Source organism: Pseudoliparis swirei, chromosome 23, assembly GCF_029220125.1.
Source record: "Pseudoliparis swirei isolate HS2019 ecotype Mariana Trench chromosome 23, NWPU_hadal_v1, whole genome shotgun sequence".
NCBI lineage: Eukaryota > Metazoa > Chordata > Actinopteri > Perciformes > Liparidae > Pseudoliparis > Pseudoliparis swirei.
In genome coordinates this window covers 21,143,602-21,287,780 of record NC_079410.1, presented here as the reverse complement: position 1 = coordinate 21,287,780, position 144,179 = coordinate 21,143,602, and the positions used below count along the sequence as shown (strand labels likewise).

General features: G+C 43.1%; 2 protein-coding genes, 6 non-coding genes and 1 pseudogene across 9 annotated transcripts in view; 1 reads left to right on the top strand and 8 right to left on the bottom strand.

Moving 5' to 3' along the window:
- LOC130189392 (U2 spliceosomal RNA) overlaps window positions 1-55 on the bottom strand; it is a 158-nt pseudogene extending 103 nt beyond the window's left edge.
- Window positions 56-182: 127 nt separating this feature from the next.
- Window positions 183-255, top strand: trnak-cuu (transfer RNA lysine (anticodon CUU)). Its single transcript has one exon. It is a non-coding gene; the product is annotated as a tRNA-Lys (tRNA).
- A 337-nt stretch (window positions 256-592) lies between these two features.
- Window positions 593-708, bottom strand: LOC130189397 (U5 spliceosomal RNA). Its single transcript, XR_008830778.1, has one exon. It is a non-coding gene; the product is annotated as a U5 spliceosomal RNA (small nuclear RNA).
- A 265-nt stretch (window positions 709-973) lies between these two features.
- On the bottom strand, window positions 974-1,158 carry LOC130189393 (U2 spliceosomal RNA). The gene has a single exon (XR_008830774.1). It is a non-coding gene; the product is annotated as a U2 spliceosomal RNA (small nuclear RNA).
- A 2,387-nt stretch (window positions 1,159-3,545) lies between these two features.
- LOC130189419 (U1 spliceosomal RNA) lies at window positions 3,546-3,709 on the bottom strand. The gene has a single exon (XR_008830798.1). It is a non-coding gene; the product is annotated as a U1 spliceosomal RNA (small nuclear RNA).
- A 404-nt stretch (window positions 3,710-4,113) lies between these two features.
- On the bottom strand, window positions 4,114-4,229 carry LOC130189396 (U5 spliceosomal RNA). Its single transcript, XR_008830777.1, has one exon. It is a non-coding gene; the product is annotated as a U5 spliceosomal RNA (small nuclear RNA).
- Window positions 4,230-4,508: 279 nt separating this feature from the next.
- On the bottom strand, window positions 4,509-4,699 carry LOC130189391 (U2 spliceosomal RNA). Its single transcript, XR_008830773.1, has one exon. It is a non-coding gene; the product is annotated as a U2 spliceosomal RNA (small nuclear RNA).
- A 24,272-nt stretch (window positions 4,700-28,971) lies between these two features.
- Window positions 28,972-98,636, bottom strand: LOC130189244 (potassium voltage-gated channel subfamily C member 1-like). Its single transcript, XM_056408006.1, has 5 exons — window positions 98,097-98,636; window positions 55,497-55,628; window positions 53,592-54,453; window positions 47,577-47,786; window positions 28,972-29,123 (listed from the first exon to the last, which is right to left on the bottom strand). Exons 1-5 carry the CDS (start codon window positions 98,634-98,636, stop codon window positions 28,972-28,974), a joined length of 1,896 nt encoding a protein of 631 aa, XP_056263981.1.
- A 28,684-nt stretch (window positions 98,637-127,320) lies between these two features.
- tspan4b (tetraspanin 4b) overlaps window positions 127,321-144,179 on the bottom strand; it is an 18,692-nt gene continuing 1,833 nt past the window's right edge. Inside the window, exons 2-8 of one of the 2 annotated variants that reach the window (XM_056407221.1) lie at window positions 139,009-139,078; window positions 137,532-137,723; window positions 136,618-136,692; window positions 133,390-133,485; window positions 131,313-131,426; window positions 128,755-128,838; window positions 127,321-128,552 (exon numbers count right to left, since the gene is read on the bottom strand). In XM_056407221.1, the coding sequence (XP_056263196.1) occupies window positions 128,484-128,552; window positions 128,755-128,838; window positions 131,313-131,426; window positions 133,390-133,485; window positions 136,618-136,692; window positions 137,532-137,723; window positions 139,009-139,077 (699 nt within the window). In that variant the 5' untranslated portion in view covers window position 139,078 and the 3' untranslated portion in view covers window positions 127,321-128,483. The remainder of the gene's footprint in view (window positions 128,553-128,754; window positions 128,839-131,312; window positions 131,427-133,389; window positions 133,486-136,617; window positions 136,693-137,531; window positions 137,724-139,008; window positions 139,079-144,179) is intronic. The other variant, XM_056407222.1, reaches the window with a different exon arrangement.

Genomic DNA, 144,179 nt, shown 5'->3' with positions numbered 1-144,179 from the left:
AAACTGATATGAACAGATACTACACTTGATCTTAGCCAAAAGGCCGAGAAGCAATGACCCCCAACGGTTTGCTTCCAGAGACAACCTCCTGGGACGGTTCTCACTTGACCAATGTTCAAGTTGGCCTCAAAGAGCATTACCCAACCTGCGGCTTGAAATCACGACAGTTTTTAGAAGTGTGTGCCTGGCTAGCTCAGTCGGTAGAGCATGAGACTCTTAATCTCAGGGTCGTGGGTTCGAGCCCCACGTTGGGCTAAATTACTTTTGGCAAGGTAGTAACTTGAGATGAATGTGCTTAGCGTCAGACCAATGTTCAAGTTGGCCTCAAACTCACAATATTCAATAGCTATTTCAATAACAATATTTCAACTATTTCAACCTGCGGCTTGAAATCACGACAGTTTTTAGAAGTGTGTGCCTGGCTAGCTCAGTCGGTAGAGCATGAGACTCTTAATCTCAGGGTCGTGGGTTCGAGCTCCACGTTGGGCTAAATTACCTTTGGCAAGGTAGTAATTTGAGATGAAGCAGGCATAGCAGTGGCTCAGCACACTAACCCAAGCACTGTTTTTTGTTCTTTTCACAAATGCACAAGACTCAGCCTAACGGCAGAGCCTGACAAAAATAAGTTCAACTCATTGGTGTTCCTCTCCACGGAAGTCTTTAGTAAAAGGCGAAAGACTTGCGCGTTATGAAGAGAAACCAAAGTAAGTACCGCCCTCCTGCCAAGAGCAGAAGGTAACCTAGTTGTCCCACTCCGATATCTCATGGTGAGCCTCGGATGACGTGCCGTGTTCCAGATCCCAAGCCACACCCACTAACATGTTTAAAGAAGGTATTCCCACAGCCACACCCATTTTCATATGATGAAGAGGACATTCCAACATGGAGGGCGATATCGTCCAATTTGTTTTCCTTACATTAGAGGGGGAATCAGTAAGAAGTATACATGGATTTTGTTTTAAACAATGTTTTTGAAGGGTGCACCGTTCCCAGCAATACTGCAATACTGGGTCAATGCGTGGAGTGAATGAAGCAAGCTCCTTTTTCATCTCCCAATGCTAAAAATCTGCTTAATAAGTTATCCTCATATAGAGGATATATCAGATATTAAACTGATAAGAACAGATTTTATTTTTTATTTTTATTATGAAAATTCTTTACACAAATCAAAATTTATACACATTTACAACTTTCCATTTTCACGAATACCCCACACCATGCATTTAAAAATACATACAATTACAAGTATCTGCACACCCACAGAAAACCCTGTACGAATGATGTTCTTAACGCCCTAAAGAAACAGCACAACACTATTGTCCCGCACCTTAAGGACTCCCCCATCTCCACCCTAACCCTCCTTTCCATCTTCCCAGGGCAGCATGCTTCCCCCACTTCCTGATGTCCCTTTCCACCCTTGCAAAAACAAATTGCAGCATGACGCGAGTTCACAAAATCATAGACAACCCTTCTTTTCACTGAGTCCCTCATTCCTCTTGCATTTAAAGACAGCACTTTTACTGAACCCATAATACAGAAAAAAAAGAGTTCTAAATCAAAATCCAGGACTCTTAAGAGCAAAATGCGTCCCTATCCATCTCTTCAGCCCAGGAAAATGGCACTGTGTTGGGGGAATTAGATGGTCTTCTGGGCCCATCATATGCATCTTCTCCCAAAGGGGATTCCAGCATGAGCAGGCCCGCAGGGAGGTCAAACTCTAGTCCCAATCCTGCAGTTAGCATGGCAACTGCGTCCCCCATAAATTGTCCTAAACGCTCCCCAACCTTTTCACCTGGGCCACCACCTTCTGCTTCGTCAGCAGCTCTCCTTGCCGCCCTGCCCCGTCTTCAGTCCCACCCTCAAACCCTCCCTTTTTGCCCTGCCCATCCTTGCTTTCCTTCTTGGATTTTTTGCTACATGCCCCCTCCTCATTCTTTCCGTTCTCCGTTGGGTTGCCGTCTCCGAAAACCTGCGAGACCTTCCGTGCCCCTGGCTTTGATGAGGAGGAAAATACTACAGGTGTGGGCAAGGGAAACCCCTCCCCCACGCCGTCGGTAGGTACTTGTGCCCCCACATCTGCTTCGATCTCTACACGAAGCACTGTACCAACTCCTCTCTCTGAAATTATCGCACCTGCTCCCCTTTGTGCTGGGCTCTCCTGGGAATGCCCTGCTTTTTCCACCACTTCTCCATGAAGGACACCAGTAGGTTTGGCAACCTCTGCAAATGTTCTCTTCCGACCAGGACAGCTCCGGAACAGGTGGTCGGACTCACCGCATCCATGGCAAGTTTTTTGCACCGTGCAGTCCTTGGCTGAGTGTCCAGTCTGCCCACAGAAACGGCAGCGATCTCCAGCGCAGCCTGCATCGTTATGGCCGGACTGCATGCATTTCCTGCAGAAAGCTGGTTGGCGCGGGTAGAAGAGGTATCCACGATCTCCCCCAAGGCTAAAAACAGCAGGGGGGTGTGCTAGGCCATCTGGTCCATTCGGGTCTTCATGCAGCAGCACCTGAAACTGACGCCGCCCGATCCAGAATCCAAGGGTCCTTAATGTGCCGAGCTGTTGTCACCACATCGCCATACTGGCCCAAAAAAGTGAACAGGGCTTCATCAGCAACAAAAGGGTTGTACATATGTACTGACACGAGTCTGAAATTCGGTCTGTCGAGATTTACAACCGTGTAGCAGGATAACGGGCTCACCCCAGCTTCTCTTCTGCAGTCTTCAGCCACTCTTCTGTAGGTGCAATCGTCAAACAGGGTTACATCGAAACTTTTCTCCTGCTGGTTCCACTGGATGCAGCAAACCTCCTCGATCTTCAAGCGCAGTTGTCCGATGATGACTTCTTTCCCAAAGAACACTCTTGACAGAACTTTCTCCTCTCCTGTCTTTGCCCGGAACCGTAGCGTGTACCTCAGCCCAAACTTTGGAATCTGCTGCTCGTACGCGGCCATTGCCCTGTCACCGTTGGAACTCACTATATAGTAGTTCTCTGCTTCCACCACTTGATCTTAGCCAAAAGGCCGAGAAGCGATGACCCCCAATGGTTTGCTTCCAGAGACAACCTCCTGGGACGGTTCTCACTTGTCATGGTGCAGTTGTATGAGGCATTGGATGCTGTGGATGCTTAGCCAAATGGAAAAGCTGTCCTAAACTAACTTCAACTCATTGGTGTTCCTCTCCAAACACAGCCCTGCGAACAATCGAAAGCCTGAAATATGAGCACGCTGATAACGGAAGAATCTTCTGAACACATTTACTCCACAACCAAGGGCAAATAACAGTGAGGAGAATCAGATTCAGACCATCCAAAAGACCACACCCTTCTGATGGCCATTGGGATCACGAGCTTTTGGCATTACTCAGATCAACGCTTCACAGCGTACAACACACACTGCTGTTGCAAAGCATCACTTTCACTTGTCTGGACAAACTGCATGAGAAAGCCGAGGCCACAATCTCACACAGTCATCGAACAGAAATGGGCAGCTTGTCGGTGTCCATCTCCACATGGGAATCGCTTGGTATTCATTCAACATGACAATCAGGGGAGAGCGCGAACGCAGTCCCCCACTACCAGAAATTATGCAGTCGAGATTCCCACATTTGGGGAATTCGCAGGGGTCAGCACAACCGGAGTGCAATGGCTGAGCCTCGCTCTGGGTGAACCACCTTCTTGATCATGGTATCTCCCCTGCCAGGTAAGTATGAGTTGGACGAGACAGAGACAGGGGGGCCATTCTTAGACACAGCACTCCAGTTCATGGTCCACAGATGGTTCAGTGTCTTTGACGTCAACCTTGGCAAGAAGTTTCTCCTGCTGAGAAAGCAAACACAGCCTTGCAACCATTTGAAAGCACGAAATCCAAGGATCCTAATAATGGAGGAATCTTCATGACACATTTCTTCCATAAACAAAGGGAAATATCAGTGAGGGGAATCAGATTCCACTCATCCAAAAGATCACAGTCCAAAAGACAAAGGCGTGACACAGTTTGATTTCAGAGGCCGACCATAGGACTCATCTCACTTGCAGTTCTTTCAATCAAGCATAGCAGTGGCTCTGCGCACTAACCCAAGCACTGTTTTTCATTCTTTTCACAAATGCACAAGGCTCGGCCTAACGGCAGAGCCTGACAAAAATAAGTTCAACTCATTGGTGTTCCTCTCCACGGAAGTCTTTAGTAAAAGGCGAAAGACTTGTGCGTTATGAAGAGAAACCAAAGTAAGTACCGCCCTCCTGCCAAGAGCAGAAGGTAACCTAGTTGTCCCACTCCGATATCTCATGGTGAGCCTCGGATGACGTGCCGTGTTCCAGATCCCAAGCCACACCCACTAACATGTTTAAAGAAGGTATTCCCACAGCCACACCCATTTTCATATGATGAAGAGGACATTCCAACATGTTACAGAGGGCGATATCATCCAATTTGACGATTTGTTTTCCTTTCATTAGAGGGGGAATCAGTAAGAAGTACCCAGGGATTTTTGTTTTTAACAATGTTTTTGAAGGGTGCACCGTACCCAGCAATACTGCAATACCGGCTCAATGCGTGGAGTGAATGAAGCAAGCTCCTTTTTCATCGCCCAATGCTAAAAATCTGCTTAATAAATTATCCTCATATAGAGGATATATCAGATATTAAACTGATAAGAACTGATACTACACTTGATTTTAGCCAAAAGGCCGAGAAGCGATGACCCCCAACAGTTTGCTTCCAGAGACAACCTCCTGGGACGTTTCTCACTTGTCATGGTGCAGTTGTATGAGGTATTGGATGCTGTGGACGCTCAGCCAAATGGAAAAGCTGTCCTAAACTAACTTCAACTCATTGGTGTTCCTCTCCAAACACAGCCCTGCGAACAATCGAAAGCCTGAAATCCATCTAGTCCATCGCCTTAACCACTCGGCCACAACAACTTTCTACATGTAGAAAACCAACTTTCAGAATGAATCAGAGCTGGATTAGAGGTTGAGCGAGACATTGACTAAATGCAAAATTCTAGAAAGCAGTTTGTAAGCTAAATCTCAACTGTGTTCATAACATTATTATATATAATATATGTTATTGTGTTCATAACATATTATAATATCTAATATAGTTATTGTGTTCATAACATTATAATATCTAATATATGTTATTGTGTTCATAACATTATAATATATAATATATGTTATTGTGTTCATAACATTATAATATATAATATTTTTCATTGTGTTCATAACATTATTATATATAATATATGTTATTGTGTTCATAACATTATAATATCTAATATATGTTATTGTCTTCATAACATTATAATATATAATATATGTTATTGTGTTCATAACATCATTATATATAATTAGGGCTGTGAAACGATTAACATTTTTAATCAGGTTAATCACAGGTTTCTGTGGATTAATCATGATTAATCACACATATACATTTATACACAGGGGTGCACATAACTTGCTCACCAGTGCGCGCGCCAGCATCGGAGCTCTGCCGCGCGCGAGCCGAGAAGAGTTGTTGACGGGGGGGTGCAAGTGACTTTTTTTCGTCCCGATGTGCGCGCACACACCCAGCATCCGAGCTCTGCGGCGCGCGATAGGGAGATCGGAGTCGTATTAACGCGACACGTAGAGACAGAATGACATGCTGCTGGTTAGAGACGACCAACAACAGACGGATTGGAAGCTCATTCTGCGCATGCGTTAAATGCGTAAAAAAACCAACTAATTAATCCTGTAATTTAATTAACTGAGTTAACACGTTATTTTTCACAGCACTATATATAATATATGTTATTGTGTTCATAACATTATAATATCTAATATATGTTATTGTGTTCATAACATTATAATATCTAATATATGTTATTGTGTTCATAACATTATTATATATCATATATGTTATTGTGTTCATAACATTATTATATATCAGATGTGTTATTGTGTTCATAACATTATAATATATAATATATGTTATTGTGTTCTTAACATTATAGTATATAATATATGTTATTGTGTTCTTAACATTATAGTATATAATATATGTTTTTGTGTTCATAACATTATAATATATCATATATGTTATTGTGTTCATAACATTATTATATATCATATATGTTATTGTGTTCATAACATTATAATATATAATATATGTTATTGTGTTCTTAACATTATCGTATATAATATATGTTATTGTGTTCATAACATTATAATATATCATATATGTTATTGTGTTCATAACATTATTATATATCATATATGTTATTGTGTTCATAACATTATAATATATCATATATGTTATTGTGTTCTTAACATTATCGTATATAATATATGTTATTGTGTTCATAACATTATAATATATAATATATGTTATTGTGTTCATAACATTATAATATATAATATATGTTTTTGTGTTCATAACATTATTGTCCGTCTTGTTCTGATTCAACAGCGGCGGGACAGCGATGACACGCGGAGCAACTCAAGAGCTGATTGGCCCGAGTTACGAGATGACCGCCTCAAAGTTGAAATATTTCAACTCGGGGCGAAAATTGTGCCGCTGAAAACGCGCCGCTGTAAACGCGTCGCCCAGATCAGGATCGGCGCGACCATGTACCTTGGACAAAGAAGGATACGACGTATCAGAGCATCCTTTTCCTTCGTCTTCCATCTGTGATGTTCCCCTTCCGTTCTCCGGCCTCGTCTTCTTGTCTCTGTTCCCAACACGTTCTGAGTCGCTCCAGTTGTTGCAGGCTCAAGTTGCCTTTCTCAGGAAAACACATTTATACCCGTTCTTCCCATTGGGTCACAGTCTGCCTGTCCTTCACCCTCATGGGAGATAAGGACATAAGTTTGGGGCAGCAGGCTCTTGACAGGCCAGGTCCGGCCTGTTTGACTTTACCCATTGTTTTGTGTTCCCTCAGCCTCTTATTTCCATTTGTGAATCTAAAATCCGGTGTATTAAAATACACAAGACCGAACCTATAAAACTCCAAACATACCAGGGCACATTCAATCCAATTCAGTTTATTTTATATAGACCAATATCACAAATCACGAATTTGCCAAAGAGGGCTTTACAACCTGTACAGCGAACGACATCCCCTTGACCTCACATCGGATCAGGAACAACTCCCTCAAAAAATAGAAAAAAACCTTTTAGGGGGATAAAGTGAAGAAACCTTCAGGAGAGCAACAGAGGAGGATCCCTCTCCAGGTTAATTTAGGCACCACAAGCCTCTACGGGCAATATGGCACCACAAGATATGGTACTACAAGCTCTAGTGGAGCAATAGTGTATTATTTTACTCTAGTGCTCTAGTGGGACCTACAACATGAATCAACATCTAGTGTACGATTAACTTATGGCACCATAAGCTCCCAGTGGGGGTACCACAAGCCTCCCAGGAGGGCCATATGGTACCATATAAGCCTCTAGTGGGCACCACAGCACCATGCTCCTGCAAGTAATATCATATGGCAGGGAAGCCTAAGAATATCAGTGGGACCTCTAGTGGGCAATAGGGTCTAGTGGGGTAATATATAACACTCTCTGGGTGGGGTATGGTGGCACACAACTCTCGGTGGAACTGGTATCACAAGCCTCTAGTGACAATATATGGTACCACAAGCCTCTAGTGGGGTAATATGAGTTATACAAAATAAACTGAATTGAATTGAATAATGTCCCAAATATAATTTGTGTGAAGAAAATTGTCCACGGTGGTTTAGAGCTATCTGCAACGGCCAAGAAAATGTAATCGGTGCATTCAATAGTAATAGCAACGTGTTGCCACAAGAGGGCAGTCACGGTGCATATCGACAAACACAAGAGTGATGCGCTGTGTGTCCACTTGAGGGGAGTGTCGGACAGACATGATGGTCTTAACTTAACAGGTAGCCTAAACATTTTTGGCGCCCAGCAATCCTTGATGTTATGCATTTTATTTCTCTCATTAATAGTAACAACAAAAAAGTGTTCAAAAAGTAAGTTGATTTGCAACAATGAGCGACATGCATAGCTTACGTTAGCTAGTCATGGCATCGTATTTACAAAGGACGAGGCACGAAGGAAATGTAAATACCCGAGAGACAAATACAAAACACTCTGTCATACTCATTGAATGTTTATGTAACTCTCTAATGATTCCTTCTGGTCACATGACATCTATTCCTCTGTCCATCCTGGAGAGGGATCCTCCTCTGTTGCTCTCCTGAAGGGTTCTTCCTTTTTTCCCTGTGAAAGGTGTTTCTTCTATTTCTTGGCAGTTTCTCCTGATCCGATGTGAGGTCAAAGGTCAGGGATGTCTATGTGTACAGCACTCTGAGGCAAATTTGTAATTTGTGATAATGGGCTACCCAAAATAAACTGAATTAATATTAAAGAAAGGAAATCGGACATGGAGATAAAGATTTGAATTAAAAGGAAATATGAAAAACTCATGGACACTCTTGGTTTTCTGGAATATTTCGTGAAAGGAGAGGCTGACTTTATCAAACATGCCCCAGGACCCAAATCAGGAGGTAACTAGATCCTAAAAATGAAACTATCCACATCTAATTTCAGTCCATCCCACAAGGTTGTATACAATTCTAGATTTAATCACACATATTTACATTTTAATTTTGTGAGTTTTACCATTAAGTTAAATGTGAAACTAAGCTGTGATGCATTTTGCCACTTTGCCTGTTTACAGTAATGGAAAACTGACGTAGACTCTATATTTATTTGATATTTAAGTTGATTTGTATGTAACAGGTGACAGACACAACCAAATGTGTATGATAACACAAAACACTTTTTGGGTATTATAATAATTATCATTATCGTATTTTTATAGTTTAAAAAAAACAAGTTCTCCTGTCTTAACAGACTTATTACAAAACACTTTCCAGTTGTTGTTGTTTGCAAAGACCTTCATAGTTATAATTGCAGTCTTCGCCTGATTTAAATATTACATTTCATATTCAATATATATATTGTTATTGTTTTAAGAGAACTGTTTAAAGTTAATGAACAAATCTTCTGAAATGAGTCAATGAGGCAAGTTTTATTGAAATAAAATGCATTAGAATGTTTTTGTAAAGTCAATAATCAAACACAGGGAAATTGGGATTTCCAGGATTAATCATTTAAATTGGGTTGTTTTTGTTTTCATACTGGATGTTTCTGGATGATAACGTGTTATACGGATGGATTAAAAAAATATATAATTTCCCTTTTCATTAAAAATAAATGTACTTTAAAAGCATGTATGTTCCGACTTACATTATAGGAAGAGATCATCGTTTTACCATTACCATTTCAAATAGCCAAGACATGGCAATGGCCTAGCGCACAGGTGTCAAACACAAGGCCCGTGGGCCAAATCCGGCCCGCCGCATCATTTCATGTGGCCCCTGACAACTTGAAAGACATGTGATCACCTTTTCTTAAAGAAATGTAAGAAAAATATCCTGTGCTTTTATTTTGAAGGTTTCAAATTAAATGCATTCATGTTATAATATTAGAGAAACATTTTTATGTACAATATTTGTACACCCCAATAAACAATAATGACATGCAAAGAGAGGTATTTAACAATATGTTGGGGAGTAGTTTATACGTTTATATGTTTCAGTCACACCCCTTGGAGGGCGGCCATGATGCTGATGTGGCCCACGGTGAAAATGAGTTTGACACCCCTGGCCTAGCAGGTTAGCAAAGCACAGCAGCGCGTGTGCTGCTAGTTCCGTTAGCCATTAACAATAAATGTAAGCGTGCGTGGCTTCTCTACCCATAAACCCCGGCATCCACTGAGGAAGCGATATTGAGCATATATACACAGCATGTAACATTATTAAGGTTTGATCACCATGTACTTGCAGTCCAGAGCTCCGACACGGGGACTTCCTCTTTGGCTCGCAATCACACACAATGTCCTTTCCAGCTTTCCCCTGCTGGGTTGTGGCCTGTATTCTCCTTCCAGTTTGTCCCGCATGGCTTGTGTGAAACACACACACACACATCTTTGGTTGCAAGATGCCTGTCGCTATCATGCATATATGCTTCAGAGGAATTCAACACGGACGGGTTTGGCGTGCAAGAGTCGTTATTAGTTTCCGCCGGGAGGATCGTGCGGTCTGATAGAAAACTCTTAAGACCTGAGTTTGAAATAATTGTGCGTTTCACGGCACTTTATATCCCCTTAGATGTGGGCATCAGAGGTTGTTAGATCAATATCTTACACTGCTTTGTGAGGTGTGCTCGGCTAACGGAGCTAACACAGCTAACGGAACTATAGCAGCACACACTCTGCTGACAGCCTGGTGCGTTGCATTGAATTTTAGCGGCAAAAATCTCAATTTAGTTCGCCGTGTGTATCTAAACTGGGGTTAGCCAATTGTGGGTTCTGGCCAACAAAACACACCTCAGTGTATTCATTTTAAATTAAGCTTAAACCCACCAATTTTTTCTGCAAAGTAAAAAGTTATCAAATAAATGTGGTGCATTCTAAAGTACAATACCCCCCTCTGAAATGTAGTGTGGAAGTATAAAGTAGCTTTAAGTGTAGTAAAAATACTAACAATGGACTGATTAAAGCTGTAAAGAAGCAAGTGTCAAAAAAAGGCAGAGGACACAAATAGAATGTTTTGGCATTAGCTTTTAATGTTTTTATTAAGTTTTCTATGTTTTCTCTTTAAACTCAATTTGTTTGCTTTTTCCCCAGTAGTTTTGTTATTTGTTATTATTTTTATTATTCATCTGGTTTGTATTTATCCTATCAGTAAAGGAGAAGAGTTGCTCAGGTAAATCAGCATTCAGTCAAACCTTCATACATTTTAACAACATAACTGTTTTTATAAGTCTCTTTTTCACAAATGCTGTTCAATTGTTACAGTTTCACCTTTTTTGTTCTTTACATGTTTCAAAAATAGAAAAGGTAAATAATAAACTTTCCATTGAAATATATTTTATACAGTTCTTTATTCTTTTCATTTCATTTTTCTCTCTCCAGTGTGGTGACAATAAAATAATATCCAGCATCAGTATTTATAGCATAAACCACATTTATTACTGGAGGGAAGCCTCTTATCTCTGACATCCCTCTTCTTTTCTCTGCCTCTTTCCAGTCGACACACACCAAATATTGATTGCTGTTGACCATCACCCAATCAATTGATCAACAGACTGATCAATCCATTGGCCAAGAGTGAAATGGAGCCCATCTGTCTATCGAAGGACAGCCCCAACAGCTGCGTACAGCGTGATTTGTTTTCCTGTTTATAAAAAAAACGTAAAATGGCAAAGAAAAATGAGCAAAATGACGAGACAGGAACTAAAATAATGTAAAATGATTGGAGATAACGGATTTGTTTGACCTTAACGGACAACCGGAGAGAGGCATGTTGGCCATGACCTCGGCTTGATGCAGTGAAAAGTTGTAAACAATTAAAATGAAGAGAAAGATGACCCGAAAATATGCATAGAATACAGTGGCGGCTGGCCAATAGAGGGCCACGGGGCCTGACCCCAGTCATTTTGGCTCAGAAGAGACGGGGCTAAGAAGCAGTTTAGCTTATTACTGATTAGAGATATAAATGAGTGATATACAATTCAGCCAATCTGCGTCTTCTTTTCCGAGAAGACTCGACCCGGTAAAATCAACCGGGACGCAATGAGGAGCTGGAGGCACACTTTAACCCTACACGGTTCATAGGGGCATCTTAATATATAAACATGTTCTATTATATTTATATATATATATATATTTATATCTAATATATGTGATTTATATTATACAATATTTATATTTTATTATTATATATTTATATTTTATACATTAGATTAGTATACATTAGATGGTATTTATATATCATAATATACTGAATATTATTAGAATATATATACATATGTATATATATGTATATATATATACAAATATATATATATATTAATATACTGAATTGTATGAATAAGATATCCTTATCATGTCAGTGTTTGTATGTTAAGTAATTAACTACAAAGTAGTAATGCGTGTTTGATTGCCGATTGAATCATACTGGGATGTTTTGCTTAAATCGATTGGTTGGCCCTACCCACAAAAAAAATTCTACCAGCCACCACTGATAGTATATGTTCTGAAACGGTGAAGAAGTGATAAAAAAAAAGAAAAGCCTAGACGCCGGTGCTGTGAGTCCTCTGGAAAACCATGATTGGACTCATGAAACTGAGCCTGTTTGCCTCCAGAAAGTGATCATCACTGAGATGTCCTGTGAGCAGCGTCTATACGAAGAGCGCCTGCATGAGAAGAAGAATAAAAAAGTGAAAAGAGTGTGTGTCACAGCAGCTTCTATTCTGAAAGAGAAAAGAAGAGGGAAAACACTTCCCCCCCCCCCCCCCCCGACGGAGGAGAGGCTTCCCTTCACATGGCCGTCCGTGGTTAGGTTCATTACGTCATCGTTTTAAAGTTTCCCACGCATGCATTTAAAATTCAACTCCAACAAAACCCCCAAAAATATATAGGATATAAAAATACAAGAACAAGGGATGCAAAAAGAAGCTTCTTCCTCAAAATAACTGAAGGAAGAGGAGGATGGGAGGAGGAAGAGGAGGGAAAGACAGAGAGAGAGGGAGAGAGAGAGAGGGAGAGAGGGAGGTGAGGAGCATGGGATGGAGAGAAGGAGAGGATGCTGCAAGAAATGCAGACTGGAGTTTCAGAGGCCAACTTCAAATGGAAACGGAGCCTCGAAGTTAATTCTTCAACTTGGAAAGAGCGAGTATGACATCATCGTCTTCACGTGTTCGGCCCGACATGTCTGAGTTTAGGTTAGCTAAGCACTCATACGGCGTAGTCGAGCAGATATGGGGGCGAAACCAGCTAGCCGAAGACAATTTTAGCATAAGTCGGATAGGTTTGCAGAAACTATTTCTGCTTTGTTTTTATATCCGCCGTCCACCAATCACATCGCTGCAGGCTGATGGAAACAGTCGGAAGTTGGGCCTCTAAAACTCCAATCGGCATTGAATGAAGGGCGGGGTGTGGGGGTGGGGGGGTGGGGTGGGGTGACAGTGAGCAGAGACACTCCTAAGCATCTTGTCCTGATATGTTTGGTCGTCGTTTGGGTTTCAAGTAAAGTTGCACGAAAGGTCAGCTCAGATGTCAGTCTTCTCACAGGGGTGTGGCTTAGCTCAGTTTGCACAGCATGCTTCCTTTCTTGCACACAAGTAATTCATAGAGACAAAGATACACATTCTCGGACACACTCGTACGCACACGGAACCGAAACCTTTCAAAGAAAAAGGAACAAAAAAAGACCCTATACCATTATTGCTCTGTCCCCACTGCACTGCAGTGGAATAATCAAGGTTTCTATTTGACTGTCTAGAACTGTGCAGGCATCACTCCTTCATCATCTTCTTCTTCTTCTTCTTCTTCTTCTACAGCCGTTCAGGTCTCTTTTATGAATAATTTAGGTTGGTTTCTCAGGCAACATGCCTTGAGAAGTGTATGGAAGGAAGAGGGGTGGATCCAATGTTCCCATATCCCATGAACCAGTGATCATCTCCAATAAGACATGAGAGACATCGACTACCTTTGCTCTGTGTGTTCTCAAAACGTGCAACAAAGGTAATATCTGGGTGGGGGTCAGAGGATTTGTGGATTTCTTAACATTTCAATGTCAATTTTTATTTGTAGACACACTGCGTGGCAAAAAACCCAGAGAGAATTCTGGTTGGACGTAAGGTCTTAGCCAATCAGCTTAGTCGTAATTATGACTACTGTTAATCGAGCATACGTTGCACACTACCGAGTGGCAAAACACTATTATGTTGCGTTATAGTAATGGTATGAGTCTTAATCGAACTCTTACGTGACTCCCAACTTTATGGACCATCAATACATGTATGTAGTATCCATCACTTTCACAGCATGGAAGTAGCGACACAAAATATTCTGGGCAATTTTTTAAAATGTTGTAATAACTCTGTTGGCTCAATTCCATACTGTTTTATTGCTGGACAACTTTTACATCTACAGCAAGGGGTGGCGGCCATGATGGAAGTGACCTTGTGACCTGCTTAAAAGTCTTCTTCCTCGGTCATCGATAATGGCCGCGTTAAACTAAACCCCATCTGAAACACATAAACAGTTGTTGTCCTTCAGCCCGATGCCACCAAGCCGAAGCTATCTTTACGTCGACTGCATGCTTGAGTATTAAAGCTTTTCCCATTGTCATAATCTTCCACGATCATAATTCATCATAATTGCATGTTTTACAAAACAGGTGAAAATATATGACATGTAAACGAATGCTGAAAGCAATATAAAGTCAAAACAATGGAGGACACTGAAGGAAGTTGCGTTGACCTTGGTATAGCTACAGTACTGTACATGGTAGGCTATTGTTATATTTTTTTTACATTTCTAAAGCTGTACTTTAAACCTTTAAGAAGACATGTGATATGCAATATCTGGACCGATGCCCGTCACATACAGTGCCACATAAAAGAGAGAAGAACACCCTGGAAGCAATGAGACCTCGTGCGGTGTGGAAGGACAGTTGGACACAGTCTATAGACCAAAATACAGAAAGATTTAACTTCCACGTTTCCAAAGTAGCGTTGTCAGATCCCGACACTGAAAGGATCACAATGTTCATTCGAAACTATTATTTGAAACTTTCCTGAAAGTACATAAGTACAAGCGTCATAGTATCTCAACATTCCACCTCTCAGATTTCTGATACAGTGTATACCTGAGATAGGCCCTGTTTTCTATTCGAGTTTTGGCCCCATGTAATTTGTCAAGACTTTTAGACCCTAGAATGATACAGAGAATCGTGGGTATGTTTCTCAAAACTCACAATTATCCTTCTCGGCTCTGGAGTGTGACGACATACAGTAATCTTTAACAAAGTATGGATACTAAACAGTACATAATGCATAAAGTAGTGCAAACCCAACGTGTAACCAGACGGGGGATTTACTTGCCAATTCCTAGAGTTATGTAGCTTCTGTTGTCCCCTGCGATGTGACGACGGTTGAACAGACATAGAAACATATCGTGTGTGTCCACAGATCCCAAGGGTGGACTTATTTTAGCTCGATAGCCCTTATTGAAAACCGTGAAGTACAGCTGATGAACTTCTCTGGCTGGTGGGGTTCGGCAAAAGCAGCGACAACAGCAGATATGTCCGCTTGTCCGTTTTCTGATATTCAATAGCATCGAAGATTAAATAGTGGAACGAGCCCTACGTGTTATAGACCTACTGTGTGTCGGCCACGAAAGGAAGATCTTCACACGTGGATGGATTACGAGACAACGGGCCCGGGCACAAGCGTGGTAAAAAGCCCAGAGAAGAGTGTCTTTTCGATTGCTTTGTGGTAGTTTTTGAGGCTTCTTGTCATTATTTTGCATCTCTCTGTTTTAATTTGTTGTCTCGTTGTAGTTGTTTAGTGTCTCTTTTGATATTTTGTGTCCGTTTGTAGTAATTTGATTGACTTTTCAAGAAGTAATGGTTTCAGTCAAATCAAACAAAGGTTCATGCCCTTTACCCTTGAGACTCTCGGCCTGTGCCCGCAAGGCCTGTTCAGTAGTCCATCCATACTTACAAAGATTCCCCCCAAAAAAGTGTGGTATCATAAATGGTATCATAAACCAAAGAATACCTATCAATATAGAGCAAATGGCATGACTAAAACAGCATGTAAAAAAATAACCATTAATTCTCACGAGTTCAAAATTAAAGACGAGAAGACAAACTAATCACAATTTTCGAGCACAATTGAATGTTTTTCCAGTTCAGCGCCCTTCCCTTCCACTCAAAATGCTTCTGCCACCTTTTAAAGGCATTTACATTTGTGTCTGTTTATCACTTTTTTTTTTAACTGTCCAGAGATTTTAAGAAAATACTTCCCCCCCCCCCCCGACAGCTTAGCAGAGCATTCTCCTGATGACATGGGTACTTGGCCAAACCCATTTCAACACATATAGCCAAGATGGCTGCCTCTCAGCAATGGGGAACCACCATGAACAGGAGTAGTGTTCACACATTAACGTGCTAAACATCTGCACGTCTTATTTTGGTGTTATTGCAGTCTTTCTCACTAACCGATGACTTAAGTTTTTCAAATCGTGTCTCGATCAACATTAATAAATACACAGGAAAGCCTGCAGCTTCAACCTGGGTTTCAGTTGAGCTCACCAATGAAGTCGGTATTATCGGCTAGGAAGATTTACAGTAAATAGTATTACAATTTGAACAAATTGGAATTGAAATGGGAGCTTTACTTGAGCAATATTGGGGCTACATCCCGTTACTCAGGGGTTAATAAATCCTCACTCCCCTTCAATACACCATTTATGTTTAAGTTTAAGGGCAATTTCCTATGTATTTGACTTGAAATTAGTTTAGAGTCTCTGATTTTAAGGCTGATTCTGACATGTGTGGGCTTAATTTGATTGTTTTTAGACTGTAATTTCGAAAAAAGCTTCTTCCACTTTCTTAAATGTCCCTTCTTGCGTTGGACTCTTTGGTTTTGTCTGATTACATAACATGTGGATATAGTTGAGCTGGGGGGGGGTTTGGACTTTGGCTCTCCTCACAGTCTGAGGCGGCCCTCTGTTTGTTCAATGGTAGCTACAGAATATTTTGATAATTTACAACATACAATATCATTCCTGTCCCAGCCATAGATGATAAGGCAGCCATCTTGTACCTTTTCAGACATGCATGGATCCTTGTCACACACTTGAACTTTTCCTTGACCCGAGACTTCTGATGATGAAAGATACCCAAAAGAATGGGCCAAGACATTTAAAATATAAATGCCGCTGATCAATGACATCTCTGAGTGGACGGCACAGTCCAGTACGAGCTCAGTTTGATAGTCCTGGGTTCACATTGTGAGACGGACACACACACAGCTGCCATTGGAGAGAGTTTCCGAAAAGAGTTCTGGTAAAAGGCTACAAGAGGAAGAAGAAAGAGATTGAAGAGGAGGAGGAAGAAGAAGAAGCGGAGTAGCAGTCGGGTGAGAAGTTGAAGTAGTAGACTAACTTGTTGTAGCAGAATAAATACTTGCAGTAGTTGGGAGGAGTCTTCTTGGATTTTAGAGGGGTTAGGGTGTGGTAGGGCTCCTAAGATTTTCTTGTGAAGAAAATGAAATGGATCGATGTTGCAACCCTTTTTTTTCTTAATCATTTGTGTTTTATCATAAAAAGAAAAATTGAGAAAATCCTTCTTTCATTTTTTTTCTTCTTCTTTTTCTTCTTTTTTTTTGTTTTGTTAACATAATTCTACATTTTTTTTAATTTGTTGCATATAACATCATTTTTCTTAAATTTTCACATTTAAATTCTCAATTTCTAGCCCTGTTATTCATGGGGGAGATCAGAATGGCTTGCAGAAGTCATGCAGAATATTCATGCTGGTAAACAATGTCATAAAAATGCATTTCTAATTTGCAATCTTTACCATTTTTTTCTCTTTTTTTTCCCTATAATAGTTTCTCAAAGATGTTCTCCCGCTCCTGCTGAATACCTGCTTTCTTTAAAAAGCCTCAATCTTCTCGCCCCACATCCTAAGAGGTATAGAGTGTATGGTCTGCAGACATCTGCTCCCCCCCCCCTCTTTTCCTTAGAGAGGGAGGGGGCTCCTCCTCATCCGTCATGCCTTGTGAGGAAGCAGTTCGCTGCATGAGATGCTGTTTTGCAAATATTAGCAGCCAGTTTGGGGGGCGAGGGATTAAAAAGTGGGAGATGTCGACTTTGCATTGACATTGCTGCACGAAAAAAGAAGGAAAAAAAGATGGCTTCTCTCACGGACATCATCTATTCGCTCTACCCCCAAGCCCCCCCCCCCACCCCCCCTCTTTTTGTATCCATCCATTGTGTACTTGGCTGTCTTTCTTCTGGTTTTAATTGGTTTCGTTCATGCCATGCAGTTTCGCTAAAGAGGAGGAGCAGCAGCGATGCTGGGGATGCAGGGAGTCAGGGGGAGTTGAAGGGGGGGGGGGGGTTCAAGATACCGTAAATACTCGAGAGGGAAAGAGAGAGTGAGAAAGAGGATCAGTCACTTTTTTTTTCCCGCATTTCGGGCGGCAGATATCACGTCCGGTTGTCTCGTCCGGGGGCTTGTCCATCCGGCATGTGTCTTTGGGTTCATTCCATCGCCGAGTGGACGAGATCTCAGCGTTCAAACCGATCCGTTGAACATCGAGACCCCGAGATGTCAAACGTCTCCGTGACGATTCCGACGATATCGAAATACAGGATCATGTCAAATGTACGCGTGATGTGGCTGATGCTTTCTGATATGTATGAGTAGATTTCAGCCCCGCTTGTCAAGAGGTCCTGCATCTCAGCGCCGACGCCGGATCGGACTCCGCCGACGAGCTGTTAGACATCACGATGGACCGACCCCGTAACCTTGCATAGTGCTTCGAGTGCCAAAATAATGAGGCATCCAAACTGGGAATCAACAGCTGCAGATGAAGCTTCTTGAAAATAAAAAGAGTAAAGCAACAACACGAGTCGAATAGAGGGCCATCCTCGTCGCATGGTCTCTAAATCCGTGTCTCGACGTAGCGGAGCATCCATGCTGTGATTTGCTCTTAAAATCAGTTCAGAAGAGTGTTTCTTTTTTTTTTGCTACCACCTTTAAAAATAGCTTATATGCGATGGAGACCCTCTTCCAATTCGTTGGCATCGCCGGGCGAGGTTGCATATGAATGTGTCGACACAAACGATGAACATGTTCAGGTCAGAGTGCGTCAGTGATGATGTCTTCTTTCTTTCTCTTTCTCTCTGATCTCCCTCCCCAGTTTCTACAGTGAATCCCGTCAGGGGGGGATGGAGGAGCGGCACTCTCCACGTTTTTTTTAATGGTTTTTCCCTCTTCTTTGTAGAGAAAAGGGAGGGGGGTGTTAGAAACTCAGCACTGAAAGGGAAGAAAGAAAAGAGAATTCATTGAGCATTTGCAGTACATAAGTCATGACTCCTGACCCTCAGACACCAGACCGTGGGATAACGTTAGCTGAAAGCCGGTTTAATAATTAAACATGTTTTTTTTTGGTGCGAGTGTACAGCTCGCAAAAATCTCATCAAAACCATATGGTTCATTACAAAACGCCATGTTGCAGATGAGAAAAGGTTTAGATATTTTAGATACAGATTTCAGATTTTAAGCGAAGGCTTACTTCGTAACATCCAGGTCTGGTGCAGCTCAAGGTCAAAGTCCATTTCACACAGTGTTGGAAACATCCTGGTGGGTAAAGTATTGCTGTCTCTGATTGTGTACTCATTCATAATGGCATCTGCTGAGCTCATTGCACCATAGCATAAGTCTAATGCGCTTTATACATCACTATATTTTGGGTTATCCTCATTTACTAGTTCTAACCTAGATATAAGTTGTTGCTAAACATTTACACTCATTTCCTGTTGGGTGTTTTTGTTGTGTAGCTACAGGATCTGGTAGCTTTGCTAACGTTTTTGCTGAGCTAAGCTAACATTTTTGCTGAGATAAGCTAATGATTTTGCTGAGATAAGCTCACGTTTTTGCTGAGATAAGCTAACGATTTTGCTGAGCTAAGCTAACGTTTTTGCTGACCTTAGCTAATATATGAGTGGGGAGTTAAAAACTACTGGTCGTCATACGTTGATAATGATTTTTTAAAATAATAACTCAAACTGTGGCAATTTTGTTACCGAGGTACAAAACGCTACGGCAATAACGTTTGACTAAATGAGCTGACGCCGTCGGTGAAGTTATTGTAGCGAGATATTTCTCACTCGCTCTAAACTGGCCAAATTCTCTGAAAACACATTATTCAATTATAAAGAAATAAAATACCTACATTTATAAAATATCTGTTTTTACGGCGCTAACATTGTTAATATAGTTATCCTAGCTTATAAGAGTTTCTAAGATAACTTCCTGTTTTTATTGCAAATATTTCCAAGATCACTAACGTTTTTACTTGATAATAAAATAGTTTTACTTCGATAGTGCAACAGTTTGAAAACTAGTTATTTACGAATTTAGGAAAGACCTTTAAACTTAGTGATGGATTTCTGAACAGTTGGTGCGATTTAACATCGATCTACAAGTGTTGGTCAAGAGATTAAAGTACACAAAATGAGCAAAACTGACAATTATATTTACCCACCATCCAATATTTCTTAAAAAATGACTTGCTATCTTTCTGAGGTCCCGTGTGGAACCACATTAGATATCAGCCTGTTTCCCAAAAGCATCAATAAGAGGAAAGATCACGTGTTTGTTGGTGTATATCTTACATTTTGGGTTTTTACGCAGTCGGATCTTTTTCTGGAGCTTTCAACCACATGTCAGGATCACGCCAGTAATTCATAATCTGTTAGTTTGAGTTATATTACATGATAATCTTAATGTAGTCCATTCGTCACATATTTCAGTTGGTAGAAGTTTTATTTGAATAATAAGAAAATATCAGAGAAAAGTCTATGATGTATCTCTCATCACATTTAATCAGCTCACAACCTTTAAATATGCCTGATCCCAACCGGGACCAGCTACAACTAACATTGATGCATTACTAATAACGAACTGCTAATGTTAAATAATGTATTTATTAATATGCTAATCGAGTGCTTCTCTTATCTCTGACAGCTGACGATGACGGACGACGACATCCGCAGGCAAAGACGGTGAGATGTGGTCAAAAGCTACAGGGGAAAGCTGATAAATGGACCTGGAGTTGAGATTTTTCTTTTGCTATTATTTTCTACGTATGATTCATGACATGTGAGCCACTTGATACAGAGCATAGTGCCGTAAGTGAAATCACTGTTTGTGATCAATGTTCCGTGGCAAACCATCGTCTCTAACACAAACACGTTTAATATCCAGAGATGCTGTTGGGAAAGAGGTTCTTTCAACGTCAATGAGATGGACAGCGTTAGCCATCGTAGAAACCCATCGCTCTTTAATTCTGCTTTTCCACAACAGAATCCTCGAAGGTCGTAGCGAGAATCTAGACACTGAAAGACTTCTACGATGGCCGGTCGTGTGTTCCCAACCCCGAACTCTTACATCTCCAGTATTGCTCGGTATGAAAAAAAAACTCGTAACACCGGCAGCCGTGATACTGCACACCAAGGCGAGGGAAATGATAAGGGCCAAACACACATCACCTAAGCAAAGAAAAGACACCACTGCAAGGCTCGCCCGGCCCGGCCCGCATGCAGAAGAACACCAAGAACACGGAGCCTGAACGTTACACGAACTAACACTCTTTTGCTATCTCTAACACACACACACACACGCACACAATCGGCAGAAGTCCTCGGGGGGCTGCTCAGTCCTCTGATATAACTAATCTTTGGACACTATTTAAGAAGCCTGATGAGTCCGAAGGACATCGAGGTCACAGACTCGGCTAAAATAAAAAAAGAAAGAAGAGATTTCAAAGTTCAAACCAGAGGACTGCCGCCAACCAGCACTCAAAGGCATGAAATCCAGACCAAGAGCTGAGAGGGGAACGTCTCAGTTGGTGTGTACAGAACCGTTTACATGTACAGAACCAGACCTAGGCCAAATAACGTTTTTATTTGTATATCGTTTCATCCCACTGTGACTGCCTCGGGTCAGCTCATTTCTAATTCATTGGAGTTTGTGTTTTACCCCGGATGAAAAATTATTCTCTGCACCTGTGTGGGATAAAACAAGCTGGTGTTTTTTTTGCGAAAGCTGTTTGACCCAGGTGTGGTACAAAGAAAAGAAAAGAAAGAAAGAAAAAATAAAAGTGAAGGAAACAACAATACGGAACACATAGAAACACGAAAATGTCACACCGACACTGAGTCACGCACGGGTGAGGAAACACGACAACGGAGAGCAAACAACGGTGAGGTACACATTCTTACATTGAGAAGCGATTTTTTGCTTCTTTTCTTTCTTTCTTCCTCCTCCTCCTCATCACCATACTTTTATGTCTTCCCCAAACTTCCTCCTCCTCCTCCTCCTCCTCCTCCCTCTGACACTGCTCGGCTGACAATCCACTCAGAACACATCGTTTCACAGCACTTTTTTTCTTTCTCCCGAGATACATGGAGTCTTTTTTTTCTTCTTCCATTCATCTAAAATGTCCATTCCTGTCTTCTTCCTCGTTGAAATCCAGTGTCTCTCGAATTTTTTACATTTGTATTTAGTATTATTTGACGCGAAGGTGGTTCAATTTGAGTTTTTTTGCTCTGAGAGTCTTCGGGATGGTGGCGTGTTGGGGGGGGTGAAAGTCTCTCCGAAAAAATGGGACACGGTTATCGGGGAAAGGGGCGAGAGACGGGGCAGAAAGCTCTCGAGGAGAAGACAGGAAGCACAGTTGGACAAAGAAAGCAAAATAGCATTTTTGTTTTTCTCTAGGGAGGGTGGGGGGGGGGGGGCAAGAACCACAAAATTTAGCACAAGGAATTCACAGAGAGAGAAGAAAACTCTTTTTAGTTTCTCATCTCTCCCTTCGCGTCACACATACAGTACATGTTAAAAGAACCGTGGGCGCACAGGAACATGCATGGGAGATTGAGAAAGAGATACCTGAGTTGTGAATGGATGGGGGAGGGTGGGGGGACATCGGCAACAAGGGGCAGAAGCTTCAGAAATGTTAAGACGTTTTTTATGTTTTTTTATTTTATTTTGAAGGGTGCCTCTGCAGTGTGATTTCTCAATTTACAGCTTCTTCAAAGATCGTTTTGGGGCGAAAATAAATAAATAGAAAATGAACCAGCTAATTTGTTTGGTAAAGCAGAACATTGATCCTGGGCTTGAATTAAAAACATATTGTTTTCCTTTTCTAGAATATCGAACAAGTTTCTGGCTCTTGTGATAAAAAAAAGTATGTCAAAAAACGACCTTGGTTGGGTGACCTTGGTTACAGCACTTTAAGGCTGGGTAGAGATCGGTTGGTGATGTCTGTGACCCCCCCCCCCCCCCAATCCGAGTACCAAACAATGGTAATTGTTAAATGTGAACATAATTTTGTTAATATAAACTAAAATGGTACGTCAAGGAAAAAGGTTGTCCATGACCTCGCTTCTTCGACTGCTTTGGTCAAATCAATCTGCCTGGATTACATAACACAACGTCATGTTACTATTCAATTAGGTCGTCTAGCTTTTTTTGCATTTGATACTGGATAGGCCAGAATATTAAACAAGACGTCTCAAAAAAATGGAAGTTTGGGGATTAGACATTCATAACATCAATTGTATTTAAATTTTAATGGAGGGTATTGAGCGCTGCAGGGTATGAGTTCTAACACCTGGAAACGAGTTGGCACTGAACTCTTTAGCATGAGTTAGCATTAAACGTTTTCTAGTAGATTCCTGAAATGAGGTCTGTGGGTTAGTTAAAGGAATTCTATCGTTTTGTTCTACGTCAATTATTTTCTGCAATAATCTGAAACCCGATGGAGAAATCACACGACAATGCTGATTGTAGACGAGCTGCGTGGTGTGTGGTATTATATTCTGCTTTAATGGAAGTATTTCAGGTTTGCAGTAGAAAAGGCTGATTATTATCTTCTCTTTGGACTCTCAGCTATATGACAAGTCTGAAAAATAAGCCAGAAAGGGTCATGCGTCTGATAATCAAGGGCATATTGTATTAAATCTGTATTCAATCCACTTAAATTACACTTAAATAGAGAAGCCCCCCCTTCACTCAAGGGGGGGTCTCGCAGCCCTGACCCTCATCCTTGGCGGGGTGCTTGCGTTGAGTCATGCTCACATTGCAGAGGTATCCTTCCTTTGAACCCCACTGCACTTTAAAATGCATGAGTAAGGAAACGAAACGTGACGTGGGCAGGATGACGAAGAGGAAGAGGGAGCGTTAAGAATGAGGGAGAGGGGAGGGGATGTGAGGAGGTATCTTGGGGGGGGGGGGTGTCTCTCTCCTCTCTCTTGCGGAAGAGGAGTCGAGACAATGATGGAAGAAGTTGGATATTCTTTTCTTTTTTTTCTCACGTCTTAGCGTTAGTTCACAGTAACTGCTTCTTTTTGCATATTTCTGATGAGCCCGGGGCTTCCAGAACAGTTCTCTGACAAGAGAAGCAAACACAAACAACAAATAAAAAAAGAAGGAAAACAAAAAGAAAGTATCATAAGCTACGATTGTTAATATGTTTCTCTTATCATAAGTCTCTCAAGTTTTTCGATAAGAAAGCAGCTATACAAGACCTACTAGAAATGTAACCCCGCCCCGTCCTGCAAAAATAAACTTTCCCACCCCCACCCATTACAGTACCTAACTTGGTCTCTTCTGACCAATAGCGTGGTAGCATTTCGGCATGCATAATGTCAGCCCGTCCGCCCTCTTCTTGCATTCAAAGAGGTGAACATTTTTTTGTCCTGCATGCTTTTGTTAGTGCATATGTATATGCGTCTTAACACACACCCATACACACTCTTAGTAGTCTAAACGATATATACACATTCATTAAGCTGGAGACTAACACCCTATCAAACCTCCTCGCATTATTAATCATATTAGTATCCTTATTGCTTGCAATGGAAACCCCATGCAGATTCATATACAACGCTAACTTTACATATGTACAATCGCCGTGACAAAAGCGACCAATCGGCAAGCGGCCTTTGGGGAAGTGGACGTTGAGGAAGGAGAGGAGGATGAGGAGGGAATGAAATGTTCAGAAACAATAGACGGGTTCAGTGTTTACGACTATGTGTGTGTGTGTGTTTAACAGGACTTGGGCTTAAAAGGATTCTCCAACTAGCAACAACTGTAAAGCCTGGCTTTAGTGTACGGATAAACAGGAAGCAGAAGAAAAAGACCTGTATGACCCCAAATCAGGGTCACACGACGTGAAAGTGATAGCTCCACATTTTTGGGGAAAAAAGAGAGAGAGAAAACAAACGTATTCACGTCCTTTAAGAGTGAGATGCGCTAACGAGGCAATTACGTTAGCTAAGCATTACAACTGGAAGAGGGGGCCACGTCGATAGCTCCTTTAAGCGACTGTCATTTATTCTGGGCATAAAAAATAGTAAATTGTAAAAAAAAAAATACAAATTGGGGATATGTATGCTATTACTGAGCAGCAAAAAATATATATTTTTTCGAAATTATATAATGTGCATTTTTATCCACTTTATCCACAGATATTCCTCCTGCTGCTTCAAGCGTTGAGTCTAAACTAGGACAATTGCTTCGTGGCTACAGCTCATTACATAACATGCTTCCCCCAAAATGTTGAACTAATTCTTCAAGTAATATGCTCTTCTCATTTGGACCTCTCATTACTCCCGTGAGCTTGAATGCAACGCTAGACTCCCTGTTTGCTATGAAAAAGGGGTATATGATGGTCTTTGGGAATTATGGGAATATATATAAATAAATAATGGGGAATTGATTGCAAATCAAAGGGCATGATTTCCATCCAACTGACAGCTATCTGTTACCTTCTGGGCGGGGGGGGAGCGTGAGATGAGCACAAGGGATTTAAACACATAACCAACAGACACAATTATTGTCTAAAACAATGAACAAGTCTGACATTGTTTTTTTTTTTTTAAAGAATTGAAATATTTCTGCAACATCAGAAAATGAAACAGTTTAAAACAAAAAAAGGAAACAACACTGATATTTTGAAGAAGGAAAAAAACAACTGTAGATTATTAGAAACAAATGTACACTAGCTGACAGAACGATGACATCATCATGTGCTCACACAAAGTGTGGTAATAAATAAATAAAAATGTCTTGCAGGAGGAAAAAGTATGTTTCCAAGTTGTGCATCTTAGTAGAGAGGTAGATGCAGGTCCGGGGACAAACACACACACACACACATGAGTGAACAGAAACACGAAGGTCCAACCCGCCGCAGTCTCGTTATATCTACATTGCATATGTATGCTGTCTCTTGTGGTCGCGTCCTCTCGCCTCTTCCCTTGTGGCGATGGTTGTCCGCTCTCCCTCTACCACGGGCTGTCGCTCCAGTAGCCGTTCGCGGTGCCTCCTACTGAGCAGCCGTAGCCGGAAAAAAAAAAAACATAGAAGAGGTGGACGGACAGAAGAGGATGGGGGAGGGGGGGGGGATGGGGGAGGGGGTTTCAGGAGGGGCAAAAAACAGGGAAAGAGAAGCCAAAAACTAAAAATATTGCCACTGGCTGCTGAGTCACACTGGAGTCAAGTAGTAACGCTGTTGATGGTGTTGGTGGTGATGGTGATGGTGCTGCTGGTGGTGGGATGGACTCAGACTTGAGGGAAACCACGCTTCTCACATTTAGACTAAGCTGCAATGTCCCAAAACCTTTTTTCCCCGATGAAGATAAAGCCCCCCGCCATCTTTAAACAATTCTCGGGAAATACGCTCTTTTGGCTTTTCCTTCCGATAATGTTGGGAAAGATGAAAGTCAATCCCTTGTCGGTGCTGGATTAAAGACACGGTTAGCCTAGCCTAGCATACAGACTGGAAGCAGGGAGCTAGCCTGGCTCAGATTTTTTTTTTTATACACCAACAAACTAAAAGATTGAATAAAATGTGTCTTCAATGCCTGGCTAGATGGTAACCCCCGATTTGCTCTTGAGAGATGGTTGAGGTTAGGCTTTGACCTTTAATGGTTGAGGTTAGGCTTTGACCTTTAATGGTTGAGGTTAAGCTTTGACCTTTAGTGGTTAAGGTTAAGCTTTCACCTTTAGTGGTTAAGGTTAAGCTTTGACCTTTAATGGTTGAGGTTAAGCTTTAACCTTTAATGGTTGAGGTTAAGCTTTAACCTTTAATGGTTGAGGTTAGGCTTTGACCTCCAGTGGTTGAGGTTTGTCATTGACCTTTAATGGTTCAGGTTAAGCTTTAACCTTTAATGGTTGAGGTTAGGCTTTGACCTTTAATGGTCAAGGTTAAGCTTTGACCTTTAATGGTTGAGGTTAGGCTTCAACCTTTAATGGTTGAGGTTAGGCTTTGACCTCCAGTGGTTGAGGTTTGTCATTGACATTTAATGGTTCAGGTTAAGCTTTAACCTTTAATGGTTGAGGTTTAGCTTTTAAATGATTGAAGCCATGCATTGGTAGAGGTTTAGGTTAGGATTTGTCGTCAGGTAGTTTTCGCATGTTTTTTTTCAAATCTACACAACCTCCTAGTTGTTTGGCCGTGCTTGTTGAAAAGGGGTATGTTTGGCTTTACCTGCAGTCCACTGAAAACGTGGAACATGTGATTGGCTTAAAGACATCCAATCAAATAAGATGTAACGGTAAAGATACGATGGTAGCAAACCTGGCAACCTCAACGTGACAACAAGTCACAGGAAGTGCTCAGGCATGTTCTTCTTCTTGTAGCATGTTGACACCACCTAAAACCACAAATTGGCCTTTGTCTTTGTTCATTATTCCGCTCAACTTATTTATTTTGGACAGATCCTGACTAGGTGTTTCCATCGGCTACCAGTCTTTATGCTAAGCTAGGCTAACGGCATCGCGACTCCAGCTCAGTACTTTACTGGTATCAATCTTCTCATCTCACTCTTTGATAGAGACCAAATCCTCCATCGTGTTACTGTTCCTTTAATCTCAGCTAAGTAATGAGAAGGAACGAGCAGAAGGAATCAGAAGGACTCGTCCCGGACTCGCATAGGAAGGAGTGATGTTGTGGTGAAGATCGGACCCTACTGCTTTGTTAGCTTCAAAGTCAAAGTTCACGTATGTTCGCAGAGAGGTTTTTTTCTTCTATTTTCCTACAGCTGTTTTTTAGTCTATTTATTTTACAAAATAAATTTCTAGTTTTAGCAACACTCTCATAATCTCCTTTAAAACCATTCCCCAACCTTTTGGGGGTAGTAAATTTTCACTTGCTAGATAAAGAGGCTGCTTCTAAATCTATACATTGACGTTTCTCTACTTTTAGGCCAATAAATGTAACGCGTATCCAGTAATTCAAGATGAATACGCAAAGATTTTAAAAAACAGATACAATATCATAGCACATTTTAATCTAATTTACTCTATATTTTTTTATTAACTCTCAATTGCTATGTTTACCCCAGGTTGGGAACCACTATCCTATGACCTGCGACCAACCCTGACAGAGATACCTGTCCACGGTAGGCTATTTAAAAATAAATGTTTCCATCAAGTCGTCCCGCAGTCCTCTAAATGTTGTGTTCAGGGTCTAAGCAGAGTCTGAGGCTTAGAGGAGGGAGCAAGAAAAAAAGAAGAGGAGGGAAGGCTGCAGCATTCTTTAGTTAGTTATGGAGGTGATGGATCATTTTAATAGGCCTTCTCCCTGTACTAAACGGATACACGGAGAACAAACTAACTACGTGTGCGAATATTTCTCACAAGGTGTGGAGACGCTACAGTTTGGGGTATTTTCACTTTTTTTATATATGGATTTGACTTTTAAGTCTACAAAAAGATTTTTGTTTTTACTACTTTAAGGTGTACCATATGTTCTCATTCTGGTGATTCTGATGAGTAAAAACATGCATGCTGCAGCAATATGTTAGTGTCGTGTGTGTGTGTTTGTGTGGGCATTCTGAGGATTAATGCTCTAAAAAGTCCTTATTCATAGCTACTCTTTTAGTGTTAGTCTTAAAGCATTGAAGTGCTAGTGCAGTGTCGAGATACAGGCAAGAAGTAGCACAGAGAAACTAACTCAACTATCGTATCGGTCTAAATTAAGCTAGACTGTATCCCTTAGTAAGGACGGTGTGTTGGTGTATTTTGAAATACACTTGCTGAAGCGTCTATCGGCGAGGTTTAGATCTTTCTGGTGCCTAGAAGAGAAGTGCTAGTTCATTGTTGGTTCTATCAAGAGGTAAATGTGAGTAATGGTGATGGAAGAGAAGCTAGGGTGAATTTAAAACGTTGACGAGACACTCCTTCCATGTTGATGCATGTTCCCCAGAAGAAGAAAAAAGAAATAAAGAAAACATGCGATATTGTATTGTTGATGTTGTTCCGTTTTTTTTCTTTTTTGTGTCTCTCTGTTGGCTTTGCTACAAGATGGAGGGGATGGGGGAGCGGCATCGCCTGAGGCCAGCCGGCTCGAAGGGCTCGAAGGGGGAGTTGGTGATGGGGGCGAGGCGCAGCGGGGCGCCCGTCATCCCGGAGATATTATTGAGGCTGCGGGACTTCTCATAACCCGGGGCTACAGGTGAGGACGAGAAGGCCGAGGTGAGAGGGCAAAGGTCAGAGTGGAGGTATGAGGAGTCATGCGGAGTAGCGAATAACAGTCATCATGAATGTTTTCATGATATGGTCAAAATTGTAATGTGCATGGTGATGTGTTTATGACAGAAAGTAATGTGAGGATATGTTCATTGGTGTTATGACATCATAAATTGCAAATAGAAAACACATTTGTTACAGTTACAAGCATTTGTAAAGGAAACAAAGTCGGGAGGGGAAAAGAAAAAAAAGTAGAGATAAATAAACCAGACAAAAAAAACAGCCCAAACCAAGTAAAATAGTTTTGACCAAAAGAGGAAGTTAGAAATAGACAGATAGATAGACGAATGGACGGAGGGACAAACAGATGGACAGACAGGACAGAGACAGGACAAAACAGGAATATTGGTTACGAAAAAATCAGCTATCAGTTGCCACAACATCCCTCAGACACCAAGATGTGAAGCTCTGCGGGACCGACACAAACCTCGAGAGGGAGGGTGGATGCACGAGTCCAGTGGATGGACACAAACCCCTTCTATCTGAATACATCCCATCATATTTTCACACTTGTACATCCACTGGACTAGCAGCTCTGGGATTCCCAAAAGCACATGGCACACTTTGTTCAGGAATAATGAAACACAGCCAGACCTTTCTTTTTGGGAAACTCAGAGCAACTCGGGTGGGTAAATCATCTGGAGCTGACCACAGTTAGGAGTACACGCAATCCGAGTTAACGCTCCAATCTCTTGGCTTCACCTGGGGACATTTTGATCTCAGAGTCCAGGTGTTTTAGCCAGTCTACCGGCAAGAACAACAGGCTGCTGCTAACGGGGAAACGGTCACTTTAGACAGAAAGACAGACAGACAGACTGACCGAAGGACAGATAACCCTTCTCCCAACTCAGGGTCAGGTATGTGTTTCTCTTCATTTTCATGCTAGCAGCAATGTGAGGCTGTATTTTGGCCACAGCGGTGCTTTGAGCTAAATGCTAACATCGGCATGCTTTAGCAGGCAAATATACCATGTCCGCCATCTTTGTTGAGTGCATTAGCATGCTAACGGTGTGCGAGGCTGATGGGCTTTTTGGCGGTCAGGTTGACGTAGCGGGAAGCTGCAAGAGTTCGGTGACGTTTCGACATGCTGGCTGGATCTTCCTCCTTTAGAATGTGGTGAAACTTTAAGCAATGTATACCTTTCCTAGTTCTGATCATAAATGTGTTCCTTAGCTTTTGAAGAACCGCTAAGTACACGTTCAAATGTGAATACAGGCTGATAGATACTAGATGTTTTTTATGATGTAGATAATTGAAATTTAAAATCCCGTCGATGTATATTTTGTTCTTTTTTTTAAACATTATTTAATATCAATAATAAATGTTACGGTTTCCATTAAAAGAGCATTCGAGCAATTTAGTATAGAACTTTGTTTAAGTTGAGACTCATACGAGAATAATTAAGCAAAAGTGATAGTTAAACAGAAGCAGTAGAGACCAAAGGATCCTGACTTGAAGTCCCTAGTATGGTTTGCACTGCGGAAACACTGCATCTCCTAGAATGCACGCTTTAATGCCCTCTTCGTTCAAACTCCAACGCCAATGACAATCTATTAAATTCAACTCTCTTTTAAAATACTATGTACATTATATTCTGGAATCTTAATTCCTTTTTCAGTTTTTACCAATTAGTTGCTGCATTAAAAAGGTTCACAACTTGATATTTTACAAAATTGCTGGTGTACGATTTATTATTTCAATAATAAATAAAAATTCAGGTCATTTGTTACATTTGATTTATCTTATATGTTTTAAACTCTGAAACAGCAACATATATATTTCAGAAAGTAAAAAGGACTTTCCTCATCTTGAACGATTCACTATCCAGCCAATATGGCAGGCATGTTATAAAAATTTGAGAAATACCAATAAAAAAATACAGAGTATTGGCTCCTTCAGAAGAGTAGAAAAAGTAATGCATTTCTTTAGAAGAATCTTACTTACTGTTTAAACATTGACATGGTCATTTAGAGCAGCCCACTGAGTGGTGTCTGGCTACTTATTTATATATACATGGCTTATGTGAATTGTTGAGCCCATGTATGTATAAATAAGTAGCTTCAGTAAGTAAGCTTCAGTAAAAGCTAAAAAAAGATGTGGTCACTACAGCCGACATCACCCCCGTTCCGCATCAACATTCTGCAGGCATGAGAATCCCTCACCTTTCGGCGAAATTCGCCGTTTTGAAACCAAAATAGGTGACTTACGTGAATCGTGTAGATCCGAAGAGTTTTTGTTTTGGGGTGGGGGGGGTCAATTGGCCTGCCGGCGTTTATGAGATTGGAGTGGGACGCGGAGAAAGTGTGAAGTGTTGCTCTTCGCAATAAAACATCTTTGATGGGACGTGTCGCGTCTCGGCCAATCAGCGTCAAGATGTCTTCAGCGTTTGGTGGTTTAGGTTAGCTTGAATGTTAGACGCTACTTCTGCTGCTGTCGCGCTGCACGGTGGAGCGATGCTAACAAATTTAGCATATTTTTAGTCTCAATACTTCATTAAAAGAGCGATCAGAGCGCACGCGCTGCTCCGTGTCAAGCTGTTTGCACGCGCAGCGCAGCGCTCACAGCGAGGTAAGTGGCGGAATTTTCGGCTTTAAAAATAAAAATAAAAAAAGATGCCAGAAGTGAAATGTTTAACTTCAGTCTGTAAAGTTCTGTAACTCTACAGCTGCTCTTCCTGATGAACTCTGTATCCTCTGGTCAGAGACTAACGGCCTCATAGTGTATAATCATTGATCAATGCTATGATGGCTCCATGTAGTTTCATTAATATCTTGCTGTATTAATACTAATATTACTGCTATTTGTTAAGTGTTGAAAAGTTGGTAAAAGTGAACCATACAGATATTTTATTTATTACTATTATAGATAAATATACCAGTATCGTATTTATGGTATACTGTTTTTATGGTATTGTATCATGATATTTATGGCAGGTATGGTATAGAAGATCGTGACAACCAGGTAGAGGCAGAACAGACTCGAGGACCAGACTCATGGCTCAGCAGAGCACAAGACTTGAAGACTTGTTCACGCCAACAACAAAAAAAGGAAGTTGGTTGATGAATGACCATATTATATACAATATTACTATTATTATAGGGCCCGATCACTGACTTGGTGTCAGAATGGAGGTACTATAGATTATCAAACAACGTCCAGCATTGATGTTCGTGGAAGTCACCCCCCCGCGCCTATCCTTCTCACCTTTTTCACCCCTGACCCGTTTTCATGCCTGATTCTGATAAAAAATAAAGTTGACTCGTTGCCAGCCTACATCATATAATCTTCACTGGAATCACACAAGAGGTTACCACGTTTTCTTTTTTTTTACTATATGAAAATATTCTATCCCCAAAACACTCACTGCTAGCAACAAAGCAGCTGAAAGCTGCTTCGGCGTCTATTCCATTTCCCAGATATACATTTCCAAGCGTACACCATGTTATGATCTATTGAGGCTATTGATGGACCGTCTATTATTGAATATTGCCACAAATTGCATCTTTATCAATTTAGCCATTCAGGCAAACATCTAACATTTCGTGTGGTGATGTTAGAGCCGGCTTGTTGTTATTTCTGGCTCTAGCACCCACCGGCAAAAGCTAATGTTGTCCTCGGACAAGTCATGAATACATAATACTAAAGGGCGTCCATACCTTGCACCCCATCACAATGGCCGCAACAACAAACAACTAAGAAACGATGCCTACACAACCCACCAACAAGCCATAGAGCAGACATTTTAATGAACTAAAGTTGGATGTTGTATAAAGAGGAAGTAAGGCCCTCATCTGAGACCAGAATGGAAGGACAAACGCAGCCGTTCTGGAATAGGATTGGTTTAGTTTGCTCTGCTGTTTTTCTTTTTGTTGATGATGTAGTTACCCCAAAATCTATCTGTTAGGTATCAAATGGCACCTCCTGTAGGCCTGAAAGATTGTATGAAGGTGTCGGTTCATGGAGAACAGTGTATGTGGTTAGCTTGATTGTCAGTTAAAATGTATTTAAGGTACAAGGGTAATTTGTGCGATAACTCGAAATCGCCGTTTATTCAACGCTTCGATTGAGGGGCCTCATTCGACTGTTGAATTGTCACAGTGGTGAGGAAATTTGGTTATAAAACAAAGGATCTTCCCATTTGGACAAGATGGAGTTGTAAATTCAAATCTCTGCACTTGCACCCACAAAGTGTTTGCCGCTGAACTTAGAAACTCGACTTACAGAATAACTCGCCACCTTTAATACCTAGCTTCGGAGAAATTAAACTGCTGGGTTGAGTTAGAATGGGAGATGGGGGCTTGATTAACGCCTAGAAATCCCCCAGAAAATGTTCATCAAACAATCAAATGCCCTTCAAAATTGAAGGGCATTCGTTCAGATCAATTTTAGGATGCAAAATGGCAGTTCAAATCCTCTATGAGCAGTTTGGCAATATGCACGATCCGGTTTACTGTTGCAGTGTCCAGTCATGGTCTCGGGATATACATTACCACGGTACAGCCCTGCTGGTTCTAGAATATCCTTCTGAAACGATTGGCCAAAAGCTTTAGTCTTCATATACACCGTGTGTCTGTGCATGTTCACCGTGTAATGGCACACACTCGACTCCGTTTAAATAGCCCTGTTTGCGACGTCAAGTCCTGTAACCGCAGGAATAAATCAGCAGCACTGCGGCTCTTTACTGATTGGGGACACGTGCGCAAACACCGGCGGAGCAGCAGCAGCAGCACTGTCCGATTATCAATAACCTACAGTTTCCAACACGGCCGCAGCAATTCCGAACAGACCTGTAATCCCTGTGTCAGACTGCTATCGTCAGCAATCTTGGGAATATGACTCGGATTATAGATCGGCCTGATCGACATTTAATGGAGAAAACGAAGGCAAAACGCGCCGCTGATCGACATTTTACACATCTCAGTGCAAGGTTCTGACACAGGGGCTGCTTCCACTGTGGCTCTCACTGTATACGAGGTGGAGTTGAACAGTGCTTAGCATCTATAATAAGTGTCTGACTGCGGTTTGCTCTGCAGCAGATGCAGCACGAGGAAGCCTCAGCTGCGAGGCCTTTGAAGAGCCGCTTCTTGTGTTGTCGTCTGGTGCATCGATTAATTAGCCTTCTTATTGTTTTTTTAAGTCATTTACCGCACTATAGGAATACCAGTGTTAGCGGTAGTATTTGTTCCGTTAGCTCCCAACCCTAGGGGGAATGGGTCCTAAATATGAATTTCAGTATGTGGACTATAACATCTCGTTTTGAAGATTAAGGAAGCAGAAATATCCTCACTGGTTGAATTAAAGGGTTTAGGAGTTACATTGACCACGCTGTTGGTCAAGCTGCAAGAAGTTGCATCTTTCACCAGAGCACCCCCCCCCCCCTCCTCCATTTTGTAACTCAGGCTATCTTTTAATCCAAGAGGATGTTGCACGACTGTTTTCTGTGTGGTCCTTTCAGACCTGATGACTGGATTAAATACAAGGCAATTAAATATGAGAGCCAGTGGGAAATGGAGTTATTTGACACTGCTAGATGTTTCACTCATCTTCTAAATTCTAACTCCTACAGCGATTGCATTTTAAAGCTTGAATAAATCAACCAATGAGATTTTTTCTGACCAGTTTTGTATCTTACAAAGTCCAACTTTGATTCCTGAAGCGAGAAGCTAAGCGAGCGCTCAACGGGATGGCGGTGCAGCTGTAAGATGTGCTGCGATTGGCTGGCTCGTTGTACGTACCTCCACTCAAGTCAGACTTTAGTAACACAACGCAGGGGCAGAGACTGGGGAGGATGGCCTGAGGATGGGATGGATACACCAGAGTTAGAATGGGATGGGGAGACATAAGGGCGAGGTGGGGGGGGAGACAGACAAGGGATGATGGGGGGAAAAAAGAGGAAGAGGAGTGAGAGAGAAGGTCGAAGCACAGGGGAGAGTAAATGGGATGAGCACATTTTTTAGACTCTGAGGGTCCAAGGACAGAGGGTGTGATTTGTTGTATTGGGCTTTGTAATTAAATGCAATAAAAAAGAGAAATTGCTTTATTTACTTATTTAATTACTAGTTAGCTATGAAGCAAAATGTCTACTCACTGTTTGGTTTATTGTATTACAACGGTGCAATATAGGGTGTATCAAATGTTCAATAACAAGTAATTTCCCAAAACAGTTGACCACACTAGTGTCTAGCAAACATTACATAGGCAGGAGGAAATAGTTGGAACTAACAATCCACATTTTGTGGAGTAGTGTGTGTTTGGGGCCGGACAGTGTATGTGGGACTTAGTGAGAAGAAGAAGCCGCACTGTTTGCATAGTAATGAAGGGGCATGTCACCAAGTCTGGCTCATTGACATGTTTTTATTAACCCTTATTCTATATCAAGCCTATATGTGCAGCTATGTTCAGCTTATAGGCTGTCGGGGGACGTTTTAGGAAACACTGAGCTCCTATCTCCTCTTCTCTCTCTCCTTATTTACATCTCTCCATCACACATTACTAACTCTGCTTCCTCCCCGGAGTCTTTGTGACTTCACATCTCTCAGGGTCCATTGGACCTTGCTGCCTGATGCCTCCTGCCTGGTGAGCCAGCCTCCTGATGTGGCCCTGCTGATGGAGCCAGGAGGGCCTCAGTCCAAAGCATCCAAATCATGGTATTGTGCAGCTTTAAGAGATGGAACTATTTGTTGATCATGTTTGCTGTGGTATTTTGATCACATTTAGTTATGGTTGAATGCACTTATGAGTAACTGTAGCGCGCATGTTTTGTCGTGGCCTGAATAAAGCCACTCACGCTACCTGTGTGTCCGCTCGTAATACACCACAGTAAGTAGTCCTATGTGAAGTCTCACGAAGCACAAGCAAACACAGGACTATCACTGAGGAGACCACTGTTCGTGGCCTGTGTGAGTCCATAAGTTAGTGTTTGCCTTCTTTTAATTTACGTTCATAACTATGATGTTTTAGTCGACATAATAAAGTAGTTTTGTTACGTTTTGTATAGTTTCAATTGTTTGAATACTTCCCCTGGGAACGCACTTGAGAATGCAGCATGGAAACTTACAGTAGGAGACAGGAGCCCACCTTAATGCTCTCCGTTAGCCGTAGCCCTGGATGCTCTCAGGAGTACGGCTCACGGAAGTGGCTCCGTCCGGCTCTTTGTTGCATTTGGGGCAGTTCACACTCCACTACCCTATATCCGTCTGCTAAATGTATGTTAGTTGGCACCCTGTGAGCTTGTGAAGGAAACATTTTACAATTTGCAACCACGTCTAAGTATCGTACTTCTAACTCTACGAGTAACAAACTCTGAAGTGTAATGCTAGCACAATGCTGTTTCTGTAATTTAGTGTCTTCTTCGTGGATCATCAGGACTCATCAAACACCGCAGCGTAGTTGTGGCTCTACGCTTCAAACGATATGTTGCATTATGTTGCCAGTTTTAGATGTGTCAGAGATGGTTTCTTAGTATTTTTAATTTTTGTGCTTGGCTATGTTCCGGCTTGTGGTTTTGGTTCAAATGTGTATGTTTGTAACTGAACATAAGTATGTTTTATGCTTGTTACTAAACTGCCGTTAGTTAAGTGTGTAATGTAGATCAACATTGACTCCATGGTGAGGGTCCTGTGTTTTGGAGACGTAGCTTTCGCCTCATCTTGAGTATGTAGCCATACAGTGCATATGAGAGACTATTTACAACGCTGTCTTTAAAAAAATGAGACAGCTGGAAACATTTAAAAAGAAGAATCAGCTGAAGCCACATTTTAGGTTTTAACGTTAGCTTAGCGAGCCAGGTGCGCCAGTGTGCACTGTGCCAGGGCTCATCTTCATAGTTTTTAATTCGTTGTGTGTGACTTGTTGTGCTTCTGTACTTGTGTGTTTGTATCCAGTGAGTGTGCTTCATCAAAGTAACGAAGGTGCTCCTTAACTTGCTGCTGTTTTTCTAATCTCTGTCATTTAATTGTGTGTGTCAAGTTGCACAGCCACAATAACAAAAGATGCTCCTTCTTAAGGTGCGTTCACACGAAAAGCGGAACTATTTTTTCGCGCGACCGAATCCCATGAAAAGTCAACGTACAGACACGTGTGGCTGCGATAGACGCAATATTTTCCCGGGCAGGGTTGTTGGGGCGACGCGATGTGGGCGACGCGTTTACACCGGCGCGTTTTCAGCGGGGCAATGTCCGCCCCTAGTTGAAATATTTCAACTTTCAGGCGGTCATCTCGCAACACGGGCCAATCAGCTCTTGAGTTCTGCTCTCGTAGCGCTGGAAGTGGAAGTCTTCCAGACGTAACAGTAACTCAGGGCATTTCGGTCTTAAGTCACGCACTCCCGCCACACATCGTATTTCTCACGCTGAAAAACAACTCTCGGCTATTTAATGTTTTAATGTGCCGCAGCACGCAAACGTGAGCCGCGCTGCCCTCACCGTGGAGGAATCAAGCGCTCCCCTGGAGTTCTGCTGTGAGGAGCCACTTATCAGCCAATCAAAAAAAAGAAATGGGCTACACAATAGCCAATCAGAAAAAAAAACGTATCTGTTGTATCTGGGTAAGATTTAATCCAGCAACCAATGTAAATAAGGCATCCTGGAATTGCGCGCGACTGACTGATATCCCTGATAGCCCTGGTAACTTCATCGGTGAAAGTGACCTAGCTGTGTGAGCCTACGGGTGACGTCATGAACCCAAACACGAGGGCGTTAGTGTGTGAGACGTCCTCAACAAGTATAAAGCAGAACTAGTGGTTAGTTATTCTGGTGGATGAAGGAGATGATAACGGTCTTTACGGAGACGGGACACGGAGATAAGCCCTGCCCCTCGCGGAGCGTCTCGACGCTTATGGTGAGAACACGGTGAACGGTCGAGCGAGTAAACTCACGCGTTTTGGGCGACGCGAAAAATAGTTTCGCTTTTGGTGTGAACGCACCTTTACGTGTGAAGATTTGTGCAAAAACATCCTAGATTGATGCTGTGTGATCTGTTCAAGTCAAGCAATGTATCACCATCATAATATTCCTGAGGACAAATCTCCCGTTACCTCAAAATGCAGATTCTAACTTCAAAACTCCGTACTTCTAAATTCACAACTGGCGCTCTACGATCATAATCGATATAAATCGATGAGTCTACACTTTGCTGGGTCAACACGATTCTCCTCCGGACACCACTCCGGGCTCCACAGAGCTCAGGAAATGAAATAATGTTAGTGCAATCCAAGAGGCCTCGGGGGGGATTCTGACCACCAGCGGTGATTAAATACTAGCCCGAAAGCCATCGATCACCGGGTTGGTTGGAAAGGAAAGTGGAAGTAAAACAGGCCTTGTGTTAATGAGATTGAACGTAATGAAAGCTGGCGGCAAGAGATTATATTTAAGGTGGTATATAAAAGAGAGGGGTTGTGAATGAGGGGGGAGGGGGAGGGGGGGCGATCTGTTATGGCGCAGCATATCTCCTCAACAGTGTGCCTCTAAGTAAGACTCAAGAGTCGGTTCAGGCCAAAGACATATATCTGCCAACGAGGAAGTACGATACGTCTTTCATCTGAGGACGAGAGGTGGAGGAAGATGAGGTGAGAAGAGACAGAAAAAAGAGGAAAAGAAAAAGGGCTGGCAGTCGGAGAGTGAGAGAGAGAGAGCATGAAATACAAAGCAACGGAGGGATTAATGTAACATTTCATTGTTCTATTCGACCTCCACCCACTCACTGATTAGGTTTCCCAATGATGGGGGGTAGACGTGTACAGTGTCATAATGCAGAGTGCGTCCGCTGCCTTCAAAGTAATGCAGTCGGGACGAGAGAGTGCCGTGTGCAGCCTCGGCCTTTGGGAGGCGCTAGCGGCACTGCACCAACGCCGCTACCTCTCTGCAGGGGTTTTCTCTTTTTCTTTTTTTTCTTCTACTTCTAAGAGTGCAGGCGGCGTTCTCCTCTTTGCATTCTAGCTGGCAGGGCGCCCCGGCTCTCCGAACATTTATCCTATTTTCGTACCGAGACTCTTCGACCTTAAACAAGTTGCAGAGTCACGGGAAAGATGGAATTTTTTTTGGGACAGTAAAGTGACTAAAAGGGATCCGTTCAAGCCTTTTTTCTTTTTTGTCTTCTTCTTTGAATGGTTACTGCCAGACAAAGGCTTTTAAGGTTTTGAGTTCTAAAAAAACAAAACGTAGATTCGTTTAAAAAAAGTTAATAATCAGAACAGCAGCAGATGGCTGAGCAGATCATAAAACTCACGGATCGGATCAGTACAAAACTAAAAAAGGAGTTCTTCAACTCTTACTTTAATGGTATGCTTTTTTTGGCGCTGATACTTGTCATTAGTAGTTTTAATTATAAGTGTAAACGGCTCATAATGAATCTCTAATATCTATTCATGTTGTTGTAAACCCATCTTCCTTAAAACAACTGGATTTATTTACGTTTCTCCCCAACACTACATTGTACTATCTTATTACAACGTAATAATTTACTGTAGCCCAATACCAGAGCCTGAATGCATCCTAATCTTACTGGCTCTGCTGTCGATTTTAAACACTGATTGGTTGTTGACGATGTCACATGATCAGAGACTAGAAAAGCCTAATGGATGTCCCCGATCTCATATTTTAACTGAATATTGGAGGATAGTAAAACTTCATTTCCGCTGTGATAGCTAACGGGAAACTGTGTCGTTAATCCGAGGCTCACATGTGATGAATGTGAGGAGGGATCAGTACGGATCACGGACCACTTACATTTACATTTTCCAATTAATACCCTTAGGCATACAGCTTTTTTTTGCATATGCCTTTTTTTTAAGTTGGTCCCAACGAGGAGGGAGAGCATGTGATCGACCGCCTCGAGAAAAAACGCATTTTATTATATCCTCTTCAGAGCGCTCAGACTTTATTTTGTGAAATTCTCAAACCTTTTTTTCAAAAGAAATGCTGGCATCATTGCTGCGGCTGAAACAGAGACACTATATTGAAAAAGATTGATTGCGAGAATTCCAATAGAATACGAACTCCATGAACCTTAATATATAGTTAAAACACAGAGATGTCTGTATTGTATTGGGATCTCCCTCAAGTAAATAAAACAACCACAAAAAGTTATCTTGTAGGTCTCGTATTCTGTGTTACTAAAACTATAGATCATATTTAAATAGGTTTTATTTAAGCAATACGGTACGAGAGGCAGTACTGTATTGTCAATGTCTTGATCAATGGTGTTGTTAGGCATCACCCTTGTAAACAGGAGTACAGGCCATTATGGCTCAATAGAATACACCCCTGTGACTCACACTCAACCAATCAGAATGCTTACATTTCATCTACCCGTATTATAATGGCCACTAAGGCCACAGTTAGCTTCCGTTCTGAGCTTTCTGTTTGTCAAAGAATGGATTTCCAAAAACAAGCGTTGACTTATAAAGCGCCGAATTGATTATTCAGACATCTCAGGTCGTCGGTTTCAAAAACAGCGAATCGGCGGTCAGTTTTTATGTTCCATACATCTGAAACAATATTTCCTACCCGGAAAAGATATCGCACTACACCCTTTAACTCACAAAAGGCTCAACTTGTCTTTACCTCGGCCTCGGTTAGTAAAATGAAGGCAACTGTATCAATATTAATCAATAATTCAATCAAATACCAAACCCTGACCCAAAATGCTTTGCTGCACCATGTCCCAGAATTCCCCTGTCCACTGTTTCCGTAGCAACGGCAAGAAAAAGAGAGAGAGAGTGAAGTGTGGAGGAATGGTGGGGTAAAGATCAAAGCATAGGAAAGTAAGACGGACCGATACAATAAACATGATGGAGAAACATAAAAGATCCAATACAACAAGAAATAACTATCAACGATATCAATGAGGTGAACAAAAATAATACAAAACGCAACACCAAGATAGATATATAGACAGAGAGAGAGACAGATATACAGACATAGAGAGAGAGAGAGAGATAGATAGAGAGAGAGATAGATGGATAGAGCTAGGTAGGTAGGTAGATAGATAAATGTATAGGTACGTAGGTAGAAAGATAGATAGTTGGATAGATAGAATGATAGGTAGATCAATATATAGAGAGAGATATATAGATAGATCGATAGATAAATAGGTAGGTATACCTACCTATTTATCTATCTATCGAAAAGGTAGACCTATCTATCTACCTATAGGTAGGTAGAAAGAGAGATGTAGGTATAGGTAAGTAAATGATAGATAGATAGATAGATAGATAGATAGATAGAGATAGATGTCATCAAACCATGACCACAGGAATCTCTCTGGCAGTGGCGTAACTAAGGTGGGTGTTTAAGAGATTGTTCATTACATTTAGCGTTCAGTTTTATCCGTCCGAATTCAAAAGGATAAGACGTATTTGTAACGAGTTGTAACGATACGAAGATAACTCCAATAGCGATTTTTTATTTCTTTTTTTTCCTGAGGTAGTCAGCTAAATTCCTAGAGCCTTTGAAGCTTTTAGAGCGCAGAGAGAGAGAAAGCTAAGAGGCCATCACAGCCCTTCAATGTTGAGCCAACACTTACCTGATTGTGTCTGAGTGTGTTCTGGGGTACGAGTTCTGTCTGTCTTTCAGTCTCCCTGTCAGTCTTTACTCTCAAACAGCCTCCAAGATCTCTTGTGTTTTTGGGGGCATTATCAATATGATCTATCTCGTTGGCTAACGTAGACCTCCGTAGCACTACAGCAGTCAGCTTTCCAGCCCAGCCTGGCCAAGATTCAAACACACATGGGTTTATTTTTACTGAAAAACTTTTCTAAAGTCTTTTCTTTTGAAGACCTTTTTTTTTTATCCAATCACCCCTCGAAACCCCGACACATTGGTTTGGAACCAAAAGTCTGCTGAGGATCCTGAAGGGCACTCTCTGCCGGCTGGGCTGGGAAAAACTGACCTGAGCTCAGTTCCAGAGAAAAAGACAAAGGAAAAACCAACCAATGAGCAACCAGGGCCAGGGCAACTCGGCCAACCGGTGCGCACCGGTCACTCTGGCACCTATCCCAAAGATCGTCCAACGGCTCCCCAATTATTTCCTTTTTTTTTCTATACTTGGGTTATATATATTTTGGGGTGAAGAACTTTTTTTTTTTACTACATTTTGGTTTTGAATTCCAATTAAAAAGTATTTTTGTTGATCTCAATATTACAATAAGTCCAAAACCAAAGGAGTTGTATCAAGTTTTTTCCACACAGAAAAGTGTGGAAAGACCGGGCACCCACCCCCCAAAAGCATTCTGGGAACGAGACCCCCGTGGCCCACATTGGAACCAGGACTCTGGAGCCCAAATGCTTTCGGGTGGAGGGGAAGGTGGTGGTGGGGGGGGGGGGGGGGGACTTGACTCCTCCCCTTTTACCTATTTGTAAGTACCAGAGTGAGAAGAGACCGGGTGAGAGGAGGAAGAGGAGGAGCAGGAGGAGGGGAAGACAGCTACATACGGGATACGGACACACACACAAACACACACACACACACAGAGAAAAAGGACGCACACACGGACAGAGACAGACAAAAGAAAGACACAAAAAAGAAATAGAGAAACTGACAGACAGACGGATGGATAGTGTAACACAGACTGACAACGCATGATCTGACACAACCTGAGGAAGGAGACAGTGACAATAACAACAACAACAACAAGGAAATACCAACAACAGCAACAGCACGCAATCGCACACAGGACCGCGTACTGTGAACTTTGACCTTTACACCCCACTCTGACTCCGTGAGCTGCAATGTGTTTATTGAGTGGTGTCAGGATGTGTGTGTGTGTGTGTGTGTCTGTGTGAGTGTGTGCTGATTCCTCGCAGCGATTGGGCTATTATCTACTCATCGCACACACAAAAATACACAATTGACTATTAACTTCCGCATCATTGTGCCTTTACATGTGTACCGACGGCGGTTTCTTTGTGTCACACTTCCTGCTGGGACAGGAGATCAGAAATGATTATTCCCGCCAGCACATATTTGAGAAAAAATCACGACGCTAAGAATAAGTGAATTTGAAGAACAAAACAACCTCCCTTTCCATGCTAGTACATTTATTTGCATATTGGTGTCTTATTGATACACACAGGACTGTTGAAATAATCTCTAGACGTAAGTAATCTTGTATTTTGAGTGTAATTAAATTGCCAAAAAAAGAGGCAAAATGCACAATAAACTTGACTGATAGCATTCATATTTTTATTTATTTTGTTGATATCGTGATAATATCCCGAATTCTAACATTACAGAAAACATTAAGCACCTCTCTCTCTCAAGTGCCACAATATTAGCCAAACGCAGAATTAAAGGAGGTCAATTTGTGACCAATCAAAAATATTATGTGTATAAATATATATATATATATGTATATATATATGAATATGTATATGTTATGTATATATAGATTACATCTAATAATTGCCCATTTGACCAAGATCTGATTGAAACATATCTAATATAATTTAGTTTACTCTGGTTTTACTCAATCTAGTCTATTTGAATGTAGTATGGTCTAATTAAGTTGAATGAAACACATTTACTCTCGTCTTATTCGAATCAAAGAACTGAACTAATATAATCTGGTCAAATGTAATCTATAATATCTAATATAATCTAGTTTAACTGAACCTAGTCTAGTCAAATGTAATCTAGTCTGAATCTAATCGAAACTCGGATTCAATTTAATGTGGTTGAATATATTTTTTATTAGTCTAATACAATCTAGTTAACTCTGGTCTAACTGAATCTATTCTAATGGATTGTAGTCTAGTTTCTAGATGTTAGTCTTGTCTGAATCTAACCTAAATCAGATGTAATATCATTTATAATCAAATATAATCTGGTTAAATCGAATCTAGACCCGGTCTAGCTGAATATACATCACAAAAAGTAGTCAAGTTTTTCCTCTTTCATCCTAAATTTAGTCAAGTCTAATCTCATCCCATCCCCTCTGATCATGTGTGATGTAATCTCGTGTCAATTTGTATGCATTCTAGACGAGTATTATGTAATCTTGCGCTGATCTAGTTGAGCTCATTTTGAATCAACCACTCTTTTCCCAGAGAGGACGGCCCACCGCTGGACTCTGAGCCATCTACGTGTGTGTGTGTGTGTGTTTAAAATTTTGAATAAAGATATTTTATTGTTAGCAGGATAATCATGGAAAATGAGGGAGCAGAGCGATTCAGCAGAAGGCAGGGGGAAGAGTTATGTATGGCAAAGTGAGAGAATAGAGAAGCGATGGAGTGGACAGAGAGAGTGACAGACTGAGAGAGACAAACGGACAGAGCAGGACAATGGAGGAGCCCGATGTTATGACACGAGGACAGACGTGACGCTCAGCCAATGTGGAACGCTCAGCCAATGTGGCGGCGCCGCCACATCGGGTTCAGAGTGCCGCGCGGCGACGCGAGGAGAGGTTTCAATTCAAAACGAGGCAAAGGAAGCAGATTTCTTGCCATTCAACCGCTGCGAGAAAGTTGCAGTCAGCGCCTGATGTAAACCGTTTGTATTTTTACTGCATCGAATCCCACGAAAAGACCCAAATTCAAGTATTTTGTGTTCATTTAAAACTCATATTTGTTCACAAATTACCATGTCACTGCAATTTATTGAAGACGTTTTGTGTACTGTGTTCTGCAGCAACACATTCTCACAAGAGCACAACGTGTGGATACATCCGCGACTGGAAATAGTCCCCAACGTCCTCCTGTTTGAGCAACGTTTGCTAACAAGTACAGGATGGAGCTGTTTTAAGAAACGCTAGGCCTCCTGCGGCAAGATAATCTAAAGCTGTGCTGCTAGCAGAAGTGCTTTGAGCTACATGATAATACCAAAACTACCTTGAGTCACAATGCTAACGTTTAGCCGTTGCAAAGTTAAGTAGATAACAGGATGGATCCATTTTAAGAAAGCGCTAAGCCTCCCGTGACAGATAATCTACAGTTGTGCTAGCAGCAGTGCTTTGAGCTACATGCTAACATAAGAACAACATTGTAACGGCTAAACGTTAGCATTGTCACTCAATGTTAAGTAAATAACAGGATGGATCCGTTTTAAGAAAGCGCTAAACCTCCCGTGACAGATAATCTACAGCGGTGCTAGCAGCTGTGCTTTGAGCTACATGGTAATATAAGAACTACATTGAGTGACAATGCTAACGTTTTGCAGTGGCAATGCTAACGTTTAGCCGTTACAATGTTGGCCTGTGTTAAGTAAATTACAAGATGGATCTGTTTTAAGAAAATGCTAAACCTCCGGTAAAAAGATCATCTACCGCTGTGCTAGCTACATGATACTACCAGAACTACATTGAGTAACGTTGCTAACATTTAGCCGTTACATTGTTGGCCTGTGTTAAGTAAATTACAGGATAGATCCGTATAAAGAAAGCGCTAAGCCCCCTGGAAAAAGATAATCTACTGCTCTGCTAGCAGCAGTGCTTTGAGCTACAGGCTAATAGCAGAACTACATTGAGTAACGATGCTAACGTTTAGCCGTTACAACGTTGGCCTGTGACGATATAACAATATATTGTCCCAAAGGTAATTACGATAAACTTTATTATTGTCTTTTCAAGATAATTTTATGTTACTGATCAATTCTAATACAATAGCATGTGAATGCAAGTTCCCTTTAAAAGACCAATACACATTTTATTTATACTATTCGGACATTGGAATGGGAGCAATATTCTAAATATACTAAACCACACAACAACAATATATAAAAATGGACCTTTGAACTCTGTTAACAAAAAATGCACTATCTGCATAATGCACATAATCTGATATTAATAGGGGAAAGCACTCATTGTGACATACCTACATGTTAGCATGCTCACTAATTAGCTGAACACAAAGTGCAGCTGAGGCCAATGGGATCTGGCAATATATATATATATATATATATATATATATACACTACCGTTCAAAAGTTTGGGGTCATCCAGACAATATCGTGTCTTCCATGAAAACTCACTTTTATTTATCAAATGAATTGAAAATTGAATAGAAAATATAGTCAAGACATTGACAAGGTTAGAAATAATGATTAATATTTGAAGTATTAATTTTGTTCTTCAAACTTCAAGTTCAAAGGAAGGCCAGTTGTATAGCTTATATCACCAGCATAACTGTTTTCAGCTGTGCTAACATAATTGCACAAGGGTTTTCTAATCAGATATTAGTCTTCTAAGGCGATTAGCAAACACAATGTACCATTAGAACACTGGAGTGATAGTTGATGGAAATGGGCCTCTATACACCTCTGGAGATATTTCATTAGAAACCAGACGTTTCCACCTAGAATAGTCATTTACCACATTAACAATGTATAGAGGGTATTTTTGATTAATGTTATCTTTATTGAAAAAACAGTGCTTTTCTTTGAAAAATAAAGACATTTCTAAGTGACCCCAAACTTTTGAACGGTATTGTATATATATATATATATATATAGGTAATAGCATTCGAACAAACAATAAAAGCTGGTCTTCTTTTGTCTTTTCATGGGATTTGCTGGCAGTAAAACAGAGAATAACACCAATTTTACCAATTCTATCTGTATTGTTATACTTCTCTTTATAAAAACATGACCAAAAAAAGGATGGTGTTATGAAATGAAACAGTAAAGCACACAGAACTGCGTAAGCAGTGATGAACACAGGACACAGAATATGCAGAGAGCCGATGGAGCGTTGCTGAGTGACTGTTGAACCACCTGCAGAATCTGATTAATTGCATTTTTATTTGACCACAATTCATAAGAGGAGAGCATCAGTTGTGCAGCAGCCTCTGCAGAACAGAAGCAGGACGTCCTCCACTCGCAGTTTGACGGTGTTCGTGAGAGGAATCATCGGATTAAATATCAATGCCATTCATTGGGCATTGATATTTATGATTGGTGCTTTTTTCTGATAACAGTCGGAAGGGAGCGAGCGTGGTGGAGATTTGCCGAGCCGTCACGCCAAATGATGGATGGTGAAATGGAACAAGGAGTCTGTAGGTGTGTGTTTGAGTCTCAGTGTTAGCGCTCAGGGCAAACTTTTATTTTGAAATTCAATAAGACGCTATTCGTCCTTTGTCTGTATGGTGGTGTGTGCACCTTTACACAGGGAGAAAGGGGAGGGGGGTGCGTATGTACATATATGTACACAGGTACACACTCCCTGTATGTATGCGTGTACTTGGATGTGCGTGTGTTCGGAACACATGTGTCCGGTTGCGCGTCGTTTTATTTTTTGCGCACGCCACACACACCGTCAGCACATATCAGTCAGCACCATGCACCCACCGACAGCCCACTGCTGTGACCGAGGTACCACCCCATTGCTGCTCCTCCTCCTCCTCCTCCTCTAATCCTCCATCCTACCTCCCTCCGACCCTCGTACCTTTCCGGACGTTCCCGTCCGTCGTGCGCTGGAACTCCCCGGCGCTCAGCAGGAAGCAGGCCCGGTCATGCGGGTAGCGCTCGCGGCTGGTGGTGGAGCCGAGGCCCCCCGTGGCCGGGCTGCGGTCGTCCCCCAGGACCTGGTCGATGGTGGGGCAGTCCTCATTGGCCAGGGCCGCGTTGGCCGCCGCATCGCCGTTCTGCTTGGAATCTTGTAGAGAGATGGGGGGGAGACGGAGGGATGGGGGGGGGGGGGGGCGGATAGAAAGTTGAGAAGTGAGGAGGTTACAGAAGAGGAAAGAGAGGGATATGGAGTGTGGTGCATAGGAAAAGCGGTAGTGAGAGAATAAAGGTAGTGAAGAGAGTAAACATGGAGAGGACGAGAAGGGAAGAAAAAAGGGGGGGGGGAAGTAGACATGAGAGGATGATGGAGAGAGCATGTGGAAGAAAATGGAGGTGGGGGTGGGGGGGGAGAGAGAGAGAGAGAGTGATGTAAAGGAAGAGAAGATTAATGGTCCGGAGAGGAGGAGGAGTAGGAAGAGTAGGAGTATGCAGGGGGTGGTACCCATTGAGAGAAACAGGGGAGGTATAAGGTTAAGAGGGGAGATAAAGAACGTGGAGGACGAGGACGCCGGATTTGGAGATGAGGAAAAAGAAGCGGGGGGGGAATGAAAGAGTGGTGAAAAAAGAGAACAATAAAACCCAATGAGGAGGAGAGAGAAAAAAAAGAAGAGAGGGCGAAGAGAGAATGGAGAGAGACGACAGAAGAGAGAGAGAGGGGACGGGTGGGCGGGGGGGGGGGGGGGAGTGCAAAGGAACGTTAGTGCCTTGTGGTAGCTATCCTGATCACATGACCACCATACTGCAGCAAGAGCAGGCGGCACACACACACACACACACACACACACAGCATCTAACAGCACTGAGCGAGAGAGACCAAACAAAGGAGCGGGACCAGATATATCTACTGCGCACACCCACACCAGAGAGGAGAGATGGCTACAGGGTGTGTGTGTGTGTGTGTGCGTGTAGCCTTCAACACTGTTGTCAAATCTAATCTGATATGATGTTACTGCTCAACAGTTACAGATACAAGCCGGAGGGACACACACACACACACACACACACAGAGACACACAACTGACGTTGTCCGGTCCTTAGAGGACCAGATGATCGCGTGCTCCAGATGTTCGCGTCGACTCCTCCCGGCCCCACCGCAAAGGATTCCTCAACACTGATTCACGTTCAGAGCGCGAGTTCACACGAGTTGTGAGAGATTTTTCACTCACTCTGAGATCCCAGCAGGAAGAAAGAAGAAGAAGAGAAAACTGCCATTTTTAGACACATTTTGATGCATCTAAACACAATGATGCTGTTCAGAGACGCTAAGGACAAGTGTGTGTAGCATTTACTGCAGGAGGGTAAATGCTGCACACTCGTCCTTTAAGTCTCTCTGAATAGGGGGGGGGGGGGGACCTATCGGCAGAAAATGGCAAATAATATTCAAAAATATTTGTTTCTTTAATGTATAATCACCTTAAAATAGGAATTGACTTAAGGTGCGTTCACACCAAAAGCAAAACTATTTTTCGCGTCGCACAAAACGCGTGAGTTTACTCGCTCGACCGTTCACCGTGTTCAAGCCATGAGCGTCGAGACGCTCCGCGAGGGGCGGGGCTTGTCTCTGTGTCTCGTCTCCGAAAAGACCGTTATCATCTCCTTCATCCACCAGAATAACTAACCACTAGTTCTGCTTTATATTTGTGGTGGACATCCCACACACTAACGCCCTCGTGTTTGGGTTCATGACATCACCCGTAGGCTCACTCAGCTCGGTCACTTTCACCGATGAAGTTACTGTTACGTCTGAAAGACTTCCGCTTCCAGCGCTACGAGGGCGGAACTCAAGAGCTGATTGGCCCGAGTTGCGAGATGACCGCCTCAAAGTTGAAATATTTCAACTCGGGGCGAAAATTGCGCCGCTGTCATCGCGTCACCCGGAAAAATATTGCGTCTATCGCAGCCACACGCGTCTGTACGTTGACTTTTCATGGGATTCGGTCGCACGAAAAAATTGTTTCGCTTTTGGTGTGAACGTGCCTTTAGAATGAGTCAAAAGCTGAACACTGGCTCTAGACAGGGCCGTTTTCATGTGGCCATCATAGTTCTCCTTCACAAACCTGTTCTAATTTCCAGGACGTCAAATCTTGACGTGCTTGCGACATGTTTTCATCTGTTTGGTGCTCATCGACGAAAAAACTTGGTATCCCAACTAGATTGTATATCGAAGTCTATGGGAAAACGACTATTTCTCTCTTGATGTATTCCCTCAGTAAACATTGTAAACGTGAGTTTATGTCTCAACCTCTTCTTCAATACAGCATGATGTTGATTTAGTAAATTCACTATCTCTACTTCACTCCTTCGTATTCCAAATAACAACATGGCGACGTAATCCAAGAGAAAATAGTCAAACTCAAAACATCAGTCCACAAACCACCGGGTGATATCACCATGACTTTGTCCAGTTAATAAACACAGCCTGAGATACTGCATTACAAAGTGACCCCAAGAGACCCCGAAGCATCAGTATGAGAACTTGTTGCCGACCGACTAAGCACACAGTAGAGGTTTGAGTTGGTTGCAATCTGCAACCTCACCGTTAGCTTTCGCCAAATCCAAATGGGCTCAGTTGCATTTTGCACTTTTTTAGAGCCACTTTCTGAAGATGTGCAGAAAAACAAAAGGAAGGAAAATAGGATATGCCTGATACTGATGACATGTCACTTTGGCAAGCCAATCTCTCCGCTATTCACAGCTATAAACCTCACATCTGTTAAAGGAACACGTTGCAACTCCACCACAAGCAGCATTTTGCAACACACAAACACACACACACACAAACACACACACTTGTGTATTGTCTCAGATGATGTCAAATAAAACAGCCCAGCTTTTTCCCCTTTTTTCCCCGTTAAAGTTTTTTTGTTTTTTTTGGGAGTTTTTCATGACGTGTGGTCCCTTGACAGATTGTAAAGCCCTCCAAGGCAAATTTGTAAATTGTGATTTTGGGCTATGTAAAATAAACTGTATTGAATTGAATAAGATGACCGGGATCAATTTTCATTTTTTCGGCAGGCAGAAGATACTGTATATCCATACAAACCCATTCCAGTATAATCTGAACATGTCAACTTTGATGGTAAATCTGATCTGGCCATGAGAGGGGGAAGATGGATTTGTCGGGTGAAAGTCATAAGATTTCCTTCAGCTCGCCTCATCGTAAATTTAAATCTATTTTAGTGTCCTCCCCTAGGAGGAACGAGGACATCAGCAAGTTATTTACAGCGTCAAACCCTTCTCCCATCAATTCAGTACTTGAAATCTGACCTTTGGTCATCAGTTTGATGAGAAAATCACAATTTTATATAATTCTTCTTCTCAAGACCACTGGAGTGATTAACTTGAGTATTTGGAACTCTATAAGTAGTGAATTGATGAGGAAAATATGGCATATGCCTGATAGAGAAACAAATCCTTTCTCTTCCAAGGCACACCGTGTGCAAAACAACAACCAGGCTGCAAACACACAAACACACAAACACGTGCCGTGTCTTCTTCTGCTCAACCAAAGCTTCTCTCAAATCAAAATCCAGCCATCTTAATCACTTTCCCAGCAAAAGCAAAACCATCACTCTAAATGTTGATGTTTTGGGGCAAGAGGATACTGATTCAAATTAGATACATTCTCCAGCCTTTAAAGCCCCATAATGGAATGTTTCCCTTTTAGCGCCCCCTTCAGTTTTGGAGGTATTTAACGTTTACTTCAGTGTCGTAAATACCCAGTTACGATAGATGCAGCCTCGCATACACTTGTATTGATGACCAGATGAAGTCAGAAACCAAGAAATGATGTCAACCGATAAGGTAAGAATATTCAAAGATTTTACATAAATATGACTGCATAGTTTTATTCATTGTGATATCGGAGATGAATGCTAACATAACCAAAAGAATGACAACATTTAGTTTAGATGAAATACCGATCGCGTTTTCAGCCTATACGTTGTTTTCTAAATGTTTGAATGTGGAGTACGTGTGATCGAATACAATATTGTTGACAACACCAAAAAGCTACATATTCATAATTTACATTGGAACGTGTAATTCATGACAAGAGACTTCGCTTGCTTCGCCCTTATACTGTAGCTGCGAGCGTGGAGTGGCACTATATGACATTGCGTAATCACTGCCAGAAAGCAGGTCGAAGTACATCCGCCCCGGATCGGGCGGCCCCAGAATCCTACATAGCGGAGTTATTTCCCCACAGACCCCCAATGGCAATGGCGGAGGCGCAAATCGCCATATTAAAAGTCATTGTAGCGGCACAATTCTTTTCAAGCTGTTATTTTAAGGTACAATTGTTGCATAATGTTACTTTAAATGATCGTTAAACAATTATCCAATTTACAGATTAGTTGATTAAAAAGAGGCAACTATGTTGATAATTTATTATTACGTTGATTAAGTCAAAAACATCTGTCGATAATGTGAAGTAGTAGTGGTGTATAGTCACGAAGTACTGTACTTGTCATTTTTTGGAAAGCTGTACTTTAATATTTATATTTATGTTGACTTTCACTTTTACTTCTCTACATTTTGCAAACTGATACTTTGACTCCGATATATTTCATGTTAAAGTGTTTCCCACAGGATTGTAGTATATCTCTGGTGGGGTAAGGGAGGAGACATGTGTCTGATCTTCTAATTTAGCTACACATGGTGTAGCTAAATGTAGGCTAACGTCCGCTAGCTATCTAGAAGCTAAATAAGACAATTAGTGTCGTAGACAGATTTCTAGAGAGTTAGTGAGCTGAGGAAGTGTTAACAGTTGTGAGATGTTGTTGATTTGCGTCATCTTAGCTATAATCATTGCAGCACTAGTTGGCTAATGTTAGCTAACTTAAAATGTTAGATAACTTAACGTTAGCTACCCACCAAATCACAGGATTGACAGGAGCCTGTGAAGTTGAACACACCTCTACCTGCCTCAGCGGCCTGTGAAAGTCGATTCAGCATCGCAGGACGAGCCTTCAGCCAAAAAAGAGCGAGACTGAATTACCGCAATTTTGAAAAACAACTTTTTTTGAAGATGAACAGGACATTTTTCTGTTTCAATACATGACTAGGTTGTTATTTTCGGTGCTGCTTTAGTATTTACAATTATCTTCAACACAACTCCTTGTCCTTGGTCATGGTGGCCACAGCACTTAAAAGAATAAACTTCATAATCCTGACCCTTAGCTTTTTTATTTACATAATTTACTTGTACTTTTACTTTCAATACTTAAGTAGATTTAATATCAGAAAATTACTTTTGATACTTAAGTACAGTAAATATCAGATACGTTTACTCAAGTAGTATTCTCATAGGTGACTTTCACTTTTACGTGACTTTTCATTTTGATCGTAGACATTTATCCATCTTTTATGGCAATTTATAGATGACAAAAAAGGTCTGTGCATTTCATTTCATTCTAAATTAATTTACAATTTTGGCTTCCAGGAAAAAAGTTCTTCATAGATCTTGCCTCTTCAAATAACTTAAATAACTTAAAAATATGCAAAATGGTCTTCCTCAATACATGATATTTACAAAGTCAATGACTAAACATGAACAATAATTGTGATCTCAATCATGATTTTGGTGCAACCCTACTGAATAAGTGATTGATTGATCTAAAAAAAACAACAACAGTTTGACACATCTCCATCACAAGGTTTGATCCTGGGACAAAGAGATACCTGAGGGTATTTAAGTTGTACTAGAGATACAAGATGTGCGTAATTAGCTTTGTCAGCACATGTTTGCAGCAATTCAGTTGACATTAATTTATTTCACTACATTCTCTCCATACTGTGTGGCTGCTCCTCCTTCCTTTCAATTTATCGTCATTTTGAAAAAGCCTGTCAGAGGTTTCATTTTCAGTTGATGATCTCAGTTCTGGTCACTCACCTCCTCTGTTGATCTCGATGATCTCCTCCTGTGCCAGTGGGCAGTCTCCGGTGCCCATCATGCTGCCAGATCCCACCATGCCCGGCCCAATCACGTTGCCCATCAGCCTTTGCGGGGAGGCGGTCGCCATCGCCAGGACATCTGGCTTGCAGTAGTTGGGGCTGCCGGGCTGTGGCGCTCGGGGGATGTGCTTGTTCCTCTTCTTGGGGAGCTTCTGCTTGGCCATGGCCAGGGAGTAGTACATGCCGAAGTTGTTGACGATGACGGGCACGGGCATGGCGATGGTCAGCACGCCCGCCAAGGCGCAGAGGGCACCCACCAGCATTCCTGACCATGTCTCGGGGTACATATCCCCGTAGCCCAGCGTGGTCATGGTCACCACAGCCCACCAGAACCCGATGGGGATGTTCTTGAAGTTGGTGTGGGCCGCAGCCGTCGGATCGGCCGGGTCGGCACCGATGCGCTCGGCGTAATAGATCATGGTTGCAAAGATGAGGACGCCCAGCGCCAGGAAGATGATGAGCAGCAGGAACTCATTGGTACTTGCCCGCAAAGTGTGACCCAGGACTCGTAAGCCAACAAAGTGGCGGGTCAGCTTGAAGATACGCAGGATACGGACGAAGCGCACCACGCGCAGGAAGCTCAGCGCGTCTTTGGCTGTTTTGGAGGAGAGGCCGCTCAGCGCCACCTCCAGGTAAAAGGGCACGATGGCCACGAAGTCTATGATGTTGAGGGTGGTGCGGAAGAACTCTGCTTTGTCGGGGCAGAAGACGACACGCGCCATCACCTCAATGGTGAACCAAATGACGCAGACGCCCTCCACGTATGTCAGCCAGCCATCGGTGACTACCTCGTAGACGATCTGCAAGGTAGAAGAAGAACAAAATCAGGGGTTAGTTGATTGCATGAAGACATTTATTCAGGCAAAACACCACGTTCCCCAAAGGTCGAAGATTCCGGAGCAATTCTTTTTCTCTACATGTGGGTGTGTAGAAAAAAAGGTAACACATTACTCATGTTAGGGTGATCTGAAACTAACCTCGAGCCAACCCCCTTCTGGCACAGATCACCTTAAAAATGACCTTCATGCAACAATTCAGTTCTTAGCCTTTTCAAATTTCGAGTGCAGCCACAAAATCACGAGAAACAAAAGACAAGTTAAACCCTTAACTATCGTTCATAAAAAAGCGAACTCGTCCTGTACTGCGAAACCAAATAATCACCTTGATGGACACTTCTCTTCCCCGCTTACATCATTACTACCACCAATCTGACCTTTAATGTCTTATGAACTATCTTACACAAAGATGTTGCCTTCAGGGTTTGACCTTGGAGACAACAAGTCTCTGGGTGTGGGCTTTAACCTTGATGGAAGGGTCTTACGATACTCATATTTAATGACCTTGAGATTTCAAAAGGGGACTTTATTTTTCTCAGGAAAAAACAAAGCAGAGGATCGGGGTTTGCCACTGAGTTCTGAGACCCGTCACATCCAACAGCTCTTGCCGCACCATGAAGGCGTTTCGCTGCATCGAGCTCTGTGGTGTGCCGGGCTCAAGCCGCTTCGTATCACTACCAGGAAATTAAATTTGTCGTATCTTTATCGTTGTCGTAGCGGGAGCAGTAAAACAGAAACAAGTTGCGATAACGAAAAGGGGGGGGAAATAAAGTGTGATAATAGGGGAGATTAATAAGGAGACCCCAAGTGGAAACAGAGAGAAGACAATGAAAATACAAAGGAGAAAAAAAAGAAATTCATGATACCTCGAATTGTTTGGGTCATTTATTCTTGAGTTTGTGCCTCGCGAATCTCCCGACATTATAAAACAGGGAATGCAGTGTCTCTATAATCGTCACATTAATGTCTCGAACACTAAAGAACACTTCGCTTATACTTCACCGTACCTCCTCATGCGTCACGTTGCCGATGGTGACGTTCTCTGTTTTGTTGTAGATGGTGTTGAAGGCTTCGTGGGTCTCCAGGCAGAAGGTGGAAATGGAGATGAGGATGAAGAAGAGCGAGCCAAACGCCACATTCTGCAGAGGGAAACAGAATGGGGGGGAGGGGGGTTAATCTTTTATTTTTTTTACAGTTTGCACATGAAGCATGAATCCTCTCCTTTTTATTCAAGTTGCAGTACGGGGAGCTGTCACATCTGCACGCCGACATTTTTCTGTCCGGCTTAAGCCTTTTTGTCGTTAGTACTTTGGTGTTCTTGTGATTGCTTGTGGGGGAAGGGGGGGCTTGGGCCATTGCGGTATGTGCAAAGAAGTGGTTATGCCAATGTGCTGCAGACAGGGGGCGCCAACAACACACTGAGGAGAGGGGAGGAATGTTTTTAATTCACTGCAAATGCCCCGACTGCTGCAATCCCATTGATAACAGCACAGTCCAAGGCATAGAGGGAGGGAAGGATGATGGACGGAGAGTGTAAAAGTAATGAGGTACATAGAGTATCAGTGTGTGTGTGTGTGTGTGTGTGTCGGTTTGAAGGCGAGAAAGTGAAGAAGTAGATATACAGTGTATGTTAAGAGAACATAAGTGAAGACATAAACCACAGGGCAATAAGGAGATGAATGCATTGCCGTGACACTGTGACGTTATGAAAGCGCCCGTGTATCATAGAAGGTATGTTGTTCCGCCACACGTTGTTTTTTCTATGATCAATGATTATTTGTCGTAGACCACCGACACACACACACACACTCTGTCAACTGTGCAACCGGCGAATCATTCATGTATTTTATGTAGCGCATTATCAGTTATTTTCTGTACAGTGCTCACGCATGTGTAATGAGATTTCCTTTTCTCTGCAGCATCCCCCTACCGCCTACTATTCATTGCTCTCTCTCTCTCTCTCTCTCTCTCTCTCTCTCTCTCTCTCTCTCTCTCTCTCTCTCTGCAGTGGGCTGCCTGGATGTGTGTGTTGGGGTCCTCCCAGTGTGTGCGGAGCAGCGGTCGTCTTCTCAAACGTTAGGTTGTCCGTCAAGGACTCGTAACAGCACTGCGGCTCCTTTTCTTCCTTTTTTTGAAACCCCAACGTCGGTCCTCCCCAACCTCCTTCCTCGCAACCGTGCAGATGCTCAGCTGCCTGGATACCGACCGCATCCATAATGCACCGTTGGTACAAATTTAGCATCTTCCAAAAAACTTCGGAGGAAAAGGTTGATCCGATGTGACAAGAAGCAGCCGATCGAAGGGCCGTCTGCGATGTCAGAGCACAGATGCATATTTGGGGAATAACGTGACACGTTATGTCCTTATGAAGTCCATGTGCCTAAAATGTGGCTGTGTTCAAAATCTCACACTACCATACTATTCAATACTATGTATGGAGTACATGAGTAATTAGTGAGTTTACACCGCACTGTGGATTTTTTAGTATGCAAGAAGTGACCGGATGCACACTACGTTAGCAAGAACTTCTGAGTGTGTACTTGAGCTCGCTAGCGTGGACATCAACTCCCCACGATGCTGATATTTTAAGCTTTGCTGAATTTGCCTGAAACTATTTAAGTATATGATCCCGCAGGCTCACCGAGGGAAGAATAACGTTAGCTGCCATTTTACCCCCCATGCGCTAACGCAACGACTGTCTTAAAGGCTTGTGAGGTGTGTGTGCCAGACACAGAGGACGGAGTTAGCATTTACATTCCCAGTGTTACTTTATTTATTCAAATAATAATAATTTTCGGCAATTTTCAGTGAAGTCAGAGTTGCTAAGTCCCTTTAGTCCGTCAGTCTTCCGAGTTTTTGAGATCGGCTAAAATATGTTAATAATTTACTTTATAAGTATTGTTAAACTATGATTTAATATCAGAAATGCAACTTGATACCGGCTGTCATTTAAGCATACTTAAGTGTTAACAGTCAAATAAAATCAAACTGAATTGTAAATTTAGTAAGGAGTAAACAACGTTATTTTAATATGCAATGTGTTTGTCTTCACTTGATGAAATCCAATATTAACTGTTTTTGGTCTCCAACTCCATTAGACACTAAACCCCACTATTAAGATGTGAAGGGTTGCAAAGTTGCAGTTGATCATTTCACATGACACTTTTTTCAAAAAATGTTGTATATATATTGTATATAGTCTTGCTAATACTCCGATACAATACATTAACAAGAATGGAATGTTGATCAATTGTATTTCCACAATGAAGAGTACATCTTTTTAGAAACAGGGTCCTTGCCAATCATTATTAACATAGACACAACCTCACACAGAAAATAGTCTCTAAATTAAAACTGCTTTGAGTACCAAATAATATGTAATTCTTCTCCATGCTACAAGCTTATCATGAAATACAAGTATATCTTTTCTGTGATATCAGGATAACAGGGTCATCCACATGACCAAGATTTTTCTGTTCATGGCCACAGGAAGTAAAGCTGCTAAGTGGATTTCTGAGGTGTTTCGGGCCCTTGCTGAAGTATTATTTTTACACAAACCAAAATCTGTTTTCTGACTTTAACCAAGTAGTTCTGTTGCCTGAACCTAATTAATTGATATCTGTTATATGCACATATATACAAATGGTAAATGGACCTTTTCTTGTATAGCGCTTTTTTAGTCTTTTCTGACCACTCAAAGCACTTTAACACTCCATGACATCATTCACCCATTCACACCCATTCACACACTGATGGTTCCACCTACACATCAGGAGTAACTCACATTCAAACACATTCATACACCAGCTATGGGAGACATGTTGGGGTTAAGCATCTTGCCTAAGGACACCTCGACATGGGCTAGCGGGGATCGAACCGCCGATCCACGGATTGAAGCACGACCCCGGCTCACCACTCAGTCACAGTCGCCTCAAACTAGAAAACGGTTTTGCTATTGTTTGAATGAGCCCCTCATAACTATATAGACCCTTAGAGGAGTCCACCATACTGCACCACCATATTTCTACAGTAGGCCAGAATAGAAAAACCCAACTCTGCAAGAGACTTTCATGTTTTTAATGTTCCCTGAAATCCGCCCTATTTTCGGCCGACACACTTGTGAAAACTGCCGTAACGTGAGTGGAAGAGTGCAAAACCGTTTTACCGCCGGCCGTCGCCTGACTCCCATTGGTCCATATGGCATGGATGGCTTCTGAGCGAGGCAAACGGCTTTGCACTCCGCGGTGTTACCGGGGAGGGAGTGAGCGAAGGGGCATTCGGTTGGTTGCAAACTGCAACCACAGCGCTGGATACAACCACCTATGCACCGCTGTCCCTTTAACTGGTGGAGCATTTGATGGCGTAGTTTTCTTGATAACCTAAGACTGCATCTTAAAGATAGAGATATTCAACGAATAGGTGCTGATGGATGTTTAAAGGGACAATGTAAAGATGCTCGGTGTTCTCTTTTACTTGTTTTGTCTCAGGTTCTGAATTAAGTGCTAGCTGGTGCTAGATTTGATCTGATTTTATCATATTCATCTATCTTTAATTCAACCTGTGATCTATGAATACTTTCAAGCTTGTTGGATACAATTTAACCTGTTTCAGGGCCTCATAAAATGTTAACCTTCTCTCTGTTAAAACATTTGTGACTGTTGGGGCCATTGGGTGCTGCAGATATATGCAAATGTGTGTCGTCTGCATATAGCTATGAAATGTCATACTAGATATTTTGACCAAATGGGAGCATGTACAGTGAGAATTGACCTGATAACTTAGGCATTTTTTCATAGGAAGGAAAAGAATGTAACACATCATTGATATTATTAATTACACCGTAGATAAACTCAAACTCAGCAACCCACTTAGGACGATGTAAAACCAGTAAAGTGTATGCATGTGTAAATATGCCTTCAAGTGTGTGTGTCAGGTCAGTGATGAAGACAGACAGATGAAGTATTTCTCTAATCCTCAGGGAACTCATCGAGTCCCACAGCTTATTAACATGGTCTAATTTAACACTGCTATCTAGAGCTGCCCTGGATACACACAAAAACACATCACAGGCACACACACAGGCGTTCTTAAGCATTTTTTAAGGGTGCTGTAGAGTTATTAAAAGCAGATGCACAAGGAAACACATCATAAGCATCCCCTCGTTTCATTTAATACATTTCATTGTCAAGCTATTTCTTTAGTTGGATGCTGGATTTTTAAAAACAGGCAGACTCGCTGCCGGCCAGCCCTTTGAGTTTCTGTATTGTCTTTGCCGTTGGTAATGGTCATACATAATAAAAGGATCCATTTCCATTCCATTATCCGAACCACTTATCCTAGGCTTCATTTAATTTAATTATACATTTAATTTATATACATTTGTGTCTGTACGGTTAGAATGATGTGCATATGTACATATCCGACAAACACTGCCCTTCATTGCATTTCATTTAGCTGATGCATTTATCCAAAGCGACTTACAATAAGTCCATTCTACCTTCAGTGATCTTTCTTTTAATTTACTAACTCAATCTGGGGTTTCTGTTCTCAACACCGCATTTTGACAATAAATAGCTGGCACTCAACTAATTTATGGAGCCATGGAAGTCAACGCCTTTTTCCACATGTCTTACAAATGTTTTACAATAACAGGATTCTCGACACAGAACAGCTAGAATGCTTTTCATTTGAAATGGAAACAGGAAGTGTTGAGGTAACAGTAAATAGTTATATTTTTTCATGTCTATGAAACTGCAACCATAAAATAGATTTTATGGCAATCCACTCAATAGTTCTTCACTCAATACCACTACAAGCAAAATAGTGTTGAGTCACGGCTATAAACTTTGGCAGATAATAAGGCGTCATTAGTCGGCTTGCATGTTAACATGATTGTCTAACTGGTTGTTATAAGGGCTTTGGCGACCACTGTGGCCAGCAGAGGGTTACAGGACAATGTAGTTTTGCACTTGAAGGTTGACACATGAATTTACCCAGTGAATAAGATGCACCACTAAGACTATTATACAACCAAAATGAAATAAACACTTGTATCTCAATCAAATGTCTGTTTAACAAAGCAAGACCAATCAGCTAACGAATTGAATCATTATTAGCCTAGTTATGAAAAATATAGAGCAACATGAACATCTTCATATCAAGAGAATCATTTTGCTTTCTATAATAACTATGACAGAGATTGAGATGTGCTTTTTTGCAGAGCCATTCATCCACTCTTGGTTTAAAGTCATCAGTTATTTAATGAAAACAAACTCTATAATAGTTATGTTCAGTATTTTGCTAACAATATAGCTATAACATTTAATTGGCCAAATTTGCCTGACTTTTATTGTGAAGCTGTTACAGGAAACACAAGGTATTTGTCATCGTGGTTAGCGCTAACAGCCGTCGTTCATCCAACATGCTATACCTTTTGTCGTTTTTGCAGTATTAAAGAATACATTTAAAAAACACTCCTCACGTCTCCATTCTAACAGTTGTTCAACCTACAAGACAAAATAGTTCATCCCACTCTCTCTTTTTCCCTCTTCCTACTTTCCTTCATACCTCCCTGCTCTGTCCTCTCACATTCCCTTGCCTCTGTCACTCATACCAAATGACCTAAATCTCTTTCCATATTCCTCCCCTGGACAATATCCTCTCTTTCTTTAGCTTTCCCTCTGTATCTTCTTCATAACTGACTAATCCTGTCCCTCCTGTCTGCTATTTCTTCCTCTATTCCTGTCACTCTTTTTATACCTTACTCCTTCATATGTCTTCTTCTTTTTCTGACGTCTCTTAGTATCGTTAGATTTCTCCTTGTTTAATCCTGGTTTTCAGCGGGAAAGCTGGCTATAGCACCAAAAACTGGACGGACGACGTTAGCAATTCGCTAAATACAGTAGAACATTTAGATCAAATGAGGCGATTGCAAAGTCGTCCGAGAACTTTTGTGTGTGGCAGTTGGCAGAGTTGTGTTTAAAGTACGAGGTGAAGAGGAATGGTGCCAGAACTGTTCCTTGTGGGGCCCCCGTGGTGCAGGACACCTGCTCGTACTCACACTCCCGTATCTGCGCACACTGACCGTGTTTACATGCATTCGAATAACTGGCTTAGTCGGACTGAAATCGAATTATCCGTTTCATGTAAACACCTTTGTTCGACTATGTGCGGTCCGACTACGATCCGATTAACACCCCTGGATAACTCGATCCGATCCGGTTGATAATTCGACTATCACGGCATGTAACGGTGAATTGGATTAGGAACTGGTCTTTGCGTCTTTGTGCATGCTTGAGATCCCGCCGCCCTCCCATGTCGTGACCCGGAAGTCGAAAGAGACGATAAGTTGTCACTGCCGGGAGCCTGGCCAGCAGAAAACAAACAAACAACGCCAATAGCGCCATTTGCATTCGCTGTACTCCTATTAACATCATGCAATAATAGTAGAGGGATGTAGCTTCGCCTTGCTCTCTGTTCGCCATCTTTCTCGAAATGTTGATGTTGTTGTTGTTGGTTGTTGTTGGTAGTGGTGAAGAGGTCAAGAGGAAATGGCTGTATCACCACGAGTTGTAAGGAAAACAGCGCCACCTATCGTATCGGATATGACATGCTTTCAAAGGCCAATGATTCGAATTACTCACTGCCATGTATATTGGGATAACAGCAGATCCCCCAAAAGATAGCATCGTCCGACTAAAGCAAGATTCGAATTATACCATCATGTAAACGCACTGACTATGGACGGTTGGTGTGGTAGTCAAAATTCCATGCAGTGAGATGGTGGTCCACCCTCGTCTGCTCCACAGAAGCGAAGGCTGGATGGTGTTGAAGGCACTGGAAAAAGCATGACTCTCACAGTGCTTCCAGCCTCTTCCAGGTGAGAGAGGCATCTGTGAAAGAGGTAGATGGCCGCCTCATCCACTCCGATGCCAGATTAATAAGGGAACTGAAGTGGGTCGAGAGATGAGCTCGCCATAGTACGAAGATATACAAGGACCAACCCCTCCATGGTCTTCATCATGTGGGATGTTGAAGCCACCAGCCTGAAGCTGTTAAAGTCCTTGAGTCTTTGGTACTGGTACCACGCAGGATGTCTTCAACAGCTGTGATACTTTTTTCGGACTCAAGGTGGAGTTAAATACGTGCTCCACTATCCTGATTTGAGGAGCCTTGATCAATACTTGTTTTAGCACTTACACTGGCGCTAACTATGTTCCATCATTAACTAAATATTAAACATAAAATGCATCACACGTCTGAATTCAACACTGATTTGTCTGTCAATCCATGTTAATTGACAAAGCTGTTGTGCTATGATACTTGAGGCTCTCTTTGGATAAAACCTGTCAGTAGTAGGTTAGTCTTTTCTAAAGGGCTCCAGGGGCCTTAGTCCTTCTATAGTATCTGGTGATGAAATGCTGCGTTCTGAACACACAGTTCATTCCTGGACAAGGAAATCTCAAATTACCAATGTGGGACATCCAGAGAGCAATATACCATATCCTAGTTTGACATTTAGTTGGAGGCCTGTTTATTTTAAAAGGTATCTTACAATTTTTAATGATATTACACCAATGCAATCCTTGTGCTTTGTGCAGTTTAAGTAAATAATATTTGATAATATGTGCCTCGTCAGTTAATTCACCTATAGACAAAAACATTTAATAATAATGTACACTTAATTGAAATTATTCTCTGCATTTTACAAATCCTTAGTTATTAAGGAGCGGTGGGCTTCAGCCCGGGGAGCAACTGGTGGTTCAGTGTCTTGCTCAAGGACACTTTGACATGCAACTATGGGGAGAGCGGGGATCGAACCGGGTACGGGACGACCACTCTCCCCAATGAGCTACAGCCGACCCCCAACTAAATTTTGCGAACATCTTAATATTAGCTATTAGCTAAACTTGCAAATGAGGGCAAAAAGCAACAAAAACATACAAGCTTCTTAAAAGCATTTAAGTGCTCTTTCACAGTTTGCTTGTGTTAGCATATAAGGAAGGACTAACACTAAAACATCATCCGGTGACTCCGAAATCACTCATTACCGAAGTACTGGCTAATAATGTCAATACTGAAAGTGAGGGGACGAAGTCAAATGGCAAAAAGGAAGTGCATACATCAGCAAAGAAGATTGATTCAAAGAAAGAGGGGGACAATTAAAGAAATATTTTTTTTTCCCAGACAAAAAGGTTAGACATAAGGAGAAAAATTGCAATATGATGAGCGCTGTGAGCTTGGGACAGAGGATCAAAAGCTTCTAATTGAATCCATTTAGCTCATCACACTAACCCTGCACTGACATTTATGTTAGTTGAGAGAGGTAGAGAGAGAAAAGAGAAGTAACAGGTACTATTACAATTACAGAAAGAGAAAGTCGTAGTACACTAGATGAGAGAAAATAAACTCTGACCTACAGCTGGTGGATACATAGTGAGGCTCATTGACGTCGTCACAAATTCCACATTTGGGCTTTACAATCTGTATCGGATCAGGGAAAATTCCCCAAAAAACTGAAAAAAACCTTTCACAAGGAAAATAGGGAAAATACCTTCAGGAGAGCAAGAGAGGAGGATCCCTCTCCAGGATGGACAGAAGGATAGATGTCATGTGACCAGATGAACAGAGTTAAAACACATTCCATGAATATGACAGAAATGAATATGAGTAGTATGATTTCCACGATCCACAAGTACACCTCCACTTTTGAGCGCATGACATTTTATTGGAAGGTGGACAGTAGGCGCTGGGCTTGGACTCTCTAGGATTCGCACTGTTAAGTAGTTCTGAAACTGGGCACTTCGCAAATGATGGAAAACAGGCTTCCGGACACGCGTGAATTAAGTTATCAACATTTAATGGCAGGAAGTGTAGAACAAACATTCAAGGCTCACGATCGTGATCTTCTTCGGCTCCTCCGCCCTCCTTCCGGCGTCGAGAATACCTGTGGAAGAGACCCGATTTCTCTAATCCACAGAGTTTTATACTCAATGTCCCTGGCCCCGGTCAAAACATCACTTCCGGTCAAGTCGCTAAACAAGTATTTTCACAATAAAAGTCCCTTGTTTATTGTAATTCACTTGACAGAATTCAACCAGCCTCGTCAATCTATAATACTAACATTGGCACTCTCATGCAATATACATTAATTCTTGCCATTTACATTTGCATAGAGTAAACATTACCCCTATGCATCATAATACATTAATAACAATATCAATATTCTCCCTAATATTTTCTATGATAATATCTTTCTATATGTATTAATTTAAAACATAAGACCTCTGCAAAATAAACTATTACAACCTAACAGCACCTTATGACAATCTTGCAAGATTTATTAAAATAAACCCAAATCAAGAATCTAAATTAAACGTTTACACTGCTCCAACAAAGATAATTGTATTAAAATAACACAATTATACTTAATTTGAGAGGTTGAGGAACCCCAACCGTGTCAAAACAGCTAACACGGGCAACAGCTGTGTTTCATGTCTCCAACTGACACTGACTTTTGTTTTTCTTTTCAAGCGTGACTATTCTTAAACTCAAACTTTTAATTACCCCCCCCAAAAAAAACTTTCATTTGTGAAATGACAACACATTCTCACTCCCAACTCGTCAAACCCTGCTTACAAGTGCAATATGTGACATATTATTACTATCAGTAATTTAAAACTGTACATATTAGCGCACGTCTTGTTCTCGTACATATTACCACCTTCTGTCTAGTGTTTTCTTTTATATTAAGTATTTTTTCTTTCTTATTATCGTGTTATTTCTAAACTGTTGACTCGGAGAGCCCTGCACCAGATGTCCCACGTGTCTGGACTGTTGTTCTCGGCACAAATGGCAAATAAAACCTTGAAAGTGAAGCGTGAAAGTTCTTGGTCAGTGGACACTCGTCAGGGTGTCACTTTCCAGTCGCCAGGTGGGTGTCACTTTAACCCCGGTGCGTCGCTATTTGATGCAGAAGGGCAACGGACCGAGTTGACCATATAAACCCTTCTGTGTGTCGCTCGCGCCAGAGGGCAGTTGCAAAAAGATGCATTGTGTCGTTTGATTTGGAGGACAATGACAATGACAGTAATTGTGACGACAATGACGTATTGTTCCAAACCCTGACTGTAGAACTCCTTTCACAAGCGTGCATCCACAACACAATGCCACTGCAGGCTGAGAGACGGACACAAAGTGATGCTACTCTCTCTGTAGTGACGTGGCAATCAGGATGTCCTCTCTTCCACTGCAGAAAACACACACAATGTGTCCTTGTAAAGGTGACACTACAAATAGCCTGGCTGCAGATTTACATACTGTTTACTCCCCAGGGGGAAGATACAGCAGTATGTTGATTGGGATCCCTCTACACACACACACACACACATTTTCAAGTGCAAGTTTTGCCAAGTCAGTGAGAATGTGACAGGACAGGCCGTGTGATCACGCGTGTGTCGATGTGAGCGGTAGAGGTTGGAGTGCGACAGACAAGACTGCATGTGGTCCTGTTTCAGACGACAGCTCCCGGTGCGGCCGCGTTAGCTCCCGGTGCGGCCGCGTTAGCCGGGAAGTCTCCGCTTACCTCCCTCTGAGGGTTCCCAGAACTTGTGCTACTTAATTTCTCCCTTGTTTTATACCAATTCATCACTTCATCCTGTTTGTTTGTCTGGCTGCCTTAATCCTTGCCGCACTGCAGCTCATGGTCCCTCCCCCGACCTGTTTGCATTCCCATCCTGTCTCGCTGTTGCTGACAGATGGCGGCACGCAGGAGGTGTCAAAGATCAGCTTCCACATAAACAAGCAACGCAGGTCCCACAATGCTGCCATTGGGTATTATAACAAAGCTGAATAATGAACTTTGTGTCATCACGATATTAACTTAATAATTCGAGACAAAGTTCGGTGCCAAAACTCTGAAAAGGTTTTTTTTCTCTACAGGACAACATGGACGTCCCTGATAATGCTACAACCCGTGTTGAGATCAGTTAGCCGTTAGTAAGGGAGACACAAGTTCGATTACAAATCGAAAATTGTTTAGCTTTTCCCTTTTTCACCTTACAAAAAGTCAAAAGCAGGATCGGCGATTCTCCCAGGATCATTTCTTCTTCTCTTTACTTGCGTAAAAAAAAGAAACAGGCGTCAACGACTCACCGGTTGCCTGCTCTCCAGCAGCTTTCTGGCGAGAAACTCGTCATCGGGGCTTCATAATAAATTCACAAAAGATAGTGATAAAAGTTGAAGTACAGGAGATTTAGTGTTTTTTTACCGAGGCATCGAATTGTGTCTCCAGAATGGGAGAATTCCAATGGCATTGGTAGAAACTACTACGTATCTGGTGTTCTGTAATTTCTCAGACCAACACTAGTGTCCACTGTCCAGTAAATGTCCAGAGGGCCCAGAATTAAATTTGTGTCCATTTGTGGTCATTTGATTTATTGCTAATATGCTTGGGGGGAAAGGTCAAGTGAAGCACAACATCAGCTCAATTTATGAAGGCCTGGAGGTCACAAATTATCTGTTTCATAGAGGGTACAGACATTTTATGTGATAAAATATGCACACAATGCATATATAGCTTACTAGATTTAAATATAAAGCTCTCGTATGAACATTCAAGGACTTTTTCACCAGGAGCCCTCAATGCTCTCACATTGACACTTAATCCTTTCTTCCTCCATCTGATGGATCATTGAGGTCTGGATCGTGGAATATGCCGACTACCAACTACGCCATGGCCCTGTTGAGACTCCGCCCACTCCTCCTCTCTACCTCCATCTGCCTGATGGAACGTGGAGGTCTCGTTCGTGGAATATGCCGACTACCAACTATTCATACACTCTGTCAAATTCATTGATTGTGTTGTTACTAGGGGTGCAACGGATCATCATTGATCCGTGATCCGTTCGGATCATCTATTTCGGTTCGGCACGCGCATGATCCGCGGATTGATTTATGAAGAAAAAAAAATTGTGCGCATGCTCAGTCCACACACAGCCGTAACACGTGGCTGACATAGCGATTGCTAACATAAAGAAAAACCTGCAACACAGCGTGGTCATGGCGAGCGGAGGAACAGAAGAACTAGAACGCCCCACATGGAAATCCCCTGTTTGGGAGCATTTTGGCTTCCCTGTCAAATTGAATTCAGAAGGAAAGAGGTTGGTGGATAAAACCGTGACGGTGTGTAGGCACTGTGGCACAAGAAAGTCATACAACAGTGGAAAGTTTCCTGGAAACACATCGAGCATGGCCACGCATTTACAGCGACATCACCCCGGTGTTTCACTGACGGGAGTGAAACCGAAAGCGGCTCAACAACCGCTCATCACCGCGGCATTTAAGCAGCCCCTTCCTCCACAATCAGACCGGGCTAAAGCAATCACAAACGCTATCGGTCTGTTTATAGGTGCTGACATGAGGCCATATTCCGTTGTGCAAAACAAGGGATTCAAACACATGCTGAACGTGCTCGAGCCACGTTACGACATCCCGTCGCGCACCCACTTCAGCGATAATATTGTGCCAGGTCTGTATGAGCAGGAGAAGAAAAAGGTGGTGGATGAGCTAGCTGTAGCACCCTCTGTTGCACTCACAACAGACGGGTGGACGTCGAGGGGAACGGTGAGCTATGTGACAATAACCGCTCACTTCATCACAGCAGACTGGGAGATGAGAAGTCCGGTGCTGCAGACACGCCCCTCTACGGAAGTCACACAGGCAGTCACCTTGCGCAGGTACTGACACAAGCAGTGGAGGAATGGAAGATAAAGAGGCCCACTACTAATATCCCAGTCACAACTGATAATGCCAAAATCAAATAAATGTAGTGAATGAGGCAGGACTGTGTCCACAGATAGTGTGCTTTTTACATGTAGTAAATTTGGCATCACAGAAGGAATCTCAGTCAATAGGATGGACCGCCTCCTTGGGAGGATCAGGAAGGTGGTTTCCTACTTCCACAGAAGCACAACAGCTGCTCATGTGCTTAAGACAAGGCAAGAAATGCTAAAGCTGCCTACTCATAAGCTCATACATGATGTCCCAACAAGGTGGAACTCCACTTATGATATGTTAGAGCGTTATCTGGAGCAGCAGGCAGCTATATACTCTGCATTGACCGACAAGACCCTAAAGAAAAATGTCAAAGACATCATAACCCTTTCTGATGATGATGTGAGAGTGGCAGAGGAGGTCCTCCAGGTGCTTAAACCCCTTAAAACTGTTACATCTCTGCTGAGCACTGAAACGTTACCATCTGTGTCAATGATCCTTCCGCTGAAAACAAGGATTCTACAATCCATGGCTCCAAGTGTGGAAGACAGCACCATCACTCAAGATGTCAAGACTGCCATTAGAGAGGACCTGAAGCCCAGATACACTTCACCCCCTACTCTACAGGACTACCTCCACAGATCTACTGCCCTGGATCCAAGGTTTAAGTCCCTGTCTCACATAGACCCTGACCTACGCCAGAGGACATACAGTGACCTCACCACTGAGATTGTGAGCAGTCTGGCCACTGAAGACTGTGATGAGGTAAAGGAAATACATTATTTTAAAATGATCAATTTAAATCTTCATACATTTTTTATTTTCAGTAATAATGGCATTCATTTAATGTTATTGCCGCATTTTTCATGTTTATGAAACATGAAAATAAATAATAGGTTTAATTAATGACCTATTCTTTTCTGCAGGGTCAAGCTGCAGAGCCAACAGGAGCAAACTTGGACACATCTCCTCCACAAAAGAAGTCGGCGTTGGCAGAGCTTTTGGAGAGACCTTTGCCAGCAAAGACATGGACAGCAAGACTCCTGCTGACATCAAAGAGGAGGTGGCATTCTACCTGGCAGCAGCGGCATTGCAGTGGATGGTGATCCACTGACATGGTGGAAAAGCAATGAGTTTAAATACCCTCATATTGCTAAGATGGCAAGATGCTATCTCGCTGTGCCAGGCTCTTCAGTTCCTTCCGAGAGAGTGTTCTCAACAGCAGGGGACATAGTGACTGCAAAGAGGTCCACACTCTCCCAGACAATGTAGACACCCTTGTCTTTTGAAAAGAATTTAAAATTATAAGCTCATGTATGCTTTGTTTTCTTTCTTTAATTCTTCTTTGATAATAATGCTCTTGTTTCAAGGAAGATGATGTGCCTTCTTATGTTGCACTTTAATTTGTTTTTTATTAATGGTCATTGGTCCATGTTTAAAGGAAGGAGATATGCCTTTTATGTTGCACTTTAAGTTGTTTTTCATTGATTATGTTGAAAAGAAGATGTTAATTGTACACTTTAAGTTGATTTTATATATTTCAATTGAATAATTTAAAAGTGTTAATAAACAAAAAGACAAAACATGTTTATTTGTCTTGTCTATTTTTTTTTTTTTTTTGCTGATCCGAAAAATGATCCGATCCGTGACTCTGATCCGAGGAACGATCCGAACCGTGAGTTTTTTGATCCGTTGCACCCCTAGTTGTTACTGTGTTTTAATTTGTCTGTAATGATTTCTTCTGTACACATTACATCTATTGTCCATCCTGGAGAGGGATCCTCCTCTGTTGCTCTCCTGAAGGGTTCTTCACTTTTTTTTCCCCGTGAAGGGTTGTTTGGGAGTTTTTCCTGATCCGATGTGAGGTCAAAGGTTACGGATGTCTATATGTACAGATTGTAAAGCACTCTGAGACAAATTTCACACACACACACGCCTTCTAAACACAACAAACAGTGCTATCCACAAGAGAATAACTCGCAATAATTAAAGTTCATGCTTTATGTGGTGTTACTATTCTATATCCGATGGGCTTTTTGTGGGGGATTTCGACATTGATTACTATGACAACGACGTTCGCTACGGACGCTTGAATTAACGCGAATGCTTGGAAGCCTTGACTATTGCCTCGGTAATCAAGCCCAGAGGTATTTGGGAGATCATCTGGTTTCTTTTTGAGGCAGTTTTGTGCCGCAGCTCTAAATTATCTTGCGTAACTTAACTCAATATGCACCAAGTTGCATTTTTGTATATACTGTATATGTATTAGAAAGTCAACATCAACTCAAAGTCTTCCTCCACTCAGAGACGGACAGAGCAGCCCACCATCGCTGATCGGCCTCAGCGTTATATACAACTCCCAAAGCACTCAGATAGTAATTGCCCGTCCGGCCTTCACCAGACATATGCGTAAGCAATGCCGGACTGCACTGAATCAGCAAGGAGGAGGGGGGTTGGTGGTGGGGGGGGGAAGCGGATCGATAGGATCTCGTGTGGATGAAAAACAAAAGAGCTCGGCCTCAATGTCGTTTCATTATAAATCGATAGATTAAATCCCATCAATCACAACACGTCTCCATAAGTCATAAACACAGCCAGTCGGACGGAGTTTGAATCTTCTTTCCGCTAGGAGAATAAGTAAGCTAACCAAAAAAAGACACATTTTCTTTTGCTATATTAATTCTGCGACGCGAGAAGAAGATTGTGCGTAAGGAGAGAGAGGGCACGACGGGGTGGAGAAGACAAGTTATAGGCGAATGTAAACAGAGTTTGAATCCTCCCCCCGCCCCCACCAGTGTACGCAAGGAGAATATCTAGCTAACGTAATTTTGGGGGGCAAAAGAAGACATTTTCTTTTGCTATAATAATTCTGCTACAGAGATTGCGCGTGAGGAGAGAGAGCGCGCGATGGGGTGGAGAAGACAAGTTACAGGCTAATGTGAACAGAGTTTGAATCTTCTTTCCGCCAGGAGAATAAATAGCTAACGGAATTTTTTGGAGGGGCAAAAAAGACATATTTTCCTCTGTTATATTAATTCTGCTACGGGAGGCAGATAGTGCGTAAGGAGAGAGAACGCAGGACAGGGTAGAGAAGAGAAGTTACATGGTAATGTGAACAGAGTTTCAATCCCCCACCGGTGTACGCAAGGAGAATATCTAGCTAACGTAATTATGGGGGGCAAAAGAAGACTTTTTTGTTTTGTTGCTATAATAATTCTGCTACAGAGATTGTGCGTGAGGAGAGAGAGCGCGCGGCGGGGTAGAGGAGAGAAGTTACAGGCTAATGTGAACAGAGTTTGAATCCCACACCAGTGTACACAAGGAGAATATCTAGCTCACATAATTTGGAGGAGGGGGGGGGGGGCAAAAGAAGACATATTTTCTTTTGCTTATTAATTCTGCTGCATGAGGCAGAGATTGTGCGTGAGGAGAGAGAGCGTGCGACGGGTGGAGAAGACAAGTTACAGGCTAATGTAACGCCCGGAGCTGCCGACTGCGCCATGATGACACGCACCAGCGGACACCTACGGTAGAACAATGGACGGGAGGCAGGAGGAGGAGGAGGAGGAGAGGTGCTGTCACAAAGCGACAGGGCTCTCTGGCACTGAGAGAGCCACCCATCCGTACGCCCAGCAAAAGCAGTAAAAAAAACAGCCCCCCGAGCCACACTGCGGAAACCTGCTGGGTCCAACGTCTGTGTGTGTGTGTGCATCTAGATTGAGTTCACTCGGTTGGTTTAATAGGCCTAAAAATAAATAAAAGAACGAGAATTGTTGGGAATAAGTGTTCGTACATCCTGAGAAAATGGAAAAATATGTTGGGAAGACAGGAAAGCAGACAAATTTGACCGGTTTGAGAATGATCCCCCCCCCCTCCTCGCCCCCTTTCCTCCTCCTCCCTAACTCCTAACTGTAGCACTGCTGCAGGCCGCATATTGCTGCAGTGCTCCGCTTGGTGCAGAGGGGGCCCCAATACACTAAGTAGGGAGGACGGGCCTCTGCCAAATAATGCCCCGGGCTGCCAAAAGCTCAGAATGAGGGCCAGAAGAAGCTGCTGTCTGAAAAGTCAATATACTGCATGCACCTGGGGCCTGGGGGGGGGTAGGTGGACAGGCCACCGGGGGGCGCTGTCTGACATTTCCTGCACCTGGGGGGGGTTGATGTTAATACAGACCACCGCCAGAGGTTAAACTTCTAAATGATAACGTCAACATGATTGTGATTTATTAAGGGTTATCCAATCTATTAGTAAAAAAAAACAAGAGGTCTAAGTGCACATGCCCGCTCTGAAAGGTCTGGACCACTCGGAGAATTGGTGAGTGCAGTTCACCTTAATAACTTGTACAAAACACTGAAGAAGATTCGGTTCACATTTTGACATTTACTCATGCAGCAATTCATTTAAAACCGTTTTTTATTCGTATGAATGTATTAATTGTGTCACTAGCGGTGCAGTGAGCCAGGATAGCGGCATGAAGGGGGACCGGGTGCCTGGATGAAGCCCATCCCACTGTCCACTAGAATGATTGACAGCTTGGCCCCGCCTGCATGACCCGTATTGATGTTTTAGATGAGGTCATCAGCTGAAGGGGGGCGCCGCCCCGCTAAGGTCATTTATTCATATCCTTTTTTATGTGTGTGTGTGTTGTATATCAGCGTATGCCTTCTTAGCTTGTGAAACATAGAAGCAGTCTGACCCAAGCGGGGCATGACCTGAGATCCCTGCAGATTTGAACATGTATACAGTTTTTTCTATTATTCTTTATTCATAAATGAATGCTATTGGTCACCCTTTATCTCTCTCTATGGCTCCTGAACACATTTAAACAATGTAAAGTCGTAAAAGAAGCTTGTAACTCCATTGGATTGTCAAACTGACAGCAGAACCTCTCGAATGGAGCTGAAAGTGGTCCGACTTCCTCTGAAGTCGTGTTCCCCAGCTTCATGACCAGCAAAACATTTGTTTAACTTCTCAGAAGCAGTCAGCCCAGGGGATTCAACTCAGAGGGTCAGTGTGGGAGAATCCCTTCATGGGACTTCTCCACAGGTCAGCCCGACCCGACCTAGGTCAGGTTGGTTGGGTTGGAAGGTGGGGGGGGGGGGGGTCTGAACCGACTTGGACGTTATAGTGACGATAGGTCTACGCAACAAACTACTGATTCACGTTACTCGAGAGGGTTTTTATTTCGAATGGTGTGTTTAAGTGTGCTCAATGATTTAATGAAAAATGAAACACAATATGTAATCGTTATTAGACAGTGAATTTTAAATGAAGACGTCTCTCCGAGTGGATACTTCTTCGTGTCTCGAAAGCACCCCAACAGCAAAGGGAGAACTGGGGCAACTGCGATACCGGGGATGCAGTTCAACCATCAACCCACTGACCCACACATCTCCGTTAAACACTGCAGAGCCCCAGAGACCGAGCAGCTGGTTGTATTTCTAGGCTGGAGTGGATAAACAATAGAGGGAGAGCAAACTTCTACTGTTCTGGGCAGAAAAAAATCCTCATTGTTCTTGTGTTGACCAGGAGGTCTTGTGTTTCTCGTAAGCTATGACGGCACATCCTGTCCCCTGCTAACCGTCGACGCTAAGGTCTTTTACCCGTGACCACCCACCGTTACCGAATCTTAATTTAAAGCGGCAAAAGACGACACAACATCAGTCCAATAATTGCAAAACGTTGCAGACCCGTAGCGTTGGGAGCCAAACTGGTCGAGTGTCATAGAGTCCGTCAGTCGAGAAGACCCAAGTGAAATTGCTTGGCGTAATATTGTTCTACTTCTTCTTCTTGTACATTGGCGCGTATTAGCAGTACTTACCATCCTCTAAAAGTCACCAGATTTGGCAAGCCTGTCAGGCTTGGTGAAAATATCCATCTAATATAGATGTCAAATTTGGGTAAAACAAAATTGCTCTCTAGCGCCCCCGCAAAGTTGGACCGGTGAAGACAACTGATGCGGGGGAAAAGACCAGTGTGGACCACCTGGACCACTTCTACGAGGTTCTACGGACGTCTTTTAAGCCTATCTGTACAGCTCTGTTAAACTGATGCAGAGGGTTGGGTCAACTGTTATTTTAATTCTTATATGAACATTTTTGTTGTTCGTACTGACTTTGGAAGACGGAATGAGTCGCAATCAAATTCCTTGCGTGGGTTCTTTCAGAGCCGCCGACTTCCCAGTTGGACCCCTCCTACAGAACCTGCAATATGACGGTTACCTCGGTATTTCATCAGCTACACCGAGATACATCAGGGAATAAGTGTTTATCTTTGCCCTCACATCTTTCCACTTCCCACGTTTCAGCTCGGTCTTTCCTTCTCTTGCTCCCTTTAGTGTCTAGCCGTCCTTTGTCCTTGGCGTGGTCTCGTGTGAGGGTTGTCTTTGGCTGACACCTACACTCCGTTCTTAGCCACAATGTCAATTTGAGTCGGTCGGGACGCTTTGGTCCGAACTGAAATATCTCGGGGGAAACGATTTGATGGATTGCCATGAAATGCTATATAGATATTCAGTTCCCCAGAAGACGAATGCCACTTATTTAGTTCATCCCTGTGGACCAAAAAGACTGGTGTCTGCTTCATATTTCATTACATTGTTCAATTTGTTGTCCAACCACATTTGGAGGCGAGCTGTTCCTTAAGGAACCGCACTCACAGGGGAAAAGAGGAAAGATCCTGCTGCCATGGAGAAGTGCAATACGCATTAATTGTTGAAATGGGTACTTACGTCCCTCCTCGAGTGTCAAGATGCTGTTGCACTCAGTTGTACTATAATAAAAGCAATAAGAGTAGATTTGTTAAAAACAAAGTGCAGGCACTTTTTCTTGTCTTTTCTTTTCTGGATCCTGAGCTAAATTTAGTTCCTAAAGAGGTTGTTGGGTTCCCTAAAAAAAAATAGCTGCCTGTGCGTTTTTCCCCCCACCGGTGATGTCAGGCCAGGCCGTATTGCGTGTGAACACAACAAATGGGTACTTATCTGCTAAATTCCCCCCCACACAGATATTTAGAAGATGTACCCAAAAACATAATGAAAGATGTCCTTTCCTTTTCAGAAAACGCATTTTAAAAAACAACCGGATGTAGCCTCATGGTTAAGAAGTGAACTGCTCCGAGGTTTCTCGAGGATGAAGGGGTGATTTGCATCCGGGAGAGAATAGGGATCACGTGGCTTTTTTTCATTACCAATTCTTCTGGTACACTTAGTCCTTCCAACGCAGCACATTGCGTCTGATGTAAAGAAATGCCCGAAGGGTGCATTAACTAGCTTCCTTCCTTCCCTTTTTGCTTCCTTTCCTTCCTACTTTATTTATGTTATTTATTTCTGTCCTCATTCCTTTGCTGGCTTTGGGCCTTCTTAACTTCTATCCTTTCATTCATCGCTCTCTCTCTCTCTCTCTCAAATTCTTTTTTTTGGTCAAATTCACATGTTGGCAGCGTGACGAGATTGTAAACATAGAGAGAACATAATGGAATAAAAATAGAGGGTAACGTGTGAGAAGGAGATGCATACAATAGTGTGTGTGCATGCGTGTTTGTATGTGTGCGTCTGTGTGTATATGTGTGTGTGCGTGCACAGCTAGACATCCCCAGAGTGATGTAAGAACAGCACAAGACCTAAGGGACGACGAGAATGAGAGCAGGATAATGGAATGTGATGTTGTGCAGAGGAAACCAGAGAGAGAGAGAGGGTAGCATTATCAGACTAATGGCAGATTATGAGGATACCATTTGCTCACATTATAATCATCATGCAAAAACACGAGTTCTGTTATGTCCTGTTAACGGTTTGTCTGACCCTCTTGTGACCGCACACATTTAGGTCCTGCTTCCCAGCATTTGGTACAGAAGGCGGTGCACTTTTCTTTTCCTGCTTCGTTCTCCTGTTTTCCCCTGATGGCTGCAGCGCTCCACAACGCCATTTACATTTGTCCTTGCAGAAATGCTCCTTGAGATTACTGCGCCCCCCCCCCCTCCCCCGCCTTCTGAAACAAAAATACCATTTCTTTCAGTCAGAATTTTAAAAGATAAAGAATCCTCAGGAGCTTATACCAAACCACAGCTAAGGGTTCGCTATTGGAATCTAGTTTTTACGAAGTGAAACACACACTCAGAGAAGGTAACTGGCATGAACGTCCCACTAGCCTCACATAATCCCAACTGAAATATCTGCAAATATCGTTATCAGTGGGTTTTGGATGGTCGTCCAGCTGCAACATTTAAAAAAAAGGGGGCAGCGAGTCCTCAACGCCCTCAACAACACCCCTTAGAGCTGAAAGTCAGCACTTTAATTCATTCAGAGGCTGTATTACTTTGCATTAACTCTTCTGGCCACCAGGGGGCCACTCCTCTGGTTGTAGTCTATCTGAAAATGACTACTCCTTTCTTGAATTATTCCCTCAGTAAACATTATAAACATGAGTGTATTGTCGTCAACCTTTGGTTTCAAGCCTTCTTCAACATAATGATGTTCATTTATTAAATGATGGTCCATTTAGAGTCAAACAGACCGTAAAGCAGGGGATGCTTTAGTCAGGATGTCGTAGCCAGAGAGAGAGAGGACCTACATGGCAACCACTTTTCTACAGAAAGATTTAATCCTTTACTCAAGACAGGTTACACACATAAACTAAATGAGACAAAACAGGGTTTAAATATACAGGGAGGTGGAGGTGATTGGACACTGGGGAACGAGACACAGGTGGACACAATGAGGGCGGGGCCAGCAATCACACAAGAGGAAACAATCCGGGACAGGGCAGACAATCACAGGGACAGGAAGTGCAGGGAAACAGAGGAAACGAGAGACGTGGACTTCAAAATAAGACTCAAAGATCCCGGATCATGACAGCTTTAGGATCACTTCTGTTCACTAGTTGCAAAAAAGCAAAAAAAGGCCAAGACCAAATAAAGCAGAACTACAGGCTTCAAACGGCGGACCATAAACCAATGGGAGACACTTCTCACATACAGGCTATGGTCTACCGCCATTGTAGCGCCGCTGTGAGGCTGCACTTAGCAACATGTTAATGCCGGGATGCTAACGGGTTCAAAATGACAACGCTAACATGTAGATGTTTGGAAGATAATGTTAGCCTTGTTCACAATTGTATATAGATACATGGCAAACATTAATTTCCAAACATCTGCATGTTAGCCGTGTCATTTTGAACCCGTTAGCATCCCAACATTAACATTTCGCTAAGTAGCATGCTAACATTAGCACAGTATTGCCACATACAGAAGTTTCTATCTGTATCTTACACTCGCAGTAAAGTGGCGCACAGTGCTGCGCAACCGTTAATGCTAGTTTTATGTCTATGCCCATGTGTGTGTTGGTTCTAAAATGAGGAGAGGTCAGGGCCTCTGTTGGCACTTTGCTATTTTTGGGGCAGAAGAAAGCAACAACAGACCTGGTCTCTCAGTGGTGCAGTATGTTTGCATTATTCATACGGTGAGATGCACAGCGGAGTTTCCCTCATCTGTCAAACAGGTTATTGTTGCATTTGCTCATATGACTCGCTGTCAAATGTGGATGGGACAGAGGATTGGGAGATTGCTGGGTTCAATATGACCCCCCCCCCCACCACCCACTCCATTGACAGAAACATTGTAAACAGAGTTCCCTCCAAATCAGCAAAACACGATGTGGAAGTCAATTCTCGGGCCGGTGCATCAAACGGTTGGAAGCTTTGAAGCGTCGTTCATGAAGTTGACATCTCTTCATTCGGTTTAAAACTGGTATTTCTTCACACTTGCATATACAGTGCTATTATTAGGATTGGATTATTTGTCCAATCATATTCCTTTGGTGGCTGCGTAGTAGTAATGTGTCAGGTTGCTTTATTAGCCACACCCACCCGACAGATATACAGGTATGTGTTAATCAACCACCACAAACACGGCCGAACTGCTGGTTTTACACCTTAAAAAAGCACAATTGTAAGAACTGGACTTTATTCTCCATTGCTTTTGTCAAACATAATCTAAATGATTTTGAACCCTGACCTTTTCCAATGGTTCCCGAGTGTTGCAAAAGTCAACATTTATTGAAAATATAAGAGATGGTCGTGGTGTCAGAAAGACAAAATGCCTCTATTTTCAAACTTTTCTTTACATAAGTTTCAAGGACCGGCTCCTTCCCAGACTAAATGATGTCCACACACACACACACACACACTTAGTAGATTCACAGAGCAGTTGAGCGCAATTTGATTATGCGTGTGTTTGTTAAGCAGCGGTCAGGAACCCATTTCATCTCCATCATCAATAAGCACACACAAGCATCTAACGCTGCCTCCAAACACACACACACACACACACACAAACAAACCTGCAAAGATATCTTAGCATAATACTGGAATTGAAACATTAAAGCAGAGGAATTTACACAACGCTAAATAGAACATCACGATATTCAGGAGACAAAAGGAAAGGGGGAAGAAGACAGGAATGAATTGGGGAAATGTAAACTGTGAAAATGGAAGTGGAGGTTCCTTTATCTCTTTTCCCTTACAGAATTCCCAGGTCTTAATTTCCCATGAAATAATCCCTCCTTAACCTCCCTCTCTAATCACCTACCCCTCCTTATATCTATCTCCTCGTCAACCCAGCTCCCTCTCCTCCTTTAATGCGACTTTCTGAACGGTGTGCTGCGCCATTGCACCGGTGTCATTCTTAGATTATTTTTCTCCGCTCACATTTCCCCCCCGCAGTATGCAGAATAGCTACGCAAACACAAATCCAATCGTTCAGGACTGTGGCACGAGAGACTGTGGCACATCAAACACACAAGGTAGGCTTTGCAGACATCATTGCATTATCAGAGCGGAGCAGAAGGACTAACGGAGAGTTTTAAAGGCATTACTCTACGTGCGTGTGCATGTGTGCCCGTGTATGTGTGTGTGTGTGTGTGTTTGTGCACTGTGCAGGAGCAAGAGAAAGAGATACAGCATACTCTGGTGTGATGTAAAAAGACAGCTCACCTTTCCAAGCCTGGTGTCCTAAAAATGCCATTTGCCAGACAAAAAAAATGCAATGTATTTTCTAACAAATTATCTTTATGATGCAACCCAAGAAGTAGGCGTATGGGAAGAGGCCCTGGTGGCTCAACGTTGGGCTTTCATGTCCGTAATGTCCACAACGTAAAAAACAAGCCAAAACATGTTTTACGAAACCTAACCAAGGAGTTTTGTCGCGTTTATGTTTAATTTTGTGACACTTTTCAATGTTAATAACATTTTCCCTCAAAAGATTATTATGAATGCAATTTAGTTGTTCGGGAACGATACACTGTGGACGGCCGTAGAGCTTGAGAGTAGCTGTAGAGCTTGATAGTAGCTGTAGAGCTTGAGAGTAGCTGTAGAGTTTATGAGTAGCTGTAGAGCTTGAGAGTAGCATTAGAGCTTGAGAGTAGCTGTAGAGTTTAAGAGTAGCTGTAGAGCTTGAGAGTAGCTGTAGAGCTTGAGAGTAGCTGTAGAGCTTGAGAGTAGCATTAGAGTTTGAGAGTAGCTGTAGAGCTTGAGAGTAGCTGTATAGCTTGAGAGTAGCATTAGAGCTTGAGAGTAGCTGTAGAGCTTGAGAGTAGCTGTAGAGCTTGAGAGTAGCATTAGAGCTTGAGAGTAGCTGTAGATCTTGAGAGTAGAATTAGAGCTTGAGAGTAGCATTAGAGCTTGAGAGTAGCATTAGAGCTTGAGAGTAGCTGTAGAGCTTGAGAGTAGAATTAGAGATTGAGAGTAGCATTAGAGCTTGAGAGTAGAATTAGAGCTTGAGAGTAGCTGTAGAGCTTGAGAGTAGCATTAGAGCTTGAGAGTAGCTGTAGAGCTTGAGAGTAGAATTAGAGCTTGAGAGTAGCATTAGAGCTTGAGAGTAGCTGTAGAGCTTGAGAGTAGAATTAGAGCTTGAGAGTAGAATTAGAGCTTGAGAGTAGCATTAGAGCTTGAGAGTAGCTGTAGAGCTTGAGAGTAGAATTAGAGCTTGAGAGTAGCATTAGAGCTTGAGAGTAGCATTAGAGCTTGAGAGTAGAATTAGAGCTTGAGAGTAGAATTAGAGCTTGAGAGTATTGCCACATACAGAAGTTTCTATCTGTATCTTACACTGCAGTAAAGTGGCGCACAGTGCTGCAACCGTTAATGCTAGTTTTATGTCCATGCCCATGTGTGTGTTGGTTCTAAAATGAGGAGAGGTCAGGGCCTCTGTTGGCACTTTGCTATTTTTGGGGCAGAAGAAAGCAACAACAGACCTGGTCTCTCAGTGGTGCAGTATGTTTGCATTATTCATGCGGTGAGATGCACAGCGGAGTTTCCCTCATCTGTCAAACAGGTTATTGTTGCATTTGCTCATATGACTCGCTGTGAAATGTGGATGGGACAGAGGATTGGGAGATTGCTGGGTTCAATATGACCCCCACCACCCACTCCATTGACAGAAACATTGTAAACAGAGTTCCCTCCAAATCAGCAAAACACGATGTGGAAGTCAATTCTCGGGCCGGTGCATCAAACGGTTGGAAGCTTTGAAGCATCGTTCATGAAGTTGACATCTCTTCATTCGGTTTAAAACTGGTATTTCTTCACACTTGCATATACAGTGCTATTATTAGGATTGGATTATTTGTCCAATCATATTCCTTTGGTGGCTGCGTAGTAGTAATGTGTCAGGTTGCTTTATTAGCCACACCCACCCGACAGATATACAGGTATGTGTTAATCAACCACCACAAACACGGCCGAACTGCTGGTTTTACACCTTAAAGAAGCACAATTGTAAGAACTGGACTTTATTCTCCATTGCTTTTGTCAAACATAATCTAAATGATTTTGAACCCTGACCTTTTCCAATGGTTCCTGAGTGTTGCAAAAGTCAACATTTATTGAAAATATAAGAGATGGTCGTGGTGTCAGAAAGACAAAATGCCTCTATTTTCAAACTTTTCTTTACATAAGTTTCAAGGACCGGCTCCTTCCCAGACTAAATGATGTCCACACACACACACACACACACTTAGTAGATTCACAGAGCAGTTGAGCGCAATTTGATTATGCGTGTGTTTGTTAAGCAGCGGTCAGGAACCCATTTCATCTCCATCATCAATAAGCACACACAAGCATCTAACGCTGCCTCCAAACACACACACACACACACACACACAAACAAACCTGCAAAGATATCTTAGCATAATACTGGAATTGAAACATTAAAGCAGAGGAATTTACACAACGCTAAATAGAACATCACGATATTCAGGAGACAAAAGGAAAGGGGGAAGAAGACAGGAATGAATTGGGGAAATGTAAACTGTGAAAATGGAAGTGGAGGTTCCTTTATCTCTTTTCCCTTACAGAATTCCCAGGTCTTAATTTCCCATGAAATAATCCCTCCTTAACCTCCTCTCTAATCACCTACCCTCCTTATATCTATCTCTCGTCAACCCAGCTCCCTCTCCTCCTTTAATGCGACTTTCTGAACGGTGTGCTGCGCCATTGCACCGGTGTCATTCTTAGATTATTTTCTCCGCTCACATTTCCCCCGCAGTATGCAGAATAGCTACGCAAACACAAATCCAATCGTTCAGGACTGTGGCACGAGACTGTGGCACATCAAACACACAAGGTAGGCTTTGCAGACATCATTGCATTATCAGAGCGGAGCAGAAGGACTAACGGAGAGTTTTAAAGGCATTACTCTACGTGTGCATGTGTGCCCGTGTGTGTGTGTGTGTGTGTGTTTGTGCACTGTGCAGGAGCAAGAGAAAGAGATACAGCATACTCTGGTGTGATGTAAAAAGACAGCTCACCTTTCCAAGCCTGGTGTCCTAAAAATGCCATTTGCCAGACAAAAAATGCAATGTATTTTCTAACAAATTATCTTTATGATGCAACCCAAGAAGTAGGCGTATGAAGAGGCCCTGGTGGCTCAACGTTGGCTGGGCTTATGTCCGTAATGTCCACAACGTAAAACAAGCCAAAACATGTTTTAAAACCCTCAAGGAGTTTTGTCGCTTGTTTTGTTTTTGTGACACTTTTCAATGTTAATAACATTTTCCTCAAAAGATTATTATGAATGCAATTTAGTTGTTAGAGAGCTGGAATAGGAGACAGTGACGTATGAGAGCTTGAGAGTAGCTGTAGAGTTTAGTAGCTGTAGAGCTTGAGAGTAGCATTAGAGCTTGAGAGTAGCTGTAGAGTTTAAGAGTAGCTGTAGAGCTTGAGAGAGTAGCTGTAGAGCTTGAGAGTAGCTGTAGAGCTTGAGAGTAGAATTAGAGCTTGAGAGTAGAGACAGAGTAGCATTAGAGCTTGAGAGTAGCTGTAGAGCTTGAGAGTAGAATTAGAGCTTGAGAGTAGAATTAGAGCTTGAGAGTAGCATTAGAGCTTGAGAGTAGCTGTAGAGCTTGAGAGTAGAATTAGAGCTTGAGAGTAGCATTAGAGCTTGAGAGTAGCATTAGAGCTTGAGAGTAGAATTAGAGCTTGAGAGTAGAATTAGAGCTTGAGAGTAGCTGTAGAGCTTCAGAGTAGCTGTAGAGCTTGAGAGTAGAATTAGAGCTTGAGAGTAGCATTAGAGCTTGAGAGTAGCTGTAGAGCTTGAGAGTAGAATTAGAGCTTGAGAGTAGCATTAGAGCTTGAGAGTAGCTGTAGAGCTTGAGAGTAGAATTAGAGCTTGAGAGTAGCATTAGAGCTTGAGAGTAGCTGTAGAGCTTGAGAGTAGCATTAGAGCTTGAGAGTAGCATTAGAGCTTGAGAGTAGCTGTAGAGTTTGAGAGTAGCTGTAGAGCTTGAGAGTAGCTGTAGAGCTTGAGAGTAGCTAGAGAATCTTCCAATCGAAAGATTGGCGGTTTGCTGGACCTCAAGTTGCCCCCTATAGGCTGTCCCATCGGCAGTGTCGGCTGGGCAATAGAGGTCCATGGGGGCACCAGGATGGTTTGGGAGCTTCTGTAGAGACTGGTACACCAGGAAGGTTTGGAAGCTTCTGTTTTTCCAGTGGTGACTTGTGTGTGTGTGTGCCAGAGGCACTGTAACACCTCTTACCCCCACCAAGGGGACACGGTGTGTGTGTCGAAATAACGAAGTGAAAGAAGGCTCAATTTAGAAGGAAAGAAAGGAGTGGAGGAGGCGGGATGGGAGACAGAGAGGGATCCTCAGATGGATTTTTGGCTACTTCCGTAGGGGGATCCAGGTAGGAAATGTTTTGGTGCATTCAAGGTTGTACGTTCATGTGGCCAGTGTCTTTATTCTAATGTTGGTTCCCAGGAGGTGGCAGCAGTGCTTTCACCAATCCCCCTAAGGAGGAATTGTAAGATGACACCAATGAAATGCAGCTTACATAGCTTCTCATGGAAGACAATGACAATACCTGAACTACTCTATTTCAATCTGGAAAGACCAGTCAGATGAAGAAAGGACTACTAGGTTTATTGTGAACCGATGCTATGTGATGATAAAGTCTCTGGAGTCTTTTGGCGCTTGAAACTCGAGACAGAGATCTGTAATTGAGGGCTGTGCGCCTTGATCAGCAATAAGATAAATCCCCAAAAGGAAAAATAAACCATCGCCTAATACCTCCCCCAAAAGAATGTTTACTTACCACTCGGGAATTAACTGGTGGCGAATGATCGATGATGAGGAATAACAAGGAGCATGACGGAACTGGAGGTTAAGTCATTAGAATTTGCGATTTAGCATGTGCTACAAATGACTAGGCCAGCACTGTCCTGAGCATTTATGAGAACTACTTTTTTTTATATCTTAGCCAGCGATGGCTTGATGACAGCAATGTCCTGCTTGCAATGTGTGGCTCTAGCCAGCAATGGCCAATGGTCAGTGGAGACCTAAATAGCAACAGTTTGAGCTGAGACTACGTGGCTAGTGTACTGGAATTACAGCAAGACATTTTAGAGATTTCGCCAATATGTAGTGGTAGAAAACCTGGATCTGAATAAATAGCTGAATTATTAATCAAATCAGATTATTCCCCCATGATGCTACTGCTGCATTCAATTAAATTCTCCTTGAGAAATTACCCAGTGCTGCTAAAACATATGCAATTCCACAAACAGATACCCATTGCTGCTGTTACAATGTTTGCTTTTACACTAAAGGGTGCCCAATGCTGCAACGTATGCGACTTTGCTAAAAGATACCCAATAATACAATTTGTTTAGCACTTGGAAAAGATACTTAAGGCACTTTATGTGGTAAAATAATTAGAAGCAATACCAATGTACCCAAGAGGTAGAAGAATAACTTGACTAGTATCACGGGTTAAAGCAGATTTAAATGAATTAGTTTTAATTTGTTGTGCCGCAGCATATGTGATTCCGCTAAAGGATGCCGAATGCTGCTGCAACGTGTACGATTCAGCGAACGGATGCACAATGCTGCTGCAACGTATACGGTTCAGCTAAAGGATGCACAATGCTGCTGCAATGTATATGATTCTGCTAACAGATTCCCAATGCTGCTGCAACATATATGGTTCAGCTAACGGATGCCCAATGCTGCTGCAATGTTTGCGATTCTGCTAACAGATGCCCAATCCTGCTGCAACGTATATGGTTTGGCGAAAGGATGCTTAATGCTGCTGCAACATATACCGTTCAGCTAAAGGATGCCAAATGCTGCTGCAATGTATACGGTTCAGCTAAATGATGTACAATGCTGCTGCAATGTTTGCGATTCCGCTAACAGATGCCCTGTGCTACTGCAACGTATACGGTTCAGCTAAAGGATGCCCAATCCTGCTGCAACGTATATGGTTTCGCGAAAGGATGCACAATGCTGCTGCAATGTATGCGATTCCGCTAACAGATGCCCTGTGCTGCTGCAACGCATGCAATTCCGCTTTACCGATCAAGTAATGCTGCTGCATTGAATGCCATATCACGTGACGGCTGATGGCGTACGCAGATAACAGCGACATGAATCGTGCGTAACAGCGACGTGAATGAACTGAAGCTAGAGACACAGTCAACGAGGCAGCAGCGAGACGATGGAGGCAAACCATGTCGTTGTTTTGTTGTGCCGATTGGATCGAAGTGACCAGCTGATCTAAACAGCTGGTGTCATGAGCAACGACAGCAAGTACATAATAAGCGAGCGTGTGTGAGAAACGATTGGCAGACGTATGAGAAATAAATGACGGGGCTTGTAAGGTCTTCCGACTGAATTTACGCTGCCGCTTCATTTGTGTAAGAAATAATAATAATCATGCGGTGGTACAAAGATGTGTCCGCGTATCCAGAAGTCGATGCCAACTGGCTCTGTGTCAATCCGTCATTTAACATCGATGCATTAATCATGCTTTCGATGGCTCTCCTCCCGTGGATTGGGAGAGGGAAGCGTCCTCTCTGTGGCGTGGTGTGTGTACGGCCAGCGGCTTTTCGTTGTAGTGAGTGTTAGTGCGATACTGTTGGTTTGGTCACACCGCTATGAAAGGCTTCCTCGGGTCAATAACTCCCCCGAGGAAGCTTTTCAAATGTCCCATATCAATAAAGTCACTCTAACCTCCGTGTGTGAATGGATACATACGCGCCAGCTTTGCCCGTGATGTGTGTACACGCGTGTTCACTGGGACATTGTGCTTTTTCTGGCTGTTACAGGAAGCACAGTGCTGTGACGACTTATAGAAGTCTATGAGAAAATGACTACTTCTCTCCTCATGTATTCCCTCAGTAAACAATGTTATTGGCCATGTGCAATTTGATTTAAATGTTCCATAATCACAACACAATGACCTGCTGAGGGTCAATAACTGCAACAGAAAAAGAATGTACAGATGTTGTGTAGATAGGACTAATATATCATATCACACATAGGGTTGGGGACCGAAAACCGGTGCCAATATGGCTCGTAGCTAGCGCTAGCTCGTAGCTAGCGCTAGCTACGAGCTATGAGCGCAACAGTCCGATATCCGTTGTTTGTCAGTGCTCCATGAGAACGGCTTTGACAGGGAATATGGCCTAAGAGGTTTTTTATGTCGTCATTGTCGATCGTTGTTTTGTGCTTCTTCTTTTTTTTTTAAGTATTGGATCAGGCACCGGTATCGTTTTAAAAGCACCGGTATCGCAAAAAAATTTAACGATACCCATCCTAATCACACAGTCGGAAATACCAGGGGAAAGGGCAAAACTGCCTCTAAGAAATATAATGTTGTCCCTGATATCACTAGGAGAGGGGCAACAAATGCCCCCATAAATTAGCGTTTCTTTATTTTTTCTTAATCTGTAGACTACTGCCTACCAGTCTTATTATTGCCAATTTTATGACAATTTCTCATATACTGTAAGCCTAAATAAGTATATTTATTATTTTTGAACAAAGGTTAAATGTTATTTTGCACAAGTTTCAAAAAGTGCCCCCAATTTCGTTTTAAATGCCCCCGGATTTTAGTCAGCGGGGGCACAAATTAACCCCTAAAAAATATGTCAATTTCCTACCCCTGATATCACACCAAGGAAACTGCATAGTCAGACTCACTAAAATAGTTGACACAAAAATGACATCACTTTACCGCTACATAATATTTGCATTCTGTGTGAAAGTAAGTTAATTGTAAAGTAAAAAACTTTCCTGGAGCGTAAAGGCCTAGAGGTTGACACCATCAGATGAATGTAGAGGCTCCTCATCGTTTCAGTCAACACTGTGTTTTTACTCTCGCTGATATTATATTCTAACTGATTTAGAATATATCATATCATCACAAACAGAGTGTGGCTTGGGGCCTCTGGGGCTCCGGAGGGTCTGGGTGTCATCCTGCCATGAGCAAGACGAGCTCCGTCAAAGTGGGATGATGAAAAGCTACCGAGAAAAACGTCTTCTTTTAACGAGCCGCATTTCATTTCCAAAAAGGGTTTCTCAGAACTCAACAATATTTCACCCCTTCGGCATTTGGACGACGTCCATGCTTCGTCATTGGAAATGTACCAACAAGCAAAATGAAGCTGCGAAAAAACAAGCGCTCCCAGAGTGAAGATCCCATTCTCATACCTGCAAACTTGTCACCTTTCGGTGAAATTCACCGTTTTGAACTCAAAATAGGTCATCCACGTGAATCGTGGAGATCCGAAGAGTTTTTGTTTTGTTTTGGGGGGGGGGGGAGGGGTCACCTGGCCCGCTGCCGTTGAGATTGCAGTGAGACGCGGAGAAAAGTGTGAAGTGGTGCTCTTCGCAATAAAACATCTTTGATGGGACGTGTCGCGTCTCGGCCAATCAGCGTTCAGATGTCCACAGCGTTTGGGGGTTCAGGTTAGCTTGAATGTTAGCCCGCTACATCTACTCCTGTCACGCTGCACGGTGTAGCGATGCTAACAAAGTACCCGTACGTTAAACACGATGTGATTCAGCATATGTTTAGTATCGATACTTCATTAAGAGAGCGATCAGAGCGCACGCGCTGCTCCGTGTCGAGCTGTCTGCGCACACTGCGCTGCGCAGCTCACAGCGAGAGAAGTGGCGCAGCTTAGAGACCGACTTCGGCTGAACAAATAAAAAGATGCCAGAAGTGAAATGTTTCAGTCTGTAAAGTTGTGTAACTCCAGCTGCTCATCCTGATGAACTGTGGATCATCTGGTCAGAGACTAACGGCCTCATAGTGTATAATCAATGCTATGATGGAACCATGTAGTTTCATTCATATCTGGCTGTATTAATACTAATATTACTGTCATTTGTTAAGTGTTGAAAAAGTTGGTAAAAAGTGAACCATACAGATGTTTTATTTATTACTATTATAGATAAATATACCAGTCTCGTATTTATGGTACCATATTGTTTTTATGGTATTGTATTGAATTCTGGTATCATGATATTTATGGCAGGTATGTAATATGTATAGAAGTTATAATGTTAGTATCGTGACAAACAGGTAGAGACAGAACAGATTCAGGGAGAAGTCCATGAGGACTGTTCAGGCAAAAAAAAGGAAGTTGGTTCATGAATGACTTTAACCATATTATATATAATGACAATGTATATTTGTTATTACTATCATTATAGGGCTGAGTCAGAGCGGAGGACCTTTTGTAGACTGTTTATTATCATTGTTTAGATTTGTGGTCAGAACAATAAAATGACTGTAGTTGTGATTCTAAAAGCTTTGAGGCTTCAAACAACGTGGATGTGGTGTGGTGACAACAAAACAAAAAAAATCACCTGCACCCCCCCCCCCCCTTGTCACCTTTTTCACCCCTCGTGAGTTTGCAGGTATGCATTCTGCGGTTGATTCAGCACTCCCTTCACTTCCGGCGCCGGCTTGGCGTTCCTGTTTCGCTCCGTCTCGGTACCAGCGACCCACAATAGCCACTTCAGCACCTGGTCCGGTCCCAAAAGGGAACAAACAGCGCGAGTGAAGCTTTTCATTCTTTCGGCGGACAGCGCCGTCGGCTGAAATCTACACCCTGCATCGACTCAGCGGCTCAGCGGGTCTCAGCTCGCGAGCAGGAGTCAGACCCTTCGGGTTCCTCTGAGATCGAACGCAGAACCGACCACCATTTGAAGAGCAGCCGTCTTGTCTTGAGTTCAGCTGATGCGAGTAGTTTGTGTTTCTCCGGGCTCAGAGTGAGGTGGAGGTGGTGACCAACGCGTTAAACTGTGGCCAGATGGTTACACCGACACTCTGCGGCGTCAATCGTGTGAATCCCCGGGTATTTAACGTTTATCTGCATATTTATCTTGTGGTCCAAGTAATACTTGTTCTTAAAGTGTGCCGAAGTACCACATCACACAACAGTTTGTTTGAGACTGATGATCGGACCACAAATACGAATCTACAACAGAATCTGATCTCCTCATTTCAAAATTCGAACTTCTCGCACACTTTTACGGACAACAAAACATAGAAAAACTAGAACGGGCACTCGGTAGAGCGCATACCTTCGCCGCAACCACATTTTGGCATTAATTGCATGCCAATTGGATAAAAATTGACCGCGCTATGGTAAAAAGAAGATTTTGACCTTTTCATGACCTTGGCCTTTGACCCGATCGATCCCAAAATCTAATCAAATGGTCCCCGGATAATAACTAATCATCCCACCTCATTTCACGCAATTCGGTTTATTACTTTTTAAGTTATGCGAGTAACACGCATACAAATAAATAAATAAATACACAGCGATCAAAACATAACCTTCCGCATTTTCAATGCGAAGGTAAAAGGTTACGGATGCTTTGATTTGCCAGGTGTGTGAGCAGGAACAACTACTTCTGTCACGATGCAGTCGAGTGTGGCCATTCAGAAGAGGCGGAGCTTCTTAAGACGTGGTCTATGAACCACTGGGGGCCTTAATTGTGGGGGTGGGTCGGAATCAGCATCTTTGTTAATGAACCCTAACTGACTTGAAGAGGAGTCTTCATTGAGGCACCTCCGGACAGCAGCAGCGCGTCTCCATATGCTGCCGGTGGAGCGCGAGGCAGCTGACAAATGGAAGCGTATCCCAGGCATGCGCACGTGACTGATGCGTCCCTTTTTGCGTTGCTGGGAGTTGTTGTTCCCCGCTAACGGGAGCCTAAAGCGGAGCATATGGCGTCGTTGGCTGTTTCCGGGCTTCGAGGATGCGGCTCAGCGCACGTTAACAGCTGCTGAGCCAGAAAGCAACTGTTCCTGAGATTTCCTTGTGTTCAAATAGATCGTTGGTGGATAACATTTCCGGCTTTAAACAACCTTTTTTTTATTTGTATGACGTTATAGTGCCACGAAAACTCATAACTACGTGTGGTGGTGGTGTGTGTGTGTGTGTGTGGGGGGTGGGGGTTGGCTGTACAAAGCATCTGACTCTGTGCATCACGAGGCGCTGTTCAGCATCCTTTTTAGTCGCGACCTTGATCTTCCCTCAGCCGTAACCAAATAGCGTTAGCTGCTTATGTTGCGTTTTTTTTTTTTTTTTTTTTTCAACCACAAATGGACAAATGTCACTCAGCGTGTTTTTCAACCATGATTCCCCCTTTGGAGGGAGAGCAAGGAACAACCAGCCGCTGTCGTGAAAGCACAAAAAGGTTGACGGAAAACGATTTTCCAAGGTCAAAAAATACGAGTTCCGTCCAATCGTTGCCCCCCCCCCCCCCCCCACCGGCATCCAAAGTCAGACCGTCTTCCTCTCTGCCATTGAGCTCAATTTTTTACCTCTAACACTATTACAACCACGTCAACGAGCCTCTTCCTTCATTACCATGAATACACACACACACACTGTAGTTTATTTTGACTTAATCCTGCTCCCTGAAAAGCACCGAATGTGGATCCATCCGCCGCTGCAAGTAGTCCCCAACAAACACGCATTTCTCCTGGGAAATATGACTGAGCCTTTCATTTATGAAACTTTCTTTTTGACACACGTCCTAAAAAGCACAGTGTCAGGAGTGTGCTGGAAGTATTGCAGGCGTTGCTAATTTTCGGTCTTTCCATAATTGTGCGTATAGTGTATATTCTATCTGCATTGCACTTTTTAAAATATATATACTACTCTCTTTGCACTGCTGGTCAGACGCTAACTGACATTTCGTTGCCTCAGCACCTGTACGCTGTGCAATGACAATAAAGTTGAATCTGAATAAGATGCGTTAACAACGTTTTAAATATATAAAGAACAAAGAAGCTGGCGCAGACAGAAGCCGTCTTGTTGTAATCGGAGCTGCTCCTCGTGGTTTTCCTGCAGCCCTATCTGGTCTTTAGACTGTAAACACCAGCACCAAAACATTGCAGAGGAAACGGAGCTCAAATCCCACCAGTAAGGTAGAAGATCAGCTTGAATTTCTCTCAAACACACACACACACACACACACAGCGTGCAGCGCGTCACAACAGATCATTCTGCGGTAATCTGCCGCATGTGTGAGTGTACTGTATGTGTCGAGAGCTCGGGGCTTACTGCACATGCTATTTTCTACACTCAATTAGCCTGCTTTTTGTGCAAGTGTTTGTGTCTCTGTATTTAGTGTGTGTGCGTGTGCGTGTGTGTGTGTGTGTGTGTGTTACTGAACCCCTGTGAGGCAAGAGGACAGTGGAGATCACTCCGAGGTTAAACGCTTTATTTCTTGACATGTCATCAAATATAGTATACGGTGTCTGTCTTTCTCTCTGTCTGCACCCTCTCCTCTTACATTCATGCTCCCTCTCCCTCTCTCTCTCTCTCTCACTCTCTCTCTTTCTCTCCTGCGATGGGCAACACGGAGAAAGAAAGCTCTGTCGCAGCACTATCCTGAAAAGCACATAGGGGGGAAGGGGGGAAGGGGTGACCCTGGTGGATGTATCGCCTATGGCGCAACAAAACCCCGAGAGAGGGAGGGGGGAGAGAGAGAGGGATGCTAAAGGTTTAAGAAGAAAAAAACGGGAGGAAAGACGCGATTTTTTAAACCGCTAGCGTGTGCCATTAAATCGCATCATCGGGTTGTCATAGTTTTTTCTGCAGAGGGGATTGAGATCTCGCGGTTACCGCCGAGCGCTGCGCTTCAGCACTGAAGGTCAGAAGCACTGTCCTTGCGTCATTAATAAAAACTGGCAAAGTCATGTTTTTTTTAGGTCGATTCGATTAATATACCGGGGCCAGCTTCCACCCACTGACCACCTGTCTCACCTGAGCTCTTAAAGAACCAGCCCTACATATTACATAAGGAAATAATATACCTCGCTTTGCTTCTTCGTCTTTTTTATCTCCCCTCAGATGCAAAAATATGTGCAGCGCACGTCTGTGTGTTAGCCTAGCTTAGCATAAAAGACAAGAAGCATCTTATCCGTAGTACTTTGGAGTAATGGAGTAGTAATTAGGTACTCAAATAGTTCAACTAAGCTAACCTTATTTTTAGAGTATTATTCATCTATATATCTATTTTGTTCTAACTGTTCATCTAAAACATTCTATTGCAATTGTTTATTCATTGCTTTAAGCTAGCTATTTCATTTTTTGCAAATTAATCTTGTATAATATAATTTGTTTTAGCTATGTATCCATTGCTTTGAGTAGGGATGGGTATTGTTTGGATTTTTTCCGATACCGGTGCTAAATCTCGTACTTTTAAAACGATACCGGTGCCTAAACCGATACTTTAAAAAAAGAAGAAGCACAAAACGAAGATGGACAATGACCACATTAAAAACCTCTTTGGCCATATTCCCTGTAAAAAACGTTCTCATGGAGCACTGATAACAAACGGATATCAGACTGTCGCACTCGTAGCATGTAAGCTAGCTCAAAGCTAGCTTAAACGCTAGCTACGAGCTAGCTTAAACATGGTTATAATGGCTAGTTTATTATTTGTTGGCCTACTTTTATGAATGCAAGAATTGCAATCAACGATACGGTACTAATCTGAGGTTTTCGGTACCCATCCCTAGCCTTGAGTAAACTAAAACTTCCCTGCTTACTTGCTACACGGGGCAACACAGGGTGTCCCAACTGCCTAGATTGGTGGGAGGTGTGTACTGTGTGGTGAGCGTGCCGTAGCTGGTCAACACACACTGATGTTGACCAGCCGAACTGTTCCTGAGATGTCCTTGTTTCCAAAGAGAAGAGAAGATGTTGGTGGATAACATTTACGGCATAAAAAAAGATGAAACTGACTTTTTTATGACGTTTTTTAGTCCCACAAAAACTCATAACGCAAGAGTTGTGTAGTGTTTGTGTGTGTGTGTGTGTGTGTGTGTGTGTGTGTGTGTGTGTGTGTGTGCGGGGCTGTACAAGGCACCTGTACCTAAAAGTTATTTCATTATTTTGATGTCCGTTTACCTCCAAAGTTTCAGCAATGCGAGAAATCAGTGGATCTGTGGTTTAAGTAGGTGAAAATATCGTGTTTTGGGGTTAAAATGACTACGGAAGTGTAGTAGACCCACCCATCCACACCAATTACTTAGGTAAAGATATAGTGTTTGGGAAAAACCTGGGCTGCTAAATTTCTGAAGAACAATATCACAACAATTGTAATCCTGTTTATTTTCCATAAATATGTGTATAAGTTCCGGTACTCCTGGTTTGTAGCTGCTACACGCTGCACAGTGTCCGCTAGCTAGTTTCTAACTGCGTCTATCTGCTGTTTGGTGCAGAGCAGCTAGTGTACAGTGGTTTTAACAGCTTTTAGGTTTTTATTTATTGAAAACTGCAGCCAGCTGCTAGTGGAAAAGAGGTCAGTTTGAACCGTTTAGTCAGTGAAACCCCCAAAAAGCCAAGGTCAAAAAAGCTAACGTGCGTTCGTCACCATGAGCGATTAAGCTAAACGGAGGTTAGCGCTTATGTTCCAGTTACAAATGTTCGATGACCCCATTCAAGGGCGTTTTTCAAAATATAGGTCGACTTTAGCTAGAAACCAGACTTTAATTTTTGGATCGCAGTATCTGATGAGCAATCAGGAGAGACATGGAAGAACACGTGTGTTTGGATATCAGTGGGCAGAAACGTAGCGGCTGTGGTTGAATTCACTCAAAGGACACACTCCTTCAATGGACTCAATGTCACTGCGGCGTGGGCAGTGGCGGAGCAACGGATCGTGAAACTTAAAGCTAGGATAAAAATCAATGAGCCAATCGAATCAGCACAAAAGAAAAAAAGGGAGCAACGAAAACTTTTTTTGTAGCCGATAAGAATCGATAATCATCGATGATCCATATTCAGAACTTTATGGTTTTTTTAATGCTTTATGGTTGTAGCAGCTGCTTCTTACCAACACTACATTGTACTAGATTACATATGAACACATCATCATGACGATATAATTTACCTTCAACAAAAGCCCTTATAATGTAGCTGAGCGGAACCTTCGACCTTTAGCCATTAGCGGTGATGCTAACGTTATGTTAGCTCTCAAGGTTAAAACACTGCTAACTTGTTTTCAATGTCACATGATCAGATCAGAGACTAGAAAAAGTAGACAATGTGTCCTGCTCACATGTTCTACTGAATATTGGAGGATAACGATCTTCAGGAAGATTTTATTTCACAGTGTGACGGTTAACGTTAAACCGTGTCATTAGCCTCAGGTTAACCGCGAGGGGTACCGGTGCTGATCCACCGTGGACTTAGTGGGCTCTACATGCAGATGGACTTTCGCCAGATTGTAGCAGTCCAATTAAATGCAACGTTTTTTGTATTTAAATCCCTCTCGTAACTGTCTACACCGTTCCAATAATCCATTTCACTTTAACGAATTCCATTGTTATCAAAGGAATATTGACCGTTGCTGCTTTAGAGCACGTGGTCCCTTCTTGTGTCCACAACCGCCGACATCCATTCATCCCTCTGAAGTTCATTCAGAGAATCGCGATGAAGCCGAACTGTCGGTTTGGTGCACGTGTGGCATTGGTGGAATCTTGAAGAAAAAAAATCTATTTGGGTCACTTCACTTTACCCAAAACTGTCAGTATTGCCGGTGCTGACGGAACCGGGGAGAGCTGACAGCTTTCTGCTTGCCTCACTGCAGGATGAAGAACTCCGGCCATAACGGCACAGACGGCATAATGATGAGGAACCAAAATAAACTTGCGTGTGTGCAACAACACAGCCGCTGAGAATGAGGTCAAAATGACATTAGCGCTGCCGCAATGTGGTGGAAGACACAGAAAAGGCGCGCGTGTGAGTGTGGAAGTGTGTGTGTGTGTGTGTGTGTGTTGGTGCTTGGTTTCCCTTCCTCGAGGAGCTGGGAATTGCCATCGCACCCCCGCCGTGTGAAGGGAGCGATGCAGGGTGGTGTGTGTGTGTGTGTGTGTGTGGGAGGGTTCTGCTTACAAAAGGAGCACCATTCAGCTGAGATGTCCACCTGAATGAGGCTCACCGAGACTCATAAGAGATCGATACGCAGATACAAGCGACCCAGTGTGCAGAAGAGGGGGAAAAAAGAGAGAGGGGGGGCTACGAAAATGGTGTTGTGGTGCAGAAAGGGCCCCCATCCTCTTCTTCTTCTTCATCTTTCGCAACCACCGCTTCCTACTCGGAATTCATCTCAACACACACACACACACGCACAGACCACACAACCAAAAAACACCTCTCATCCTGTCCCCCCCCCCCATCCCCTCCTTCTCTCTGCAGCAGACTAGAGCGCAGTCAGCTACTACGGGGACTGCAGTGTTACGCTATAGCACAAGCAGGAGAGCTGGAGAGAACCAGAGGAGAGGGAGGGGAGGAGAGGAGTGTGTGGGGGGGGGGGGGGGGAGAGGGGGAGGGGCCTCGAGAGTGATAATAAGCAATCCGGCACTCAGCTCAGAAATCGCGGTAATAAAGCAGACGACGGGGAGAAGAGCAACGATGGAGGGGGGGGGGGGAGCAAGGGAAAGAAGAGAGAAGAAGAGATGGAGGGGAAAAAAGCTGTGCTGTGTTTGCGGGCATGTTTTCATATGCGCGTGACGGACGCGCGGAATTGAACCTGCGATTAAATTCCCCCCCCCCCAGCCGAGAGAGACCCGCTCACAACAAGCTAATCAGCTAAAATCTGCCTGACCTCAGCCAACCTCACCCCCCCCCCCTTTTTTTGGTGTCACCCGCTCGCTGGCACCGACTGCAACACTTTCAAAGTCACCTCGGCTGTCGTACTGATCCCCCCCCCCCCCTCCCCAGCCTTCAATTCATCTTTTCTTTTATTATTATTACAGTCACCCCCCCTCTTTCGGTTCTTCAATCGGCTGCCATTTAAAATGCACGGGGGCCAATATTGTTCTCGGGGGGGGGGGGGGGGTGAGCTATACTGAAGGTTCAAAACTCCTTGTGAGACTATATATATATATACCGGCAACTAGAACGCCAAGTACCCGGGGAGGAGACGTTTGCTAAACGCTCGTCAGTGATGTGGATCTGATGGCGAAGTGGAGGCTGATCATACGGAGGCTCGACGTATCCTCACACAACGATGAGAGTGACATCACACGTAGAGTCACTTCCCGAGTGCCGGCGAGGAAATATCCGCTAATAAAATGCTTTAAAAATATACATTTAAAGGGTTTATATTCAGGAATAGATCCTCACTCGCAACCAGAGTTAGTGAAGCACTGGGGTCAACGAGGGTATCGAACAGCGGCCTCCTGGCTGGACGCTCGCTCTTTGTTGGACCCAACCAGCTCCAGTGTGTGTGTGTGTGTGTGTGTGTCGGTGTGTGTGTGTGTGTGTGTTTCCACTGTAAGTCACACAGTCAATCAGTGGTGTTGGTCTTTAGTGAACGAGCCTTTTCCTCATGCTGACTTTTTTTCCGAACAAACTCACGAGGCTCATCTCTGGCGCTTTTGCGGAGCTAATGAATTTTAGAGATTAAGCCTAACTAATCGATTAGTTGGCAAAATCGTACGAGTGTCGGTCGGCTTATCGTTGATCGTCAATGTGCACTGAACCTTAACTCAAATAGCTTCGTGGGATATCTGTGACGACGCGGCCGCTCCGTTCCACTCAATTCCTGCATATATAAGTTTTAACCAACAAGAGTTATCAGTATATTTACTGTGTTGTTGTTTTTTTTCTCGGAAAAAGCTCGGAAAGCAATATTCGAGTCCGGCCTGAATGCAAAGAACGATCCCACTTCGCGCGTCGGGACTGGAACAGAATCGCTCCGTCTCTACAAGGAATTGTGGCTCCAGAAGTTTCAAAGTGGTCCCGTCTCCCGGCTGCAGGGTTCTCCACGGCACTATTATGATCCTGAGCGCTCTCCACCTCCTGACCCCGTGCGTCATCGTACACACTGCGACTCCACCGGCTCTGCACCAACTCCTCAGCCTCCGCGTCGCGTCACACGTTTTTTTGGGAATAATCTGGCAAAAAGCCCAGGCCGCCCGTAAACCGTTGGTTTGCCACCGATCGCAGTAAAGTCATCTGCGCTGCACACGCCAATCCACCCCCCCCCCCCCCCCACCCCCCTGGAACCTTACCCTCTGCTTCATTGCATGAAGGGTACACGATGCATTTCTACTGGACCCCTTTTTTCTTTCTTTCTTTCTTTTTTTTAAGCCCCTCTGGATCCGCCATCTGAAGCGGTGGCGTTCCTGCCAGCTCTACCGTGTGTTACCTGTGATACGGGGGAGCTGACCGAGAGACGGTGATCTCCAATGTCGACGCCGACGAGGCAGCGAACTGACCAATGCGGAGAGGAAGAGCGACTTTTTTTTCCCGTGGCGCAACAGTGTTTGCAGCATCACATCCAGACGCTCAGGCACAGGTAACCAGCCAGCACACACAACTCTATACGCACACTCATGAGTAACGAGCAACACACACACACACACACACACACATACATACACAAGCACGGTGTGCTGTTAGATGCAGTGTGAGGTGTTTCAGACGCATGGAGCAGCACTGTCCACCAACCCTTTGGGTTTCCCCCTTCAGTTACTCTGTGGTTCGATTACTGGACCACATGTGGACAGATGATGCAGAGAACTGGACCCCAAATCAGGGTTGGGTCCGCATGTTGCAGAATTAATTATTTGGCACATACGTGCACACACACACACACACATGAGGACACTGGATGGAGAGAGAGAGGGAGAGAGAGAGAGAGAAGGCTGCACTGATGCGCACTGACGCATCAGCGGTGGTCAAGTCTTCAGCCGATCATGATATCAATGGGAGAGAATAAAATTTAAAAAAGAGCAGAAGGAGGAGAGGAGGAGGAGGAGGAGAGGGGGGGGGGGGTGAAACGCGGGAGAGGAAGGGAGAACACATTGCAGTGAATTTGACATCCTCCTCCCACTCCTTCAAAACACAATTTGAGAGGGGCAACTTTACGCGCAACAATGCGCAGTGGTCCGAAACGGTGCCAAACGGTGCACGAGAGCGCAGAGAAGGATGGAGCTCTAAGTAAAGGCGCAGAGAAACCGTGCAGAGGAAAAAGTGTGTGTGTGTGGGGGCGCAGAACGGACATTCGTACGGTCACTCACCCGCGCGTATTTGGAGGAGTACGGGTCCTCGAACAGCGCCCACATGAAGGGCCGCCACCGTTCCCATCTCGTCATCCTGCGGCCGTCCTCCTGCATGCACAGCCGCTTCAGGTCGCCGTCGCCGCCGGTGAGCGCCGCGTCGTTCTCCGGCTCGTCCGGCTCGGGGGTCTCGAAGCTGTCCAGGGCTTCCTCGGCGTCGCGATGCTGCCGGTAGTTCATCCAGCAGCACGCCTCCACGTCCGTCTCGTCGATGCCCCAGAAGGTGAGCTCATCCTCGAAGAGCGGCCCGCACACATTGTTGGGGCAGTGGAGCTTGCCGGTGCGGTAGTAGTTGAGGATGAAGGCGAAGGTGGCCGGGTGGCGGTCGAAAAAGAACTCGTCGGATTTGGGGTCGTAGTCGAAGTTGCTGTAGGCGTCGGGCTCGGTCAGCCAGGACAGGCGGGTGCCCGGCAGCGTCTTCAGGGTATTCCGGTAGGTCTCGTGTCGGATCCCGCCGCAGTTGATCACGATCTTCTCGCTATCTGACGCCGAGCAAGTCATGACTGCGCTGGAGCATGCTTCGGTCGGCGCGCCCGACTGCTGCTGCTGCTGCGGCTACTTGCCGTCCCCATCCACCGCCTGGTCCCTCGCTCGGTGCAGGCTACTGTATATACCGTCCCGGCACAGAGTCACAGGGCCAACTGAGAGGAGGAGGAGGAGGAGAAGAGGATGAGAGGAGAGGAGAGGGGAGGAGGAGGAGGAGGAGTCGGGGCGCTCGCGTGCGCGAGTGTGTGTGTGTGAGTGAGAGAGAGAGAGAAAGAGAGAGAGAGCGTATGTGGGATGCGGATTTTATGAATCAATAGATGTGCCCGCTGTATCACTGACTGACTGACTGACTAATTGAATACATATTACCGGATCATTTAATCCGGTAATAAGGTCAAAACGGCCGTTGCCGCTGAACAAATCTATTCACATTCCGCACACCTTGGCTCTCTGGTATGAAGCTCCATATGAATCTGCTGCATCCAAGAGTCAGTGAACTGAGAAGCAGTGAGAGAGAGAGATGGGGGGGGGGGTCACATCAGTATATATGCTCAGAAACCGGATAAACCTGCATGCATTGTTGAAGTAAAAACGACATGGTCATCTGCATGTGGTTCAAGATGAACGCCCTCTGTGTGACCTGTCCAGTTCTGCCACCACACCAACCTTGAGGGGGAACAAAATAAAACAAATCTTTACGCAGCACGAGAAGTTGTCACGTTGCAACAGGAAAAGGGCCAAACACAAACCGTTCACGCTGAGCAATCAATGTGTATGGCAGAGGTTTAAATTGGAAAGGCCAGCAGATTTGAACCGTGGGGAGGGTGTGTGTGTGTGTGGGGGTGGGGGGGGGTGAGCTACTCATTCATAGTCTGTAAACCTACAGTTGTTCGTGGTCAGCGCTACAGTTCTGAGCAACACGGTCTCACTGCATCTTGTGAAATCGTCACAAAATGCAGCAATTTCGGGGGTTTCACATTTCAACTGAAGGGGCAAATTATGAAAAGTGAGTTTGCAGTGTGTGCCTTTTACCCCCTGGTAGACCAGCGGCCGACTCTTCCTCTGCCTTCGGGGCATCGGTCACGCAGGTACGGTGACAGGCTGCCGCCGCTATAGGGCCGTGTGTACTCTTCGTCACGTCGCCGCATTCCAAATACGGTAACTTCTGTTCATCGGTTCCCAAAGAAAACAACGACATGGCGACGACGTCATCCAAATGACCATGTCGGTGTTTGCCCGACTCGAGGCTTCAGAAACCACAAACCACGACGACACTACGTTCAATTCTTATAACGGGGTTCTGGTCGTTGGTCACGTCCCGGCGATGTCTGTGAGTCACGTGGTTATGACGTCGCTAGTCAGTCGAGTTAACGGTCAACAGAGACGGCTATGCAGCAGTTAGCGGCCTCGATATCCACGTTGGCTTCATCATGCAGCACGCGGAGGTCGGTCCTGATCACGTCTTCCGCAGTTCGGACGCGTCCATCAGGTTGAAAAGTGCACCAACAAGCCAGTCAGTAGATACACAAAAACATGAGATAATTTCTTCAGCTTTTGTTACTTTTATTGTTTACTTGTTTTTCATTTTAAGCTTGATTTACCGATTTTACATCAGACATTTCTAGTTTTAGAGATTAGTTAAACATCAACCCCCACTTACCCCTAGTTGTTACTGCTGTGAAGCTAACGGAACTAACAGAAGCTAATGTTAGCCTGCTAAACTAGCTGAGACAGCTACGCAGCGGTTATTGGTCACCAACAAGCCACTCAGTAGATACACAAAAACATGAGTTAATTTCTTCAGTTTTTGTTACTTTAATTGTTAACTTGTTTTTATTTCATTTACTACATTACTTTATACAACCAGTTATAGATATATGTAAAACATCGACGCCAACTAACCGCTGGTTGCTACTGCTGTGAAGCTAACGGGACTAACAGAAAAAGCTACGGTTAGCCTGCTAAATGTTCCGTTTAATAGGAAGTGTAAAGGGGAGGATACGGAATGCGGTCTGCGTTGATGACCTGAAAAAGGAAGACAACTGACCTCACATTTTTTAAACATTAGGTCAGCAAAATCAGATATTTCCCACTCCATCTAAATTGTGCGGTATCTGGAAGTTGTTGTGATGCTGGAGTGACTTCCTGTTCAAGTTCCATAGTTGGTAGGCCAGAGCTGTTGATGTTTCCTAGCAACCCGGTTTATGCTAAAGTCTGTCCTAGCTAACGCATTTCTAAAGCTTCACCTGGAGGTTCATCCTTCGTGGTGGGTTTGTGAATAGCCGGTGAACCCAACGGGTGGGTACATACTACCGTCTATATGTCAAGACGTATTAACATTAAAACGTATACAGACACGCTCTTTTTGTTTCATGAATTATGGACGTGATTTTGTCCGCATTTTTTCTTTCTTTTTTTTCTTCCTTTCTTTCTTTTATGTTTCTTTATTTTATGTCGTGGGTGGTAAAAACATCCACCAAACACCCATCCAAAAAAAAAAATGTCAATCTCGAAAAGGACCTCAACATTTGGTTCAGTGTCCTGCATGGGAATGAGTCTCCTTTTCCAAAGCTCTCATCTCTCTCTCTCTCTCTCTCTGCTGCATCACTCCCTTCGTCCACACCGTCTTCCAATCTACTAAAACACTTGGCTCAATTAGAACAAAGCACGAAGGGTATGACAGATGGTTCACGCCCACCACCCCATTCCCCCTCTCTCTCTCTCTCTCTCCCTCTTTCTCTCTTATCCTTTTCAAGATAGTCCCTCCTCCACCACCAGAGAGAGAGAGAGAGGCCAGAAGCAGAACGGGTATTTGCTGAGCTCCACAAAATGGGGGGAAAAGACTGCAGACCGTCAGATAATTAGTGCTCTTCCAATTCTCTCTCTCTCTTCTCTCTCTCTCTCTTCTCTCTCTCTCTCTCCCTCTCTTACTCCTTTTCTCTCACACGGTGCATTCTCTCCATTTCTATCCCCATCTCCCCTTTTCATCTCAGCTGCCTCTCTCTCGCTCTCTCTCTCTCTCTCTCACACACACACACACACACACACACACACACACTAGAGCAGAGCTAATGTGCTGTGTTGGTCTGTTGAGAACCGTCTGCAGCACTGTGCTCTGCTGTATAAGGTCCAATACAACGTCACTAAAACACACACACGCACATTTTACCCTAAGCCTCTGTGGTTCTTGTAAGCTTTCAGTCTTGTATATATTGACAACAAGTCAGATAGATAGAGAGAGAGATAGATAGATTGATAGATAGAGAGAGAGATAGATAGATAGATAGAAAGATAGAAAGATAGAGAGAGATAAAGATAGATAGATAGATAGACAGACAGACAGACGGAGCTTTATAGCCTTCAGGTGTCAAGCTCCTCCTCTTTTATGGAACCAGCTCCACCTTCAGTCCTGGAGGCAGACTCAGTCCCCTCATGTAGACTGAAGACTTTCCTCTTGATGGTCTTATAGTTAGACCTGAACCAGGTTCACCTGGTCCAGACCTAGAGATGCTGCTATAGGCTGACAGGCTGCTGGGGGACGCTTAGGATACACTGAGCACCTCTCTCCTCTTCTCTCTCTCCTTATGGATGAATTTACATCTCTCCATCACACATTATTAACTCTACTTCCTCCCCGAGTCTTTGTGACTTCACGTATCATAGGGTCCATTGGACCTGGGTGGGTCTGGTGCCTCCTGACATGGCCCTGCTGATGTGCCCCTCCCCTCTCTCTTCTGTTTCATGGATCATGGAGGTCTGGGTCGTGGTCCATGCCTGCTACGAAGTACTCATACACTCTGTCATATTCTTTGAATGTGTTGTAACTCTGTAATGATTCCTTCTGGTCACATGACATCTATTCTTCTGTCCATCCTGGAGAGGGATCCTCCTCTGTTGCTCTCCTGAAGGGTTCTTCACTTTTTTCCCTGTGAAAGGGTTTTTTCTATTTCTTGGTAGTTTTTCCTGAAGCTATGTGAGGTCAAAGGTCAGGGATGTCGTATATGTACAGATTGTAAAGTCCTCTGAGGCAAATTTCTAATTTGTGATTTTGGGCTATACAAAATAAACTGAATGTAATGTAATACCCAGGTAACATGTAGGATACCCTCGGTGGTTTCTTTAGCGGGTTTTCTTTCAGTCAGTGGAATGAGATGAGCAGTCTTAAAACCATGGGCGATGAGCCTCCTCCTGCTCTCTTATGTTGACAGCATGTGGGGCAAGCTGCGAAGAACTTGGCATCCTCCTCTGTCTCACCACGGGATGGCAAGCCAGGTGGGATGAGAATCTCCACTGTGAGTACCCCCTGTGAGCAAAGACTGACAGAGACAAAGAGATACTCATTGGGAAAAGCACCTTAGGGAACCTTTTTAGCTCGGCCTCCACCTCCCCGCCGTTGCTCTGATGAGTAGGCAGTAGGATACTACCTGGATGAGAGGAGCCTAAAGCTGCGTTCACACCAAAAGCAAAACTATTTTTTCACGCGACCGAATCCCATGAAAAGTCAACGTACTTGTGGCTGCGGTAGACGCAATATTTTCCCGGGCGGCGCGTTTGGGGCGTTTGGGGCGACGCGATGTGGGCGACGCGTTTTCAGTGGCACAATTTTCGCCCCGAGTTGAAATATTTCAACTTTGAGGCGTCATCTCGCAACTCGGGCCAATCAGCTCTTGAGTTCTCTCTCGTAGCGCTGGAAGCGGAAGTCTTTCAGACGTAACAATAACTTCATCGGTGAAAGTGACCGAGCTGAGTGAGCCTACGGGTGATGTCATCAACCCAAACACGAGGGCGTTAGTGTGTGAGACGTCCACAAAAAATATAAAGCAGAACTAGTGGTTAGTTATTCTGGTGGATGAAGGAGATGATAACGGTCTTTACGAAGACGAGACACAGAGATAAGCCCCGCCCCTCACGGAGCGTCTCGGCGCTTATGGCCTGAACACGGTGAACGGTCGAGCGAGTAAACTCACGCGTTTTGGACCTAATATATGATCAATATTGGTCTAGTGGTGGTGAGGGGGGGGGGAGGAGTGCACCAGGTTTGACATGTTTGGTGATGCCCTACTTTTGAAACTGTAGACTGGACTACGCCTCTCTCTTCCTCCTGGGTTCCCGGAGACAACCGTTCCGGTTAGCGAAAGTGACCAAACATTGTCTCCAGTGAGCACTCCACAATAATAACCAGAAGTTAATGGGTGTGAATGTTAACAACTAATCTCTATGTAAGATCTATTTCATGAAGAAACAGCCTTTTTTTAAACGTAACGAGAAAACCGAGCAGGACTACGATCTAAGATCATAGAACCCATCCTCAACCAAAGCTTATAAAGAGGTGTTTCCCGAGAGCCTTTACATGTGATGACCTCAGCTTTAAGAACTTTAAAATTGAATATTTCAAAACCCATGAATGCCTTATAATTCCCAGATCAAAATATGTTATATGTACTGTATATTTCTGACGTGTTTTGCCACACAAAGCAACATTTGGTCAGTTGTGAGTCCTTGTGAGTTTCTATGTGCAGCAATTTCAACAACATTATATTTTTAACTTGCACTCTACTTTCTCTACTTTTGAAACAAATAAAATGCTTCAAATCATGCAATTAACTATATCCCAGTATATTTTTTTACAATGTATGCAATTCTTTCCAAACCCTACCTGCGACTTCTGCTTTCTCTTCTTTCGCCTCTTTTTTTTGGTAACGAATAATAATGAATATCAGTTCTCTGGTAAGCAGTCACACGGTCACATACATGAACACATGGACTCTTCTTCACACACACACTTTCATAAACACAAGACCTATGCACACAAAAAACTCACAGAGAAGGACAATCCATGAGCACATGTAAACACACACTCCTACACACACACACTCAGTTAATTAGATTAAAATGCTGACTAAGGAGCTCCGGAGCTCTTTGCGTATGAGAGTGATAGAGGAGGGGACACACACACACACACACACACACACATGGACAGAATAATGCAAAGTCAACCTGGAGAGACCTGTGTTTGTTTTGACATTGCACCAATTCAGAAAGAGACACGCCACCCTCACGTGACACCTACGCACCCTTTTTTGCGTCCCGTGCAAGACTTTCATGTAAACCCATCCGCATCATTATTCAAGGGTCAGAGTAGCTGACGCAGCATGGTCCAGTGTACATTTCAGGGCGACTGAAAGAGCAGCGTTGTCCTTCAATCAGAGGATCGGCGATGTTTTATCCCCGGCTCCGCTAGCCCATGTCGATGTGTCCTTGGGCAAGGCACTCAACCCCAACATTGCTCCCGTAACTGTGACTACAGTCTGTAAATGTGTGTGGATGGTTGTTACTGCTGATGTGCAGGTGGAACATTAGGTCCTCCCACCTCTGTATGAATGGTTGTGAATGGGTGAATGATGCCATGTAGTGTTGTTGACTAGAAAAGTGCGATACGAGTCGGTCCTCATAGGTTCGGTGGGAGTTGTGGTTTGAAAGGGTCTAACAAACACAGCCTTCCAACGCGCAGACTGGTGTCCGTCCCCTGTGTGGAATCAAGTCTTTATTACTTATTTAACATTAGTGTTGTTCTGTAACTTCCATAAGTAACGAACGGTATAGTTTCATAACCAGCATTCCTAGTTCACGTGACAAACAAATGTTTTGAACCAAAACCAAAATCATTTCCGAAGCCCAAGTACTTTTGTTGCTTGAACCTAACCGAGTGATTTGCACTGTCCTATAGGGGGTACTACAGGTAAATATTCAGGGTAGAACAAATTTATCTTCGCAATAACGTGACCACTTCTCAATCGGGTCTAACGTGATCGCATCGCAATCGGGTCTCCAAGACCGCTTCTCAATCAGGTCTAACGTGGCTCCTTCACCATGGGGTCTAACGTGACCTCTTAGCCATGGGGTCTAACGTAATCGCTTCTCAATCGGGTCTAACGTGACTGCTTCGTCATGGGGTCTAACGTGGCTCCTTCACCATGGGGTCTAACGTGGCTCCTTCACCATGGGGTCTAACGTGACTCCTTCACCATGGGGTCTAACGTGACTCCTTCACCATGGGGTCTAACGTGGCTCCTTCACCATGGGGTCTAACGTGGCTCCTTCACCATGGGGTCTAACGTGACCGCTTCGTCATGGGGTCTAACGTGGCTCCTTCGCCATGGGGTCTAACGTAATCGCTTCTCAATCGGGTCTAACGTGGCTCCTTCGCCATGGGGTCTAACGTGACTCCTTCACCATGGGGTCTAACGTAATCGCTTCTCAATCGGGTCTAACGTGGCTCCTTCACCATGGGGTCTAACGTGACCGCTTCGTCATGGGGTCTAATGTGGCTCCTTCGCCATGGGGTCTAACGTGGCTCCTTCGCCATGGGGTCTAACGTTACCGCTTCGTCATGGGGTCTAACGTGGCTCCTTCGCCATGGGGTCTAACGTGACTCCTTCACCATGGGGTCTAACGTGACCGTTTCGCCATGAGGTCTAACGTGAACGCTTCGCCATGTGGTCTAACGTGACCGCTTCGTCATGGGGTCTAACGTGACCGCTTCGCCATGTGGTCTAACGTGACCGCTTCGTCATGGGGTCTAAGGTGACCGCTTCGCCATGAGGTCTAACGTGACCGCTTCGCCATGAGGTCTAACGTGACCGCTTCGCCATGTGGTCTAACGTGACCGCTTCGTCATGGGGTCTAAGGTGACCACTTCGCCATGAGGTCTAACGTGACCGCTTCGCCATGAGGTCAAACGTGACCGCTTTGCCATGTGGTCTAACGTGACCGCTTCGCCATGTGGTCTAACGTGACCGCTTCGCCATGTGGTCTAACGTGACCGCTTCGTCATGGGGTCTAACGTGACCGCTTCGCCATGTGGTCTAACGTGAACGCTTCGCCATGTGGTCTAACGTGACCGCTTCGTCATGGGGTCTACAAGACCGTTTCGCAAACAGATCTTACGTGACCGCTTCTCAAATTCCTGGTCTAAAGTGGCCGCTTCTCTATCTGTGTTCCCACTCGACCACTTCTTAATTCCTATCTCCCTAATCTGTACTTGTCTAGGGGCCGTACTCTATCTTTTGGGCTGGTTCACTTGAACTATGTTTCGGGTTGATGTTTACTCATGCTAGCTATAACAAATACTAATGTTAACCATTTCTCTTCTAACTAACTTTGCTTTTGCTGATCTGATGTGTTGATTGTTGGGACATGTCAAAACCGACATCATGATAAGGAAATGGAGGTTATGAAAACTGATTATAATGTGTATTTTACGATCTATATTCATGTACTGCTCAACTTGACGTGGGCACTGGTCTAGTATTTCTTTTCTTTTTTTAACATCTGCTGGTGAGGATAGTTATATTTCAAAGTCTGTGTAGGGAATATATCTTATGGATGTATTTGCTTCAGTGTTTTGGCTCAAAACATTATTGAGCGTGCACGGTATTGTATGGGTGCGAAAAAACAATTTTACTCATACTCTACAATCGAAATGCTATTGCATAATTTATATACTATTTATTATTTAATCCTTTTAGTGGTTTGAGGTGATTGATAATTCATTTCAAACTGCCGATGTGTTTGTGTAGCTTTCACACAGTAAATGTGCTGTGAGCTCAAGCCCATTGGGTCCGCTGTGGACCGAATAGAGAAAAAGGGTCGTATCGGCAATAGAACATTATGAGACATTTGACAAGTACATTTTGAAACTGAATGACTGAACTGAGTAATATCTTTTAGAGTAATTCCGATTAGATTTTGTTCTTCCTGAAACCAATCGTGGTATTCGCATCAACAGTCTTATTTTGTCCATGGAGAATACAAAGCTGTGTTGAAGAGACCGAGGTGGACTAGTCCAGTGAGATGTTTGTGGCTGCAGGAGTCAACACATTTAACGCAGATTTAAGAAATTGAATGCACAAGTTTATCTGCCGGGTTGATGACTCCGAAAATGAGATCATCATGTTTTTATCAAAGATCAATTCAGCACTACACGATACCAGTCCCAGCTGTTGAGACACTGGTACAGCTGTCTATTTATAAGGCATGTGTAGTTCTTTGTTCTTTGTTTGTGTTTTGCTTGTGGTTTTGTATGTTTTTTTAATGTTTCGTACTATCTGGACCTTTTGTCTGTTGTAAAAGTTTGATGAAGTTTGATGAATGGCTCAACCAGACCATTGAAAGGATAGAAAGAAAAAAGAATAAGATCCCTCTGAGCAAAAGTTAGATAGGAATTTTCAAAATAATAGGTGCCTGTAACAAACTAAAATAGGTGCGTTGCTTTAGCAAAGCTCTTCTTAAAACATCACAATATAAATAGGTTAGTGTAGGTTTAGCACCATTGGAGTATAGGATCACAAAATATCAGCTAAACATAATATTACGGGCATGTAGCTGAGCTTTTACTTTCCCAGTAGTCAGACTTACTTGTCCGAAATGTAAAATGTGGGCTTATTAAAAAAATGTATCAAATAAACAGCGATTTGGACAGCTCCACAAAAAATAAAATTGTTATCGACATATATCTCTCATATCTATTTTATTTATTTTCATGAAACACTTTATTCATACAACTGGATTTATTAAAGCTTCTTACAAACGAAATGTGTACAAGATGCTTGTAGAGATTATAACTCATCATAAGATCCTTAACCCTTGTGTTGCCTTAGGGTCATTTTGACCCGAATCAATATTACACCCTCCCCCCGCTTTAGGATTAATTTGACCCCATTCAATGTTTAATGTCGGTGTTCTTTCGGTAGTCAACAAACAAACATAAAGTGCCTCACACTTAAACTTGGAAAACAATATTAATTCTAATAATTTTCTGGAGGTTTTAATTGCTGGCGTCAAATTGAACCCAAAGGGTAAAATATGTTAGTAAATATAAAGGTAACAGGAGGGTGAAACATTGAATCGGGTCAAAATGACCCAAAGGCGGGGGGAGGGTGTAATATTGATTCGGGTCAAAATGACCCTAAGGCAACACAAGGGTTAAGAAAGTAGTTGCAAATCAGGTGTGTGACTTTCTACATAATTATGTATATGTAATTATTTGAGGACTTTTAGTCTGGATTTTAAAAACACCACAGCACAAAGACAACACTGAGTGAACATTACTAATGACCTTTTAATTGCATCAGATAAAGGACTCTTCTCTGTACTGTTCTTGTTCGACCTTAGTGATTCCTCTGACACCATTGACCATCACATCCTGATAGAGAGACTGGATCAGTCAATTGGCATTAAAGGAACCGCACTAAGCTGGTTTTAAATCCTATTCATCACATTTGTCTTAACGATGAAACCTCAATGGCCACCAACGTTAGTCACGGAGTTCCACAATGTTCCTTTTCGTGGACCAATTTAATTCTCCTTATATATGCATCCTTTAAGCAATCTGATCCGAAAACACTCCATAAACTTTCATCGTCATGCAGATGATACTCAGTTATATCTATCAATCAAGGCGAAACCAACCAGCTCACTAGACTTCAAGCATGTCTGAGACATAAGAACCTGGATCACCTGCAACTTCCTGATTTTATTTCACTCGGCCAAGAAAACCTTAGAAATCAATGATATAGTTTCCCTAGAGGGCATCACCCTGGCACCACCATCAAGAATGTTAGCGTTAACTTTGATCGGGACTTATTCTTTTCACTCCCACGTGAAACAAATCTCAAGTACTGCATTTTTTTACCGACATAATATAAAAAAAATCAAGTACAAAGCAATGTTGAAAAATGTGTTCATGTACGTGTTACCTCTCGACTACTGCTATTCCTTATGGCTGCTCTAATACGTTTAAACATCTCTCCAGTTGATCCAGAATGCTGCAGCTCGTGTACGAACACAAATTAAGAGAAGAGATCACATTACTCCTGTATTAGCTGCTCTGCACTGGCTCACTGTAAAATAAAGAATCACATTTGAAGTCCTTCTTCTCACATACAAAGCCTGTAATTGGTGATGCACCGCTGTTGTGTAGCGGTCAGCAGACCGAAGCAGGGTAGCTCAGGCCTTTGTCCAGGTCTGGGGGTAGCAGTGGATGAAGGTCTGGACTGAAGGGCATACAACATCCTTCTCCAAGACAAGAAACAGAAGATAAGATATATACTTTATTAATCCCCAAGGGGAAATTAGTTCTCTGCATTTAACCCATCCTTAGTTATTAAGGAGCAGTGGGCTGCAGTGATGCACCCGGGAAGCAACTGGGGGTTCAGTGCCTTGCTCAAGGACACTTCGACTTGCAACTAATGGGGAGAGCCGGGATCGAACCGACAACCTTGGGGTTGCAGGACGACCCCCATACCCCACTGAGCTACGGCCGCCCTAATAAAGAAGGGGGCTGGAACCTGTAGGAGCACTGGAAGGGTGACCAGCCTGTGGCAGAGCTGATCAGGGTGTTGTGCAATATTCCACCTACAGTAGTTGGTGGGACCCAGAGGCAGGATTTCGGGAGACCAGGAAGAGAAGGGCTGCCTCCATCTCCTGGTTCTTCCTCTCCGTCTGAGCATTGGACCCGGACTGAAAACCAGAGGACAGGCTGACAGTGGCCCCCAGTAGCGTGTATAATTCCCTCCAGAAGATGGGGGTAAACTGAGGACCTCGGTCAGAGACTACGTCGACTGGGATCCCTTGCAGACGGAAGCTGTGCAGCTAGACGAGTTCTGCCGTCTCTTTAGCTGACGTGAGTTTGGGCAGGAGAATAAAATGTTCCAGCTTCCTAAACCTGTTGACCACTGTCAGGATAGCGGTGTGTCCCTCTGATGCTTAGTGACAAAGTCCAGGGAGATGTGGGACCATGGGCGATGAGGTACTGGGAGAGGTTGCAGGAGACCAGCCTTGGTTTGGTGAGAAGGCTTGTGCTGACTGCAGACTGGGCAAGCGTTGACGAATTCCTTGGTGACCTCATCGAGTGAGACTCACCAGAAGCGCTGCCGAAGCACATCCTAGGCCTGTAGGATGCCTGGGTGGCAGGTAAGTTTGGAATAGTGGAGGGCATTCGACTAAATGGCCTGTGGAACAAACAGGTGGTTAGGAGGACACACACTGGGACCAGCTTGGCCCTCAGTCGTGGCCCTTACTGATTCCTCAATCTCCCAGGCGAGAGTCAGGAATGATGGAAGAGGAGCCAGAGGTAGGTTCCTCCTCCCCCTGGAAATGACGGGAAAGAGCATCAGGCTTGACGTTATACCACCTGGCCTGTTGGGAATTAAGTCGCTTGGTTATTCGGATGTACTCAAGGTTCTTGTGGTCAGTCCAAACCATGGACGGAAGTTTGGTCCTCTACAGCGGGTGCCGGCCTTCTTCCAGGGCCAGCTTGACAGATAGTAGTTCCCGGTTGCTAATGTCCTAGTTTCTCTCAGCTAGGGAAAGCCTAAAGGTGCGTTCACACCAAAAGCGAAACTATTTTTTCTCGCGACCTAATCCCATGAAAAGTCAACGTACAGACGCGATTTGCACTTCAGTGGCACTTAAATAGCTCTTATTATGGTACTTTTGCAGTTCGACTATGTTGAGGAAATGTTACTTCCTGTATTCTTGTTGTTCTTAGTTTATACTCTAGGTTGAAATGCACTTATTGTAAGTTGCTTTGGATAAAAGCGTCTGCTAAATGACATGTAGTGTAATGTAATTTGTGACTGCGATAGACGCGATATTTTTCCGGACGGCGCGGTTGGGCCGACGCGATGTGGCCGACGCGTTTTCAGCGGCACAATTTTCGCCCCGAGTTGAAATATTTCCACTTTGAGGCGGTCATCTCGCAACTCGGGCCAATCAGCTCTTGAGTTCCGCTCTCGTAGCGCTGGAAGCGGAAGTCTTTCAGACGTAACAGTAACTTCATCGGTGAAAGTGACCGAGCTGAGTGAGCCTACGGGTGATGTCATGAACCCAAACACGAGGGCGTTAGTGTGTGGGATGTCCACAACAAGTATAAAGCAGAACTAGTGGTTAGTGATTCTGGTGGATGAAGGAGAGGATAACGGTCTTTACGGAGACGAGACACAGAGATAAGCCCCGCCCCTCGCGGAGCGTCTCGACGCTTATGGTGAGAACACGGTGAATGGTCGAGCGAGTAAACTCACGCGTTTTGGGCGATGCGAAAAATAGTTTCGCTTTTGGTGTGAACGCACTGTAAGAGGGAAAAAGGCGCAGGAATGTGGCTTTTGGTCAGCAGCAGAGCAACCCATGACCAGCAGGGCCATGGCCGGAGGCAGGGCCACAGATGCAGGAGGCCGGGCCCTTTATGAGGCATCGCGAAAGAGGCCAGACCAATGAGTGTGTTAGCGAGAAAGGCCAGTAAGATGTGGGACCAGAGACCGGTTCCCATAGCTTCTTTCTGAAGGTGAGTGCTTCTGGGTGAAAAAAGAGACAACAGGGGTAAAGTCTTGGGTCATCCATAGATCTCTGATAGAGGACTGACCCAGCTTCAGAAATCACGGCATTCAGTCCCACAACACATTGCCGCTTAGTGTCAAGGAAAGGTGAGAATGGAAGCAGAATGGTCTCACAAACCGCCTGGTCCACTGCTGAAGACCTCATAATTTGGGGAGATGAGGGCGGTAAGGGCAGTTGCCACAAACCTGTACACTCACAAAAACGATTCAAGCCCTTCTTCGAGGTGACACATTTAAATATTGTTTGATACATTTAAATAAATCAATTACAAAAATAGATGTTTATATTTAATGGGTGTAACACAAAATGTATGAATACTTTCATTTATTAGATTTATTTAGGTTACACTCACAAAAATGATTCAAGCCCTTCTTAGAGGTGACACATTTAAATATTGTTTGATACATTTAAATAAATCAATTACAAAAATAGATGTTTATATTTAATGGGTGTAACACAAAATGTATGAATACTTTCATTTATTAGATTTATTTAGGTTAGATGGTGTGCATATCAACTCAAAATAAATGTGTTTCATTGAGGACTACCCTTTGCGCATGCGCTTTCTGAAAATCATTTGTTTACATGAGGTGAACACACTTTCAGGGCTTTACGGTGGTGTAGTGGCTAGCACTGTCACCTCACTGCCAGAGGGCCGTGGGTTCAATTCCCAGTCGGGGTGTTCCTTCTGTGTGGAGTTTGCATATTTTGTTAGTTAGTTAGTTTATATTTTGAGTTGGACAAACATAAATTAATTTAATTTAATGAATATCGTTATTTTATTTTAGATGTATTTGATACAAATGAGTTGGACTAACTTAATTACATTGTATTGCACTGATGTGCTAAATTTGAGTTGGAGTTGCATAAAAATTTTGGATGGAAAACCTGCCAACAATTTAATTGAGTTCATCCAATGAGTCATTTCTTTGAGTGTAGTTCCTTATGAATAATATTAGTTACCGAATCCCAGAAAATGTTGTTGTAGCACATATAGTACTTTTGTGTCAGCTTTGAAAAAAGTAAAACAAATCTGATACATTTGAAACAATAAATAAACAAGACATGTATTATTGTCTTGCCAAACAGGGTTTGGCATACGTTTAGGAACGACTGCTTTAATATCCAATGGTGTCTATCATCGTCAGATATATGAGAAAGAAGCAAATTGGTTAGCGTGCTGACTTGAAATTGCGTGAAATTTAAAGAGGGAAATAGTGCGTGTGTTGGGAAAAGTGCAGAAAGCAAAAAGCCTGAGACATTCACAGCAAAGGAGAAAGAGACCGGCTAGACAGCTGCTCTTTCAATTACAGAGGGAGCGGTAGATCGAGATTTTATAAGAAGAGAGAGTTCAAGTCCGAGTTATTTATCGTCTGGGAAACAACAATTACAGGGAAGCAGTTGCTGGCAATGGAAATCTAAGTTATCAGGGTCCTTTCAACAATGCTCATTGATTATTAAAAAAAAGTAATGGAAAGAACGTAAAGAATACAAATCTAAGATGTAAAGTAATGCAAAGTTAAAGTGACAGTGCCAAAGTAATAAGCTAAAGAGTTCAAGAGCCATATGGCCTGCGGGATGAAGCGGTCCCTGAGCCTGGTGGTGCAGGAACGGATGCTGCAGGCCCCCCGTAGAAGTCCCCCATGGATGGCAGCGTTGTCCCAGTGATTTGCTACCAGTTTCCCCCACTGTAGAGCTTTGGGCTGTATTTACACAAAATCAGGCGTTGTGTCCAATTGGTGCAGAATGTTGCCTAATGGACCAATACCAGCAAGCGGCTGCACGATGATCAACGTCTTTTGTTCTCTCATGGAAGGGTCATACAGCTATGGATTGCCAGTTCCGGGATTGGCCAACGCATTGTGACGGAGGGGGTTGTGTTTCTTCAAAAGTTGATTCAACTCTTTGCCACGGGCCACTGCCCTTTTTTTCCCCGGCTGTCCCCACTGCCACAGGTTGGGCACTACCCACGTTTAAATTAGTCTAGGGGCGAAAAGTGCGCCCCCAAAACGCGCCGCTGTAAATTCGTCGCCCACATTGCATCGCCCGGAAAAATGTTGTGTCTATCGCAGCAACATGCGTTTGTCCTTTGACTTTTCATGGGATTCGGTCGCGCGAACAAATCGCGTCGCTTTTGGTGTGTACGTACCTTTCGTGAATGAATGGGTGTCATTGGGTGAATGATGACCTGTAGTTTAAAGCACTTGGAGTGGTCGTAAGACGAGAAGCGGGATACACTTTTCACTCCATTTATCATTCACAATGAGTCAAGATCAGCTTTATACATGGCAGGTCTGATCATTCTTATATTTTGTGTTTTGTTTTATCTATCTAGTGAAAAGCGTAATGAATTGATTTATCAGTGTGTTTATCTGCTCCAATAGCGAAACAGCCAGCTAGTTAAGTGTAAATATGTAGGCTCAGCCGCCAAACAGGGTTGGGCTTCAGTCTTTGAGCATGATATTATGACCTTTAGGTGCTTATTTTGAACCCCTTTTGACAATATTCTCTTTTTAAAACGAGACGTCTGGGCATTATTCTCCAATCAACTCATTAAGCTATTGTTAGTGCTGAGTGAGTGGAAAAAAAATATTAATTAGATGTTCAATAGATATTATTAATTACAGCAGCACAATTATGTAGGTGCAGTTGCTCAGAAGTACGAAGAGATAAGTCACATTACACAGAGGAAAATGATAGCCAATTAATGTAGTTCATTTCATTGTACCAAACTATCAATTTGGTTAACTGAAGTCAAATATGGCTGACCAGGCACTTGCTCCGGCTAACGTGAGTTACGCAAAAATGATTGCCCAAGTTTAATTACCTGAGAGAAATGCCTGTAACAACACACACAATGTATATGACAGCTTTAGCTTCTAATTACTTTGCATATTCAGATTAACAATACAAAACCTAATCAATAAATATATATATTATATTGCTATATAGCACAATGGCTTTAAAAATCCACAAGCTACACAGTAATTTGTGAGGTAACATAAACTAAATATATATAGATAAACATGTGCCTCATATTTACCAGTTGAAGCATGAAAGTAATTAAAACAGTAATTTATCAATAGTTATAATCTATTCACAAAATATATATGATTACGCAACAATACATATTTGTTTATTAAAATAAGATTTTTGAATTTTAGAATAGCAAAATGCTTCTCAAGCCTTCATTTGCATATTAAAATCCAAAAGGTTTTCTAAGGGCTCACATTGACTCCCTCATTGTGTACCTTTTTTACTGCTCTAGTTTGCAGGTCTTTGGAGATATGAAATGGGGGGGAAAATACTATATTATTGTAAAATGCGCAACAACAGAGGCAGTTGTTGGCAATGAAAATCACAAGATTCCTTTAACAATGTTCATTAAATATATCAAGGGATTTGCATAAGTACAACTTAAAATGAGTATCTATAAGACATAAAATAATGCAGAAGTTAATTTTATTTTCTTATTAGTATGATCATTATTTCCATTGCACTCTTGGTTTTCATCAATACATAAACAGGTAGATGGAAGAAACATAAACTCAGGTGGATGGGAACTGCATATGTGCTGTGCCTGAACCTAAAGCTTGAAAGGCATAGCAACAGCTAAGCTAGGCTAACCATGTCCTGACTCCAATTCTGTACATAGCACATGGACATGGGAGAGTAATTAATCTCGACTCACTCAGAAAGGGATGAAGTGAATCTCCCTAAATGTCCAACCATCAGTGCTTTTTTCAACGAGACGACAGAAAGTGACCTCGGCTCTGACGTCAGCGATGGAGCGAAGATCAAGGGCATAAAACTGCGATGTTGCGACAGAAAGAGAGAGTCTGTACCTGAATGTCTCTCATGCCTTCTCTCTCTCTCACTCTCTCACACGCACACACTGTGCAGTGCAGTTTCTGCATCTGTTCTTGGATCTGCTATACTGCAGGGTGGTGCACGGGGACATCTAAGGGCGAAAAGAGGGAACTGCAAGAGACCAAAAACACTGCAGTGCCCCCCCCCCCCTCCATCTCTGTCTCCTCCTCTCTACCTCGAGCTGTCCGTGTTCCCCCTCTGACCTCCTCGTCTCCTTCCCGCTCCCCTGGCACACCGCCTCCTCTGCGCCCCAAAAAATGCAACACAAGATGACGGTTCAGAGTGCGCCTCTAGTCGTCCCCCCCTCCCCCCCCCCCCTGTGTAAGGAGGTGAGAAGAGGAGTAATAAAGGGAGAGCTTATTGTCAATGTTTCAGGCCGAGGCAGGCTAAATGTTAAGGCATCGACTGGAACGTGTTTCATTTGTATGGCAAGAACTCCTTGGATTTTTCCCAAGAAATCCCACTGTAAAAAATGTGAAGCCGGTGAAAACATACATTTGTTACGTTCCCCGTTCTGCCTTTGAAAAGCGTGAAGTAGCGGGACTCAACCTGGACCTCACCGCCATGTGCCGGTGCTGCCGGAGACCCCTTTGCACCAAAGCATGGTGGGAAGACGACACACAGTAAACCTTGTACTGATGACTTTTTTCAATAATGAAATTAGAGTAAGTTATCACAGTAACCACTAGATGGAGGGCGGCCACTGGTGAGGCTATGTACAGTCAGTAATCGACCAGGCTTGGTTAGGTGTGTGGGGGGGGGGGGGGGATATGCTGATACAAGCTGTTGCAACTCCTCCCCTCTGGTAGGCGCTACAGAGCACTGTACGCCAAAACCACCAGACACAGGAACAGCTGCTTTCCACTGGCCGTCACTCTGATAAACAAGTGATCACCTCCATCCTTCACTACCACCACCTTTCTGGTCTAACATCCCAAATTCATTGTCAGTGTTGTTGTTTTTTATATTGTACATACTTACTCTGTTGTCTTTTTAATGTCTTTTCATATTTATCTTATCTGTATATATATGCCCTTGCCAGAGGTCTTCTACTGCGCAGCCATAATAAATGAGCAGGGAGTAGGGCAGGACACTGTTGATGTATTTATAATGAATGAACAGAGACGGAGAGAAAGATAGAAAAAGATCACTGGAATCTCTCTCACATACACACACATAACTCTCACACAATCCATACATTCACACCTGTGTTGAAGTGATTTAGACATCATAGATTCAGATTCAGATTCTACTTTATTGTAATTGCACAGAGTAAAGGTACTAAGGCAACGAAATGTTGGTATGCATCTGTCCAAAGCAGTGCAAATAAAGCAGTATATATATAGAGTGGATTTGTATACATATATATATATATATATAAAGAGTAAAGTCAAGGTGCAAGTGTGCTGTGGGAGGACAGGGGCTGAGTTGAGGGTGTTGACCGCTGAGGAGAAGAAACTGTTCCTGAGCCTGCTGGTCCTGGATCAGATGTTCCTGTAGCGCCTCCTAGAGGGAAGGAGGGCACACAGTCCGTGGCTCGAGTTTGTGGGGGTCCCTGACGATGCTGCGAGTCTTCTGCAGGCAGCGCTTGAGGTGGATGGACTCAATGTCAGGGAGTGAAGGTCCGGTGCTGCGTTGGGCGGTTTTGACCACCCTCTGCAGTAGTTTACGGTCTGAAGCAGTCTCCATACCAAACTGTGATGCAGTTTGTAAGGATGCTCTGGATGGTACAGCGGTAGAAGTTCACCAGGATCTGAGGAGACATGTGGATCTTCTTCAGTCTCCTCAGGAAGAGACGCTGGTATGCCTTCCTGACCAGGGTTGAGGTGTTGAAGGTCCAAGAGAGGTCCTCTGAGATGTGGACACCCTGAAGCCTTAAGCTGGAGACACGCTTAACCTCCGTTCCGTTGATGTGGATGGTGGCGTGTTGGCAGCGTTTGGTCTTTTGAAGTCCACAAGCATCTGCTTGGTCTTTCCAGTGTTGAGGGCAAGTTGTAGTTGTCTACAAACTTGATGACGGTCTTGGAAACATGTACAGGCGTGCAGTCGTGGGTCAACAGGGAGTAGAGGAGAGGACTCAGCACACAGCCCTGTGGGATGCCATTGCTCAGGGTGAGGGTAGAGGAGGTGTGATTACCTCACCTAACATACTGGGGTCTGTTGGTTAGGAAATCCAGTATACAGCTGCAGAGGTAGGTGTTGATGCCGAGGTCACCCATTCTGAAGGTGCTTTCACACTAAAAGCGAAGCGATTTTTCATGTCGCCCAAAACGCGTGAGTTTACTCACTCGACCATTCACCGTGTTCACGCCATAAGCGTCGAGACGCTCCGCGAGGGGCGGGGCTTATCTCTGTGTCTCGTCTCCGTAAAGACCGTTATCATTTTCTTCATCCACCAGAATAACTAACCACTAGTTCTGCTTTATACTTGTTGTGGACATCTCACACACTGACGCCCTCGTGTTTGGGTTGATGACATCACCCGTAGGCTCACTCAGCTCGGTCACTTTCACCGATGAAGTTACTGTTACGCCTGAAAGACTTCCGCTTCCAGCGCTACGAGAGCGGAACTCAAGAGCTGATTGGCCCGAGTTGCGAGATGACCGCCTCAAAGTTGAAATATTTCAACTCGGGACGAAAATTGCGCCGCTGAAAACGCTTCGCCCACATCGTGTCGCCCCAAACGCGCCGTCCGGACAAATATCACATCTATCGCAGCCACACGCGTCTGTACGTTGACTTTTCATGGGATTCGGTCGCACGAAGAAGAAAAAATTCGCTTTTGATGTGAACGCACCTTTACATTCAGATTGGAGTGAAGCGTTGTCAAGAGGGCGTCTTCTGTTCTGGCGGTAGGCGAATTGCGTGACAGGAAAAGTGCCTGAAAAGTTTCAGAAAAGGAAATGCCATTCAGGAAGGTTCCAGTCACAGATTCAACAGGTTTTGAAAGCCAGCCGCATGCAATACATTGAGAAAGGATGTTATCCTCCAATACGGCAATGAAGATTTATCTTTACTGGACCCGGTGTGCATATAGTGAACTGTACATTTTGGATCGTACTTGTGTAAAAGGGCTTCATCTTCGTTGGAGGGACTTCTTTTTTATCTCACTGCGTCAATACAGTCTCATTGAAATGCCTGAGTCAACGGCTATTTTCGGTGTAAATGTATAAAAGGATTATTTGTTGGTAATTCTCCTTTCTCTCGGAGTCTCCATTTTTCACATTTGGAGGTGAAATAGGATTTTTATATGATTATTTTTTTCTAAACTATTCAACTCGGATGTGTTCTATATCACAATACAACCCCTTAACAGCAGTGAACACATACAATCAGGCTTTCTGTGAGCTCAACATCTCCATCCATCAATCAATCTTTCTTTTTCTCATCCCTTGTTACCGGCTAATTAATAAAACTACCCTTCCCTGCTAATTGTCTACCGTTTATAGGACCACAAGAGACACCAGGGAGCAAGACCGGGAAGGAGAGAGAGAGAGAGGTAGCGGTGTCGGGGTATAATTATGTTAAGCCAAATCACGTGAATTTGATAGAGCTTATTCTTAGCGCATGGAATGTAGGGGAAATGACACGAAGGAGGAGGACTCAAGTTTATTTCAGTTCAAAGAGCGTTTAACCAGACTGAGTGTACTTTGTAAGGAAGAGGTGAAACGAAGAAAGAAAAGCACAACCTCTGGCCTCGTATCCAGAGGCCTGCGGGTTCGATACACATCAGTCGGAGGATTCTGCTCTGTAAATGCGGGCAGTTGCAATTGATTTTCATTAGCCACGATAGCTAAATGGCTCTGGGGACGGCAATTTGATTCAGACTAAAATAACTCAACAACCGTTGGATGAATGCCAGAAAATGTGTAAAGATATCCATGTTCTTCAAAAGGACGACGCCTCACGACATTGGTGATCCCTCGTGGTTTGGATGGATCGCCATGCTATTGATTCACTAACTCTAGCGCTATCATAAGACGCCAACGTCATTTAGTTCATGACGAAATACGTGCGAATGTGATGAAATCCCCATCGGCCTCAGCTGTAGAACGTTGTGCTTCGTGGTAATGTTAGCATGCTAACACGCTGAACTACAGAGCCCCTAGAGCAGGGGCAGCAAACTCATTTTCACCACGGGCCACATCAGCATCATGGCCGCCCTCTTAAAGGGCCGGAAACACTTCATAAACTCCTCCAACATATTGTTAAATAACTCTCTTTGCATTCGATTATTGTTTATTGGAGTGTAGAAATATTGTTCATAAGAGAATGTATCTAATATTACAACATTAATCCATTTAATTTGAAACCTTCAAAATAAAAGCACGGGCAATTTTTCTTCAATTTCTTTAAGAAAAGGTGATCACAAGTCTTTCAAGGCGTCAGGGGCCACATAAAATGATGCGGCGGGCCGGATTCGGCCCCGGGCCTTGTGTTTGACACCTGTGCGCTAGAGTATCATGGTGGCAGTTCTTTTCTTGTAATACGTTTCTTATTCCCCCTGATCTACATAGACGAGGGCTGAACTCTGACAGTAGCCATTGGCTGTGGGTTGAGCTATGCTTGAGGCTATGGGAGGGGTGTGACTGTGGATATGGTTGTTGCGTAACATATCCACAGTATGGATGTACTGCGGAACAGGGTCGGAAAGGAAAGTAAAATTAATACTAAATTATTAAGTAAATACTGGGTACCTAACATCATACCTCTAATTTACTTGGAGTACACTAAGTATGTTTCCTGGGTACAGGACTGGTAAACAAAGCCAAACAGTTGGCAGTACTTCTTCAGTCATTATGGTTTGACGTATTTCACTCTTGTTATGTGCTACCAAAGCTTACTAGACTCATGAACCGGAGTTTACATGCCGCCGCAGGGAAACGTGCAAGAGGCACAGCGGACCCTCGCCGAACAGATACGGTGTGTGGAGCGGACCTACGCGGACTCTTTAGTTATTGTACTCGGGGATTTTAACAAAGGAAACCTCAGCCACGAACTTCCTAAATATAGACAGTTAATTAAATGCCCTACTAGAGAGAAGAGCATTCTGGACCACTGCTACACAACAATCAGCAGGGCCTATCACGCCATCCCTCGAGCTGCACTGGGAAACTCTGACCACGTCATGGTTCATCTGATTCCCTCATACAGGCAGAGACTAAAGCTCTGCAAACCTGTGGTGAGGAAGTTCAAGAAGTGGACCAGTGAGGCTCTGGAGGATCTACGGGCGTGCTTGTACTGTACTGACTGGGATGTCTTCAGGACTGCTACCAACAGCCTGGATGAGTACACAGAGGCCGTAACTTCCTACATCAGCTTCTGTGAGGACAGCTGTATTCCATCCAGCTCCAGGGTGAGTTATAACAACGACAAACCCTGGTTCACAGCGGAGCTCAGGAAGCTAAGACTGCAGAAGGACCAGGCATTCAGGAGTGGGGACAAGGACCTGTACACAGAGTCAAAATACAGGTTTAGCAAGGCGGTGAGAGATGCTAAACAACTGTACTCTGAGAAACTGCAACAGCAGCTCTCAGCAAACGACTCTGCTTCTGTCTGGAGAGGGCTCAGGCAGATCACCAACTACAGGCCCAGATCTCCCCACTCCATGAACAACGTGCTTCTGGCAGACGAGCTCAATGAGTTCTACTGCCGCTTTGAAAGACAATGGAGCAGTCCTGAGACAATCCCCCACAGCCCCATCAACAAGCCACAGACCATCAGCCCACCCTCCCCCAGCCCATCAGGGGCTCACACCTCTGGAGCACCCTCCACCTCCCCAGCGACGACCCTCGCCTTCCTGGAGAGAGACGTCAACAGGCTGTTTAAAAAGCAGAACCCCCGCAAAGCAGCGGGCCCGGACTCCGTCTCCCTCCACCCTGAAGCACTGTGCTGACCAGCTGTCTCCGGTGTTCACCGACATCTTCAACACCTCCCTGGAGACATGCCACGTTCCAGCCTGCTTCAAGGCCTCCACCATCATCCACGTCCCCAAAAAACCCAAGATCACAGGACTCAATGACTACAGGCCCGTCGCCCTGACCTCTGTGGTCATGAAGTCCTTTGAACGCTTGGTCCTGTCACACCTCAAGACCATCACCGACCCACTCCTGGACCCCCTGCAGTTCGCCTACAGAGCCAACAGGTCTGCAGACGACACAGTTAACATGGCCCTCCATTACATCCTCCAGCATCTGGACTCCCCAGGAACCTACGCCAGGATCCTGTTTGTGGACTTCAGCTCTGCTTTCAATACCATCATCCCGTCCCTGCTGCAGGACAAGCTCTCCCAGCTGCACGTGCCCGACTCCACCTGCAGGTGGATCACAGACTTCCTGACCGACAGGAAGCAGCACGTGAGGCTGGGGAAACACGCCTCAGGCTCCCGGACCACCAGCACAGGTTCCCCCCAAGGCTGTGTTCTTTCCCCTCTGCTGTTCTCCCTGTACACCAACAGCTGCACCTCCAGTCACCAGTCCGTCAAGCTCCTGAAGTTCGCGGATGACACCACCCTCATTGGGCTCATCTCTGGTGGGGACGAGACCGCCTACAGGTGGGAGACTGACCACCTGGTGACCTGGTGCAGCCAGAACAACCTGGAGCTCAACGCTCTAAAGACAGTGGAGATGGTTGTGGATTTCAGGAGGAATGCAGCCCCACCCGCCCCTCTCATCCTGTGGCACTCCCCCGTCGACGCTGTGGAGTCCTTCCGCTTCCTGGGCTCCATCATCACCCAGGACCTCAAGTGGGAGCTGAACATCGGCTCCATCACCAAGAAGGCCCAGCAGAGGATGTTCTTCCTGAGGCAGCTGAGGAAATTCAACCTGCCAGGGAAAATGATGGTACAATTCTACACGGCCATCGTTGAGTCCATCATCTGCTCCTCCATCACCGTCTGGCACCCTGCAGCCACAGCCAAAGACAAGTGCAGGCTGCAGAGCATCATCCGCTCAGCCGAGAGGGTTATCGGCTGCAATCTGCCTTCCCTCCAGGTCCTGTTCACTTCCAGGTCACTGAAGCGGGCCAGAAGGATTGTCACTGACCCCTCCCACCCTGGACACTCCCTGTTGGAGTCCCTCCCCTCTGGGAGGAGGCTGCGGTCCATCAGGACAAAGACCTCCCGACACACCAAAAGTTTTTTCCCGTCGGCAGTCGGGCTCATCAATGGAGCCCGGATCCCCCACTGACTGACTGTCACCCCCAGGACTACCACCTCTTCTTCCACCTTCCTCTCTCCTCCTTCTTCCCGCTCCTTCCTCTTCCTCCTCCTCCTTCTTCCTCCTACTCCTCCTCCCTCCTCCTTCTTCTTCCCTCCTGGAGGCCTCCTCCACACACATCACTTTAACATGCACTTTAACTTGAGGCCTCCTCCACACACATGCCACTTTATTTACATGCACTTTAACTTAAACACTTAAACACACGCCACGTGTAACATACACTTTTAACTAAAACACACATCACTTGAAGCACACACCCAAACACTTTCACATTATTTGTTGTCTTTCTGTCGTGTTGATTGTTGTTTGTTTGTCATGTCCAAATGTTGCACCTTCCGCCAAAAAAAAATCCTCGTTTGTGTAAACATTCCTGGCAATAAAACTGTTTCTGATTCTGATTCTGATTCTGTTGATGCCCTTTGCTCATGGCAGTTGTGACAATAATTATTACTTTTAATAGGGATTTGACCTCCCATTCACACATATATTGTCAAAAGATTTGTTTGAAATAGACTTGAATCCATGAATTAAAAAAATACTAAATAAATCCTATTATATTTTAGAAAAACACTAACCTATTTTACAAATAGCAGTTTTTTATCCCAAGGACCCCTCAATGACCACAGCACATTGGTATTTAAATCAATATTGTTTTAAAGCATGAAAAGAGAAAAAAATGATACAAAGTCAAGAGGGAAAATGAGAGTTAAATCATATCTCTCAATCTCTAAATCTGTCCTTCTGGTCACATGGTCAATTCCTGGAGAGGGATCCTCCTCTGTTGCTCTCCTTAAGGGTTCTTCCCTTTTCTCCCCGTGAAGGGTTATTTGGGAGTTTTTCCTGATCCGATGTGAGGTCAAAGGTCAGGGATGTCTATATGTACAGATTGTAAAACCTTCTGAGACAAATTCGTAATTTGTGAAATTGGGCTATACAAATAAACTGAATTGAAATTGAATTGAATATCACATCATCCCATTTAGCAACCTGAAAATGAACCTGGAGGAAAGGTGTGTGTGGGTCCTGCCAACAGTTTGGAGTCCTCAAATTCTGGAACACCTTAAAAAAACTACCTGGCAGCACCATATCTCGTCTTACTGCCCTTATTTGTTATTATTTAATTACTTTTTTGCCTCTCTTATTTTAATTATTTATCTTGTGTTTTTTTAATGTTTTTTTTTATATACATATAATTTTTTTGTTTAATAAATTATTTACTCAAACAAAACATGCATAATTTTTTTTGGAGAAAAACAATTACTTTAGAAATTTCAAAAAGATTGTTTCAAGTGGGCCAATATAAAATGTGAAAGTAAACCGGCACTCTCTGGTGGACAAAGTGCATAATGTGCTTCTTAAAGACCTCAAACATATACAGTATTTGGCATTTCTGTGCCGACATTTACGATTATTCATTCGTCACTTTTATCTGTGGAGAGCTAAAAGAAAATTGGCCCCTGACATCAGCTGTGCGTTAGCTGTACATAAACTCTGAAAATTTGCCTGAAATTAAAGCATCACAGAAAAGATGACCTGAAAAGATCAAATTGTAAAGGGCGATTGATGACCCCCTATTCATTTACTTTATATGTTCTACTTATGTCTGTCTTTTCTTTATTTTTTCTTTATTATTCATTATAATTTTGTTCTCCTTTTTTTGTCATTTACAATGTTTTGTCGCGTTCTTTTTTGTTCAGAGAGAACTGAATAAAATCAATAAATAAAAAGAAAAAAAGAAAGAACAAAATATATAAAAACAGCACAGATAAAAAATAAAAACGAGAATGATAACAATCCAGCTAACAGCTTTTTGCTCTATACCACTGCCGGACAGCAACGACTGAAAGACGGAAACACTTTACAGTGGCGATCCTTCACCACCTGGATTTAGATTGTTCGCCTCCATCTTTGGTGAAAAGCATCTATTCTTCTTACACCGAGGGAAAAAAGCAACAACTGCTCACAGTCACACTTTAGAAACCTTACAAATCAGCAATACTCCAACACTTGTATCTGGAGAGCGAACTAGCACAGGGCAGAGAATCGTCAATCATAGAAGGAGACCTTCCATGTTTAAAGGTTAAAGGTTACCATTAAGGGTCTACCATTATAAACCTCTGGCCAAGCCTCAGACTGTGGCTCAGTGGTAGAGCTCAGTTGTTGTTCAATCAAAAGGCGGACGGTTCGATGCCCTGCTCCTGAATGGGTGTGAATGGGTGAAGGATGAGATGTAGCGGTAAAGAGCTTTGAGTGGTCGTAAGACGAGAAAAGAGACAGACAAATACAGTCCATCAGCCCCTGACGACTAGGTGGAAACCTATACTGCAAACTATAACTATGTATATTTAAAAATAATGATATATCCTTTAGTGTTCCCCGTGGGGAAATTCTTCTCTGCATTTGACCCATCCTTAGTTATTAGGGAGTTCAGCGTCTTGCTCAAGTACACTTCAACATGCAACTATGGGAACTTTTTTGAATACTTCCATTACATTTTTAAAACACACCTCCATCGGGTTGATCACAAAGATGTGTGCTGGCCATCCACAGGGGGTGACTGTGGATGGCCAGCACATTGAGGGCCTCTCTGTTCTTTAACGGGAGGGTCCTTACACTTTAACCCACCAGAAAACCATGACTCTGATCACAAACGTGTGGGCATTAGGAGAAGCTCAAGGCTTTTGTCAACGTTTACGTAGACTTAGGACTTTAAGACTTTCCTCTTGATAGTCTTAGGGCTGAATCAGGTTCACCTGGTCCAGACCTAGAGATGCTGCTATAGGCTGATAGGCTGCTGGGGGACGTCTAGGATACACTGAGCACCTCTCTCCTCTTCTCTCTCTCCTTCTGATCGAATTCACGTCTCTCCATCACACATTACTAACTATGCTTCCTCCCCGGAGTCTTTGTGCCTTCTCACCTCATAGGGTCCATTGGACCTGGCTATGTCTGGAGCCAGTCCTGGTTCCTGGGCCCTGACTCCTGACTCCTTGCCCCTGTCTCCTGCCTCCTTTGCCATGCCTCCTGCCTCCTTGGCCCTGCCTTCTGCCTCATTGGCCCTGCCTCCTGCCATGGCCCTGCTGATGTCCCTCCTCTCTACCTCCTTCTGTTTACATGGATCATGATCCATGCCTACTACTAACTATTCATACACTCTGTCATATTCATTACCTTCGCATTGAAAATGCGGAAGGTTATGTTTTGATCGCCGTGTATTTATTTATTTATTTATTTATTTGTATGTGTGTTACTCGCATAACACAAAAAGTATTAAACCGAATCGCATACAATTTGGTGGGATGATTCGTTATTATCCGGGGACCATTTGATTAGATTTTGGGATTGATCGGGTCAAAGGTCAAGGTCAATGTCACGAAAAGGTCAACATCTTCTTGAATCGCATGACATTTGGTAGGATGATTGGTTATTATCCGGGACCATTTGATTAGATTTTGGGATCAATCGGGTCAAAGGTCAAGGTCAAGGCCATGGAAAGGTCAAACATCTTCTTTTTACCATAGCACGGTCAATTTTTATCCAATTGGCATGCAACTAATGCCAAAATGTTCATAAATCAATGCCCAATCTTGTGATATGCGAAGGTATGCGCTCTACCGAGTGCCCGTTCTAGTTGAATGTGTTGTAACTCTGTAATGATTCCTTCTGGTCACATGACATTTATTGTTCTGTCCATCCTGGAGAGGGATCCTCCTCTGTTGCTCTCCTGAAGGTTTCTTCACTTTTTTCCCCCTGAAATGTTTATTTCCATCTTTTCGGGGAGTTGTTCCTGATCCGATGTGAGGTCAAAGGTCAGGGATATCTATATGTAGAGGTTGTAAAGCACTCTGAGGGCACATTTTTAATTTTTGATTCTGGGCTATACAAAATAAACTGAATTGAACGGACTATAACTCTCTTTTGGGCTGTTGCTGATGTTGATTTTGGAATTGTGACCATTGCCTTCCTCTGTCAAACACAACCCTTTTGTCCTTCTTTGGTGACTGAAAACATTCCATTGTTTCATCTGATAAGTGACACTGAGTTGGCAAAAATTAAACTGTATGGAAAAAATCAGTATGGAACGTTACCAAATAATACTTTACGAATGGCAAATGATCTTGTTTTTGCTAAAACACAAAATGTTACAGTATGCTGTGATAGAAAAGACAAGCTGGGTAATTCAGGACAATAAAGAATGACAGAGACCAGAAAAATATCTTCATAATATCGCTGTCATGATTAGATGAGATAGATGGAAATAAGAGCACTGTAAAGCTGTGAAGTCACTCAAATGCTCATATAGTTTAGCAATATATACAAGGCTTTAACATATTAACAAAGTGAACTATAGTGCTAAAGCTTAAGGTAGTATTACTTGTCCTCTCTTCTTGACATCGTGGACAAATAATGAAATCCAGAAAATGAAATCAGGATCGATGAGGAACCGTCCTACTAAATAAGAGAATGCACGTCTTGTTTCATTAAAACAGAAATATGAAGAGAATAATAATAACAAAAGCCACTCTATGTATAAAATACTGTATAATAAGGAGAGCCTGAGGCGCCTTGTGAGATGACCGAGGACCCAACGCTCCTCCAGGTTGTTCTCCAGGAGCAAAGCATTAAGGTTATGTCTTCTCCTCCTCTCTACCTCCATCTGTTTACATGGATCGTGGTCCATGCCTACCACTAACTATTCATACACTCTGTCATATTCAATGAATGTTTATGTAACTCTGTAATGATTCCTTCTGATCACATGACATCTATTGTTCTGTCCATCCTGGAGAGGGATCCTCCTCTGTTGCTCTCCTGAAGGGTTCTTCCTTTTTTCCCCGTGAAGGGTTGTTTGGGAGTTGTTCCTGATCCGATGTGAGGTCAAAGGTCAAAGGTCAGGGGTGTCTATGTGTACAGATTGTAAAGCACTCTGAGACAAATTTGTAATTTGTGAGAATGGGCTTTACAAATAAACTGAATTGAATTGAAATTTCACCGTCATTTGTTTTGCTTTTTGAATTCTAGCAGGAAAATGAAACCTTCCTGAGCTGACGTCACGAAACCTTAAACCACGACGGTCCCTATACTACATGTCACGGTACTACCAAACCTCCTCAGTCTGCTACTACTGCCGATCGCCCACTGATTTGGTTGGATAGAGTTACTACTGCTTTTTTGGTGGACCTTAATTCTTAAGAACAATGTCTCAGAGCATTTGAAAAGGCCCCCTGTGTTCAGTCCAGAAACCACAGTAAGCAATGAACGCGCTCGGGATGGGTGGGTTTTGAAAGTTGGGATCAGGTGTTGAGGAGGTCTTGAGATCCGAGTGGAGTTCGTGATGAGCTTTCCTCTCAACAGCCGGTGGACAGCTGGTCTGCAATCAGTCCAAGGCCTTCTCGGCGCAGAGAATCTGACAGTACATCAGCAAGGAGAACACCAGGGCCAGGATCTGACAAGAGAAGAGGTCAAGGCAAGATTCATGAGAGATGGATGCATGGATGGCAAACAGACACACCACGATGTAAAGTAAGATTAATCGACAATGTCCACTTTTCAGTGTGTAAATATTGCTAACATCATGTCAACAATCACTGAGGTCAGAGAGGCTGAAAACTGACAGCCGGGTAGAAATGAATATTGGAGATGAATACCTGCACCACGGCGATACACAGGCCGAACACCAGAACCGAGTGGATGTTATCCAGCAGCCACCGCCGGGCCTTCTGGTAGCACGGCTTCAGGGCACAGCGTGACGATGGGTAGAGGGGAACAATGATGACGCAGAACGATTAGCAAGATCGTGCTTGAAGGCGGACAAATAAAAAGACTCAGTAGTCGAAGAAATTATTTAAAAGACGATTGCAATCGGAGATTACTTTCGTCCTATTTTATTCTAGCCTTCATTCCTGTTTGCAATACTGGCTTTATTACTCAAGTTAAATAGGTTCTTTTTTTGGGGGGGGGGGGGTCCACAATGATGTATATGTTGTGAATACTGTATTGGTTTATGTAGATATAAATGTGTACGGATGGGTGTATGTAAACTGTATAAAGACTGAGGATATATAAATGAAAGGAAATTGAGTGTCAGGTCTCTGTGACAGGGTGAGGCTCAGGCGCTGAGAGACAGGCTGGACGCAATATAAATAACAAAAAAAGCACTCCTTAATGAGGCAAAACAGTTTACAAAAAAACAAGGTCCAAAAGGGGCAGGGAGAGGATCGTCAGTCAGAGCAGGCAGAACCAGGAACACGGACAGGACGACGGGAAAAGGACACGGAACTAGAGGCGACAATCCGACAGCAGACAAGGGAAAGACTGACACAATATATAGGGGGGGAAACAGGTGTACGACATCAGACTAACGAGACAAGAGTGGCTGAGGGCAGGTGAAGGGAATTAAACAATGAAGACAGAGAAGACACAGAGGAGACACAGGAGACACGGAACACAGGAGACACGGAACAGGGTGTTACATTGAGAGCCATACAAGGGACGGGGTGGGATGGGGAAAAGTTTGTGGAATATTTTTGTTTTGTTTTGTCTTGTTTTGTTTTCTCCTTGTTTTCATCTTATGATGTTAAAAAAACCATCATCCTTGTGTGGTGTTTCTATAAGGTTATACATTTGTGTATTTTCTTTTTGTAAAATAAGACTTTCAGTATAACAAACTGTAAATGCTTGCTATTTCACCATTAATATCCTGTAAAACATTTTTGTTCAGAAAAATAAATCTTAAAAAAAAAGTTAAATACTGTCAGCCAGAAAAAACAGCCTTCACTTTCAGCTTGACTTTCAGATGAAGTGCTCTGGATGATCTGCATGAAGTGCTGTCCGGTTCCCCGTCTGGCCGTCTGATGCTTGTGTTTCTGGTCCTATTGGAGTTATCTGTACAGATGTTATTGTGCTCCAAGATTTCACTAATTTGCTGATTGCAAGTTAAGTTTAAACTGTTTCTGAGGAATTCAACTTATATTCTTGACTACCTTTATTTCTTAAAACCCTTTTTTTTTAGAACAGCTTTTTAATTTTTTTTTATTGTTATTGTGTTTTGTGTTTAATTTTTATTTTCTATTAATGCTCTGATGGTTACCCGCTGCTGTGACCCTGAAATGTCGACACTGTGGGACTAATAAAGGATTATCTTATCTTATCTTATCTTGATGTCATCCTTTTATGCAGTTCTTTGGTTCTCCTAATTTAGTTTGTCTGTTTAAAAAATATATTTATATCTTACCATTCTATTTGTTTTGCCTTGATTCTCTGTACAGCACTTTGTAAACTTTGTTTTTAAAGGTGCTATATAAATAAACTTATTATTATTATTATTTATTTAGCCAGGATAATCTCGTGAAGATGATTTAAAATCTCATACAAGATATTTTTAAACTGCCTAATTCTCTCAAACTAAATCTGAATGGATTCCCATTGGATGAGGGTAGGTGAGGAGTGTGTCCACTCTACTCTATTGTGTGTAGCAGCTGTGTGTGTACAGTACAGGCTGTTCTACACTCTGGTTTTACAACATTCCTCTCGAGTCCCATTGTAGTACTCGCAAAGGGCCGTGACGGGGTTTCTGGATATCTGAATATATAAATCAGATGGTTTTCACTACCTGCTGGTTCAGTAGATTATTTTTAAACAGACTTACATTTATATAACAACTCTCGAGTCTTCCTTCCACTCAAAGCACTTTAAAACCGCCAATCTTCTGATTAGAGGACGACCCCCTCTACCTCTGAGCCTCTTCCACCTTATGTCTTTTTCAGGGAGCTTTTGGTCAGTGCTGTAATAAAGCCTTGATTTTACTTAGTAAAGATATTCAACAGTCTTGTGAGTAACTTATATTAAATAATTAATCTGTACTTCTGCAAAACCAACAGCATTTACAAAAACTAGCTCATAATGTCATTTAGACACAAATAAGATGCTGACGTCTGGCAACGTCCAGATCTGTTTACTAAGAGCCAAACCGACCCGCTGAAGTTCATATGACTCGATACTTCAGATGCTAAGGGTACAGGGTACACGGTAAGTAGCAGATAACTGTTAAAATAATTGTAAATCATGATATAAAATACTAGATTCAGTGTAACAGTGATGTGTGAATTCATCAGGGCCGTTAGACACATCTGGAACCACATTTTACATTTAATTAGAGAGACTCCAAATAAAAAGAAAAATGTTGTTTTTATAGCCGCAGACCAACCTCAGTCCATCCGTCCACGCAGTGGTCCGTTCCCACGGAGCAGCAGGACGACGGCAGCGTTCCATTCAGCACGTCGTACCAGTCGGTTTTGTTCGTTACTCCACAGCATTTGAACTGGGAGACAAGAAAGATTAGAGTCACACTCCAAAGCATAACTCAGACACTGCACCAGGCCGGGCCAAACCCACGGCTCTTACGTTCATATCCAAGTTTGTGTTCGTGTTTTTTCTGTGCGTGGTCGCTTCGCTTGACTTCAATACGGTATTTTCGTACCGCATCCGAATGTCGAACACTTTCTTCGGCTAACGTGGTTTACTGGTGCGCGTGTGAGTACTTGCTCCAGGCGAAGTGCGTGACATCCAGCCGCCCATAATGTGGCGTTCGTGGCGTAAGTGCAGCGTTCAATTTTCGGACACCCTCTTTTCGCGGACTTCAATCCAATGAAAATCGTGCGTGTGCGAGTCTGTGTGTTCTACCCTGAGACATGTGAAGTCAAAGCATCGACCTGTTCTGACAGCCATGTGAAAGAATTGCTTCGAGTGGCAAGAATGGAATTAAGCCAAATTTGAAGAGGATTATTCAAGGCAGAAGTCCCACTAAGCAACATGCATAGGAAAAGAAAAATATTTTTGTTTATGGACTTGATTGAACTGAGAGTGTGTGTGTGTGTGTGTGTGTGTGTGTGTGTGTGTGTGTGTGTGTGTGTGTGTGTGTGTGTGTGTGTGTGTGTGTGTGTGTGTGTGTGTGGTTGTACTGCCATCTAACTGAGGACCGTCGAGGGTTTTTAACCTTTGGAGTGAGGACCGAAATGCAAAGTGAGGACACTAAGGCCGGTCCTCACTTTGTTTTCACTGATATGGCCTCTAGAGGGTGGTAACATGATTCTCTCAAGTTTTCAGAGTGGACCTCAGAAAGATAGTAAACTGAGAAAAAAAAGTAGACGTGTTTGTAGTGTGTGTACACACACTTCTGCTCTTTATCGCCCCCTATTGGGATTTCACGATTCTGCTCACACTTCTGCTCTTTATCGCCCTCTATCAAAATGTCCTATTTATGTATGATGTGGCTCTTTACGGTATCGTGTGGATCTTATTAAGGTGCGTTCACACCAAAAGCGAAACTATTTTTTGCGTCGCCCAAAACGCGTGAGTTTACTCGCTCGACCGATCACCGTGTTCTCACCATAAGCGTGGAGACGCTCCGTGAGGGGCGGGGCTTATCTCTGTGTCTCGTCTCCGTAAAGACCGTTATCATCTCCTTCATCCACCAGAATAACTAACCACTAGTTCTGCTTTATATTTGTTGTGGACGTCCCACACACTAACGCCCTCGTGTTTGGGTTGATGACATCACCCGTAGGCTCACTCAGCTCGGTCACTTTCACCGATGAAGTTACTGTTACGTCTGAAAGACTTCCGCTTCCAGCGCTACGAGAGCGGAACTCAAGAGCTGATTGGCCCGAGTTGCGAGATGACCGCCTCAAAGTTGAAATATTTCAACTCGGGGCGAAAATTGCGCCGCTGAAAACGCGCCGCTGGAAACACGTCGCCCACATCGCGTTGCCCCAAACGCGCCACCCGGGAAAATATCGCATCTATCGCAGCCACACGCGTCTGTACGTTGACTTTTCATGGGATCCAGTCGCGCAAAAAAATAGTTTTGCTTTTGCTGTGAACGCACCTTTAGTCTGACTGGTTGGCCACTCCTAGACTACACACTGTGCTCAGGGAGGGGGGGTACACACTCCCAATAGCAGGCCGAACAATCCAGCAAATAGGTCCTACTCACGGTTAGAGTTGTAATAAAGGAAAAGCAAAATGTTCCTTGGAAAAGGCGTCAGAGTGATCCACACAGCCTGCTGGCACATTGCTTACATGCAGTATGCTATATTTATAGCTCAAAGTGTGAAGCAAGCTCACAGTAAACAAGAGCTGAAGGTTGCAGCACTTAGTTTGAAGCATACTGATCCTTCAGGGGGGGTGAGTGTGACGACTTCCACCTGCAGTGACATCTCTGGTTCTGTTTTACACCGACACTCACGCAACAGGAGCTCTGCATTGTTTGTGAAGACTCTCACCATTTTCTGGACGTTGTCCCAGGATTTCTTCAGTCCAGGTTCTGATAAATAAATCTTCATTCCTTCCTTTAGTTCCCCCTGTGCTTTGGAATCCAGCTTTACAACAAGAGGAAGAAAGAAACAGATACTTGATCAGGTTCACCTGGTCCAGACCTAGAGATGCTGCTATAGGCTGATAGGTTGCTGGGGGACGCTTGGGATACACTGAGCACCTCTCTCCTCTTCCTTCTCTACTCATTGACACATTTACGTCTCTTCATTGCACATGACTAACTCTACTTCTTCCCCGGACTCTTTGTAGGGTCCATTAGACCGGCTTTGTCTGAAGATGGTCCTGAACCCTGACCCCTGCTTCCTGCATCCAGCCCCTGGCCTCATTCCCAATGGCCCCGCCTTCTTTGTGCCTCCTGCCTCAAGGGCCTGGCCTCTTTCGCAGTGCCTCCTGGCTCCATGGCCCTGCTGACAGAGCTTATAGTTAGGGCTGAATCAGGTTCACCTGGTCCAGCCCCTTGATATGCTGCTATAGGCTTATAGCTGCCGGGGGACGGTTTAGGATGCACTGAGTACCTATCTCCTCTTTTTTTTCTCTCCTTAAGGATGAATTTTCATCTCTCAATCACACGTTACTAACTCTGCTTTCTCCCCGGAGTCCTTTTGACTTCACGTCTCATGGGGTCATCGGACCCTATGAGACGGCATAGATCCTATCTGCCTGATGGATCATCGAGGTCTGGGTCGTGGAATTCCTGCTCCTGACTACGCCACTGTCCTGTTGAGACTCTGCCCACTGTTGAGACTCCGCCCACTCCTCCTCCCTACCTCCATCTGCCTGATGGATCGTGGAGGTCTCCATCGTGGAATAAGCCTACTATGAACTATTCATACACTCTGTCACATTCATTGAATGTATTTAAACTCTAAATCTGTCCTTCTGTACACATTATATCTATTGCATCTGTCCATCCTGGAGAGGGATCCTCCTCTGTTGCTCTCCTGAAGGTTTCTTCCCTTTTTTTCCCCCTGAAGGGTTATTTGGGAGTTTTTCCTGGTCCGATGTGAGGTTTTGGGGCAGGGATGTCTATGTGTACAGATTGTAAAGCACTCCGAGACAAATTTGTAATTTGTGAAATTGGGCTATACAAATAAACTGAATTGAATTGAATTGAATTGATGCCCCCCCCCCCTTCCCCCTCCTTTCTTCCTCCTTCTGTGTCATGGATTGTGGAAATCTGTACCGGGCTCCATGCCTACTCATTATTCATAATTTCTGTCATATTCATTGAATGTGTTGTAATTCTGTAATGCTTCATTCTGGTCACATGACATCTATTGTTATGTCCATCCTGGAGAGGGATCCTCCTCTGGGGCGGCTGTAGCTCAGTGGGGTAAGGGGGTTGTCCTGCAACCCCAAGGTTGTCGGTTCGATCCCGGCTCTCCCCATTAGTTGCAAGTCGAAGTGTCCTTGAGCAAGGCACTGAACCCCCAGTTGATTCCCGGGCGCATCACTGCAGCCCACTGCTCCTTAATAACTAAGGATGGGTTAAATGCAGAGAACTAATTTCCCCTTGGGGATTAATAAAGTATATGTCTTATCTTATCTTATTTCTGTTGCTCTCCTGAAGGGTTCTTACCTTTTTTCCCTGTGAAAGGGTTGTTTGGGAGTTTTTCCTGATCCCATGTGAGGTCAAAGGTCAGGGAGGCACATTTGTAACTTGTGCGTATGGGCTATACAAAATAAACTGAACTGAATTGAATACTCCAGTCCCTTGAAACAAGAACTCTATGGCCAACTTCGGGGAATCGCATCCAAAATCATGACATCAATAAACTCATATCCCACCTGAGGAAATAATAATCAACCTCAACAACTGGGAAGAACCAGTGATCCATTCTCAACAGATGCCACTTTAAACTGCAGTTCCGATGATTTTGTTGCCTTATTACATTCTATTAAGCTTGTGACCTTCGTTTATGAGCATGCCAAAGGGATCCTATTGTTATCATCTTTCTACCCAAACACGAGGCTGCTCGTATCACATGTCGTAACTAGGGTTGGGTACCGGAAACCGGTGCCAATATGGTACCGGTTACAATACAACCGGTATTACCCGGACCGAAACGCAACGCACATTTCGGTGCTTCTTTCCGGTGCCTGAGCCAATTGAAATTGAAAAAAACTATTGTTGTGAACTTCTCTGGTGACTCCGCCCTGTCAGCAGGTTACAATAGCCTATCATATTTAAGTTTGACAGCGGAGGCTGCGCCGTGTGTGACGGCGTGAACCCGTGTCGAGCACACCAGCGTCAGGCTGGGCACGATGGGGAGACCGTCACCGGTCCCCCTGAACAGGTGGAGACCGATGATGACGAGCAGCCTTAACTCAGATTAGTACCGTATCGTTGCATTCATAAAAGTAGCCCAAGAAATAATAAATTAGCCATTATAACCATATTTAAGCTAGCTCGTAGCTAGCTACGAGCGTGACAGTCTGCTAGCAGATGTGTTGATGTCCAGCGATCCCGGCTGTATACCCGGTGTTACCGGGAATATAATGACGGAGGAATAAAGACCGTGGGGCGTCACTTTGTTTCAGTGTAACTCTCGCTGTCAGAAGCAAAACTTTATTTGTCACGTGTCATCTTCAGTACCTCTGATTGGTTGTTCTCTTTGCCCATCAAAACAGTGATAGGATTAACCCTATAAAGTCTGCACATGACAATACATATCACATCATATAATGGAGAACATGTATTGTGTATGTTAACAGTCTGATATCCGTTGTGTGTCAGTGCTCCATGATAACGGCTTCTACAGGGAATATGGCCGAAGAGGTTTTTAATGTCCTCATTGTGCGGTTTTTTTTTTTTAAAGTATCGGTTCAGGCACCGTTTAGGCACCGGTATCGTTTTAAAAGTACTGGTTTAGCACCGGTATCGGAAAAAACCCAAACGATACCCATCCCTAGTCGTAACCCGGGGTAACAGTCAAAAACATTCAAGACCAATTCCTTCCATGTGAAAACACACGTGGCAATAAAAGTTTCTGATTCTGATGATTCTGATTTTCACCTACTTTATATGTTCTCTCCTAATTTTGAGATTAACCGTTGTCTTAATTATTCACCGTAAATTAGTCACGTTATTAGGATGTTTATTTTCTATTGCTTATTCTAATGCTCTTCCATGTGTTGTTCAATGTGTACGTTACATTGTGTACATGTGAGCTCACCTCGTCATGGAAGATGTGGATCACCAATATGAGAGTGGCCTCCGTCAGGACCAGGACCAGAAGGATGACAAAGAACTGCAGAACAAGAGAAGAGACTGACATCATTATGGGGTATGATATATATATATATATATATATATATGTATATCTATATGTATATATATGTATATATATACATATATATAAATATATATATATGTGTATATATATACATATGTGCTGTATATATATATATATAAATATATATATATATTGCAAATGCACACACAGAGACTCATGAATGCAAACACAAAGATTCACAAATATATTCGATTTACCAATGCAGACACGTAAATAAATTACGATTTATATAACTGCAAAAGAAAAATGAGAAATATATTTCTGCCTTTCTATGTGGATTGCTCTATTTGTTTGTCGATCGCACCGCATGTGTGTGGGTTTTATGAGACTCCCCTGCCGTTGCAAATAGGAAAAAAAACGCAGAAATATATTTGTGATTTTACATTCATATGAATCGTAATTTACTTTAGTGTGCATTGGAATGTATTTGTGAATCGTTCTGCTGCTGTAATGATTCCTTCTGGTCACATGACATCTATTGCTTCAGTCCATCCTGGAGAGGGATCCTCCTCTGTCACTTTATTTTCCCTGTGAAAGGGGTTTTTCTATTTTGGGGGAGTTGTTCCTGATCCGATGTGAGGTCAAAGGTCAGGGATGTCTATGTGTACAGATTGTAAAGCCCTCTGAGGCAAATTTGTAATTTGTGATTTTGGCCTATACAAAATAAACTGAACTGAATTTGTGAATCTGTGTGTTTGTATTTGTGTGTCTCTGTGTGTGCATGTGCAATCATTAAGCCTGATCCGACCCCCGTTCATCATCGCCATAAAACATCTGCAACTTGGACCTCTCACCATGAACAACAGGCAGCGTTGCTCTTTCAGGGCTCCGAGACAGCCCAGGAAGCCGGTCACCATGGTGATGCCGCCGGCGACCAGCAGCAGGTTGGCGGCCGAGAGCGACGGGAAGGACACGGGAAGAGAGGAAAACTCGGCCTGGGTGAAGGACAGCCAGACTCCAATGCCGAACAGGCCGCATCCGCCGAGCTGTTCAGGAAACGCAGCGTCAACATGCAGCGTGACTCTCAGTGAGAGATGGACATTGTGTCAGTGAAAAGAACTGAATTATATATATATGTATATATATGTATATATATATACATATACAGGACTGTCTCAGAAAATTAGAATATTGTGATAAAGTTCTTTATTTTCTGTAATGCAATTAAAAAAACAAAAATGTCATGCATTCTGGATTCATTACAAATCAACTGAAATATTGCAAGCCTTTTATTCTTTTAATATTGCTGATTATGGCTTACAGCTTAAGAAAACTCTAAAATCCTATCTCATAAAATTTTAATATTTCCTCAGACCAAGTTAAAAAAAAGATTTATAACAGCTGAGTGTTTGTCAAGGCTCAGGAAACCCTTGCAGGTGTTTCGAGTTAATTAGACAATTCAAGTGATTTGTTTAATACCCTACTAGTATACTTTTTCATGATATTCTAATATTTAGAGATAGGATATTTGAGTTTTCTTAATCTGTAAGCCATAATCAGCAATAAATCAGAATAAAAGGCTTGCAATATTTCAGTTGATTTGTAATGAATCCAGAATGCATGACATTTTTGTTTTTTGAATTGCATTACAGAAAATAAAGAACTTCATCACAATATTCTAATTTTCTGAGACAGTCCTGTATATACATATATATATATATATATATACATATATATATATGTATATATATATATATACATATATATATATACATATATAAATACATATATACATATATATATACATATATGTATATATGTATAGATGTATATATACATATAAACATATATATATACATATACATATATGTATATATATATATGTATCTATATATACACATATATATATAGATATATATATGTGTATATATATGTATATATATATATGTATCTAGTGTATCAGATATGAGGAACACTGGTCAAGATAATGCAGTCCAGTGCCACACAACTACAAAATGATTAAATCATCAATCATATGGTTAAATTAACCCTTCTTTATATCGCCAGGCTTTGATTGCATTACATTGTACAGGAGTTACTACTTAGTTATAAACCTGTTTGCAATTCAAACGGTTGTTAAGGAAAAACAATCCCAAAAAATGCTCCAACATTATCCATTTAATTTGGGTTAACAGTCGAAGAAAAAGAAAAATCACACAAAAAGCGATGAACTTGTCTGTGTTAAATTATTCCAGAAGCGATAAGCATGTTAAAAGTCTCTTTATGGACCATTTGAATAAACAAAATGATATGGGAGTGAGCAATACTGACCCAGAAAATGAGGTTGAAGACAAACATCAAATATTTGACACAGCACAGACACCTCCGAGACACAGACATCCTGCAGCAGAGAGAGAAGGACGTTTAACAGTGCTGCACGTCAACCGCTGAAAAGGGCTTTCGTGCACTCTGCTCATCCTGGAACATGGTGCAGAATAATTTAAAACTCAAAGAACCGATACCATTTATACTGCTTTTCAGTATAAAATGAAAGAAATGTCCAAAAATGTCAATATTTCTCAAATGAACTTGGTTATGTCACCGTCTCTTAACTTTGAGTCTCTTTTAACTTCTTCCGTGTGTTTCTCATGTCGCTGCCTGTCGCGTCCGAGTCACCCTCGAAAAAGAGATTTGTTTTGAATCTCAATGGGATTCACGTGGTAAAATAAAGGTTTAAAAAAGAAAAGAAAACACATCGGACTGGCTCCGGTGGTTTTGTGCCGCCATGTTGGGTTCACACGGTCACATAACTGAGGAATGGATGGAGCGGCCTCTTCGTGGCTTCGTTGCGGTGCGTCTGGGGTTTCACCGAGGAGACGGGTCACGTGTGGTAGAGAAGAAGTCAATCCAATTTAATTACACGGCACGACATCACAGTTGTGTCTCTTTACCGCTTTCATTTAATATTTGAAATTATTTTGTAAACTTTTGGACAGAATTCTTTATTTTTGTACACGCCGGTTGCAATGAACATGTATTTATTTTAATGTTGTTGGTATACTGTAACTATATTTTTGAACATCCACACAACATTTTTTATTTTTTTATTTTATATTTGTATCTTACTATTCTATTTGTTTTGCCTTGACTCTCTGTAAAGCACTTTGTAAACTTTGTTTTTAAAGGTGCTATATAAATAAAAATGTTATTATTATCTTTGCATTGAAAATGCGGAAAGTTATGTTTTGATCGCCGTGTATATATTTATTTGTATGCGTGTTACTCGCATAACTCAAAAAGTATTAAACCGAATCGCATGAAATTTGGTGGGATGATTGTTTATTATCCGGGGACCATTTGACTAGATTTTGGGATCGATGGGGTCAAAGGTCAACGTCAAGGTCATGAAAAGGGCAAAATATTCTTTTTGCCAATTTTCATCCAATTGGCATGCAGCTAATGCCAAAATGTTCATAATTCAATGCCCAATCTTGTGATATGCGAAGGTATGCACTCTACCGAGTGCCCGTTCTAGTTATTATTGTTATTATTATTGTGTTGTGACTTCTGTGGAAATGAACAGTTTGTATTCCTCTTGAAAAGATTACATATAGTCTCAGAAAGAAATATATTATTATTATTATTATTTAGAGTACAGGGGTACAACACTAACAGTACCATAGTACTGTAAATATTTGGAGCTCTGAATTCTGCACTGCATCATTGCGGTACCTCTGTCATCATCCTATGCACCACATTTTTTATATTATTTTCCTCCTCAGATGGGGGAATTATCTGTTCACTTTATTTATTTAATACATTTTATTGTATCTACTTTTAGTTTTTTTTCTTCTTCTTCCTAACTTCCTGTGTAATCTTCTGTAAAGTTTAATGTGGCGTGCTCTGTATGCTCTCCATGTTTTCTTGCATTGTGAAAATATTTGGAAAATAAAATATAAAAAATTAAAAAAACATGATGTGTTGCGACTGGTTGGTCTATTTCATCTTTTATTGAAAAAATCACAAGACTGTAAGATACTGAATGTTAGTTATTAATGTAGATATGAGTAGTGGATACAGGAAGTGTACAATAATACTACATTTTGACACGTTCTGGTAGGTAGTCACATGTTGTGCTTGTTACTGGGCTTCAGCTTCAGCTTCTGGTTCTGGTTCTGGTTCTAGTTCTCTTTGCACAGGATGAAGACGTGGATATTATTCCCCATTCTTTATTTGGGATAGAAGGAATAATTACAGCGACTAACTCTTCCAGTGTGTGACTACATATGGCATTGATGTTTTCTGATGTTTTAAAGTGTGTGTGTGTGTGTGTGTGTGTGTGTGTGTGTGTGTGTGTGTGTGTGTGTGTGTGTGTGTGTGTGTGTGAGCGAGCATGTTGACTAAGTGGTCCTTACACTGAACACTGACCCCACACAGGAAGTCAAACTGCTGACAGGAAGGAAGCTCCCTCCTCTCCTCGGTAGACCTAATTATACTGAAAGGCATTTTCCAAGGCCGCAGCGAAACCTGTGAGTCACAAGTGTTTTCTGAGGTTAACGATGACGTCATTGATTGTATAAATCGAGGAGGAAAAGCCGTGTTTTGTTTGTCGTTTTTTTTCTTCTTCCCGTCAGTGCATGTTTCTATGATCTCATCTCATGTGAATAGTCAGAGGACACGATGAGACTGACGGGTTCTCAAAGTCTGAGACTGCGAATTAAGGTAACGAGGACGAGCCAATCAGAGGCAGGGTAGAGATTTAAGGTTGGCATAGAAACCCAACAATTGAGCCAAGACAGCATTTATATACTGACATTCGACGTAACGTCAGACGACATAAAAAAAGCTCCTGATTTACTGATTTATCAGGTTCTAGTTAGTAACTACTGTATCTCTGAGCGACCTACACACACACACACACACACATGGTGGTTATGCCATGTGATCTTATCAATAATGTGGACACTAATGTCAACATGTTTCATTCCCATCCGGTCTTTCTCCTGAATAGTTTAGAGGCCCGCCTCTTCCAAACCTTCCAAATCCAGTGATAGATTCAACACCAGAAGCTCTCACACATCACAGAGTTTCATCAGTGTTTCATATGATCTACGATGTATCGATTAGTGTGTTTATTAGATCAATAAAGCTGTAGGAACCAGGTGGCACCTTGTACGGAGGATATTTTGGGCTGCTGACCATAAAAATTATCATATCAACTATATAGTTGTCGTCATAATAAGCACGGATTGGGATTCAATGACTTGAAAGTCCTACAAACTATTCTGAATTCTTCTTTGGTAAGCTTTCTCATTATCGAACGACTAATGAGACTTAGTCTTAGTCTTAGTCTCTAGTCTTATTCTCTCGTCTTAGTCTCTAGTCTTAGTCTCTAGTCTTATTCTCTCGTCTTAGTCTCTAGTCTTAGTCTCGAGTCTTAGTCTCTAGTCTCTAGTCTTAGTCTCTAGTCTTAGTCTCGTCTTATTCTCTTGTCTTAGTCTCTAGTATTAGTCTCTAGTCTTATTCTCTTGTCTTAGTCTCTAGTCTTAGTCTCTAGTCTTAGTCTCTAGTCTTAGTCTTAGTCTCTAGTCTTATTCTCTTGTCTTAGTCTCTAGTCTTAGTCTCTAGTATTAGTCTCTAGTCTTAGTCTCTAGTCTTATTCTCTTGTCTTAGTCTCTAGTCTTAGTCTCTAGTCTTAGTCTCTAGTCTTAGTCTCTAGTCTTATTCTCTTGTCTTAGTCTCTAGTCGTAGTCTCTTGTCTTAGTCTCTAGTCTTATTCTCTAGTCTTAGTCTCTAGTCTTAGTCTCTAGTCTCTAGTCTTAGTCTCCAGTCTTAGTCTCTAGTCTTAGTCTCTAGTCTTAGTCTCTAGTCTTAGTCTCTGGTCTTAGTCTCTAGTCTTAGTCTTAGTCTCTAGTCTTAGTCTCTAGTCTTAGTCTCTAGTCTATAGTCTTAGTCTCTAGTCTCTAGTCTTAGTCTCTAGTCTTAGTCTCTAGTCTCTAGTCTTAGTCTCTAGTCTTAGTCTCTAGTCTCTAGTCTTAGTCTCTAGTCTTAGTCTTAGGCTCTAGTCTTAGTCTCTAGTCTTATTCTCTCGTCTTAGTCTCTAGTCTTAGTCTCTAGTCTTATTCTCTCGTCTTAGTCTCTAGTCTTAGTCTCGAGTCTTAGTCTCTAGTCTCTAGTCTTAGTCTCTAGTCTTAGTCTCTAGTCTTATTCTCTTGTCTTAGTCTCTAGTATTAGTCTCTAGTCTTATTCTCTTGTCTTAGTCTCTAGTATTAGTCTCTAGTCTTAGTCTCTAGTCTTAGTCTTTAGTCTCTAGTCTTAGTCTCTAGTCTTATTCTCTTGTCTTAGTCTCTAGTCTTAGTCTCTAGTATTAGTCTCTGGTCTTAGTCTTAGTCTCTAGTATTAGTCTCTAGTCTTAGTCTCTAGTCTTATTCTCTTGTCTTAGTCTCTAGTCTTAGTCTCTAGTCTTAGTCTCTAGTCTTATTCTCTTGTCTTAGTCTCTAGTCGTAGTCTCTTGTCTTAGTCTCTAGTCTTATTCTCTAGTCTTAGTCTCTAGTCTTAGTCTTTAGTCTCTAGTCTTAGTCTCCAGTCTTAGTCTCTAGTCTTAGTCTCTAGTCTTAGTCTCTAGTCTTAGTCTCTGGTCTTAGTCTCTAGTCTTAGTCTTAGTCTCTAGTCTTAGTCTCTAGTCTATAGTCTTAGTCTCTAGTCTTAGTCTCTAGTCTTAGTCTCTAGTCTATAGTCTTAGTCTCTAGTCTTAGTCTCTAGTCTCTAGTCTTAGTCTCTAGTCTTAGTCTCTAGTATTAGTCTCTAGTCTTAGTCTCTAGTCTTGGTCTCTAGTCTTAGTCTCTAGTCTTGGTCTCTAGTCTTAGTCTCTAGTCTTAGTCTCTAGTCTTAGTCTCCAGTCTTAGTCTCTAGTCTTAGTCTCTAGTCTTAGTCTCTAGTCTCTGGTCTCAGTCATAGTCTCTGGTCTCTAGTCTTGGTCTCTGGTCTTGGTCTCTAGGTCTTAGTCTCTGGTCTTGGTCTCTGGTCTTGGTCTTAGTCTCTGGTCTTGGTCTCTAGTCTTGGTCTCTAGGTCTCTAGTCTTAGTCTCTAGTCTTAGTCTCTAGTCTCTAGTCTTAGTCTCTAGTCTTAGTCTCTAGTCTCTAGTCTTAGTCTCTAGTCTTAGTCTCTAGTATTAGTCTCTAGTCTTAGTCTCTAGTCTTGGTCTCTAGTCTTAGTCTCTAGTCTTGGTCTCTAGTCTTAGTCTCTAGTCTTATTCTCTAGTCTTGGTCTTAGTCTCTAGTCTTAGTCTCTAGTCTTAAGGTGCGTTCACACCAAAAGCAAAACTATTTTTTCGCGTGACCGAATCCCATGAAAAGTCAACGTACAGACGTGTGTGGCTGCGATAGACGCGATATTTTCCCGGGCGACGCGTTTGGGGCGTTTGGGGCGACACGATGTGGGCGAGTCATTTACAGCGGCGCGTTTATTTTTGCCCCGAGTTGAAATATTTCAACTTTGAAGCG

Bases quoted from the DNA above. Each gene is read 5' to 3' on its own strand.
- LOC130189244 (XM_056408006.1), bottom strand. From the start codon at position 98,636: ATGACTTGCTCGGCGTCAGATAGCGAGAAGATCGTGATCAACTGCGGC. The intron at 47,787-53,591 runs GTGAGTGACCAG...TCTCTCTACAAG, and splicing joins CATCGAGATCAACAGAGGAG to ATTCCAAGCAGAACGGCGAT. The intron at 29,124-47,576 runs GTACGAGGGTCG...CCTCACCTGTAG, and splicing joins GGACGGGAACGTCCGGAAAG to CCCCGGGTTATGAGAAGTCC.